Source organism: Sturnus vulgaris, chromosome 30 (assembly GCF_052056855.1).
Source record: "Sturnus vulgaris isolate bStuVul1 chromosome 30, bStuVul1.hap1, whole genome shotgun sequence".
NCBI classification, from domain to species: domain Eukaryota; kingdom Metazoa; phylum Chordata; class Aves; order Passeriformes; family Sturnidae; genus Sturnus; species Sturnus vulgaris.
In genome coordinates, this window is record NC_142272.1 from 2,413,495 (window position 1) to 2,549,448 (window position 135,954).

At 57.5% G+C, this 135,954-nt stretch overlaps 13 protein-coding genes across 20 annotated transcripts in view; 6 read left to right on the forward strand and 7 right to left on the reverse strand.

Moving 5' to 3' along the window:
- Positions 1–1,395, reverse strand: part of LOC106863505 (keratin, type II cytoskeletal 6C-like) — a 4,932-nt gene extending 3,537 nt beyond the window's left edge. Inside the window, exons 1-2 of the mRNA XM_014892979.2 lie at positions 769–1,395; positions 1–139 (exon numbers count right to left, since the gene is read on the reverse strand). The exon at positions 1–139 is cut by the window's left edge and continues 76 nt beyond it. Coding sequence (XP_014748465.2) covers positions 1–139; positions 769–1,395 — 766 coding nt within the window. The remainder of the gene's footprint in view (positions 140–768) is intronic.
- A 4,214-nt stretch (positions 1,396–5,609) lies between these two features.
- On the reverse strand, positions 5,610–11,088 carry LOC148220851 (keratin, type II cytoskeletal 4-like). Its single transcript, XM_088180899.1, has 9 exons — positions 10,570–11,088; positions 9,654–9,871; positions 8,515–8,575; positions 8,033–8,128; positions 7,776–7,940; positions 7,430–7,555; positions 6,839–7,059; positions 6,600–6,634; positions 5,610–6,498 (listed from the first exon to the last, which is right to left on the reverse strand). The coding sequence occupies exons 1-9, from the start codon at positions 11,086–11,088 to the stop codon at positions 6,245–6,247; spliced, it is 1,695 nt and encodes a 564-aa protein (XP_088037025.1). The 3' UTR covers positions 5,610–6,244.
- Positions 11,089–18,497: 7,409 nt separating this feature from the next.
- Positions 18,498–25,412, reverse strand: KRT8 (keratin 8). The gene is given in 10 exon segments (XM_014892980.2): positions 18,498–19,564; positions 19,566–19,657; positions 19,745–19,800; positions 20,263–20,483; positions 20,871–20,996; positions 22,532–22,696; positions 22,774–22,869; positions 22,987–23,047; positions 23,627–23,835; positions 24,598–25,412. Coding segments are annotated over 10 exon segments (1,461 nt in total). The 5' UTR covers positions 24,931–25,412; the 3' UTR covers positions 18,498–19,462.
- A 2,255-nt stretch (positions 25,413–27,667) lies between these two features.
- On the forward strand, positions 27,668–34,974 carry KRT18 (keratin 18). The gene is made up of 7 exons (XM_014892991.2): positions 27,668–29,288; positions 30,129–30,211; positions 31,680–31,836; positions 31,912–32,076; positions 32,726–32,851; positions 33,594–33,817; positions 34,793–34,974. The coding sequence occupies exons 1-7, from the start codon at positions 28,665–28,667 to the stop codon at positions 34,896–34,898; spliced, it is 1,485 nt and encodes a 494-aa protein (XP_014748477.2). The 5' UTR covers positions 27,668–28,664; the 3' UTR covers positions 34,899–34,974.
- A 963-nt stretch (positions 34,975–35,937) lies between these two features.
- EIF4B (eukaryotic translation initiation factor 4B) lies at positions 35,938–46,286 on the forward strand. Of its 2 annotated transcripts, none has more exons than XM_088180896.1 (15): positions 35,938–36,038; positions 39,043–39,180; positions 40,000–40,208; positions 41,247–41,363; positions 41,557–41,611; positions 41,752–41,895; positions 42,321–42,431; positions 42,594–42,761; positions 43,115–43,349; positions 43,811–43,929; positions 44,009–44,219; positions 44,966–45,033; positions 45,340–45,430; positions 45,528–45,582; positions 46,105–46,286. In XM_088180896.1, exons 1-15 carry the CDS (start codon positions 36,026–36,028, stop codon positions 46,180–46,182), a joined length of 1,812 nt encoding a protein of 603 aa, XP_088037022.1. In that variant the 5' UTR covers positions 35,938–36,025; the 3' UTR covers positions 46,183–46,286. The 2 variants fall into 2 exon arrangements, with proteins under 2 accessions (XP_088037022.1, XP_014748476.2); XM_014892990.2 differs by having other exon boundaries at positions 35,939–36,038; positions 45,343–45,430.
- Positions 46,287–48,283: 1,997 nt separating this feature from the next.
- On the forward strand, positions 48,284–62,240 carry TNS2 (tensin 2). The gene is given in 29 exon segments (XM_088180641.1): positions 48,284–48,832; positions 50,147–50,258; positions 50,678–50,715; positions 50,807–50,845; positions 51,240–51,278; positions 51,791–51,834; positions 52,066–52,237; positions 52,501–52,551; positions 52,938–53,060; positions 53,383–53,447; positions 53,789–53,872; positions 54,258–54,370; positions 54,446–54,506; positions 54,892–54,961; positions 55,132–55,255; positions 55,628–55,693; positions 55,779–55,864; positions 56,363–56,725; positions 57,950–58,145; positions 58,431–58,874; positions 58,877–58,894; positions 59,205–59,330; positions 59,772–59,864; positions 60,092–60,169; positions 60,682–60,759; positions 61,139–61,325; positions 61,679–61,747; positions 61,833–61,862; positions 61,961–62,240. Coding segments are annotated over 29 exon segments (3,177 nt in total). The 5' UTR covers positions 48,284–48,766; the 3' UTR covers positions 62,103–62,240.
- Positions 62,241–62,618: 378 nt separating this feature from the next.
- Positions 62,619–69,333, reverse strand: SPRYD3 (SPRY domain containing 3). The gene is given in 13 exon segments (XM_088180642.1): positions 62,619–63,570; positions 64,159–64,313; positions 64,387–64,506; positions 65,153–65,210; positions 65,521–65,670; positions 66,220–66,408; positions 66,722–66,857; positions 67,191–67,273; positions 67,275–67,316; positions 67,392–67,467; positions 67,740–68,003; positions 68,914–69,042; positions 69,305–69,333. Coding segments are annotated over 13 exon segments (1,566 nt in total). The 3' UTR covers positions 62,619–63,435.
- A 101-nt stretch (positions 69,334–69,434) lies between these two features.
- On the reverse strand, positions 69,435–71,582 carry SLC61A1 (solute carrier family 61 member 1; the record flags this gene model as incomplete). The annotated part of the gene is made up of 1 exon (XM_088180900.1): positions 69,435–71,582. A coding segment is annotated over one exon (1,344 nt), but the record flags the coding sequence as incomplete, so codon positions are not given.
- A 3,777-nt stretch (positions 71,583–75,359) lies between these two features.
- RARG (retinoic acid receptor gamma) lies at positions 75,360–83,074 on the forward strand. The gene is made up of 8 exons (XM_014893002.2): positions 75,360–75,535; positions 77,974–78,120; positions 78,669–78,810; positions 79,182–79,336; positions 79,979–80,155; positions 80,702–80,906; positions 81,096–81,254; positions 81,907–83,074. Exons 3-8 carry the CDS (start codon positions 78,699–78,701, stop codon positions 82,074–82,076), a joined length of 978 nt encoding a protein of 325 aa, XP_014748488.1. The 5' UTR covers positions 75,360–75,535; positions 77,974–78,120; positions 78,669–78,698; the 3' UTR covers positions 82,077–83,074.
- Positions 83,075–83,428: 354 nt separating this feature from the next.
- Positions 83,429–89,378, reverse strand: ZNF740 (zinc finger protein 740). The gene is given in 9 exon segments (XM_088180906.1): positions 83,429–84,848; positions 84,850–84,897; positions 84,990–85,108; positions 85,203–85,317; positions 85,461–85,520; positions 85,624–85,710; positions 86,749–86,880; positions 88,439–88,622; positions 89,300–89,378. Coding segments are annotated over 8 exon segments (624 nt in total). The 5' UTR covers positions 88,457–88,622; positions 89,300–89,378; the 3' UTR covers positions 83,429–84,803.
- A 55-nt stretch (positions 89,379–89,433) lies between these two features.
- CSAD (cysteine sulfinic acid decarboxylase) lies at positions 89,434–97,712 on the forward strand. Of its 7 annotated transcripts, none has more exons than XM_088180903.1 (16): positions 89,434–89,509; positions 90,217–90,462; positions 90,556–90,963; positions 91,652–91,778; positions 92,414–92,504; positions 92,875–92,981; positions 93,085–93,200; positions 93,653–93,732; positions 93,809–93,863; positions 94,740–94,856; positions 94,932–94,996; positions 95,109–95,190; positions 95,277–95,476; positions 95,544–95,595; positions 96,820–96,909; positions 97,009–97,712. In XM_088180903.1, the coding sequence occupies exons 3-16, from the start codon at positions 90,820–90,822 to the stop codon at positions 97,180–97,182; spliced, it is 1,500 nt and encodes a 499-aa protein (XP_088037029.1). In that variant the 5' UTR covers positions 89,434–89,509; positions 90,217–90,462; positions 90,556–90,819; the 3' UTR covers positions 97,183–97,712. The 7 variants fall into 7 exon arrangements, 6 of the variants coding, with proteins under 6 accessions (XP_088037029.1, XP_014748480.1, XP_088037028.1 ...); XM_014892994.2 differs by having other exon boundaries at positions 89,440–89,509; positions 90,776–90,963; XM_088180902.1 differs by having other exon boundaries at positions 89,466–89,606; positions 90,776–90,963.
- Positions 97,302–99,087, reverse strand: LOC106863521 (uncharacterized). The gene is made up of 2 exons (XM_014892998.2): positions 98,975–99,087; positions 97,302–98,449 (listed from the first exon to the last, which is right to left on the reverse strand). The coding sequence occupies exon 2, from the start codon at positions 98,411–98,413 to the stop codon at positions 97,775–97,777; it is 639 nt and encodes a 212-aa protein (XP_014748484.2). The 5' UTR covers positions 98,414–98,449; positions 98,975–99,087; the 3' UTR covers positions 97,302–97,774.
- An 898-nt stretch (positions 99,088–99,985) lies between these two features.
- LOC148220853 (uncharacterized) lies at positions 99,986–105,476 on the forward strand. The gene is made up of 3 exons (XM_088180907.1): positions 99,986–100,177; positions 100,493–100,607; positions 102,371–105,476. The coding sequence occupies exons 2-3, from the start codon at positions 100,520–100,522 to the stop codon at positions 102,784–102,786; spliced, it is 504 nt and encodes a 167-aa protein (XP_088037033.1). The 5' UTR covers positions 99,986–100,177; positions 100,493–100,519; the 3' UTR covers positions 102,787–105,476.
- Positions 105,477–135,954: the final 30,478 nt, after the last annotated feature.

The following is a 135,954-nucleotide window of genomic DNA, read 5'->3' on the forward strand; positions in this document are numbered from 1 at the left end:
ATTCCAGCTGCCTCCGCAGGTTCTGGATGTAATTCTCAAAGATCACATCCAGGTTCTTCCTGGGCCCGGATGGCCCTTGCTGCTGGAGCAGCTCCCACTTGGTGGAGAGCACCTTGTTCTGCTGCTCCAGGAATCGGACCTACAGCCAAGACATGGAGGAGCCACCATCACACACGAGCAGCTCCCACCAAAACATCTCTTGCATCACTCAGAAAGATTTGCATGGTGATGAGAGAACCAATTAACTATATTTTTTAAAAATTTCTGTTGGTGCCTAAGCTGCAAAATCAGGAAAAGAAGGAAATATCTAACAATTTTCTACTCAAAGGAGCTTTTACACATTGCTCTCACTCCAAGTCCGTCCCCATTGCAGGCAGTATGGAAATCTGATCTCCAGCCTAGATTTAGAAGCCTGGAGATTTGAAAACAAAGAGAAAAATATATAAATTAATACTTAAATGGAAGGTTGTTCAGGCAGAGAGTAGTGGAGGAGGGAGAATCTGTGCCCGAAACCTGCGGAGGTTGGAGGTGTTGAACCTGCTTGCAAGAGTAACCTCAGAGTAGAGCTTGGTGCAACAGGGCAGATGAAAGCCCTGGAGACATTGCTTTGATCTTGTGTGGAGGAGAGATTCCCATCTCTTCCCTTAATGAAAAGGCTCTGCTCAAGCTTCTCTGCCTGCTAGGATTCAGCTCCAGAAGGATGTTTCTGTGCAACTGGGAAGTTCTTCCTAATCTTGACCTTAATCAGGCACAATCCCACCCTCTCACCTTGTCAATGAAGGAGGCAAACTGGTTGTTCAGGGTCTTGATCTGCTCCTTCTCCTGGTTTTTAACTTGCTGGATCTGGGGGTCAATCTCGACATGGACCGGACGCAGGAGGGTCGTGTCGATCTGCACTGGCTGGATCCCAGGGCCACCTCTCCCAGGGCCACCCATGCCAAAGCCTGGGCCACCAAAGCCACCCATTCCTCCACCACCCATCCCACCACCAAAGCCACCCATTCCTCCACCGAAGCCACCCATTCCTCCTCCACCACCCATTCCTCCTCCACCCATTCCTCCAAAGCCACACATTCCTCCTCCTCCACCACCCATTCCACCCCCAAAACTACCGAGACCCCCGTAGCTCCCGCCAAAGCCGCCCATCCTGCCGCCGTACCCACCACCGTAGCACCCGCCCATGGAGATCCTGGCGCTGCCCCCCATGTTGTGGAGGCTCCGGCTGCCAAAGCCTCCGCACCGTCCTCCACCTCCGAATCCCCTGGACACTGAGTACGAGCTGTAGCTGCTCCTGCTCCGGTTGCCACCTCCAAAGCCCCCGCCGATTGCAGAGCAGGAACTGAAGCCCCTTCTGCTCCCCCCTCCGAAGCTCCTGCAGACAGACTGACGAGACATGGCTGATTATCCTCAAAAGAGCCAAGAATGGAGAAGCTGAGGAGCTCAACGAGGTTGTGGGTGAGGAGGTGGGTGGAAGAAGGGAAGTCAGTCCCTCTGGCTGGAGGGCAGCAGATGCTCCCTTTTATGTGTTTTTGGAGGTGGGCTGGGTCTGCATGGGCGTGAAGGAGGAGACAGGTCCTGTCTTCATCAGCGTGGCGTGGCTAAAGATTTCCATCTCCAATTTGCCAAACATTGACCCTACCCAGAAACACACCCTCTAATGCAGGAGAAAAGGCAAAAAAGATCCAACTGGGGCTCCCAGCACGCCATGACTAAGGAATCTTACACCTTGTGAAGCAGCAAGAGCCTCCCTAAGATACACCAGGTATTTGTTTTCCACCTTTCATCCACTGGGTTTGTTTCCCTGCTTGTGTTTATCTTTAAATCTCTCACTCCAAAGCCCCACTGCAGGCAGGCACTGTGGCTCATGCCAAGTTGTAGCCTGGCTTTCACAATTCCCAAAACACACCTAAGTTACACCCTCAGTCTTCTTTTTACTTGGAAAATTGCCTTTGGCTCAGAGAATTGAGTTTCTCAATCTACAGCCAGAGCTCAGCAAATTGCATTTTGATGAGGCTCTGCACCTTTTTGATAAATAAAACCTCACTGGTGATGAGACGTTGGTGTTGGCACTGGAAATTCATTTATTGTTAGACTAAAGCATATCCCACTGTCTTCATGCCAAGACAATCTCAGCACTGGTGAGGAAATACCCTATCTGGGAATCCCGTGTAGGATTTTCTGAAAGCTTTCAGGACCATGAGGAGAAATCAGGCACCAGCTGCCATGGTGGGATGTGCAGGAAGATGGAGGGACAGCCGTGGGAGCATAGTGGGAGGAGGGATACTAAACCTTGCTTCCCACATCAAACACCCTGGAACAATTTAAATGCAATTAATAGAGCTCAACTCATTTATAGAGATGTGGAAGTGAGGAAAGCATAATGCTTGGAGGAATCACCATTCTTTTCAGCTCTTTCACTTATTTTGATGTTTATATTTGGTGTTCATGCCAATATATCTTTGGCAGATGTAGATTTTAGAAAGACAGGAGTTTGTCAGAATCCTCCAGTTCTGATTCCCAAGTGAGGATGGATTCAGACTATGATCCATCACAGAATTCCAGAATGGCTTGGGTTGGAAAGGACCTTAAATCCCATCTTGTTCCACCCCCTGCCATGGGCAGGGACACCTTCCACTATCTCAGGTGGCTCCAAGCCCGTCCAACCTGGCCTTGGACACTTTCAGGGACTGGGCATGCACCACCTTTCACAGAATCATAGAATGATTCAGGCTAACTCTGTAAGTCATTCAATCCAAAAATCCGTCACAGATCCACCCTTTTGCCTTGCTTATTAAATAACAATTAGTCTCATTTTATTTTTTATAGAGAAAATAAATTTTTTATTACTTTTCAACATTTTAAAGCCATCTAGGACATATCAAAGTCCAAACCCACAGCTCTAGAGGCACCTCACTGTGCTGCAGCCATCTGGTGCAGGTCTCTGAATTCTCACACAACACATGTTAATTAAGAGCTTCTGGAAAATCCACACCAGCAACTTCTGGTATCATCAGACGTTTAAATACTTCTAAAAATATTGCCCAGACACCCATTTCCAAAAGCGCCTTGGGACCCGGACATGCAGCTAAACTGGCATTTCCACTGGAAAACATCACATTCGCTGTGTTTATCTCACCTCCAGGACCTGTGTGGGTCTCAAGGAGGTGGATTGGGGGGGTAGATAAGCCTAAGAAAATCATGGAATCCTAGGATTAAGACTGGAAAAGACCTTCAAGATCATCAAGTAATACTTTTGAAAAAATAAATATATATAATATCAAATCTTCACTCTGGGAGCAAAGGGGGGAGGTTTGACAGAGGGTTTTATAGGCAATAAATAAAAAAAATAGACAAGAAATCAATACACAGACAATAAAAATGGGGGCTGAAGCACAGTCCCTCAACAGCCCAGGCAAGACCCCCCTCCCTTAGCATTATCAAACCTCTTGTTACACCTTCCTGGGGGATTTTTGTTGGGATTTTTTTCTCCTTCTGTGGGCGGGATGACACGATCTGAAAGTTCTCTCTTTCCCAGGGGAGGAGAGTTCCCGAGTCAGCAAACGGAGAGCCCCGAGCGCACGTGGAAAGATAACGCAGAGTGTTGAGTCACGGCCACAGCTCCAGCCAAGCTTAGGAAATCGAACTGGGATTTGGGTATCAACATCACCTCCTGGCTCAAACATGCACACTGGCAGAGGTGGAATGGCTTGGGTGGGAAAGGAATAGAAAGATCATCCCATCCCACCCCTGCCATTGGGCAGGGACATCTTCCACATTTCCCCAAGCCCTGTCCAACCTGGACTTCCAGGCATGCAGCAGCCACAGTTTTACCAGAAAATCCATTCCAGGACCTCACTGCCCTCACAGGGAAGAATTCCTTCCTGATATCCCATCTAATCCTGCCCTCTTCCAGCTGGAAGCCATCACCCCTTATCCCATTATTTCAGGCTCTTTCTAAGTCCCTCTACAGCTCTCCTGGAGCCCCCAGTGAAAGAAAATTACCCTCAGAGGTCACTTCCCACCCAAACTGTTTCATGATGCTGTGAAAATAAGCAGGCCTTGAATAACTGAGAGGAAACCATGAAATCACAGAATCATGAGATGGTTTGGGCTGGGAAGGACATTAAAGTTCGTCTTGGTCCATCCCCTGCCATGGGCAGGGACAAACCCTGATGAATCCAATCCTATTTTCAAACCATGGAAAACATTTTCTTTCCTCCATCCAGAGGCAGGAATTAGATCACCTCTGTGTCTGGCCTGGAAGAATTTTTCCCTAATTGTTGATGCGATCCCAGGAACAAAAGGGGAGGGATTTGTATGCTTGTTTGTTTTAGCGACGGCCTTTGTGCTCCTGGAGAAGCCCTTTGTCTCAGGCGGGAGCCACTGCTGGAAGTGAGTTTGGATTGGGGTGACTCCGAGGGAAGTTATTGCCTTCTCATTCAACACCACTTTAGGTCACTTTTACAACTCCCCAGATGTTTAACCATCGCTCCAACCATGTCCCCACCCAAGCAATGACAAGCCCGTGCTGGCAGCATTGTGACATTCCATTGTGACATTCCGCCTGTCACTGCTGGTACTGGATGCCTTCAGCCTTTACCAGCTCAGAACTAACATGGGAGAAATGGGATGAGTCACCCCAAACACAGCCTGTGGCTGGCCAGGGACGTGATTCAAGGTCTCCTGAGCAAGAGGTCAAACCACAGCAGGAGTCTGGGGATCAAAATTTATCCAAATACTCTTCTTTCGGGGTGTGTTTGGGGGGGGTTGATGGAGCGGGGGGGAAAGTCTTGCTCTTCCCGTGGTCTCAGCTGCCTTTTGGAGATGCCTTAAGAGCAATCCATGGATCCTTGGTGAGTCCAGACAGTAGGAAAAGCTGCAGGGCTGGCTCCAGTATCATGGATGCCAAGGAATTAGCTCCAAATTATTTGGAGGGGTGATGACCACTGTTCCTTCTCCCATACCAACCATGCTAGGATGCTCCTAAAGCACTCAGAGTTGTGCAAAGAGTGCCCTGGGAGCTCCAGCAGTGTCACAGCAGTCCTGGGGCCACCTCAGAAGACAGGGTGGGCAGTTGTGTGGTCAGGCACAGTGGCCAGGGAGAGGTGGGATAGCCGGGGAACATCCCAGATCAGCTAACTGCAGCATGGAAAGGGCTTAGGAAGAGAAGGATGAAGGGAGGAGTCTCCTAAAATCCACAGTCTGAAAGTCTGCTCAGATCTGGTGGGCACAGTGGTGGGACAACAATCTCTGCCATGTCCGGAGATCCTGCAGGATGGAGAGGAGGATTCAGGGGCTGCATTTTTCCCTCTGCCAGGAGTGGCCTCGTTCCCAGGGCTGTCACCAAAGTGACTGTGACTGTGTCACTGTCACTCTGCACCCAATGTCCCTCCAGCCTCCCCGGTGAGACCCTCCTTATTCCTGCAAAACTTCCTTCATTTTTGGAGACAGAGAGGGGTGAGAGGAGACCCGGTTGCACCTTCACCTGAGCTCCTTTAAATTCAGACTTCAAAGGGCAGGAGAAAGTCAGGAAATGTTTTCAGATCTCGTCAGAAGACGAGACTTGTTACAACACGAAACTGTTTGGTCAGGGAGAAAACCACACCAGGTTTCTGCCTCTCATGTTTATTGGGGGATGGCACAAGCCAAGGAGAAAGACTTAAGCAAACACACACGATTGTTCCCATGGTCCCAAGGAAAAGGTGAACCTTGAGTAAAAATAAACATTTTACAAACATTTTACAACAGCCCAAGTGAAACTTGGCGGGGGAAAGTAGTTGGGTAAGAAACATCTTCAGCTGGGCCAAGGTACCAGAAGGAAAATCCTGTTTTAGAGCTTGAGCTGGGGCTGATGAGTGGCACTGATTAAAGTTGCACCACGGCTGGATCCAGCACAAGAGTTTGAGAGAAGCCCAGGCTCCTGCCTGTAGTTGGGTGCCTCTTGTTTGGAGGGTGCTGCTCCACAGGGTCATCCCAGCCAGGTTTGGGGTTCCCCAAGAATGAGTAGGTCCTGCTCCTGAGGGAGACCTGGACATATTGATGTCCAGCAGCTGGAGGGGAGCACAAGGGATTGAGCTGTTCTCAGTCCTTAGCAGATGGATTTGACCATGTTTGTCTCCTACCCACAGTTTGAGTGGTGGTTTAAGGTACCATCAGTGCCCACCACTCAGTGGTCACTGGGGGTCATCGTGCAATTCGCTCCCTTTCTCCTCTGGGTGCCAGGGTTGGGGGGTTGATCCCTTTCCTATGCCCTCCGGCCACTGGGGCCACTGTTCTTCAGGATGCTGCCAGATCCCCCCACCACCACAGAGTTAGATCCCCCACCCAGGGAGCCAAATCCACTCCCGGCACCAAATCCACCCCCTCCCAGGCTGAAGCATAAACCAGCACCGCCCGTGCTGCAGCTGCCTTTCCCGCTTCCGAAGCCAATTCCTCCTCCTCCAAGGCACAATCCGCTGCCGTATCCACCTCCCACGGAGCTGCTGCCGCCCACCACAGCTGCAGAGAGGAACAAAAGGCACCAGGTTACCTCGGATGCCACCAAGAAGTTTGGGAGCACCAATCCCAGCCCGCCATACTCCCGTGGGAACAGTACTTACAGATGCTGACAGAGCTCTGGCACTCTCCAGACATCCTGCAAGGAAAAGAGATGGATGGTCAGATCCAGAGTGTCTGGAGTGGTCCAGCTCCATGAAGTCAGGATTGGTCCACTGGCACAGCCACAGGACCATGGTCCACAGCTCATGCCACCACCATTAATGTTTTATGAAGATGATGGTACACATTTTCCCCATTGATTGATCAGGATACATTGGAATTCTTGCTATATCCCACTCACCTGCACTCCTCACCCTCCAACAGCTTCCTGTAGGTCGCAATCTCCACATCCAGGGCTAGTTTGACGTTCATGAGCTCCTGGTATTCCCGGAGCTGTCTGGCCATGTCAGCCTTGGCTTTTTGCAGAGCTGTCTCCAGCTCGGCCAGTTTGTCCCTGGCATCCTTGAGAGCCACCTCCCCGCGCTGCTCTGCATCCGCAATTGACGTCTGAATGGTCTCACACTGGAGGGCAGGACATGGGCAGGATGAGTGGGGTGGAGGCAGTCGGTGAGAGATGAAACCACGATCCCAGATCAAAGAAACGTGTAATGGTTTGGGTTAGACAGGACCTTAAAGATGATCTGGAGCATGAGCAGGGACACCTTCCACTATCCTAGGTTGCTCCAAGCCACGTCCTACCTGGCCTTGGACACTTCCATGAATGGAGCATCCGTAACTTCTCTGGACAACGTGTGCCAGACCCACTCAGGCTCAGCTATTCCCAGGTCTCTTCCATGCCCAATAATTCCCACCACACTTATTTCCCTTCAGGCAAGTTCTAAAGGGCATGACCAAGGGGTCCTCCCCATTACTCAAAAAACATAACCCCCACCTGCTTCTTCACACTGTCGATCTCAGCCCGTATCCTCTGGATCATGCGGTTGAGCTCCGAGATCTCGATCTTGGTGTCCTTGAGGCTGTCCCCGTGCTTGCCCGCGGTTGCCTGCAGCTCCTCGTACTGGTGGGATGAAGCAGGAAGAGCACATTGACTCTACTGTAATCTCACAGCTGCTCCCGCATCACCGCAGGGAAGCCAAGGAGAGCAAGTCTGTGCCAGGTCCACTCTGGACGGACCAGCACCAGCAACATTCCAGACCTTGCCATGGCCTGAGCTGCCACCAGTAGCTCTTCCAGCCCTTTGGACACTAGAGAACCCCAGCAGCATGTGCCACCCTCACCTTGCACCGGTACCAGGACTCAGCCTCCAGCCGGCTGCGGTTGGCGATCTCCTCGTACTGCGCCTTCACCTCGGCGATGATGCTGTCCAGGTCCAGGCTCCGGTTGTTGTCCATGGACAGCACCACCGACGTGTCAGACACAGTCTTCTGCATCTGGGACAGCTCCTGCAGGTGACATCCAACCCGAATTTAGCCCTCCCAGAGCTTCCTTATGGTGCCACAACCCTCCCCCATCCCAGTGTCCCCAGAGTACTTACTGCCTCGTAAAGATACTTGAGGAAGTTGATCTCATCCGACAGAGAATCCAGTTTTCCCTGGAGTTCCACCTTGGTCATGTAGACTCCATCCACATCCTGCAGGAGAGATGGAATGAGAAAACCTGCCCAGCACATACCAGTTAATATAAAATTTCATGGAATCTTGGAAGGGTCTGGGTTGGAAGAGACTTTAAATGTAATTCCATCCCCTTCCATGGACACCTTTCACTCTCCCAGGCTGCTTCAAGCCCCATCCAACCTGGCCTTAGACACTTCCATGGAAGGGACAACCACAGCTTCTCTTGGAAATCCATTCCTGGGCCTCCCCACCCTCAGAGGGAGGAATTCTTTTTCAATATCCCACCCATCCCTGCCCTCTGGCAGTAGGAGATAATTCCCTGTGTCCTGTCCCTCCAGGCCATTATCCAAAGTCCCTCTCCAGCTCTCCTGGACTCCCTTTAGGTAAAAAAACTGTACTTGACCTTCTTCAGGAGCACAAATTCGTTCTCAGCTGCTGTCCTTTTGTTTATCTCCTCCTCGTACCTGTGGATGGGAAGAAGGGAGATGGAATCTGGCTGCTTGTTTTGGCTCTGGCTCAGACTAATGAACGTTGTTGGCCTCAGACTCATAAACTCGGCAAAAATAGATCTGCCACAAGGGAGATTTATGGACAAGGAATTGCACTTTGCCTTTCAGGACAAGCCCTGGCTCCTGCATTTCCAGCACCTGGGTGAGGAAAGCCTGGGAAGAGGAATTCTGGCTCTGCTGAAGTGAGTCCTGGCATTTGTGGCCACTCCAAGTTCCTTCTAGGAGATCCAAAAACCTGCAGCCCCTCACTGGTATCAAGGAATCTCCTGATTTGGAAGGGACTTACTGGGATCGTCGAGTTCAGCTCCTGGCTCTGCACAGGGCACTCCAGAATCCCAAATGGACTCAAATTTTCCAGATGCTCACCTCCAAATATAAAGTCAATTTTCACCCAGCAACCTCTGGTTGAACTTGGGTCTTATGGATTCCAATGATTCCCAGACTTCCTTGCCCTCTCTCTTTTGTAATTCCTCAAGTGGATTAATTTCTCCTGTCTTTGTTCTACTTTTTCCAACTGGACACATTTTATGTTTGTATTTTTAGACTAAAATAAATTATATATTATAATAAATAACAGCACGAAAATAATTTTTCTTTTTCCTTTCTTTTTTTTTTTTTTTTTTTTTTTACTTCATGTCAACCTTCCACAGAAATCCTCAAATCCTGAGTGATATTATGCGAAGGAATTATGAAGAAATCCATAAGGAAATTAGAATTGGGTTTAGCAACTGATTAATTCATTAAATCATAATGTCACTCATTCTTAAGGAATTCCTTCTTGAGGAAGACAAAGGGTGGAGGATCCTCTTTCAAGAAGAAGCACAATTCTAGCAATATATTGAGAAAAACTGAGAAAAGTTGAGAAATACCTTGAAAAAGCACCATTTTTCATCCAAACTCAATCCAAAACATTTTATGTTTTCTAACCATCAGGAAAAAAATATTGACAATTATTATCAATATTTCTTTTTTTTAGCTGTTTGAAGTGAGTTTTTCTCCTTTTATTTGTCACCAGACACCCCAAACAACCTACTTTGTCTTGAAGTCCTCCACCATGTCCTGAGAGCTCTTCAGCTCTGTCTCCAGCTGCAGCTTCTCACTGGAGAGACTATCCAACTGCTTCCTCAGCCCACTGATGTAGGTCTCAAATAAAGCATCCAGGTTTCTGGCCCCAATTCCTGGACCAGCCTGCTGCTGCAGCAGCTCCCACTTGGTCTCCAGGACTCGGTTCTGCTGCTCCAGGAACCGGACCTAAACAGGTGGGGAAAGTGATTCTTCCTTCAAAACCCCATCTTTTTATCGATTTTTCCCATGTGTTTTCCATATTTTATTCCCATTTAATTTGTGATGACTCCCCAGTCCTGCAGGACAGGTAGGACCACAGTGGATGGGGTGAGTGGGCAAAAGGGGTCACGTCCCCTCCCCAATTTTGGAGCTTCTAAAGAGGAGAAGCACAATGAGCTTCAGAGGTTTGGCACCTTCGTGTTCAAAACAGCCAAAAAAGTCACAACATCTTCAAAATAGACCAAAACATCCAAAAAGCCCAACCATCTCCTTAAAAATAGGCTAAGTCACTCTATATCCCATCTTATCCTTAAGAATAGCCCAAAACTCCCCAAATCCCAAGATCTCCTTAAAAATATTCCCCCCAAAATCCCACCTTCTCCTTTAAAATAGCCCAAGTCACACAAAATCACATCTCTTTAAAAGTAGCCTAAAGCACCCGAAATCCCACTAAAAATAGTCCCAAACACCCCAAAAAATTCACCTTGTCCTTCAAAGTAGTCGAATGTTCCCCATAAAATAGCCCATTTTCCCCATAAAAACAGTCCCAAACACCTTAAGTTTATGGAGATTTGGGCACCTCCCAGATCTGGGTGCCACTGGATGAACATCTCCAGGTCATTCCCACCCTCCAGAGATGATTCCAGAGTGAAGCCCCTCCAAACCTTGTCAATGAAGGATGCAAATTTGTCATTGAGTTTCTTGATCTCCTCCCGCTCCTGTGTCCGAACCTTCTGGATCTCGGGGTCAATCTCCAGATTGAGGGGGGCCAGCAGGCTCTGGTTGATGGTCACCTCCCTGATGCCACCCGGGGGGCACGGGGGGAAGCTCTGGCCCCCTATTCCACCATCAAATCCTCCACCGAAGCCACCAAAGCCACTGCCAAGGCCTCCGCCAAAGCACCCTGCACCATAGCCACTCCCAAATCCTGCTCCAGCCCCAAAGCCGAAGCCTCCTTGGCCACCAAAGCCTCTGCAGGCACCACCAGCCCCCCCAAATCCTCCCAGGGAGGTGCTTTTATTGCCCCCCAGGGAATAGAGGCTCCTGCTGCTGAAGCCACCGGCGCCGCCAGATCCCCGGCATCCTCCGCGGTGCGCAGAGCCGAAGGTGACCTTGTTCTTGCCCCCGAAACACACAGAGCTGGAGCTGAACCCCTTGCCAAGAGCACGGGACTGGCGAGACATGGTGAAGGGTCCCCAAAATTCTGAGCAAAGGGCTGAGGCCGGAGCTTGAGAGGCAAGAGGAGCCAAGTCCTGTGGGAGCAGCTGCTGGGTCTCCCCTTTTTATGGGCGCAGGGAGTTGGTTGGTGCCAGGGGGGAGTGGAGATGTCATTTTTTTGGGGGTTGTTTCATTCTCTTCTTTGTTTTCTGGTTTGAAAGGACGCCCTCCTCACTTTGCCACAACCATGACCTGCCTGCAAACACTCCCCAGAGAGCAAAGAAAAACAAAACTATTGTTGGTGTTGGAGCCAAATTCCAACTCAAATTTCCTGGGCTGACACTCATAACAAAGCCCCACGAACTCTCTGATGCGCCACGCCCTCAAGGGAAACCCTTGTTTTAGCTAAATCTGTCATTTTCAGCCTGACACCAGGGGCTGGGTTCACTGAATTCCAACAAAAACCCAGGCTCCCAGGCACACCCTCAGATGCACTCAGTTTCAACCTCCTGCTCCATGGAGAGGTGACGTGGGTTGTCCAAAGTGTTTCACAACTGGGAGCATTAGCGTTTGGCAGGGCTTTAAAACTACTTTTATGTCAATAAAGATGATTTTAAAACCTTCTTAAACCTTCTGAAAGGATTTTGAAGTCATTCTAGATCCCTCTGAGTGATGGGTTGAGCTGGGTGGGACACACTGAGATTTGCGGAGACTGAAATATCTCAATATATCTGTGTTGCGCAACACCCCAGCAGGGTCAAGACTGTTTCCTGGCTCACGACTTTGACAGGGGATCACATCCCTCCTCTGAAGAATCTTCCAGGGATTTTGGGATGTTTTCTGAGGGTCCTTGTGGGTCTCCAGTCCCTCCACAGCCTGTGGTGCTCAGCAAAGCCACTCTCAGCCTACTCCATTGTTAAAACAGTACAATTTAATCGCTTAATTGCTTTAAATTTCTATTTAAATGAGGTGTTGAGCTGCCTCCATTGAGGATCCCGGTTTATCCCACCGTTAAAACAATTAAAAAATCCCAAAACTTCCCCCCAGTCTCACACTGCCAATAAAATCCAACTCTGGATTATCCCATTCACTGGGAGAGGTTTGTGGAACCAGTTTCAGCTCTGAGACTGTTCACCCCTGGCATTTTTTTTTCACTGAAAATATGTAAATCTAGGTCTGGGTGCATGTCCTGGTGTTTCCTCCTGAATCTCATCGGGGATTCCTGAAGCCCCAGGATGTTCAGCCCCAGGGGATTTGCAGTGCAGGGAACAGGGAAGTTGAGGCTCCCTTTGGACAATGCGCGTCCTGCACACCTCAACCCCACCTGGAAACCCCCTCCCACCCTCCGGGGTTCCCCACTTTTCCAGCTGGAGAAGAGAAGCGGTTTGAACAGAGGGAAGGAGGCGGCGGCTGCATCTCCTGACCTTACGCAACCGGCAGATCTGCCCCAAAACCGAATGAACCTGTTGGAGCCGGGGCGGAGAGCATTCCTGCCAGGAGTTCCCAGGGTGGCTCCATCTTCAGCTCCTGGCCCAGCCGCTGGCCTGAGGCCAGCCCGGCATTTGCCCAAGCAGCTGCTGGGCCAGCAAAGCCCTGCCCCACCCTGCCACCAAGGGGTGAAGACACCTCACTGGGACACGGGGTCGGTTCCCAAATCTCCTAAACTCCAAGGTGGAGCATCTCAGATGCTCCAGCGCTAGCCGGGATGGGAATGCATCAGGAGCAAAGCTGAGGGCCCAGGGTTGGCCACTGTCACTCAATCAGTGCTGGCCACAATCACCCACCCAATGCTAGGCAACATCACCACCGAACATTGGCCACCATTCACCCACCTAATGTCGGCCACCAGCCCTCACCCACTGCTGGCCACCCTCACCCACCTAACAAACTGCCACCTATACACCCTAACAGGGAGGCCCATCCCCCACCCAGTGTTGGCCACCATCACCTACCCAACGTTGGACACCATCTTCTGCTCAGTCTTGGCCACTGTCACCCACCCAACACCAGCCACCATCACTCATCCTGCACCCCAACGTCCCAGCTTCGCAGTATATCCCATGGGAGAAGGGACCACCAGCACAGATGCCCAGCAGTCCAACCAGGGAAATGTGTAGGGGAACCAGAGTCCAAATACAGCCAATTTCACCCCAAAACTGTGCTGGGACTGGGCTCGACTGGGAAAACATCGGATCTGGAAACTCCTGGCTGTTCCGTTGGCAGCCACCGACCCGGGAAATTGCAGGTCTGGGAGCGGGAATGGTGACAGCTGGAACAACAAGGTGGGTCCCCGGGAGATCAAAGCAGGTGTTGCAGAAGATGGGCGGTACCCTGGGACTGCCGAGAGCCCTGGGCGCCTCAGGGTCCATGGAAGGAGCAGAGATGGCAGCCCAGAGCTCATGGCACCCCCAATCCCAGGATTCACAACCCCCCAGGAGCAGGCTGGCTCTCATTACTGTTGTGATGCCATTGGTGTCACCTCTCCTGCTGTGTCACTGCCCAGGGATGGGACCCTGCATCGTGCCCAGCCACAAGGAAAGCTCATCCCAGCCCAGCATTCACCCAGGGAATGAGGATTAGGAATCAGCAGGGAGATAGCCCCAGGAAGGAGCACCAACTTGGACTTGACAGTCCCTGCAGGATCCCCATGAGGGGGTGAGGACCCTTCTGGGGGTCCCAGGGTAAGGGTGGGCCCCAGGCAGGGGGAGGCCTGACCCAGGGGATCCCACAGGAATCCATGTGATTATCCCATGGGAATAACAACCCGCTGGACACCCAGGTTACCCTGTTTCTTCCCACATGGGGGGCAAGGACACCAAAATGGGGCAAATTCAGTGTTAAAAAGCTCAGGGTGGGTGCTTAAGGTGGGGGGGAATCCCATGTTTTTGAGAGAAAACCATTGGGATTGGGGGCCTCCCAGCTGCAGCATCACCCCCTCCCCAAATTCCTGGGAGTGAGAAACAGGTGGGCTGAGCCCAGGGTATCCCTGTATCCCTCCCTCCCCAATCCCTTGGGATCCCAAATCCAGAACATCCTCTAAAGGGCTGCAATGGTTCTCAAAATCAAGACCACACCTCAAGCCACTCCATCCCCCAATCCCCCTTCCTAGGGGCTCTCCAACTCCTGGGGTCACTCCACATCTCACCCCAATTAAAAAGGCAACACAGACTCAAAATATGCTGGGTCTGGGGGTGCAGAGTCTCAGGGGACTGTGGGGGATGTTCAGGAGCAGGGGGAGGTTTGGGGTGCTGGGAGGGGAGGAGTGCAGGGGTGTGCGTGTGAAAGTACCGAGAGTTTGGGCGGCTCCTCCCGACGCTAATTACAGGAGTTAATTGCCCCGACAGGCCCCGGCTTGTCACTGCACCCCAAAACCCCACCCAGGTGGCTGCCAAGGACCATCCCCCAAAACGAGGCAGGGACACTCGCTATGGGGCAGAGATCCCCCCATAAACACCCTGGACACATCTATGTGAGGGGATGCCCGCCTAAGCACCTGGACTTTGAGGGTCCCCTCCGTGGGGAGGTGGGTTTTGGGGAGAAGGAGATAATTCAGGGGATGGATTTGTGGAAGGCTGAGCTTGGGGGGTCCCACAAAGACAGAAATGGGGTTGAGGACTCCCTGATCCAGGAAAATTTGGGGGGCAGGAAGTGTCTGTCTGAGACCCCAGATTTTGGGGAGCCCCTCCACAGGGAGGTGGGGTTTGAGGTGAAGAAGCCCATTCGGGAGGTGGATTTGCGGGGTCTGAGCTTGGATGGGCCCTCAGTGGTGGAAATGGGGATTCGGGCTCCCTAGTGGGAAAATCGGGGGGCACAAACCCCCAAGTCCCCTGGGCTTGACCCCATCCTCACACACAGGAGGACTCCCGTAGGGAAAGGTCCCCCCTATTTCCTCCATCACCCCTCATGAGACCCCAGCACCCCCCCAATGGTTCAGCACCCCCAAACCCCTCACCCCGCTCCCCCAATCCCAAGAGGACCCCACCCCCCAGACACCGCAGGACTCCCATTTCCCCCAGCACCTCGCATGGGCTCAGCGCCCCAAATCCTTTACTCCGCCCCAAAAGGGACCCAAAGGGACCCCAGTGTCCCGATCCCCCCTTCCCGCCTCCCTCTCAATGCCCCAAAAGGCTCAGGGACCCCCAAAGTGGGGCCCCATCAGGCAGGTGAGTCACGGCACCCCACCCCACTCCACCCAGGTCTCAGCCTGCCCCCCCAGCCCTGGGGGAGCCCCGAGGTCCCGGGTATGAACCCCCAGGGTGGGTTCGGGGTCAAATCCTGCGGGGGGGAAGGGTCCCCGAGATGTCCCCGTGTCTCAGTTTCCCTCCCCGGGCACCACCAGCGCTCTCAGCTCCAGTGCTGGGAGGTTTGGGTGATGGGGGGAATGAACCCAAATGCCCCCAAGACACTTTGGGTGCCTCGGGACCCCCGAGGTCCCCCTGCAATGTCCCAGCGCGGTGGGGAGAGGTCCCCTGCTCCCAGAGGCCCACCTCCCTAATTTGGTCGCCCCCTCCCTAATTTGGGGTCCTCCTCCATGGGGAAGGGGATGAAGCGAGCAGGGGGTGCTGGCACTGAGGGGGTTATGGGAGGGGGGGTCCTCTCCCACCCCCCGGAGTCCAGACGTCACTGAGGGTGACACGAGGTGACATCCCGGGGAGGTCCCACCGAGCTCCCCCCACAAACAATCCCTTCCTCGCTTTCCCTGCAGGGCCCCTGCGATTCCCAATTTCCAACCAGGAGGGTCCGGGGGCTCAACCCCCCAAGCCGCGGCCCTCCAGAACCACCCAGATCCCCCCAGGTCCCCGAAGCCAAACCCCTGAGCCCCCATATCCCACAGCCCAGCCACAACCCCCAAGAGCCCTCCGAGCCTCCATCTACTTCTGGACCACCTCAGACACCCCCAGACCCCCCCCCCCAAGAGCCCCAGCCTCCCCCTAACCCCTCAGCCCACCCAAATCCCTCCAGACACCCCCAAACCCACCCCCTGACTCCCCCAGGAACCTCCAGATCCAACACCAGACTCCCCCAGACCCCCTCCCGAACCCCACAAACCCATCAGACCTCTCCCTCCCCCAAATTCTCAGTGGAGGCGGGCCCGGGCGGGGACCTCCCATTCCCGATTCACCCCCCCCCGGTCCCCCAAATGCCTCCTCCCCCTCCCCCCCCCCCCCGCGGGTCCATTCCCGCTCCTCTGCCGCCCTCCAGCGTCCGCGAACCCCAAAATCACCGGGGCGGGAGGGCTCTAAAGGGCTGCGGGGGAAAGCTCGGGGGGTCCCCATACCGCCCAAACCACCCTGTGAGCCTCCAAACCAGCCCCCGCCCCCCCAAAAGCAGGGGGCGACCAGGGGGAGACTCCCCCAAAACAGGACGGAATCGGGGGGAGATGAAATGGAGGGACAGGAAAGGGAGTGCAGGGAGGTGACCCCAATTTAACCCTCCCAGGGGGCACCACTGATGCCACCCCCTTAAGGGGGGACGGAGTCATCCCCTTCCCTCGGCCAGGCACCCCCCCTTTACCCCAAAGGCCCCCAAAGCTCAGGCCCCCCCTCGAATCTCAGGGGTCTCGGAGGGGTTCCGGGACTCCCCAGAATTTAGGGGGGCTCACGGCGGGTCTGAGGGAGCCCTTCCCAGCTTTGGGAGCCCCCCTCCACTCCCCTCGCAAGTCTAGGAAGGGTCCCCAAAACTCCCGGGGTGCGAACTGGGGAGACCGGGGGGCTCCGAATACTGTGGGACTGCAGCCCCTCCCCAACTCCTTAATTAGTTAGTGAATTAATTAATTAATCAATCCTCTGCCGGCACTAATTACGGGCACCAGGTGTCACCCCCCCCGCCCGCGGATGGAACTGAGGGAGGACACCCTAAAACCCGCAACATCTCTAGACCCTGTGGACACTCCCAGCCCCCGCAACCCATGGAGAGACCCCCAAATCTGCTCCCAGCCCTCCCCAGCCCCAAAACCCCTCCTCCCTCCTCGGCAGGGCCCCGTTGCGTTAATGATTAACGGGGGACAAAGTCCGCTGGCAGCGCCGATTTTGGGGTCAGCGCACGGGACGTCCTCTCCACCCCGTGGGGACCCCCCCCAGGACGGCTCCGAGCCCCCCAAATCTCTACCACCACTAGCCCAAACACCCCAGGGCACAACCCCGACATCCCCAAACCAACTGGGGGAGCCGTGACCCCCAAACGAGGCCGCTGTCACCCCTCGCTGCTGCTCCAAAGTGGGGGGACCCCAGAGGGCACCCAGGGGTTTTGGGGTGCGGTAGTACCCCGAGAGCAAAGGGCCCCACAAAGACCCCCTGGAGGGACACGGGCACCCCAAAACAGATCCTAGTACCCCTGGATGAGAGCCCAGGCACCCCAAAGCAGATTCTTGGATCCCAAAAGTGGTCCTGGCACCCCAAAAGAGACCCTGGCATTCCAAAACACACCTGGCCACCCCAAACAGGGCTCTGAGGCTCCAGGGTGGGTGCTTGTACCCCCAAACAGATCCTCGTATCCTGGAATTGGTTCTGGCACCCCAGAGGGGATCTGGGAACCCCAAAACAGACCCAGACAGCCTGAAATGAGCTCTGACACCTCCTGAGAGACTCGGGCACCCCCAAAGAGACCCTGGCACTCAAGATGGACAATGGAATCCCAGGAGAGACCTTGGCACCCCAAAATGGATCCTGCCATCCTGGGATAGGTCCTTTTATGCCAAAATGGTCCCAGGCAGCCTGGGATGAGCACAGACACCCTAAAACTGGTCTGGGCATCCAAAAAAGGACCCAGGAACGCCAGAACACGGATTGGTACCCCAAAACAAGTCCTGGCACCCCTGGAAGGGTTCTGACGCCCTAGGAGGGACCCTCGTACCCCCAAAGCAGATATTGACAACCCAGGATGGGTCCTGGCACCCCAAAACACAGCCAGACATCCATGAACTGAGCTGGTCATATCGGCAGGGTCACAGACACCCCAGGAAGGAGTCCTGGTACCCCAAAACAAACCCAGGCACCCACAGATGGGTTCTGGCACCCCGACACAGACCTGGGCACACCAAGAGATCTCTCCTGGCACCTGGAAGAGATCCAGGCAACCCAAAACAGGTATTGGCACCCTGGGAGGGGTCCTGGCACCCCAGGAAGGGAGCCAGGCACGCCAAGATTGGTCCTGGCAGCCACAGATGGGTCCTGGCACTCTAAAACAGATTCTAGGACCCCCAAACAGACCCAGACACCCCAAAACTGATCTGGGAACACCAAGATTGGTCCCAGTCCTCAAAAAAAATATTCAGGAACCCCAAAACAGCACCAGACACCCCGGGATAGATCCCACCACCTCCAGACTGAGCACCCCAAGATCTTCCTGGCACTCCAAAGCACCCCGGCAACCTGGGATGAGCCCCAACATCCCAAACCGGGGACACACCCCTCCCCCCATCAATTAGCAACACTCCCAAAGTTCCAAGGTTTTATTCCAGCAGCGAGCAGAGGCCCCGAGGGAGGCCCAGACCCCCCAGCTCCCACCCCACAGTCTGAGAGGGAACAATGGGGGGGTCGGACCCCTCCAGGGGAGACTGGGGGGGCACTGGCTCAGGTTGTCAGTGGAGGGTGCCTGGTGTCCTGTCTGGAGCTGGGGACTCCCAGGGAAGGAGGCCAGGATGGAGAGGGGACACACCAGGGAGGATGGGCTCAGCAGATCAGAACGTGGGGGACCTCCATGGGAATGGGAGGACCCCTCCCACGAGCCCCCCAGGACGTGGACAGGACCCCCCCAGGAAAGGGGGTTCAGGTGGACTGGACTTGGGGGACCCCCATGGGCAGGAAAGAGGGGACTTGAGGGGGCTCAGAAGGTCAAGACATGGGGGTCCTGAGCCCCACCCCATAAAAGGGGGTTCAGCTTGGGAGTGCATGGGGGGACACCCTGAGAAGGGGAGGCCCAGGGGGCCTCAGCTGGGCTGGATATGAGGGACCCTCCAGGACACAGAGAGACCCCCAGGAAAATTGGGGGGGACAGGGGGGCAGTGCTCAGCTGGCCTGGACTTGGGGGGATGTCCTGGGAAGGAAAAGGAGGGCCAGGGAGGCTCAGCAGGTCAGATCATGAAGGTCCCTCCACAAAGGGGGGGGCCATCTGTCCAGGACATGGAGGGACATCTCAGGATGGAAAGGGGGGCTCAGCTGGGCTGGACATGGAGACCCCCCTCTCAGGAAAGGAGGAACTTAGGGGGACACCCTGGGAGGGCAGAGAACATGGAGAATTCCCCGAGAAAGGGGGGGCTCGGTTTGTACGGACATGGGGGATAGCCCAGAAATGGGGCCCAGGGGGGCCTCAGCAGGTCAGGATTAAGGGTCTGCTCAAGAAAGTGGGGGACTCAGCTCAGCTGGCCAAGCCAAGGAATGTGGGTCCCCCAGGAAAGGGGGTTCAGCTTTCCAGGACGTCGGAGGACTCGGACACGAGTTTCCCATCGCGGGTCTCGATCTTCTTGATGACGATGGCGCGGGATTTGGGGGGGGCCATGCCCTCAGGAGGCGGGGGGGGGCACTGAGTATCCTGAGCTAACCACGGCTCCCCCAAACGCTCCCCCAAAACCCCCCCCGAAACCTCCCCCAAATCCACCTGTGGGGAAGAGAGAGCAGCTGTGAGGGGAGGGCACATGGGGGGGCACCCAAAATCAGGGCGTTCCAGGGACCCTCCCAAACTCACCCAGGTACCCCGAAGTCTTGGTGTGGATGCTCAGGTTCTGCACAGCAGCCTCCAGCCTGGGGGAGTTTTGGGGAATCCCCCAAACAGGATCAGTGATGGAGTGGGGGGGATAAAGGACATGGCCTGGGGGGGGGAAATCTGGGCAGGGGGGTGTCTCCCGAAACAGGATTAGCGACAGGGGGTATTTAAGGGACATGGCCGAAGTGGGGGGGTTGGAGGCAGTCCCCCAAACCAAGTGTTTTTCGGGGGAGAGGAATAAGGGACATGGTCCAAGTGGGGGGGATTTGGGACATTCATGGAATATGAGACATGGGACACGGAATGCTCATGGAATATGGGATGGAGGATATGGGATGTCCATGGGATATGGGGTGTTCATGGTATCCAGGATGAAGGGCATGGTATATGGGATGCCCATGGGATGTGGGATGGAGCATGGGACACCAGGTGTGAGATATGGATGCCCAGAGGTTATGGGATGTGGGATGCCTGTGGGATCTGGGATCGGGGCTTCTCACCTGCTCTCCTCTCCCTCCAGCAGTTTCCTGTAGGTCGCAATCTCGATGTCCAGGGCCAGCTTGACGTTCATGAGCTCCTGGTACTCCCGGAGCTGCCGGGCCAGGTCCTGCTTGGCCTGGGCCAGGGCCCCCTCCAGCCCCCCCAGCTTGTCTCGGGCATCTCTCAGTGCCAGCTCCCCACGCTCCTCGGCCTCTGCCACCGCCGCCTCCAGCCCAGAGCGCTGCAGGACAGGACACTGAGCCCAGGATCCCCCCGCACCGGCGTCCCCATCACCCAACGTCCCCAGTGTCCCGACATCTCTAAAGCCCCCTGTGTCCCCATGTCCCAGTATTCCATGTCCTATCACCCTCTGCGGTCCAGTGTCCCTGTGTCCCAGTGTTCCTCACTCCCTCACTCCCTCATATCCCACTATCCTCCACCCCCCTCTTCCTCCCCAGTATTCCCAGACCTCCAAAATTCTCCCCATCCCTCAGCCATCGCTTTCTCCTCCCATTTCCCAGATGAGATCCCAAGGGATCCTCAGCAATCCAGTGGGGGGTTCCCATGGGGTGCTGGGGGAGGGGCAGGCAGTATCCCTCCAAATTTCCATCCATGTTGGACCCCAAACCTGATTTTTCAGAGCCTCAATCTCTGCCTGGATCCGCTGGATCCGCCGGTTCAGCTCCTGGATCTGGCTGCGGGTCTGGCGCAGGTCGTCTCCCTGCTTCCCAGCCGCTGTCTTCAGCTCCTCGTACTGGAGACACCAGACAGAGGTGGCAATGTGGGGCATCCCCCGAATCCACCAGCATCCCAAAACTGGGAGGCAAAGGCTGGATGTGGCCAAACTTGGAGGGATAGTCCAGGGTGGAATGTGGTAGGTCCAGTTGGGTTGGAGGCTGGGATCTTGGTGGCAATGGAGATGGGGGGACCCTCCTTTTTCACCAGCACCCCAAAAATTGGGAGAGAAGAGCTGTAATGCAGTGGAGGCAGGAGGGATGCTCTAGCTGGAATCTGGATCCAGCTGGGTTTGGAAGTGGGATCTAGGGGAATGGAGATTGGAAGGACTCCTCTTTTCCCCCAGCATCCCAAAATTTGGGATGGATGAGCTGAGATTTGCCTGTGTCAAGAAGGACGTTCCATCTGGCATCTCAGGGAAATGGAGATGAAGGGACCCTTCTCTTCCCTAGTACACCCAAACTGGGGAGAAAGGAGCTGAGATGTGGCCATGCCAGGAGGGATGCTCCAGTTGGGATGATCCATTGAGATACCATGAGTTCAGTTTGGAATCAGGGTCTTGGTGGGATGGGGAACCTCACTTTTCTACCAGCACCTCAAAAATTAAGAGGAAAGAGCCAGGTTGCAGCGATGCTGGGATTAATGATCCAAGTGGGATGTGGTGGTTCTCACTAGGATCTGGTGGGTCCAGTTGGGCTTGAATCTGGGATCCCATTGGGATGAGGCCTCCCACTTGCCAGCAGCATCCCAAAACAGGGGATGAAAGAGCCTGGGAAGTACTGGCACTGGGATCTGCACCAGGAATGGAGATGGGTGCCCCTCCCTGCCCCACAGTGCCCCAGGACTGGGATGAGCCCACGCTGAGGGGAACGCTCCAGGCTGGGATGTGGCAGCTCTGGTTGGGTTTTGAGCCACAATTTCTCCCACGCAGCAGCCGCTCCCTCCAGGGCAGGGAGGAAGAGGAGGAGGAAGGATTTGGGGCAGGGAGGAGGAGAAGGAAGTTTCAGGAAGCAGAAAGGAGGAGGATGGGGCAGGGAGGAGGAGGAAGATGCAGCAAGGAAGAGGAGGAAGGTTCAGGGAGCAGGGAGAAAGAGGAAGAAGGATTGAGGCAAAGAGGGGAGGAGGAAGGGGCAGGGAGGACGAGGAAGAAGGCTTGGGGAGCAAGGAAGAGAATGAAGGCTTGAGAAGGAGGGAGAAGGAGGAGGAAGGCTCAGGGCAGGAAGGAGGAGAATTAGGAAGAAGAGAGAGGATGAGGCAGGGAGGAGGATGAAGGCTCAGGGTGTAGCAGAGGAGGAGGAAGTTTTAGGGAACAGGAAGGAAGTGTCAGGGACGAGGAAAAAGGTGGGTCATGGAGGAAGGCTCAGGCAACAGTGAGGAGGAAGGATGGGGGAGCAGGGAAGAGGAGGAGGAAGGATTGGGGAGAAGAGGAAAATGAAGGTTTGAGGAGCAGGTGGAGAGGAGAAGGATTGGGGGGTAAGCGAGGAGGAAGATGAAGGTTTGGGGGGCAGGAAGGAGGAGGAAGGCTTGGAGGACAGCAGGGGGTGCTCTCCTGACCTTGATCTGGTAGAGGCCTTCGGCCTCAGCACGGCTGCGGCCAGCGATGTCCTCGTACTGCGCCCGCACGTCCGCCAGCACCCCGGCCATGTCCAGCTGGCGGCTGTTGTCCATGGACACCACCACGGCTGTGTCCGACACCTGCGCCCGCAGCTCCTGCAGTTCCTGTGCACGGGGGTGATGGCTTCAGCAGGGGAGCACCTCCCAAATCCAGGCACCCCAAATCCCTGACACCCCCAAACCTCCTCGTAGAGCTGCCGCAGGAAGTTTATCTCGTCCGTGAGGCTCTCCAGGCGCGATTCCAGCTCCACCTTGGACATGTAGGCTTCATCCACGTCCTGTGGGAACGTCACCCCTCTGTTCCCAGCATCCCCAGGGACCCCCCCCCAGCAGCCCCTTGGTCTCAGGGACTCCTCATGTGTCAGGGTCCCCCCTCAGTTTTGGGGTTCCCCCACCTTTTTGAGCAGAACAAACTCGTTCTCCTTCTCTGTGCGGTGGTTGATCTCCTCCTCATACCTGGGCAGAGGGGACACAAGGATGGGGGGGCACAGGGGCATACAGAGAAATGGGGATGGGGGACATAGGGACAGTAGGGATGGGGATATGGGTATATGGGGACATTAGGACAGGGAGGGATATGAGGACGGGTGACATAGGAACACGGGGACAGGAGGATAATAGGGACTAAGGGGATGGGAGAGCATGCGGAGGTGGGGACAGGGGGACAAAGGGACACGGCAATGGGAGGATGTGGGGACATAGAGAGGATTTGGACCAGGGATGTGGGGACATGAGGAAACAGGGAGACCCAGGGACATGGTGGGGACATCGAGGGCCATGGGGACAGGGGGACACAGGGATAAAGGGACATGGGGCTGAGGGCACACAGGATGGGGACACAGGGGTATGTGGGGGAACACTTCGGGACACAGACATGGCCTTGAATTCCTCCAGGAGGCTGCAGGCGTGGCCTGGGTGGGGTCAGCAGCAAGTACAGCCCCAGGGGGACTACAGGGTGGTATTGGGGGGCTGTGGAAGGGTCTGGGGAGACATGGGGGTACCCAGGGGGTTTGAGGGATACTCAGGAACACTGACTTGGCCTTGAACTCCTCGACGAGCCCCCGGACGTGGCCGAGCTCTGCGCGCAGCCGCTGCCGCTCCTGCCCGAGTCCCTCGAGCTGGCGCCGCAGGGTCCCTGCGTAGCCCTCGAGGAGCCCCCCCAGGCTGCTGCGGGGGGGCGGCTGCGCCCGCAGGAGCCCCCACTTGGTCTCCAGGAGTTTGTTCTGCTGCTCGAGGAACCGCACCTGCGGATGGGGAACGGCGCCCCAAAACCACCACAAAATCACACCTGGGGGAAAGGGGGTCAGGAGCACTCCCACACCCCAGCGTCACCTTAAAAATCACCCACACCCCCAAATTACCCCAAAATAAACCCCCACATTAAAATCACCCCAAAATCGCCCCCACACCCCAAAATCACACTTAGGGGACAACAGGGTCAGGGGCACACCCATACCTCAAAATCACCCCAAAATCACCTCCATCCCCAAATCACATCTGGAGGGAAGGGGGGAAAAGAGACTCAGAATCCCAAAATTACCCCCAAATCATCCCTAGGAGAATGGGTTGGGCTGGAGGGGGACATGAAGTGGACGGGTAGGGGTAGGATGGAGATTTGCAGTCCTGGTGCAAGCTGGACTGTGTGTCCTTGGAGGAAGTCAGGAAGGGCTCAGGGTGTCCCTAAGAGGGGTGTCTCCGAGGATCTCAGAAGGTCCCCAGAAGTGCTCAGGAGGTCCCAGCTGATCCAGGAGGTCCCTGAAGGGTACCTAGAAGGGCTTCTCAGTGTCCCCAGGATCATCAGGAGGTCCCAAAAGGTGCTCGGGATGTCCCAGCTGAGACTCAGGTGATGCCAGAGAAGGTCTCAGTATCCCCAAGGGTACAGGAAGTCCCCAGAGATGTTCAGGAGGTCCCAGGGAGGGTCTCAATGTCCCCAGGTGTCCCAAGATGTCCCAGAATCCAGTCCGCAGGGTGGTCCCAACCCTCCTCGGGGTCCCCTCCAGCCCCACCTTGTCGATGAAGGCGGCGAATTTATCGTTGAGGGTCTTGATCTGCTCCTTCTCCTCCCGGCGCAGCTCCTGCAGCTCGGGATCCACGGCCACGTCCAGCGGCGCCAGGAGGCTCCGGTTGATGGTGACGGCCGTGATCCCCCCGCCCGTCCCCGGCACCCACGAGGGACCCCCGAGCCCGCCGGAGCCGCCACGGAGCCCCCCGTAAGGACCGAAGGCCGGGGCCGTGCTCATCCTCAGCACCGGGCCGGCCGTGAAGGAGCGGGACGAGAAGGAGCGTCCCGGCACGGCCGAGCTGCTCCGGAGCGGCTGCCGGGGAATGGAGACCGACATCGGGCCGGGAGGAGAGAGGAAAGCGGGAAAGAGGCGAGAGAGAGCAGGGAAAGTGTTCGGGAGGTGGGAGAGGAGGTCGGCTAGAGAATGAGGAAGCTGGAGAAGACTGGGAGCAGGTTGGAAATTGGGAAAGGAGATAGGAGGGAGTTTGGAAGGAGGTTGGAAAGTGAATGAAGAAGGTCAGGGAGGGTTGGAGGAGGCTGAGGAGGCTGCAGGGAGGATGGAGGTTAGAAGGAGGATGAGAGGATTGGAAGAAGTTTGGAAGAGGTTTGGAGAAGGTCCTCAGCTGAGGCGGACTGGAGGAGGCTGAAGAGGCTCAGCAGGATGAGGACGGCTGGAGTGAGGTGGAAGAGCCTACAGAAGGCTGAGGAGGACGAGGCCGAAGGCCGCGTTCGGGGCAGGGAGGCTCCGACGGCCCCGGCAGGACCGGCCGGACGGGTCGGGGCACGACGGGCCGGGCCGGGCGGAGCGGCCGGGCGGGTTCCCGGTTTGGTTCTCGGGTTTATCCCAGAGCCGGGGGAGGAGAAGCGGGGGGAGGGACCGGAGCTTTAACCCCTTCGGGACGTGGGATCCGCGCGATCACCGTGATCTGCCGGGATCGGGACGAGTGGGGGGCGCGGGGGCGCACTTACCCCAAAATGCGGGTCCTGGTGCTCTCCACCCCCCTCCGCGCCCCCTCCTGGAGGAGAAGACCCTCTCGAGTGTCCCCAGGGAGCGTGTCCAGCCCTGTCCCCACTGTGTCCCCACACCTGGGTCTCCCAATCTGAGTCCCCGACTCCACGTCACTAAGTCTTGTCCACCCAGTCTGGGTCCCCAACCCCGACCCCAGTCCGGGTCCCCCCCAGTCTCAGTCCCCAGCCGGTCCCCCAGTCTGAGTCTCCAGACCAGTGTCACCACCCTGTACCCCCCAGGCTGTATCCCTAGCACCACATCCCCAATCTGTGACCCCAAACTATTCCTCCAGCCTGTGTCCCCAACCCTTGTCCCCCACTCTTTGTCCCTGCCCACGTCCCCATCCTAGGATACCAAACTATGTTCCCATGAAATGTCCCCAATCCCTGACCCCAGCCCCTGTCCCAAGCTTACATCCCTATGTCCCCTGGCCCTGGCCCCATAATTTGGTGGATGACCAAACTGTGTCCCCAGCCCCCTGTCCCTCAGTGAAGGACCCTGGTCCCTGTTCCTGGCTCTGTGTCCTCAGCCCCATGTCCCCAGATCCAAGACCCCAGCCCTGTCCCCAAATTACATCCCAAAACTGTGTCCCTAAACTCTGTTTCCCAGCCCTAAACCCCCAAACCCTGCCCCAAGCTCTGTGTCCCCAACCCCTGATCCCAGCCCCTGTCCCCAGATCTGAGTCAAAACATGGGACTCCAGCCACATCTCTCCAAATCTGGCCCCAGACCTGTCCCCAACCCAGGCCTCAACAGGGCCTGTCCCCAGTACCAAACTCAGCAGCAAAGTAGAGAAAACATCCCCAAAAAGGCATTGGATGGATGGATGGATGGATGGATGTGGGTTCAGGTGTGTGCAGGTGTGTTCAAGCAGGTTCAGGTGAGTTCAGGTGTGTTCAGGTGAGTTCAGGTGTGTGCAGGTATGTTCAAGCAGGTTCAGGTGAGTTCAGGTATGTTCAGGTATGTGCAAATGTGTGCAGGTGTGTTCAGGTGAGTTCGGCTGTGTGCAGGTGAGTTCAGATATGTTCAGGTGTGTTCAGGTGTGTGCAGGTGGATCTGACAGGTGCCAGTCCACGCCGTGGCAGCTCCGTTGGTGGCTCCAGCCCAGACTTGCCCGGCACGAGGGCGGCACACGCTGGGCACGGCGAGGGTGCGGCACCTGCGGCCCGGGAGTCAGAACCCAGGATTTGACATCCTGGAGTTGGGATCTAGAGGGCTCCAGGGGTTTGCCTCCAGCTGGGCCTTGCACGATCTGCTCCCCACTCCACCCCTCCAGCTCCCTCCCTAAATCCCTCCTTTAATCTCTTTTTATCAGGAAGGAATTTCCAGAGATAACCCCCGAGGGGTGGGTCCCAGACCCTGCAGGACACTCCCCCAGCCCTCCAAGACCGAGTCCCCCCAAGGAGCAGAGGGGACCCCCTAAACCTTTGACGGTCCCAGCTGAGCTCTCCATCGCCATCAGCTGGGGACACTGAGGCACGGAGGGACACGGGGGGGATGTGAGGCGATGGGGGACGTTTGGGGATGGGGGGGACAGGGGGGAACACGAGGAGTTGAAACTGGGGGATACCAGGTGACACGGGAGGGACCCTGGGGGGTCACTGGGGAATGTTTGGGGACCGGGGGACACAGCTGGAAGCCAGGAGGAGGAACACGGCCGGGGGGGGGGGGGGGTGGACACGACACGGGTGGGACACGTCACCCACCGGGAACGCCCGGAATGTTCCCGATAAGGCCCAGGGTGGGAGCAGCCCCGACACCCCCGCCCCTCCCCCTGAGCCCTTCAGGGGGTCCCAGGGGGTCCCCAAAGAGGGACGAGGCCGCTGCACCCCGGGAGGGACATCCTGGGACCCTCGAGTCCAGCACCTCGGGGACCCTGTGGGGAAAATGGGGGAAAAAGGGGGAGAAAGGGGGCAAAAAGGGGGGGGGGAAGGGAAGACGAGGCAGAACGGGATAAAATTGGGCATAAGTGGGGAAAGAGGAATGCGGCAAAGCAGAGGGAATGGAATGGGGCAAAGCAGAGAAAAAACATGAGGCAAGAGGGAAAAGGGAGAAAGGGGAAGGAATGGGGCGAAATGGGGATAAACCGCAAAAAATGGGGGGAACTGGCAAAATTGGAAAGCGATTGGGTAAAATGGGACAAAAAGGGATAAATGGGACGGGAATGGGGTAAAACAGGGCAAGATCAGGCAAAAAGGGTTTAAGTGGACAAGAATGGGACAAAACGACAAAATAGGGCAAAAATTAGTAAAATAAGAAAGGAAGTGGTGTAAGACTGGGCAAAATGGGGCAAAAGGGCAAAATGGGGCAAAAGAGCAAAATGAGAAGATCTGGCATAAATGGAGTCAAATGGAGCAAAAAGAGGCAGGAATGGGGGAAATGGGGAAAATGAGAAAGGGCAACATTGGGCAAAAATGAGATCAATCAAGGCAGTGATGGGCAAAAGTGGGCAAAAATGAGTAAATGGAACATGAACGGGGCAAAACAGGACAAAATGGGGCAAAATGGGGAAAACGGAGCAAAACAGGGCACGAATAGGGTAAAACAGGAGGTCTCAGGTGAGGCAGGGGCTCCAGCAGTGTGAAGGTCAGTAGGGTGATGTGGCCCTGGCTATGGGGACCCAAAAATGTGTGGGGCTGATCCCGATCCTGCCCCACATCCCACAGTTCTGGTTCTGGGGCCGACCTCCATTCCTTCGTCCGCCACCCCACAGTTATGGGGTCGATCCCATTCTTCTGAACCCACGACACAAGTTCTGGGTCAGACCCTGATCCCTCCAATCCTCATCCCACAAGTTCGGGGGCTGATTCCTTTCTCTCTGCCCCCCATCCCACAGTTCTGGGTCATTCCCCTCTCCACCCACCCCGCACCCCTGGAGTCTTGGGGTTGATTCCCTTCCCCCTGCCCTGCACTCCCCAGTTCCGGGTCAAGCCCCCAAACCTCTACCCCGCATCCCACCAGTTTTGGGGCTGATTCCTTTCCCTCACACCTCACTCCCCAAGTTTTGGGGTCGATTCCCTTCCCCGTCCCCCCCCCACCCCCAGTTTTGGGGCCGGTCTCCGCATGAACAAAGCCCTGGGCCAGCTCCAGCCGCACCTTCCCGGGAGCGAGCCCATGGGGAGGTGCCGTGGGGCCGCTCCCGGCTATAAATCCCGGCCAGAATTCCCGCCCGGAATTCCATTCGCGCGTCCGTCCGTGCGACTCTCGGGCTCTCGCCGTCGTGTCACCGTCTCCATGAGCTTCTCCCGCCGCACCGTCTATTCCAGCTCCGTCCGCTCCGGCGGGATCGGGACTCTCGGGACCCCCGGGATCGTCCCCGGCCGCCGCTTCGCCCCCCTGGGCAGCGCCGCCAGCGTGTACGCGGGGGCGGGGGGCGCGGGGTCCCGCATCTCCGTCACCCGCACCCTGAGCAGCGCCGGGGGGGGCTTTGGGGCCGGTTATGGGGCCGGCTATGGGGCCAGCCTGGGGGGCAGCGTCTTCCTGGGGGGCTCCGGGGCCGTGGCCAACGAGAAGGAGGCGATGCAAGACCTCAACGACCGCCTGGCCACGTACCTGGAGCAGGTGCGGAGCCTGGAGCGGGAGAACCGGCGCCTGGAGACCCAAATCCGGGAGTTTATGGCCCAAAAGGGGCCCAGCGCCCACGACTGGAGCCCCCAGTGGGAGCTGATCGAGGAGCTACGGGACAAGGTGGGGGCGCGGGGGGGGGCTTGGCGTTAAACATTAACGAGGAGGGGGGAGGGGAAGGGCTGAACTTTGCATCTGTGGGGGGTCTGTAAGTCCCTGGAGACCGATGGGGGGGTTGGGGGAGATCTGTAAGTCCCCGTGGGTGGGGGGCGCCGGAGGGTTTTCCTCCCCGCGGGGCTTTTTTTGCGTGGGGCAAAGGGACGTGACCGAGGCCACCGGGGTGAGCCAGTGTCAAAGGAACCCCCTCTCCATTTTTACCCTGATTTTTGGGTAAATGAGCCTCCCCCAGGCGCCCAAAGCTCCTCCTGGAGCCTCCCCAAGGTGACCGGCACCCCTCCCCCGCCCCGACACCTAGGCCCCCCCCCCGCCCCGCCCCCACCCTGGGTTATCGGCGCTTTTCCGGGGCGAGGCCCTGCAGGGAAGGGGGGCCAGGGAAGTCATCCTGCCACGGTGACAGTGACACGTGTACCTGTGTCCCTGCGTCCCCGAGTGCGTCCCTGTGTCCCGCTCACCTGTCTCCCCTCTATTTCCATGTGTCTCCATATCTCTGTGTGCCCACCTGTGTCCATGTGTCCCTCCACATTCCCCATCTGTGTGTCCCCATGTCCATGTGTCTCCCCATGTCCCCCCCCTCCATGAGTCCCTATATCCCTGTGTCCACTCATGCCCATGTTCTCATGTCCATGTGTCCATGTGTTGCTACATGTCCGTATAGCCACATGTATCCCCATGTCCCCCCATGTCCACGTGTCCTCTGGATCCATGTGTGTCCATGTGTCCCCTCTATCCATGTGTGTCCTCATGTCCTCTGGATCCATGTGTGTCCTTGTGTCCCCATCCCAGATCCTGGAGAGCACGGTGGAGAATGCACGGACAGTGCTGCAGATCGACAACGCACGGCTGGCGGCCGATGACTTCCGGGTCAAGTGAGGGCAGGATGCTGGGAATACTGGGAATAATGGGAATACTTGGAATAATGGGGGTGGGAACATGGCAGAGATGACATGGGAATGAGGATGGAGTGGGAATGGAGATGGAAATGGGGGTGGGAATATGATGGAAGAGAGGGTGGAGATGGGCATTGAGTGGGAATGGGGATAGGGGTGGAAATGGAGTTGGAAACAAGGTGGGAATGGAGATGGGAATAGGCATGGGAATGGCTAGGAATGGGGATAGAGTGGAGATGAGGGTGAGGGTGGGGGGTATGAATGGGGATGAGGATGGGGATAGAGACGAGATGGGGATGAGGGCAAGGACGAGGATGGGAGTGGGAGTGGGAGTAGTAGGAGTGGGATGGGAATGGGGATAAGGATGGTGAGGGAGAATGGGAATGGAAACAGGAGTGGAAATGGGAATAGGGTGGAAATGGATGGGGATAGGGTGGGACTAGAGGGGAACAGGTGGCAATGGAGGTGAGGATGAGGATGGGATGGAGACTGAATGGGGATAGGTGGGAACAGGGATGGGAATGGGATGGAGACAAAGACGAGGATGGGGCTGGAGATGGGATGTGCACAAGGACAAGGATGGAAATAGGAGTGGGATGGAGACCAGATATGGACAGGGAAAAGGATGGGCTGAGGATGGAAATCAGGATGAGAACGAGGCCAAACATGGAAACAGGAGTGGGAATGGGGATGGGAAACTGGATGGGGACAGGGAAAAGGACAGGGATGGGGAGAGCTGTAGGTGAGAATTGGGATGGGACCGGAGTGGGAACATGGATAGAGACAGAGATGGGACAGGATCAGAGATGAGGATGAGGATGAGGATGAGGATGAGGATGACACAGGAATGGGGAGGGGAATGGGGGATGAAAATGGCGATGAGGACAAGGAGAAGGATGGGAATGAGGACAGGGACAGGGACAAAGATGGGATGAGTGGAGGTGGCAGAGGGAATGAGCCAGGGATAAGAACATGGATGGAGATAGCAATGGGATGAAGTCAGGTGAGGCTGGAGATGGAAATGAGGACAAGAGTGGGACAAGGAGATGGGATTGAAAATGGAGGAGGAGAATGAGGATGAGAATGGAAAGGGAAATGCGGATGGGGATAAGAATGAGGCTGGATATGAGACTGAGGATGAAAATGATGGGAATGGGATGTAATGGGGATGGAAATGGGGATGAAGATGAGGATGATGGGACAGGGGTGGGGAGAAAGATGTGTTGAGGATGGAAATGGGGCTGAGGATGATAGGGATTGGACAAAGACGAGGAAAAGGCTGCGTTGGGCTGGGGATGGAAATAGGGCTGACGATGGGGGTGGGGAACAAGGATATGTGGGGGACAGAAACAGGGCCAAGGACAAGGACAGAGTTCTGAACGGGCGTAAGGCTGGCTCAGCTCCGTGTCCCATCGCGGCTCTGGCCCCGCTCCTGCGGCTGTGCCAGGTTCGAGGCAGAGCTGGCCATCCGCCTGTCCGTGGACGGCGACATCGCAGGGCTGCGCAAGGTCCTGGACGACACCAACATGACACGGCTGCAGCTCGAGGGGGACATTGAGGCCTTGCGCGAGGAGCTGATCCTGCTGCGCAAGGACCATGACCAGGTGGCTCTGGGGGAGTTGGGCGACTCTGGGGGGAGGTGGGGCCTGGGACCCTAAACTGACCCACTCTGCCCACAGGAAGTGCAGGACCTGCGGGCACAGGTCTCGCAGTCGGCCCTGACAGTGGAGGTGGATGCACCACGGTCACAGGATTTAGGGAAGGTCCTGGGGGAGCTGCGGGCTCAGTACGACGCCCTGGCCCAGAAAAACCTGGAGGACCTGGAGAAGCAGTGGGGGCAGCAGGTGGGGAACCCTATAAAAAACCAAATCCCGCCCAAAAACCAGCCCTGGAATGGTCCTGGGGGAGCTGCGGATGCAGGACAATGCCCTGGTCTTAAAATCCCTGGAGGACCTGGAGAAGGAGAGGGGGTGGGAGTTGGGGACCCCAAACCCCCATCAATCCACACCCGAGGGTCCTCAGTGATTCTTCATAGGGGTGTCCCCAATGAGGGGGTCACCTGGGGGTCCCAAACAAGGGGAAACCCCTTTTGGGGGGTGTCCCCAGGCAGGCATGGGAGGTTCCCAAAGGAACCCCACAAGGGGCAGGGGGAGTGGTGGTGGACCCAGGGGGGTCCTGGGTGGAGACTTGGGACATTTTCAGGGGGACTCCTGGGGTGAACTGCTCCAGGAGGCTCCTGGTCCAACTTTTGGGACACTTTTGGGGTGACCTCTGCCCAAGTGGGTCCAAATTTGGAGCCCCTCCTAGGACACCCCCAAGGAGTGTCCCACGATATGGGACCCTCCAAACCTGAGTCTGGCTCTTCTTAGGATGGTCTCACCCCTACATCCCCTGTAGGACTTGGGGTGTCTGTGGTGGGTGGGACGGAGGCCGCTGCCCCCCAGATCCCAAGGGTGTCCCCAGGCCTCCCCAGACCCCTCTTTTCCCTCTCAGATCACGGAGACCACCCTCGAGGTGACGCAGAGCACAAAGGATCTGGACACCGCACGAGGCACTGTCGGGGCGCTGCGTCGCTCACTGCAGACCCTCGAGATTGACCTTGAGGCCCTGCGCAACCAGGTACCCCAAAATACCCCGAACTCCCCCAAAAAACTCCAACCTCCCCCAATCCCTCAATCCACAGCCTCACACCCCCAACTCCCCCCCAGAAAACCTAACTCCCTTTAATCCATGGTTCCAGAGCCCAGTGACCCTTCCAACCCCTAGCCCATAAATCCAGCCCCCAAAGGCCATTTTTGAGGTCCTGACCCTGCACCTCCCAACCCTCTGAATCTCCCAGAACTTGGGGTTGGAGGTGGCACTGCCTGAAGCTGAGGCTTGGGCCAAGGTGAGCCCCCATAAGACTCCCTAATCCTCCCCTGATACCCCCAGAACATGGGTTTGGGCTCTGCATTGACCAAAGCTCAGTGTGAACTCCCAGTTTTCGGGGTGAACCCCCACAAAATCCCTAAGTCCCCCCAGAATGCTAGTCTGGAGGCAGTACTGGCTGAGTCCGAGGTGACTCACCCCATTTTCGTAGTGCAGGTCCTCCAAATCCCCCATTTTAGGGGTACTGACTCCCCCAAAACCCCCTGCTTACCCCCCAAACACCTCAGAACATGGATTTAGAGGCTGCCATGGTCGAGGTTGAGGCTCAGACCGAGATGTACCCGCCCAAAATCCCCTTAACGCCCCCAGTCCCTCCAGAACGTGGGTCTGGAGGCAGCGCTGGCTGAGGCTGAAGCATGGGATGAACCCCTTCAACCCCAGTTTTCGGAGTGCTGACTCCTCCAAACTCCCCTAATTCCCCGGATTCCCCCAGAATGCGGGACTGGAAGCAGCGCTGGCCGAGGCCGAGGCCCGGGCCGGGGCTCACCTGGCTCAGGTGCAGCTCCAGGTGAGCGCGGCCGAGGCGGAGCTGCGGGACGTGCGGGCGCAGCTCCAGCGGCAGAACGAGCAGCACCGGGAGCTGCTCGGCCTCAAAGACCGGCTCGAGGCCGAGATCGCGACATATCGGCAGCTGCTGGAGGGCGGCGACGGCTTCAGGTGAGCAGGGGGGGACTGGGGAGGGGATCAGGTACGGGGGGTTCACGTGGGGGGGAAAGAAATTCAGGTACCGCCAGGGTGGAAGTCCAAGGGAGGGGGGAAGTTCAGGTACGGGGGGGTGAATTCAGGTGAGTGAGGAAGTCTGGAGGGGAGTTCAGGTGAGGGGAGACTTCAGGGTTGAGAGGGTTCAGGGGGGAGTTTGGTGGAGAGGGAAGGAATTCAGAGGAATTTGGAGGTGTAGCTCAGATATGGGCAGTTCAGGTGAGGAGGAGAAAAAAGCCAGGTACAGGGGGTGGAAGTTCAAATCGGGGGATTCAGGAGGGGGGGAAGTTCAGATTTGGGGGAAGGTGAGCAGAGAGAGCTCAGGTGAGGAAGTTTGAGGGGTGAGTTCAGGTACGGGGTCTTGGGATGGAATTCAGAGGAGGGGGGAGTTCACGTGAGGGGGAAATCCAGGTACAGGGGGGTGAGGGGGAAATGGAGACAGAGGGTGGGGGGATGTGGGTTCGGAAGGGGATGGGAAGGGATAATCCCAGGAGTGGAGTGTCCAGGTGCTGTCCCTGGCAGGGGGAGGGGACAGCAGTTGCACCCAAAGCGGATGAGCCTCTGTGATGAGGTGTCCAGATCCCACCAGTTACAAGATTTTGGGGACAGCCAGGGGACAGCAGTGACATCCAGGGGGATGATCCCAGAAGATCAGATATCCCAGCTCTGTCCTTCAGGATGGTCTGGGGATGGGAACAATGGTACATCAGAGGGAATGAAACCCAGGGGATGACACCTGAGTGTCCAGGTCTCACCAGTGACAATGTTTTGGGAACAGCCAGGGGACAGTGGTGACACCCAGAGGGGACAAATCTCCAGGGTGTTGGGACACCCCAGCCTGTCTCCCAGAGACATTCCATCTCCATCACCTGTTGTGTGATACTGGGGGGTGAACCGCCGAGTGCCCCCATTCCTAACCCCCCCTCCCCGCAGCCTGAGGGATGCCCTGGACAAGGAGACCACGGCCACCACGGCAGGGACAGGGACCACCCACCGCGTGGTCACCGAAACCAGGGAGGTGAAGGTCCGCACGTACTGAGGGGGTCACAGGACCTGAAAATCCGGCAGGGCCCCCGAGTCCCTCCAGATCCAAATAAAGTGGTGATTCCCATGAATGGGAGATGTGGTGGTGTGTCCTTCTGGGGGGAAAACAGGGGTGGGGACACGGAGCTGAGACTGGGGGGAAACTGAGGCACGGGGTGTGGGGGGCTGTCAGGGGACGGATGGATTCCTATACCCCCTCCTTGTCACCATCCCAACATTGATCTCCGGTCACCCCTGCCCCCTGGGACACACACCCCTTTCGCCCCCCACCCATATCGGGGTCCCTGGGGGCATCGACCTCCCAGAACCAGCTGGGAGGACCCCAAAATGTTCCTGTCCCCGCCGGCCCCGGGGTCAGCCCCGAGCTCCGGGCGCCGTCCCTTCCTGAGCCGCTCCCGGGGGGACACGGGGGTCGCGGGACCTGGGATCCCGGTGGGGTGCCCGGGGGTCGCGAGGATCCTCGTGCCTAGGAGTGCCGGTGTCGGGGGTTCTTCAGGGGTCGGTGCCCGGAGGTGTCGGTGTCCGGGGGTTCTGATACAGATGCCTGGGGGTGTCAGTGCCCGGGGGTTCCTGGAGTGTCAGACCGGGGATGTTGGTGCTCAGAGGGTCCCGTGCCCGGGGGTGCCGGAATCGGGGGTCTCGGGGGACTACCAGGGCTGTCAGTGTGCGGGAGATCCCGTGCTCGGGGCTCCTGGTGTGTCGGGGGCCCCAGTGACCGGGAATCCCGGGGGGTGTCAGTGCCCAGGGGTCCCAGTGTCCTGGGGTCTGGGGAGTGACGGTGTTGAGGCGTCTCGGTGTCCAGGGCGTCACTGCCCGGAGGTGTCGGTGCCCGGGAGCTCCGAGCAGCCCGGGGGTCCCGGTTGCCGGGGGGGTCCCAGTCGCTGAAGGTGTCACTGCCTGGGGCTCCCGGTTCCCGGTGGGAGGTTCCCGGTGGGAGGTTCCCGGTGGGAGGTTCCCGGTGCGGTCCCGAGAGTCCCTCCCCCGCAGAACCATCCGGCTCCAGGCCCCGCCCCCGACCAGGCCCCGCCCCCGCCATTTTGCCCCGCCCCCTGACAGGGCGCGACGCTCGTGATCACGTGACGCCGCCATCCGGGTCCTTTGCCTTCTCTGCCTCGTCCCAACATGGCGGCCCCAGGTGAGCGCTGCGCCGCGGGCCCGGGCCCCGCCGGCCCGCGCGGGGCACTGCGGGCACTGATGGTGGCACCGATGGCGGCCCCGGGGCTGCTCCGGGCACCGTCGTTCCCGGAGATGGGGCTGGGGGGGAGGCGGTGGCGGGAAAATCGGGGGAAGCGGCGGGAAAACCGACCCCCCCCTTTCCTCCTCCACCGCGTCCCCTCAGGGCGGGCGCGAGCCCTTCCCCTCCCCCCCCTCCGCCGCTTCCCATTGGCGGGGGGGCGCGCGCGGCCCGTGATTGACGTGCGCGCGCCGGGGCCCCCCAACACCCCTCTGCCTTCCATTGGCGGGGGCGCGCGCGCCCAGCCGGTGATTGACGTGCGCGCGCCCAGCCGGTGATTGACGTGCGCGCGCCGGGCGCGGCTCGGCGCGTGCGCGCGGGAGGGGGGGGGAGGGGGCGACGCGCCCACGTGGCCGCGAACGGGGCGGGGGGGGGGGGGGGGGGTCAGAGGGACCCCGGTACCGGGAGTTCTGGGGGGAGGTGGGATCAGCTCCCCCCCTCCCACTCACATCTGCCCGCAGGGGCTGCACAGGGACCCCCTTCGCGGGCCCGCGGTGCCCTTGAGGCTCCTTGGGGTTAGTAACGGGGGAGGCGGGGTGGGGCGTGACCCCTCCCAGCCCCTCCAGGGGTCGGTCCCGATGTGGGGGGGCAGATTCCCCCCAGTCCCAGCCCGCCTTCCCCCACCATTCCCAATCCCGCAGCATCTCCCGGCATCCCCGGCTCTCTTTGGAGCGGGAGGGGAAGTCCCGGTACGGGGGTGATGACGGCGGAGCTGGAAGGTGCCCCCCACCCCAAGGTTCGGGTTCCCACCTGGATCCATCCCTGTCCCAGCTTTCCCTGAGCCTCAGGTCCTCCCCGCATTCCCAGGATGGTTTCCGGGGGGAGGTCGGGTCACACTGGGACAGCTCTGAGGGTCTTGGGGCTCCCGGATCCCAGGCTGGGATTCCCGTAGGATTCCTGGAATGGCCCTGAGCTTCCCTGAAATCCATAGTGGAGAGGGAAGGGAGGGATTAGGGGAAGATGGAGCTATCCCAGGAGTCTCACCACCACCCCCTCTCAATTCCCACGGGAAAACACCGGTGGTGGTTTTCTTCATGCTGGATTTCCATTGACTAACACATTTCCAGGCCATTCTGTGAGCAATCTCAGCATCCCACCTCCATCTTTTTTATCCTCTTTGAAGCCCCTCAGTTGATTAATTAATTATTATTCCACTTTCTGGTCGCAGATATCTGACGGGAAGCTGTGACTATCCAAAAATACATTATCTCTCCTTCAAAAAAAGAGGGGAATATTTTTCTAAGCCTTTCTCTTTCATATTCTTAAAATGCATCAGTTTTCCTCCCCTTGGGAGCAGAGTTCACCTCCCCAAAACCTCATGGGGGAAGGAGGGGAATCCACCCTTTCTCTGGGGCTCCTAGACCCCCCCCCCAGCCCCACCCTGAGGGATGTTTCCTGGAAAATGCGGCGTTTTTGCCGGGAAAGGTCCCAGATCCAGTGGCAGAGCCACATGAGGGCAGTAGTTCCTCCCGGAAGGTGGGAAGACTGGGGGAATTGTGAATCCAAACCCACCTTCCAGGAAATATCCCATTTTTCCAGGAGGGTCACAGCATGTGCCTGGGTGTGTCCCCGCAGAGACAGTTTTCCTGGTGGGAATAGCAAATAAAATGGGCTGGGGGGTGGCTCGGTGGCTCCTGTCCCCTCATGTGTCCCCTCCCCGTGGCTCCTGTCCAATCCTGGTGTCCCATGTCCCAGTGTGGAGCCCCATCCCACCTCAGTGTCTCCTGTCCCTATCCCAGGTCCTCATGTCCAGCTCCTCATATCTCATCCCAGTGCCCCATGTCCCATCCCAGTGCCCACATCCCTTCCTAGTTCCTTCTGTCCCATCCTGATGCCTTCATGGCCCATCCCAGCACGTTGTGTCCTCTCTCAGTGCCATATCCCATCCAGATGCCTCCTGTCCCATCCTGTGTCCCCTCCCAGTGCCTTCTGTCCCATCTCAGTACTCCATGTCCCATCCTGTCACCTGGTGACCCACCCTGATGCCCTCATGTCCCATCCCAGTGACTGGTGTCCCCTGTTGGCTCCTCATGTCCCACCTGACACCTCCTGTCTCCTCTTTACTCCTCCTGTCCCACCTGCTGTCCCATCCCATCCCATCCTCATCATCCCGTGTCTCATCTGTCACCTTGTGTCCCATCCCAGGGCCTCCTGTCCTATCCTGGTGCTCCATATCCTCCTGTACTCTTTCATCCTGACTCCTCCTGTCCTGTCTCATGTCCATTTTCAGTGGGTCCTGTTCCATCCCAGTGTCCCATGTCCCACCTTGTGTCCCATCCTGTCACCTTGTGCTCCATCTCAAGGCCTTATGTCCCATCCTGGTGGCACCTGTCACCTCTTGGCATCCCATGTCCCATTCTGATGTCCCATCACAGCACCTCCTGTCCCTTCCCAGTGTCCCCTGTCCCAGTGCCTTGTTCCCAATCCTGGCACCTTATGGCGCCTCTCAGCTCCTTGAGTCTGTTCCCAGTGTCAGGTCCTGGTGGCTCTTGTCCATCACCGTGTCTTATCCCAGCCCCTCATGTCCCATCCTAGTGTCCCGTGTCCCATATCCTGGTGCCTAATGTTCCGTGTCAGCTCCTCGTGTCCCATCCCTGTGTCCCATGTCCCATTCTGGTGTTCCCAGTCCCATTCCAGTATCCTGTGTCCCACCCCAGTGTCCCCAGTTCCCTCTGCCCCTGCCTTGTTCCTGTCCCTGCTCTCATTCCACCTGGTCCCACTGTCATTCCCTCCCATTCCCACTCTTTTTCCAACCCATTCCTTCTCTCATTCCTGCCCATCCCTGCTCCCATTCCCACTTTGATCCCATTCTCCTTCCGTCTCTTTCCTGCCCATTCCCTCTTTCATTCCCATCCATTCCTTGTCCCATTCCCGCTCTGATCCGTGTCTCTGCTCACTCCTGCAGCGGCAGCGAAGAAGAAGCCAAAGAAGGGGAAGACGCTGACGCTCACGGATTTCCTGGCGGAGGACGGGGGGGGCGGGGGGGGCCCCACCTACATCCCCAAACCTGTGAGCTGGGCCGATGAGACCGACGACCTGGAAGGTGAGCGTGGCATTCCTGGAGCCAGGATAGAATTCCTAGCCCCCAGAGCGGCATTTACAGTTCTGGGATTGGCATTCCCAGTCCTAGGACCAGCATTCCCAGAGCTGGAACAGCATTCTCAATCCCTGGGCACCATTCTGAGCTCTGAGATTGGCATTCCCAGCTCCCAGACTGGCATTCCTACATCAGGATCAACATTCCCATACCCCAAAGGGGCATTCCTGGATCATGGAGAGCATTCCCAGCTCCCAGACTGGCATTCCCGGCTCTGGATCAGGATTTCCAGCTCCTGCCTTTCAGATTGGCATTCCCAGATCCGGGATTAGCATTCCTAGCTCCAGTGGCACCCACGATTGGAAAAGTCCACTGGCTATTCCTTTTTGGAGGAATAATGAAGCTGGGAGAGCCATGCGAGTTTTCCTTAGGGATGAGACTCAGTGCTCAGCAAAGTGGGGGAGCAGCAATGGGATATTGAGGGTTTTAGGGACTGGATTCACCAGAGCTTCCCACTGAGCCAGGCTGAAATGAAAGCAGGAATGAATCCTGGAAAGCCATCCCATGGGATTGCCTATCCCTCCTTGGCTGCTCTGGATGGCTTCAGGGCACCTTTTCCATGGATTTAGCAGTGCTGCTGGCAGTTCCCTTCGGTTGGCTCTGGATGACTTCAGTTTCTTTCCATTGCCTCCGGTTGCTTTCAGCAGCCTCTGCCTGGGTGGGTTTTGGGATGATTTGCTGACTCCAGTTGACCTGGCCAGCTCGGGATGGCTTCGTGCCCCATGGCCAGGTCCGTGTGTGCCCAAATCCCGGATTTCTCCGCAGTCTCCACCGCGTGGCACAGCAATGACGATGACGTTTACCGGGCGCCTCCGATCGACCGCTCCATCCTTCCCACGGCCCCGCGCGCCGCCCGCGAGCCCAACATCGACAGAAGCCGCCTCCCCAAGTCCCCCCCGTACACGGCATTCCTGGGAAACCTGCCCTACGATGTCACGGAAGAGTCCATCAAGGATTTCTTCCGAGGGCTTAATGTGAGTGGTGTTCCAGAGGGCGGCAATGCTGCGGGAAACTGGGATGTGTCTCTCTCTCCATTGGGTTCCTGTATCCATTGCCACGGGATGTGGGTGTCTGTAGGTTGATGCTGAGAGAATCCCTTGATTCCCCAGCCATGGATCAGCCATTTCTGCTCCTCCAGTGGAATTAAGGAGCCTCCAGTGGGGGGGTTTCCCTGTGGAATCAGGTGGAGGTTAGACTGGGGGTTGGGGCAGAGCAGCTGCCTCGCTCCCAGGTGGAAAGGAAACAGCATCAGGAAGCTCATGGATCACATAGAGGTGTTGAAACCACAGGGAAAGTAGTCCCAAATTGCTGAAAACCAAGTTTATTTCCATTTGAACCAATCGTGCTCTTCCCTCTCCAGCTCCGCACCTGACCTTAGCCTTCCTCGTTCCTTTTCTCTTTTCCTTGGCATTTATCATCCTTTAAATATAGTTCCATGGATGTGTTGTGCATTCTCCTTTGGTCCAAGCTAGATCCTGGCTTTCCAAGAGGTTTCTCATCAGGAAATCCATCCCAGGAAAATCCCAAGGAATTCTCTGGGGACCCTGTGGCCCCCTGGGATGTTATTTAGGAATGTTGGTGGCTCTTGACACTTCCCAGAGCTCCAATCAGGAATAAGCAAGGAGCTCCCGTACTTTGGGAGCTGAAATCCAGGGAAAGGAGGTTGTGGGCTACCCTGTATCAATGTGGAACTTGTGCTGACACATCCAGGGCTGGTTTTCCACAGGAAATGGCTTCTGCTTCCCTGAGCCCAGGTTGGAGCCTGCAGAGCATACCCAGCCCTTCCCATTGTTCCCAGTGCAGCTGCCAGAGCTGGAATTCTCTGCCCAGTCCCTCAATCCAGAGATATTGGAAAGCTGTGCTGTGTTTGGAGTGGGACCCCCCTCTTCCTTCCTCATGCATGAGGAACCCCCTCAATCCCTGGATATGAGTTGCTCCATCCCAGATCTTCCTCATTCCCCTTTGGAAGCCAACATCTGAGGGGAGCTTCCCTGCCTTCCCTCCTTTGGCAGATCAGCGCTGTGCGGCTCCCGCGGGAACCCACCAATCCTGAGAGGTTGAAAGGTTTTGGATACGCAGAATTTGAGGATATCGATTCCCTGTTCCAGGCCCTGAGCCTCAATGAAGAGGTGAGTCCAATCCCGGCTTCCACGAGCACATCCCAGGGCCTAAAGGGGCTCCAAGGACCTGGAGAAGGATTTGGAGACGGGCCTGGAGTGATGGGAAAAGGGCAAATGGCTTCCAGCTGGAAGAGGGGAGGGCCAGATGGGTTATGGGGAGGGAATTCCCAGCCCAGCACTCATTTCCCGCTGTTGTTCCCAGTCTTTAGGAAACAGAAGGATACGAGTGGATGTGGCAGATCAAGCTCAGGATAAAGGTGAGCGTCCAGCTGAGGACACGGATTGGGCAGGGTAGGGATTCAGGGAGAGTGGCCAAGGGCCCAGGCCTGACCCTGCCTTGTTTCCTTCCTTTCCCTCTCCTTGTCCCTGCCCTGTCTGCATCCCTGGCTCCCAGCAGACCGGGACGATCGCTGCTTCGGCAGAGACCGGGATCGCTTCCGGGACTCAGAGCGGTTCGAGAGTGACTGGCGCGCACGTCCGGCTGCTCCCGACACCTTCGATGACTACCCCCCTCGCCGGAGTGATGATGGATTTGGGGACAGTGAGTGAAGGGAAAGGGCCCAGCATTCCAGGCACTCCCTCCTTCCCCTGTGTCGTGGGAACCAGTGTTGTCCCAGGGTCCAGGGGCACCTGGCACTCTCTGCCTGAGCTTAGGAGCCACCTGAGCTTGTTCCCACCCTGGGCTTGTTCATTCCCATCTGGTCCTCATTCATTCCCAGAACTCAGTCCCACCTAGAACTAATATATTCCCAGAACTCATTCCCACTCTGAGCTTGTTCATTCCCCATTTGGAGCTCATTTGTTCTCGGCTCTTATTCCTACCCCAAGTTCATTCATTCCCAAAACTCTTCATTCTTTCCTGAGCTTATTTCTACTTTGTAGGGATAAATGGGGCCTCCTCCCACATGGAGCTGTACTGGGATTTTCCTCTTTCCTCATGGAATCTGTTCCTATCCCACTTCCCAGGATATCGTGATCGCTATGATGACCGGTACCGGGATGGGCCACGGCGGGACATGGATCGTGGCTTTGGGAGCCGGGATCGCTACGACGACCGCAGCAGGGATTATGACCGAGGTGGGAATTCCCAAGGCTTTTCAGGGGCAGAGAGAGTGGGAGCAAGACCCTCCCCATAGCCAGCGACTAACTGGGAATCCCCCAAATTCGCGAACTTTTGTCACTGTGAATGTGGGCTGCGTTATCCCCAGTCACCCTCAGGCAGATCCGTCTCCTTCCCAGGCTACGATTCCCGAATAGGCAGCGGCCGGAGAGCCTTTGGCAGCGGCTACCGCCGGGACGACGACTACCGTGGCTATGAGGATCGTTATGACCGGCGGGATGACCGGATGGATCGGTGGAATTCCCGGGATGATTACGGCCGGGATGATTTCCGCCGTGAGGACAGAGGTGGGATGGGACAGAGGCTGTTCCTTTGGGAAAGGTTGGATAGAATGGGAATGATCCCTTGGAAAAGGTGGGAGCAATAGGGAATGGTCCCGTGGGAATGGTGGGATGTAATGGGAGATCTCTGGGGAAAGGTGGGATGGAGTTGGAAGGGTCTGGTCTCTTAAAGGCAGATTGGGATAGGAATGATCCCCGTGGAAAAGTGGGAAGGACAGGGAATGGTCCCTCAGGAAAGGTGGGCTGAGGAAGGGGATGATCCCTTGGGAATGGTGGGATGAGACAGGGATTATCCTGTCAGTCCCAGCCCTGTTCCAAGCGAGATCAGTGCCCACCGGGATCACCTGGCTCGTTCCCAGGTCCCACCCAGAGACCGAAGCTCAACCTGAAGCCCCGGAGCACTCCCAAGGAAGAGGAAACTTCCGGAGCTCCTGCTGCCCAATCCAGCCGGGCTGCTTCCATCTTCGGGGGTGCCAAGCCTGTGGATACAGCAGCTCGGGAGCGGGAAGTGGAGGAGCGGCTTCAGAAGGAGCAGGAAAAACTCCAGCGGCAGCTTGAGGATGACAAGAGGATCGACAGACGGCCCCGGGAAAGGTGGGAATGGTGCCTTGGGAAAGAAGGGAGTGGGGTGGGGATCATCCCTTGGGAAAGGTGGGAAGGGCTGGGAATGGTCTCGTGGGAAAGGTGGGATGGGTAAAGAATGATCACTTGGTAGTGGTGGGATGGACAAAGAAGGATCCCATCCAAAAGGTGAAAGGGGTAAGGAATGGTCTCTTGGGAAAGGGGGTGTGGGCTGGGAATGATTCCATGGCAAAGTTGGGGACGGGCAGGGAATGGATCCCCACAGAGAGGTGGGATGGAATGGAAATGGTCCCTAAGGAAATTTGGGGCTGATCCTCACAGAGACATGGGAGGGACAGGGAATGGTCCCCATGGAGAAGTGGGATGAATGGGAATGATCCTGTGGGAGTGGTTCAGGTGGGGTGGTGCTCATCCTGTGGGGAAGGTGAGATGGGGCAGCCCATTCCCCTGATCTTATTTTCACCCTATCCCAGGCATCCGAGCTGGCGGAGCGAGGAGAACCAGGAGCGATCCCGGACAGGCAGCGAATCCTCCCAGAGTGGCCCTGTGGGACCCCCGGGAACATCCACGGGCTCTGGCCCCACTGGCCGGAGTGAGTCGGGATCCGGGGTGGCCAGAGAATCCCAGCCCAGGGTGTCTGGCAGCTCCCACACGGATTTGTTTTCCCTCAGCCACACGGAGGAGGGAGAGCGAGAAATCCCTGGAAAATGAGCCCCTAGGAAAAGAAGAGGAGCCACCCTCACCACCCCCCAAATCCCGGGAGGAGAAGCCAAAGGTGATGCCGGCACCACCTCCCAAGGAAAATGCCTGGATGAAGCGGAGCAGCCAGAACCCCCCTGGCAATTCCCAGAGCTCCGACTCAGAGCAGCCCTGCCTGACCAGGTGGGTGGCCCAGGAAGGAGCGGCCTGGAGGGGGCTTTTCCAGCCCAAAGCATTCCATAGATCCCTGGTTTTCCCTAGTGGAGGACTCCATGGACTGGGAGAAGGGGACCCTGACATTCCCAGGGATGATCTGTAGTGCATCCCAACATTTCTGCTGCCCATCCTGACCTTTCTAAGGCTCATCTCAACATTCCTGTATCCCAGAGGTGTTCCTGTGCCCCATCCCAGTATTCCTGCAGCACATCCCAGAGTTCCTGTGCCCCATCCCAATGCTCTTGTGGCCCATTCCTTGGAGTCACTGGTACATCCCAACATTCCTGTGGCCCAGGGATGTTCCTGCCGCACATCCCGATATTCCTGTGCCCCATCCCAGTGTTCTTTGGCACATCCCAATGCTCCTGCAGCCCATGGAGACTGTTCTGCCCATCCGAACCTTCTGCCCCCTCTCACCATTCTCAGGTGTGTTCCTGAGCTCCATCCCAGCATTCTTCTGCCTGATCCCAACTTTCCTGGGGTTCAGGGATGTTCCTGTGCCCCATCCTGACATTCCCAGGGTCCAGCAATATTCCAGTGCCCCATCCCAGTATTCCCAGGAATTCCTGTGCATCATTCTAATATTCCTGTGCTCCACCCCAACATTCCCAAGCCCCTATCCCAACATTCCTGTGCTCCATCCCACCATTCCTAGGAATGGGGCCATTCCAGAGACTCCCCTGATGCCCCTCTCCCCTTTTCTCTCTATCCAGTGGGGGCCCTCCTGGCCCCTCCCCATCTGGAGATGATGGAGGACCCCCCAGGACTCCCCAGAGGAGAGGTGAGAATGGGAGGGGGGATTGGGAGGGCTCGGAGCAGGTTTTGGGAATTCGGGGGAGTCCTGGGAGCACTTGTGGGGCTCAGAGGGTGTTTGGGGGCAGTTGGATTTTGGGGGAGCTCAGGGGGCTTTGGGGGGGCTCGGGGAGAGGTTGGTATCAGGGGATCTGGGGGGGTTGAGAGATTTTGTGGGGGGTTTTGAAGGGTGCTGGGAGGGTTCCAGGGATGTCAAGGCCTCGCTGGGAGGCTAAGGAGGGCTTGAGGGACTCAGGAGGTTTTGGGGGCTGTGACCCCCCCCACCCTTTCCCAGCAGAGGAGCTGAAGCCGGAGGGGGGTCGGGAGAGCAGCTCCAAGGGCCGGAGCTGCAGCCGTGGCCCCGCAGGAATGGGGGACCCTGAGAGGTGAGCCCCCCCCAGACCCGCCCCCCCTCAGGAACCAGAAACCCCCCCCGGACACTGGGCATTTCCTGGGTATTGACCTCTGACCTCTGCCCCCCAGGAGGGACCCCCGGAAGGAGCACGAGCCAAAGAAACTGGAGGAGACCCCCCCCTCTGTAAGGATCCAGGGGGACCCAAAACGGGGGGAGGGACCCTCCCCTCAAATCGCGGGCTTGGGGTATTTTGAGGAATTTTCACCATAACGGACCCCCTCATGCCTCCAGTTTATGGGGAGCTGTGACCTCTCTTTGGGGTGAGGGGGCTTTCACCCCTCAAATCTCATTTTTTGGGATATTTTGGCAACTTTCTGCTTCACTGACCCCCTCCCCCTGCTCATCCCCACAGTTCAGCCATGGGCAGTCTGAGACCCCTTTTAGGGGGGCTGTGATCCCCCTCTTTTGGGGTGCATGACCCCCTGGGGGTCTTCATCCCCTTCAAACCTTGGTATTTTGGGGCTTGGGGAATTTTTTTTCAACAATGACTCCTGTGGCCCTCACAGCTCAACTAGTCCAGCAATTTTGGATGTCTCTGGCCTCTTTGGGGACTGTGATCCTCTGGTTTTGGGATGTGTGAGCCCCTGGGGATCTTTATCCCCCTCAAATCCCATTTTGGGGATTTTTTCCTGGTTTTCCTTGCAGTTCAGCCACGCCAGCAAATATGCCGCGCTCTCCATGGATGGGGAGGATGAAGGTGATGATGAAGAAGGAGCTGAGTAAAAGCTTCCTCCCCCTCCTCCTCCTCAGCCGCCAAGGGAACCTCTGGAGATTCCCAAAAATCCCAGCCTTGATCCAGGCGAGATGGAAATAAAACCTAAAACTCATCTGTTCCCTCAGATACGGCTTCTTAAATCCTGATAAAAACACACCCTGAACGCACGGGAATCATCCCAAAATCAGCACAGGGGGTGGCAGGGGTAATTCCAAGAGGTTTCTCAAAGGAAAAGCAGCCCCCCCCCCCCCGTGTTTTCCATGGAATAAGGGGTGAGGAAGAGCTGGCCTTCCTCCCACCCCTGTCCTCACGCGATCCCCTCCAAAACAGGGATGGGGAGGCATCAAATTCCCCCCAAATCCTCCGGGATCCTTTGGGATCCCCCTGCGCCCCCCATTTTCCTCACTTCTGGAATGTCAGTTTCCCCCAGGACACCTTCATCATCCTCCTACTCACAGGTGTCCCCCCAATTCCCCCCCCCCCCCCCCTAGTTTTTGGGATGCAGCCCTGCCCTTTACACAGGAGAACCTGGATTTCCACCCCAGAGCCTCGAGATATTGCGATATTTTGGGATTTGGGGTGGGCTGTAAAAATCTGTAAAAAGAACCTTCCCAGAGGTTTTGGAAGTCCCAGGGGAGTTTTGGGGTCCCCGGTGGGGGGGGTTGAGGTTCTTCCCCCAGTTGGGGGCTGTTTCGTTTTCTCCAATAAAATGAGCTTAAAATGATCCAGAAAGGCCCTAAATCTTTCTGCCCTCTCTCCCCCTCGAAGGGCAATGAGGCAGATCCCAAAGCCCCCCAGGGCGAATTTCCTGCCCCTACATTGGCCTTCCTCTCTCTGGGCTTCCTTCTTGTATCCTTCTCTTTCCTCCTTGCATCCTTCCTCATCCTTCATTCCTTCTTTCCTCGTGCTTTTCCTTCTTCATCATCCTCCTTCCATCCTCTTTTCCCTTCTTTCCCCTTCCTTATTTCTTCCTCCCTCCATCATTCCATCTCCTTCTGCTTCCCCTTCACCTTCCTCCTTCCACCTCATTCTTTTTCCTCCTCTTTCCTTTCTCCTCTTCCTCCTTCCCTCTGTCCTTCCACCCATTCTTCCTTCTCCTTCCTCCTTCACTTTCCTCCTTCCATCTTTTTCCTCCTCATCACTAGTTCTACCTCCTATTCCTTCTTTTTCATTATCCCTCCTTCACTTTCATCCTGATCCTTCCATCTCTGCTTCCTTCCATCCTTTCTCCTCCTCCTCTGCCCCTGCTGACTAACAGTAATCAACTGGGGGCGAGGGCACAGCACTGAGCCCCGGCATGGCACCCCCGGCCCTTCCTCTTTCCTGGCTCTTCCCAACCGCTGGAATGCTGGAGCCCGCCTCCCCCACCGCTGGAATGCCTCCCCCCCCGCGGCGGCTCCGGCCGCACAAAGGGGGGTCTGTCCTGGCCGGGGTGGGAGGGGAGGACCCCAAGGGCCGGGAGAAGGAGATTCCGACAACTCTGGCCCCCCAATCTCCTCTGTGCACCCCAAAACCCTCAAACCTAAATCCTCTTCCTGCACCCCCAAAAGCCCCTCCTGCACCCCATCCCCCCCGGCACAATAACCCAAAACCAGCCGTGCAACCCAGAACCCTCCTGAAACCCCAAAACCCTCCTGAAACCCCAATTCATTCCCTGTGCAGCCCAAAACGCCCCCACTTCAATAACCACTCCAATGCGCCCCAAAACCCCGTGTACCCCAGTTCTGCCCCCCTCCCAATTCCTCCCCTTCAAACGAGCTTCCCCCAGGGGCATCCCAAGGAGGGGGGTTTGGGGTCCCTGCGCTCCCCTGGGGAGCCCATCCTGGGACTGTGCGGGGTCCCCTGAGCCCCTCCAAACCTACACCTCCTGCCCCGAGTTTGGGGGTCGCAGGGGCTGAACATCTTTCCCACCGAATTTGGGGGTCCCGTGGGGGGGGTCTCAGCCTTCCCCTTCTCTCCGAGTTTGGGGATCCCCATGGGGTGGGTCCAAGCCTCCCTTCCCCTCCGAGTTTGGGGGTCCCGACGAGTCGCGGGGGCGGGTTAACGGGGGGACGGTGGGAGGAGGAGGATGAAGAGGGGGCGGGGGCAGCGCCAGGAAGGTCCCGAGGGGGCTCGGGAGGAATTTTGGGGGATCCTGGAAGGGAGAAAGGGGATAACTGAGGCAGCGTCAGCAGGGGGAAGTGTCACCCCCTGTGTCCCTCTTGTGTGTCCCCCCTGTGTCCCTCTCCTTGTCTCCCCTGTGGTCCTCCCGGTGTCCCCTGCCCCTGTCCCCGCCGTGTCCGTGTCCCCGCCGTGTCCCCTCGCCGTGCCCGCCCTGTATGTCCCCTCTGTGCGTCCCCCACGTCTCCTCCTTGTCTCCCCTCTGATCCTCCCGGTGTCCCCTCCCCGTAGCCACACGTGTCGTTCCCGTGTCGTCCCCCCCGTGTCCCCCCCGTGTCCGTGTCCCCCCCCCGGCACGGGAAGCGGCTCCGGGCTCGCGGAAACGGCCCCTCCCCGCGCGCCTTCGGCCACGGAGCCGCTCGCGGGACCCACGGGAGCCCCGAGCCGCCCCCGGGAGCGCCTGGGATCCCCGAGACCCCCGCGGAGCCCCCCATGAAGCCCCCCGGGGCCATGGGGACGCTGCTGCGCGCGCTCGGCCGCCGCGATGGCACCGACACGGTAGGAGCGGGGGGAGGTCTAGGTGTGGGTGCAGGTCCCGCGTGGGGTGAGGACCCCTCCGTGGGGAAGGGGGATCTGGGTACGGGGGGAGGAGCGGCGGGACCACCCCCGTGGCGCCCCCGCGGGTTCCCCCGCGCTCCGCTCCAGCCGCCCCCTCCCCACGCGTGACGCTGCGCGTCCTGGGGGGGCGAAGGCGAGTCTGACCCTCCCCTCCCCCCCGCCGCCCCTCCCCATGTTTTCCCACGCTCACCCCTGGCCGCCACTTTCGCTTTTCCCCCATTTTCCCGCTTTTTCCCTTTTTTCCCACGCCCCTCCCTCCCCGTCCCACGCCCCCCCTCGCCTTCCCCCCGCTGTCCCCCTACCCCGCACATCCTCCCACGCCCCTCCCCCTCCGTGGGAACCGCAGGGTCGTCCCAGGGGGGGCATTTCCTGGGCTTGTCCCTGTCCCGCTTCCTGCGGGACTCGATGTCCGTGGCCGGGGGCCAGAGGGGCCTGGGGTGACACGGGGGGGACACGCGGGACGACACGGGCTGGGGGGGACCCAGGGAGGGAGACGAGACAACACTGGGGGACACGAGTGGGACATGAGCGATACGGAGGGACACGGGGAGACAAGGGACAGACGTGGGGTTGACACGGGAGGGACAAGGAATGGCGGGAGGGACAAGGGAAGGGAGACGAGGGACACGGGGGACATGGAGGCGTTACTTGGGGGGCACAGGGGTGGCACTGGGGGTGACATGTGAGACATGAGGGGGTCACAGTGGGGACCTGGGGGGAACAGGGAGATGACTTAGGGACAATATCAGGGGACACGAGTGGGACCTGGGAGGCGATACAGAGGACACAGAAGAGCACAGGGGCAGGACACGGAGTAACACTGGGGTGACAAGAGGGGGACATGATAGGGACAAATGGGGAGACACGTGTGGCGTCATGGAGGGGAAACGGGAGAGTGGGGGGCGACACGAGAGATCAGTGAGAAGTCATGGAGGGAACATGGGGGGACACAAGAAGGGACATGGGTGACACCGGGAGGACAAGGAGGTAACACTTGGGGAACGGGGGTACACGGTACACAGGGGGGCGACACGAGGGGACACGGAGGTGACACGATGGGAACTGGGTGGGACTGGGGACTGGATGGGTCACCGAGGGGACCTGGGGAGGACACGGGGAATTCACAAAAGAGACACAGAGGGTGACACGGGTGGGGACATGGAGGGGACACGGGAGTTGGCATCAGGGTCATCGGAGTGACACGGGGAGGACACGGGGGGATATGCGGTGACCCCCCCCCCCGTGTTCCCGCAGCCGCGGCCGCCCCCGCCCGCCCCCCACACGTTCCGTGAGCGGAGCCTGCGCCGCGGGACGCCCTGCGGGGGCTGCGGGACCCCCCTGGGACCCCACGGGCTCGTGTGCAGAGGTGACACCCCCGGGACAGGCCCGGGACATCTGGGGGGGGCTGGATGGCGGAATAGGGTTGAGGGGATTACTGGCGACAGTGGGGTCGGGACTGGGCAGTTACTGGGGGCACTGGGAGCATTGGGGGGTTACTTGGATGGTTACTGGGGGTACTGGGAGGGCACTGGGAGCATTGGGGGGGGGGTTACTTGGATGGTTACTGGGGGCGCTGGGAGGACACTGGGAGGGCACTGGGAGCTTTGGGGGTTGCTTGGATGGTTACTGGGGGCACTGAGGAGTTGACTGCAGTGTTTACTGGAGGCAGTGAGGGATTACTGGGGACACTGGGAGATTACTGGGGGCAGCGGGAGGGTACTGGGGGCCCTGGGGGGTTCTTGGAGGGACCGTGGGGGGTCCTGATGTTGCCGTTGTCCCCCCTAGTTTGCAAAGTCGCCGCCCACAAGAGATGTGAGAGCAAGGTACGACGGGGGGCGGGGGGGGTCACTCAAGAGCGGGGGGACCCCTTTGGGGCTGGGTCCCATTTGGGATGACCCCCGTGTCCTCCTGCAGGTGACGTCACCGTGCCAACCTCTGCCCCCGCCTGAGCTGGTGAGTTTAGGGGGCCACGACCTCCCCAAACCCCTCGGGCAGGACCCGAGACCCCTCAAACCCCGCCTCGAGACCCCCGAAGCCCTCGGGCACGACCCGAAACCCCCGAAGCACCCCCAGGCAGGATCCTCCGAATTCCCTTCGGGATCTCCAAATTCCCCGGGCAGGATCAGGGACCCCACGGAAGGGGTGAAACCCCCCCAAGCCCTCCCGAGCAGGAGACGGGACCTCCCCCCCCCACCCTGGGAGCCCTAAACACTCTTTTCGGGATCCGGCACTTCCGATCCTCCCTGGACATCCCAAATCCCCCTCGGGACCCCAAACCCCCCCACCCCGGGCAGGACCCTGCCCCCTCCCCGGTGGTCGGGCCCCTCCAGACCCCGCTGTTTTCCAGAGGAGGAACACGGCCCCGGTGCGGCGCAGCGAGCGCGTGGTGAGACCCCCGAACCCCCAAAAACCTCTCGACTCCCTGACCCTCCCCCCGTGACCCCTAACCTCCCCGCGGTATCCCAAACCCCCCTCCCGGAAACCCCCTTAATCCCCCCCAGGACTCCCAAAACGTCCCTGATCCTCTCCTGACACCCCCGTGACCCTGCGGTGTTTTGGGGACCCCTCTGACACCCCCATCTTGGCCCCCCTTACCCCTTCCTGACCCCTCTTGACCCCCCGATCCCCTCCCGACCCTCCTCATGTTTTGGGGACCCTCCCCTTGACCCCACGCCCGTGTTATAGGGACACCCCCAGTCTTCCTGAACCCCCCCTTGACTCCCTCGACCCCGCCCTGTTTGGGGGACCCCTCTGACCCCTCCTTTTCCCCCGCTGTCTTGGCCCCCCTTGAACACCCCCGTGTTTGGGGACAGTCCTTAACTTCCCCCCATGTTTTGGGTCCCCCCCCGACCTCCTATTGCTCCCCCTCGTTTTTGGGGCACCCTCGGGACCCTCTAGAGCTCCTCGTTCGACAGCGCCCCCCAGCGGAGCACCCTGCCCAGGTACGGGGGGTTTGGAGAGGCTGGGGGGGTCTCAGGGATTGGGAGGGGGGAAATTTGGGGGAGATCACAAGAGGTTTTGGGGTGCTGGGGGAGTCTCAGGGATGGGGAGGGAATTTGGGGGAGATCCCAAGAGGTTTTGGGGTGCCGTGGGATCCCCGGGAGGGTTGGAGTGCTGGGGAGGGGGTTGAGGGAGTGCCGCCCCCCCAGTTCTGAGCCTCTTCTCCCCCCCAGGACTCCCCGCGGCCCCAGCCCCGAGCCCTCCCCCTTCCCCCCCCTGGACCTGACATTCGTGACTGAGCGGATCCTGAGCGTGGGGGTTCCGGGGGGCGGCGAGGGGGATCCCGGGGGGCACCTGCGGCACCTGGCGAAGCTCCTGGGGGCGCGGCACGGTCCCAACTACACGGTGAGGGCAACTGGGGCAACTGGAAGGGCTGTGGGGGGCCCTGGGGGTGCTACTGGGAGCACTGGGGGGAAACTGGGGGACCGAGGGGGCCTGCGGGGGGCACTGGGAGCCCTGGGGAGGGGGAGCAAGACACGAGGGACGCGGGGGTGGCAGGGGGCTGGGATTTCGGGGGTTCCAGGGGTGGGCTGAGGGGTCCTAGGGCAGTTTCGGGGTCGCCCCGGTGGTCCAGGCTCCTCCCGACCCCCCGCCCCGTGCTCCCCCAGATCTTCAACCTGTCCGAGAAGCGCCGCGACCTCGCGCGCCTGAACCCCAAAGTGAGGAGCGGTCCGGGGGGATCCGGGGGGTGTGAGGGTCCCCCCGGGGGATGTGGGGGGGAGGGGGTGTGAGGGTCCCTCCGGAAATCTGGGGGGTCCCTGGGCTTCCGGGTGGGTCTCACTGGTTTGGGGGTCCCCTCGCGCGGTTTTGGGGGTCCAGGGCAGGTCCCGCGGTGTTGGGAGGGTGCCGGGGGATGGGGGGATGGGAGGGGGGGGTGTCGTGGGGGTTACGGGAGTCTCGGGGGATGCGGGATTCCTCGGATCCCTGAGGGGCTAGGAGTGTCTAGGGGGGTGCTAGGGATGTCCGGGGGGTCCCAGGGGCATCCCGGGAGGTTTTGGGGTGTCCCGGGGGGTTTTGGGGTGCCGGCTCTGAGGGCCCCCCCCAGGTGCTGGATTTCGGGTGGCCGGAGCTCCTCGCCCCCCCCCTGGAGCTGCTCTGCTCCGTCTGCAAAGCGCTCGAGGGGTGTCTGGGGGGGCACCCCCGCAACGTGGCCGTGCTGCTCTGCAAGGTGGGGACACCGGGGAGTTTGGGGGCGTCTGATGGGGGGTTGGGGGGCTGGGGGCAATTGGACAGGCACTGGGGGTACTGGAAGGATACTGGGGGTTACTGGGACGCACTCAGGGCTATGGGGGGCACTGGGGGTACTGGGAGGGTACTGGGGGTTACTGGGACGCACTGAGGGCTATGGGGGGCACTGGGTATTACTGGGGAGGCTCACGGGGACACTCGGGGGGTCTCTTGGAGCCATGGGGTTGTACTGGGGGGTACTGGGAGGTACTGGGGAGTCCTGAGGGTCCTGAGAATCCTCACTTGTCCCCCCACCCCCCCAGGGCAGCAAGGCCCCGGTCGGGGTGGTCGTGGGGGCGTTTCTGCACTACAGCGACGTGTGGGGCAGGTGAGGGGGCCGGGGGGACTTCGGGGGATCGGGAGGGTTAAGGGGGGACTTGGAGCCCTTATGGGGATTATTGGGGGCCTGGTGGGGGTTTCTAGGAGGTTATGGAGTGTTGGGGGGCAGAGTGGGTGTCCAAAGGAGAATTCTTAGATTCAGAGGTGGTCCGGGGGCGCGGGGGTGGGGGAGCTATGGGGAGATTGAGGGGGTCATGGGAGGGTTAAAGGGGGTCATGGGGAGGATTTGGGCTATGGAGAAATTATGCGGGGCTTGGGGGAGTCTTAGGGGTCCCGGGGGGGGTGATGGGGGCTTCGGAGGTACCTGACCCTACTTTTGCCACCCCCCAGCCCCGAACAGGCACTGAACGCGCTGAGTATGAGGAGATTCTGCGAGGAGAAACTGGGGGGGGTCCTGCAGCCCTCCCAGCGCAGGTGGGGGGGTTAAGGGGGGCGGCTTTAGAGGTCCTGGGGTCTAGGGGGGGGGTCAAGGGAGGTCATGGCAGGACTTGGGGGAGTTGGGGTGTTCTTGGGTGTTATTTTGGGGAAGGTTTTTTGGGGTGGTTTTGAAGGTTTTTGGGGTGTTTCTTGGGGTGATTTTTGGGTGATTTTGGAGTGATTTTTGGAAATGGTTTTGGGTTTTAGGGTGTTCTAGGGATAATTTTTGATGTGGTTTAGGGTGTTTTTGGGGTGGTTTTGAGGTAATTTTTGGTGTGGTTTCAGTTGGTGTTTGGGGTCGTTTTGAGGAAAGTTTTGGCCTGACTTTGGTGTGATTTTGGGGTGGTTTTGGGGTTCCACGCGTGTCCTCCCCCCCGCCCAGGTACACGGAGGATTTCGGGGCGCTGCTCTCGGGGCGACTCCGCCTGAACAGCTCCCCCCAGTTCCTGCACCACGTCCTGCTGCCCCCCCTGCCTGCCTACGACCCCCCCGATGGTCAGTTTGGGGGTGGGGATGGGACCCCAGCAACCCCCCAGGGGCCCCCAGTAATACCCCCGTGTGCCCTCGCAGGCTGCCGCCCCTTCCTCAAGATCTACCAATCGCTGCGGCTCGTCTACACCTCGGGGGTCTAGTGAGTGACACCCCCAAACCCAAATCTGACCTCCCCTGCGCCTCGGGGGGTCCCGGGGCCTCCCAAACTTCACTCCCACCCTGCTATGCCCTTCCTGGTCCCTCCCCCGAGCCTAACATTCCCCACTGTACCTATTGAGGGGTCCCAGGGCACCCCAAAGCTTACAACCCTGCCCCCCAAACCTGACATGCACACCCCGCCCGCGCCCTTTGGAGGGGTCCAGGGCCTCCCCCCAACCTTTCCCCCAATTTCCCCCAGTGCTCTATGGCTGGTGGGATTTCAGGGGGTACCCCTAATCTTGACACGCCCCCAAACTGATTGCCCCACACCCCCATGCCTGTCCCCAAACCTGAACTCCCCCAAACCGCCCCCCTTGTTCCCCCAGCAGCCCCCCCGCCTCGCAGTCGCTCTGTGTCACCCTGGAACCGGCGCTGCTGCTCAAGGGGGACGTGATGGTGAGGGGGGGGCGGGGGGGGCGGGGGAGGGATGGCCGAGGGATGTTCGGAGTTCGTGGGGCAGCGAACACTGGGGGTGGCGTGTGGGGAGGGGCTGATCCCCCCTAACCTTTGTGTGTTGGCTCCAAGTCACCTGTCCGTGTCCCCCGCTCACCTGTGCCCCTCCCCAGGTGCGCTGTTACCACCGGCGGCGGGGGGGGCGCGAGGCGGTTTTTGGGGTTCAGTTCCACACCGGGACCCTGCGCGGGCCCCGCCTGAGGCTGCGCCGGGACGAGCTCGACGTGGCCTGGCAAGGTGGGGGCGCGGGGGAGCAACAGGAGCTGGGAGGGGCAGAGGGAGCTGGGGGCACTGCGGGGTTTGGGGGGGCACGGGAGGACAGGGAGAGTTTGGGGGTGCTTTGTGGGGACACGGCGGGGGGTCCTGGGATGATTCGGAGGGTGCCAGGAGGGGGAGCATACGGGTATTTGGGGGCACAGATAACAGGGATGCCCCCAGTTCCCCTGTGCCCCCCCAGATGAGAACAGGGAGGGCAGACCTGAAGGAATTCGAGTGGGCAGGGAGCGGATGAGGGCTGGAAATGGGGCGGCTGGGGGAGTACGGGGGAATTTGGGGACGCAGATGATGGGGACGCCCCCATGCCCCGCCGAACCCCTGCTGTCCCCCCAGACCAGCGCTTCCCCCCCGACGCCACCGTGGAGTTCATCTTCTCCTCAGGCCCCGAAAGGGTCGAAGGTGGGTTTTGGGGGGTGGAGACCCCCGGGGATGCCCCGCCGGGCCACCCCCCTCACCGCCCAGCCTTCCTGCCCCCCTCCCTCAGGCTGGGTCCCCCCCCGCGGCCCCCCCCGCCGCCCCCATCGATTACGGGGTGCGGGATCCCGCGGTCCGGCGCGACTCCTACGAGGGGCCCTGGGATAGCCCCGAGGGTAAGAGGGGGTCGAGGAAGAATTTGGGGTGCGGCGGGGTTCCCAAGGCATGGAGGGGGAAGAGGGGCCCCTTGGCCTGGGATCTGGGGAACGCAGTGGGGGTCTCAGGGGGCTGGAGGCTGTTGGGGTGACCTGGAATCTCAGGGGTGGCTGCGGGGGATTTGAGGGGCGGGGGGGACCGGGGGTATTCGGGGGTTTTGGGGATGCCCCACGATAAGAGAAGGTGGGGGATGGGGAGGGGCTGGGGGGGTCCCCACTTTCAAGGGGATGAAGGTCCTCTCTTTAAAGGGGGAAAATGCGGGGAACTGGGGGTGCAGGGGGGGGCTTTGGGGGGCAATATGGACATACGGGAGGGGTGCCTCCTGTATGGCCTGAAGGGGATGGGGAAGGAGATAGGGGGTCCCGGGGGTTTTCGGGGGGTCCCGTGGGGTTTTGGGGGTGCAGGGGGGGGCTTTGACCGCCCTTATCCCTCCCAGAGCCCTCCCACACTTGGGGTCCCCTGGATGGCAGCCCCTACGCCCGCGTGCAGAAGAAGGGGGTTCCCTGCCCCCCCGGGGGGGACTCTGACTCCCCGCCCCCACCCGGAGCCCCCCACGGCCGCCCCCCGCCCCCCACGGCCGCCGAGCGCCGGGAGCTGGAGCAGCTGCTGGGGGGGTTCGGGGTGCGGGGGGGCCGCGAGACCCCCGGCCCGAGGGAGGAGCCCCCCGACACCCCAGAACCTCTCGGGACCCCCACAGCCTATGGGACCCCCGAACCACTTGAGACTCCGGCACCCTACAGGAATCCCACATCCTACGGGACCCCGATATCCCACGGCACCCCCACATTCCATGAGACCCCCGTATCCCATGAGAGCTCCCCATCCCATGGGACGCCGATATCCTATGGGACCCCAGTATCTCATAAGACCCCCCCATCCCACGGGACCCCCACATTCCATGGGACCCCTGCTCCCCACAGCCCTCTGACATCCCGTGGGACCCTAACACCCCACGGCTTCCCCTCATCCTATGGGACCCCCAAATCCCAGGGTTCCCCCACACCCTATGACACCCCAAAACCCTACGGGACCCTGGTGCCCCACGTGACATTGACAGTCCATGGCCCCCCAGCATCCCAGGGGTCTCCAACTTCCTACGGGACGCTGGCACCCCACGGCCCCACAGTATCCCCTGGGACCCCAACATCCCACGGGGTCACAGTGCCCTATGGAACCCAAATATCCCACAGGACCCCAATATCCCAGGGGTCCCCAACATTCCACGGGACCCCGATATCCCAGGACACCCTGGTGTCCAACAGCACTCCAATATCGCAGGAGACCTTAACATTCCAGGAGTCGCCGATACCCTACAGCCCCCCAGCATCCCATGGGACCCCAACATCCCTGGAGACCCCCACTCCGTATGGGACTCCAACATCCCAGGGGTCCCCATCACCCTATGGGACCCCAAAATCTTATGGGACCCCACCATCTCATGGATCCCCAACATCCCAGGGCCCCCACACTCCTCATAGCCCCCCACAAGCCCAGAAGTCCCCAACATCTTACAGCCCCCCGTTATCCCACGGGATCCCAATAATGCATGAGACCCCAGCTCCCCACAGCCCCTCGACATCCTACAGCCCCCCAAAACCCCATGGCGCCCCAGTATCCCCCGGAGTCCCAATCTCCCACATCACTCCAATATCCGAGGGACTTCCAGCCCCCCACGGGACCCCGATGTCTCATGGCCCCCCCGGACCCCACAGCCCCCCAATAGCCCACAGCCCCCCCTCACTGCACAGCCCCCCAGCATCCCATGGGATCCCAATATCCCACAGCCCCCCCGCACCTCACCCAGTATCCCACAGCCCCCCGAACCCTTGGGGCCCCCCCAGCCCCTGGGCCCCCCCGTGTCCCCCCCTGTGCCGTCGAGCCAGCCTGGCCTCCCCTCGGGACACCCCAAAACGGGGGGTGCAGCGCTCACTGTCCGAGGGGTTCCCCTCGTGGGGGGGCTACGGGCGCCCAGTGGCGGGGGGATACCTGCTCTTGGGGGAGCTTCCGCCCCTCTGCCCCTGCCAGGACTGCCAGGGCTGGGGGGGCGTCTCCGCACTCCCCACCCGCCCAATTTATAGCGGGCACGAGTGGGGAGCGCACCCTCTGCAGCCCCTAGATTGCCCCCATTGCGGCCGCCCCGGGCTGGGGCTGGAGCGGGGACCCCCCCCTAGAAAAGGGGGCTACGACCCCCCCGCCATAGGGGAGCCCCAGGAGCCGACAGGTAAAAATGGAGGGCTCAAAGGGGTTAACAGGGGTCCTGGGGGTGTTAGGGATTTGGAGGGGTCTAAGAGGGCTGTGGGGGCCTCTTGGGGGGGTTATGGGGCATTATGGAGGCTACTGGGGGGTCCTGGGGGAGATGTGCGGGAGGTAAAAGGGTTCATGGAGGGCGTCTGGAGGGGTGTTGGGATTAAGTGGGGTCTGAAGGGGCTGGGGAGGGCTTCTGGAGAGGGTTCGTGGCCACGGAGGGGCTGGGGGGCTCCTTGGGGGAGCTGAGGCATAAACTGAGGGAGATTTGGGGAGATTTGGCGGAATCCGAGGGGTATTAGGAGAGGCCGGGGGCAAAGCTTCCCCACTGGAGGGAGACTTTGGAGGCCCCTCAGGGGGTCTTTTGGGGGGGGTCTCACTCCCCTCTCTCTCTCTGTGCCCCCCCAGGGCGACGCAGCCCCATTGAGGGGAGTCCCTGGCCGGGCCCTCCCCGCCCCCCCTCCGAGTCTCCCCGGGCCCCCTCCCCCAGCAGCGGCACCCCCGGATCCCCCCCGCCCCCGCAGCCGCCCCTGCCCGAGAAGCGGCACCCCCCGGCCCCGGGGGGGCCCCGGGACCCCTCCTCACCCCAGCGCAGCCCGGCGGGGACCCAGGGACACCCCTCGGCCGGGCCGGGGCCGGGGCCGGGCCGGCGGGACCCCCCTCGGGGGCACCTTCGTGCAGGACACGACCAAGTTCTGGTACAAACCGGGCTGTCCCGGGAGGAAGGTACGGGGGACGGGGGGACCAGGGCGCTGGGACTCCCGGAGGGTTTGAGGGGGAGCCATGGGGGCCGGGAACTCCCGGAGGGGTTTGGAAGGGATGGGTTTTGGAAGGAATGAGTTTTGGAAGGGATGGGTTTTGGAGGCTCTTGGGGGTTATTGGGGAGTACTGAGGGGCTGCGGGGTGTTTGAGGGGGAGCATGGGGGGGTCTGGGGTGTGGTCAGTGGGGGGGGCGGTCAGTGGGGGCTAGGGGTGGCCAGTGGCGTCCCCCCGTGTGTCCCTTCTGCCCCCGTGTGACCCCCGCGTGTCCTCTCAGCCGTGTCCCTGCTCAAGGCGGCCCCTCCCGGCTCGTTCCTGGTCCGCCGCAGCAGCAGCTTCCCGGGGGCGTTCGGGCTAGCGCTCAGAGTGGGGGTGCCGCCCCCCCGCGCCACCCCCAGAGCGGGTATGGACCTCCCCAAGCCCCCCGAACCCCATAGACCTCCCCCCCCGATTCCATGGACACCCCCCCGGCACGCCCCAAACCCACCGTCCCCCCTACGGAGGATTTGGGGGCCGGGGAAGGAAGAGGCATCTCCCAGGGCTCTGACGCCCCCAACACTCCAGGGACCCCTGAGAATCACCCCAAATTCCCCACCAGCAGCCCCCAAATCCACCCACTGACCCCCCCGGCCTCGTGCAGTATGGGGGGGGTCGAGGGGTTGTCCATAGTGGGGAGGTATCGGGGGCCTGCCAGGGGAGGCTGGACACTCCCAACACCCCATGAACCCACCCGGATCCCCCCCATGGACACCCCTCAAATGCCCCATAGACAATACCGGGGCATCGGGGGATGAGGGGTGGTCTCGGGGGTCTCCCTGGTGTCTGACTCCCCCCGGTCCCCCAGGGGACCCTCAGGAGCAGCTGGTCCGGCACTTCCTGATCGAGACGGGCCCGCGGGGGGTCAAAATCCGGGGGTGCCCCGAGGAGCCTTATTTCGGTGAGGGGGACGGGGGGGCTCGGGGGAAGAGCGGAGAGGTCTGGGGGGGGTCTCTGAGGGTCTGGGGGGGATTGGGGAAGTCAGTGGGAGGGGCTGGCGGAGGGGTTCGGTGGGGTCTGAAGGGGAACTCTGGGGGGCTTTGGGGGTCGAGTAGGGTTGGGGGAATTTCTGGGGCTTCGAGGAGTCGGCGGGGGTTTTGGGGGTGCCCTGACCCCTCTTCCCCCCAGGGAGCCTCCCGGCGCTGGTACTGCAGCACTCCATCACCCCCATCTCGCTGCCCTGCGCCCTCCGCATCCCCCATGCAGGTGGGCACCCCAAAGACTGCGGGAACACACAAAAACCCTGCGGACACCTCAAAAGTCTCGCGTAACTCCCCAAAACCCTCACGGGGACCCCGTCCAAAATGCGGGTACACCACCACAATCCCTCCCTGGGACACACCAGAATGCCCCCGGAGAACCCCAAAATCATGGGACACCCCAAAACCCCTGCGGGGACGCCCCTGAACACCTGCTGGGACACCCCACGAGCGCGAGGATACCCCAATATCGCAGGTCTTTCCCCCAATACCACAGGAGCCCCCAAAACCGCGAGAACCCCTAAAATTGCGGGGACACTCCCAAACGTTGAAACCCCTCCCCGAAAAGTGGACGGGACTCCTCAGAAACTCCTCCAGTCCCCAAAATCCCCTCAGAGTCCCCGAGTTTCCCCCCAAACTCCCCTGGCCCCCCAGTTTTCCCTGCCGGCGGTTCTGGACGGTTCCTGGTGGGGCACTGGGGGTCCCGACTGCCCTCTCACCCTGTGCCCTCCTCCCCAGAGCTGCAGGAGGAGTCCCCGGACCCCCCTGGGCCCCCCAATGTCAGCACGGCCGGAGCTCTCCTGAGGCAGGGGGCAGGTGGGACTGGGGATATTGGGGGGACTGGGAACACTGTGGGGAGTACTGGGGATACTGGAGTGGGGGGCACTGGGGTGGGGGGTGAAGGTACTGAAATTGGGTCACTGTGTGAGGTTGGCATCGGGACTGGGAGCGCTGCGGGGGCTGGTCCTGCTTTTGGGGAGATTGATCTCAGTTTTGGGAAGGCTGGTCTCAGTTTTGGGGAGGTTGGTCCCGGTTCTCGGGGAGGGTGGTCTCAGTTTTGGGGAGGTTGGTCCCGGTTCTCAGGGAGGGTGGTCCCGTCTTTGGGGATGCTGGTCCCGGTTCTGGGGGAGGGTGGTCCCGGTTTTGGGGATGTTGGGCTGAGTTTTGGAGTTTCTCCTCCCCGTTGCTCCCCCAGCCTGCTCTGTGCTGTTCCTGGGCTCGGTGGGGACCGAGGCCCTGACCGGGCCCCAGGCCGTGGCCAAGGCCGTGGGGTCCCTCCTGGAGGGCACCCCGAGTGCGGGGGTGTCCCCCCGGGCCCCCCCCAGCCCCGTGCACTTCAAGGTGTCGGCGCAGGGGATCACCCTGACGGACCGGCAGCGCAAGTGAGGGACCCCAAATCCCCCGAACCCAGACCTCTCGAATCCCACAATCACCCCGAACCTCCCCAAACCGCCCAACCCCCTCCACCCGACTCCTTCAAACCGAGATTCTCCCCAAAACCACCGACTCCTCCAAACCTCTTAATCCCCCAAACGCCAACACTCCAAACCTTATCAAACGCCCTAAAACCCTCACCCCCTGAACCACCAACCCCACTAAACACCTAATCCACCAAACCACTGATCCCCCAACCCCGACCTCCCCCCAAACCCCTCGGCACCCACCGACCCCGCCCTGCCCCCACCCTCTCCCCGCCCCCCCCAAGCCCATCCTCACCACGTCCCGTTCCCCCCAGACTCTTTTTCCGCCGGCATTACCCCGTGAGCAGCGTCACCCACTGCGGCACCGACCCCCAGGACCGCAGGTGAGGGGGGGCACGGGGGGGCACAGGGGGGACCCCCAATCATCCAAACCCTCCCAGATTTCCCAACCCCTTTAACCCCCGCCAGGTGGGCGAACCCCGACGGGAGCACAGCCAGGTACGTGGAGAATCCCCCAGAACGGGACCCTCGGGTAGGAGGGGGGGGGCACAGATCTGACACTGGCCTCGGCCCTTCCCCCCCACCGGTCCCCCCAGGATTTTTGGGTTCGTGGCGAAGCAGGCAGGGGCCCCGGGGGGGGGCAACGCGTGTCACGTGTTCGCCGAGCTGGACCCGGAGCAGCCGGCGGGGGCCATCGTCACCTTCGTCACCAAAGTCCTGCTGGGGACACGGCACTGAGGGACACCAGGGACCCCCTCGGGATCCCAAAAACCATCTGGGGACTCCCACAGCCCCCCAAGGCAGTGGGGCTCTCCCCCGTCTTCACCAAGGTCCGGCTGGGAACACGACATTGAGGGACCCCCAGGACCCCCTGGGACCTCCAAAACCATCTGGGGATGCCCAAAACCCCCTGGAGTCCCCTGTGCCAAGGGGGGGACAGGGGGACACACAGAACCAACCTTTCCCGCCATTATTACCTTCATCACCCCCAAGCCCCCACTGAGACTCCCCCAAAACCACCCCCGGCTCCCCCAAACCCTCCCAGACTCAGGGATTCGGGGGAGCACAAGGGGACCCCCATAATCACCCTCCCCACCATCTTCATCACCAAAGTTCTACTGGGGACTCTCAAACTCCCCCTGAGACTCCCCCAGACACTCCCCAGACCCTCCAGCCCCCCTTGGAGACCCCCAAAACCTCCTGCACACCCCCAGCTGAAAAACCCCTTCCCTCAAATGAAGAAGGAGAGGCTGGTAGAAAAGTCGTCACAGGGACACCCCCTGCGATTTGGGGGGTCCCGGGGGAACAATAAATCCACATTTATTTTGGTGTAAGAAATGGGTTTATTTGAGGGGGGGTAGGCATGGGAACCCCCCCCCTGTGCAAATGTCAAAGGGGACCCCAAAACCAGCCCAGCCCCCACCACAGAGCTGGGGACTCTGGGGGCTCCCATGGAATTGGAAGGGTCAGGTTACATTCATGATTGGGGAAAACCCCTTATTCTGCCCCCTGGAACCCCCCAAGAATGAGGAGTGCTGGAAGAGATGGGGGGGGGCACAGGTGTGATTTGGGGGGGCACCAGGGGGGTCAGTGGAGTGGGAGGGGTTGGGGGAGCTGGAGAGGGTCAAAGGGGTGATTTGGGGGCTCTGGGGGAGCACAAGGGTCACCCATGGTGGAAGGGGCACAACTGAGACCCCCAAATCCACCTGGGGAGGTCACTGGGATGATTTGGGGGGGGCAGGATTGAGTGCCCCACAAACATGGGGGTGGGGCAGGAATGGGTCCCCCAAAGATATGGTAGAGGCCATGGCTGAGCCCCCCAAAAACAACTCTGGGGGGCAACAGTGGGGTACTTTTGAGGGATCAATGGGGGGATTCACTTGGGGAACTCTCCCCAAAGAGCCCTCAAAGGGCAAAATTATGGGGGGGGCAGGAGTGAACCCCCTAAAAACCACCTTGGGGGGGTCTCCACTATTGTGGAAACACCCTAAAGTGCACTGGGAGAGCCCGGGGTGGGTCCGGGAGCACCGGAGGGTTTTGAGTGTTGGGGGGCCCCACGCGGGCCCCCCCTTTATCCGCTCAGGGGGTGCAGGTCCACCTTGACCCTCTCACCAGTGCTGAGCATCCCCACGGTGGGGAAGAGACCCCCGGGGGGGACCCCAACCTCCCTGCGCCCCACGACCGTCCCGTTCCGTGTGAAGAACACCTGGGGGGGAGCACAAATCGGGGGGGGGTCACCCCTATATTGGGGGAACAGGGGGAGACCCACCCCCCCAAAAAAAACCTGGGATAAGGGGGGGAGTAAGGCAAGGAAAAATGAGCCAAAAGGGGGGTGAAGGGGGGATTTCTGGGGTGAGTGGGGGGTTTTGAAGGGGCAAAACCACACGGGGGGGGGGCAGGGACACGCAGCAAGGTCAATCCAACATAAGAGCGAAGGGCAGGGAGACCCCAATCTCCCAAAAAAATGGGGGCAAAGGGGTTGACCTCAGGGTGAGTCACTGTAAAGGGAACCCAATGGGGGTTGCAGGGGATTTTGGGGGTGATGGAAAGTCCAGGGGTGGGGCACAAATACGTGTGGGGATCACAGACAAACGGGGGGTCACCCTAAAATATGAGGCGGGGGCGGGACACCCCCAACCCCCTCAGAATCCGGGTGTTGGAGCCCCCACACTGATTCAAAAGGATCCCAACGGGGGACAAAGGAGAATTTTGGGGTGAAGGAGAAACTTTTCTGGGAGGCAGCGGGGTTTTTTAGGACACAGATGTTTTTCTGGCGGGGTGTCCCCACCCTTACCACGACCTTCCTGCCCTCCTGCTCCTGTTCCATGTCCTCCCCATCCTCATCTTCCTCCTCCTCTTCCTCTTCCTCGTCCTCCTCCTCCTCCAGGTACATCACGTTGCGCACCTTCACCTTCACCTCGGGGGGCTCCGAGGAGTCATCGCTGTCACCTGGGGTGGGGAAAAGGATGAGGGATCCTCCCAGGGCCCGCCCAGGCTTTGGGGGTCCCCAGCCCCGCGGTACCTTCACTGTCCCGGCCGTAATCCCGAGGGAACATGATCCCACAGCCCATCACGTCGCCCTTGTAGCAGCGGGGGCCAAAGGGATCCCCGACGCCGCTGCCATGGAACAGCTTTCCGTCGTCTGGGGGGAGAGCCCGAATTAGAGGGACCCCCCCATTTCGTGGAGAACCCCCAGACACACTCCATGGGGGTGCACCCCAAAAAAAGGAGAAAGGGGTTACAGGTGGAGAAGGACAAGGAGGGGGGAAACGCAGAAGGGGACAACTGGGGACAGGGAGTGCACAGAGGGGACCCCCGAATCAGGGGGGTCATGGGGGGACCCCTCCCATGGGGATGCACCCCAAAAAAAGGAGAAAACTAGGCCTGAGAAAGGTGGAAGGAAGAAGAGGGTGAAGGGGGTGAAAGGAGATAAAAGGGGAGAAAAGGGAGAGGCCATGGGGATCCCCCCACCTCGATGGACACCACCCCTCAGACCTCCCCATGGGACTGCACCCGAAAAAAGGGCGGAAACTGGGTTGGGAAAGGAAGAGGATGAAGGAGAAGACGGCAGAAGGGAGAAGGGAGGAGGGAGGGGTCATGGGGATTCCCCGAGGTCATGGGGGAGAGCCCCCAGACCCTCATTATAAGGGCGCAACCCAAAATAGAGCAGAAAAATGGGAAAGGGGTTTTCAGGAGGAGAAAGAGTAGGAGGAGGACCCACTATTGGGCTCCCGAGTTTGGGGGGGTCCCGCCCATTTTGGAGGTCCCCTCACTTTTGGGGGGCTCACCCGCGTGATAGGCCACCGAGCCCCTGCTCCAGCCGGGGTGACGATTTTTGGGGTAATCCTGGTGGGGAGAGCACAGGGGAGGTGAGGACAATGCGGGCTGCCCAGCCCCCCTAAATCCGTGGACCTCAATTTTCAACCTCAAACCCTCATTTTTGACACGTCCCCCACCTTTCAGCCCAGCTCCGTACCCCAAATCTGAGCCCTCTCCCAGCCGTGGAGGAGGCTCCAGCCCCTCTTTACTCCCTCTGTAACTCCCGGATCCCCATTTTCGACCCACATCCCCCCAGTTCCCTGCCCCTCCTCAGCTCCGTAGGTGTCTCCCCCCACCCCAGTCCCCCCGCACCCCAATTCCGAGCCCCCCCGCGTACCTTCCTGGCCACGCCCAGGGCGATGTAGCACTTCTCGCCCGGGTCCAGGATCTCCAGCTCGAAGTAGTGGCTGCGGGGGCTGAGCGGCCGCCGAGCCTGGGCCAGCCCCACATCCACGATGCTCTTCCCCTTCCCCACGTACTCCAGCACCTGGGGGGGGGCGCGGGGCGGGCTCGGACACGGGGAAAAGGGGCACCCCCCAAGCCGGACTAGTCCCAAATCCGCGAAATTCATCCCCTTCCCCGCCTAATAACAGCACCTGGGAGGGTTTGGGGGATCTGGGAGGATCACAGGGGCTCAGGGCAGGATCATAGAGGGTCGGGGGGGGAACACACAGGGGATTTGGGGGCACCCAAGAACTCCCAGACTCCCGATGTCACTGCTGTGACCTCCTTTATCCCGCCCCCCTGTCACGGCCCCCCTTTTCGCCCTCCCCAGCACTACGGACCCCTCTTGTCTCTAAAAACTGTCCTTACCCAAACTCCCAGACCCCAATTTTCCTCACTCCATAACCTCAATTTCTGACCTCCCAGCTCAGGGAGAGGGTCCAACCTCTTCCAACCTCCCCCTCCACCCCCCCGCACCCTCATTCTGAGCTCCCTGCCCATTTCCCTACGCCATCCCCAGTCCTGCCTCCCTTTTCCCCCCTCCCGGCCCCCTGACCCTGCCGAACCCCCCCCCGGGTTTCCGGGTGCTCACGGAACCACAGAGTCGCACGTCATGTAGCCTCCCCCACTCCTCCTCCAGGCTGTCCACCAGCATGGCCCCCCCCTCGTCCTCGGATGGCCCGGGCGGGGGCAGATGCAGCCGAACCTCCTCCCCCAGCGAGTGCAGCCCCACGGCTGGGAACAGCCCTGGGGGCGACAGTGGCACCCCCAGACCCCCCACCTGCGATTGAGGGAGTCAGGGGGTGAGGGGGGCTCAGGGACAAGGGCAACCCCAGGCCCCCCATCTGGGATTTAGGAAAACACCAAACTAGGAAGTGGGGGGGGCTCTGGATGCTTCAGGATTTCAGAAGATTTGGGGGCCCTTCCATCCTCTGTCCATTCTTTGTGAAGAACAGCTGGGGGAGGGACAAAAGGACCCCCCGTTTGGGCGGTCCTGGAGGCTTTGGGGGTCCTGGGAGGTTTGAAAGGATGCCTTGGTGAGTTTTGAGGGTGCTCTGGGGCAGGGTGAGGGGGCAGGGTGGGGGTCCCCTCACCCTCTGGCCGTTCTTGGTGAAGAAAACCTGGGCGGGGGGGGCCCCGAACGAGCCCCTCTCGACACCGCAGCCGATCCGGTCCCCGGAGCTGCACTTGGAGCCAAACTGGCGCCCCTTGGCTCGGCCACTGTAGAGCCTGGGGTGCGCCAAAAACGGGAGGGACCCCGAAAATGGGGGTGGGTGTCAGTAATGGGGGACCCCAAACCTGGAGCAGCCCCCCCAACACCTCCCAGTCCTGATACCCCCACGGTTCCCCCCAGTGTCTTGACACCCCCAAGGTGCCAACCCCTCAATATCCTGACATCCCCCTGCTATCTCGACACCCCGATATCCCAAAGCACCTCATCCTTCACTATCCCGACATGTCCCAAAATCATGAAAATCCTTAATATCCCAACACTCACAATTCTCCAACACCTCCCCGCTATCGCGACATCCCGGCCCCGCCCCCCGCTGTCGCGACACTCACTTTCCATCATCAGCGTGGTAGGCGACGGAGCCGGGCCCCCATCCCGGGGGGTGCTCGAGGCTGTGGCAGTGCGGGACCAGCCCCCACGGCGATGGTGCCGCGGACCCCGCTGTCCACGATGGACACCTGGGCACGGGGGCGGCGGGGTCAGGGCTCCGCAACCCCCGGGACAGCCCGCGCCTCCCGAATCCCCAGGCTCACCTCGAAGTAGTTGCTGTCGCGGGTCAGCGGCCGCGGAGCCACGTAACAGCCGACCTCGCCCGAGGGGCCGCGGTAGCTGCGGAGGGCGGGGGACTGAGACACCCTCGACCCCCAAAGGGTACTCCCAGACACCCCACCCCCCAATATCTGTGGGTGCTTCCAGACCCCTCCCACCCTCGTGGGTGCATCCTCCCACCCCCGTGGGCCCTCCCAGCCCCTTTTTGTGGGTGCCCCCAACCCCCTCCAGGTACCCCCCGCCCCCTCCCACTCCCGTAGGTCCCCTCACGTGCCCCCCCCCCGGAGCCCCCCAGTCTCCTTTTGCGGGTGCCTCCGGTCCCCCCGGGGTACCTGAGGGTGTCCCCATCGACCAGGATGTGCCGAGCGCGTTCCTGGCAGCGCAGACCCCGATCCCGATCCCGGTCCCGATCTCGATCCCGCTCTCGGTCCCTATCTCGATCTCGGTCCCGATCCCGGTCCCGGTCCCGGTCCCGATCCCGATCCCGATCCCGATCCCGGTCCCGGCCCTCCCGCACCTCCCGGATCTCCCGGATCCGCCGGCGCCAGTTCAGGAACCTGAAGTGCAGGTTCAGGTCATCCATGGCGGGGGGGCTCCTGCGGGGAGGCAACGGTGGGACCTCGAAAGGACGGGGGGCTCGGAACCGACACACCCGAAACTGACACCCCGAATCAAATGTGAACCCCCAAAACTCGAGATCCCCAACACTGACCCCCAAATACACACCTGACACCCCAAACACACCTGAACCTACAAAACTTCCCTCAAAACACACCCGATCCTCTAAATCATACCTGAAAACCTTAAACATAGCTGACTCCCGAAAATACATCTGAACTCTCAAAATTAATCCCCAAAACACACCTGATGCTCCAAAATACACCTAAGCCCCCTAAACACACCTGACTCCCTAATATACACGAAACCCCTCTAAACCCATCGGGTCCTCCGAACACACCTGGACCCCCAAAACACATCTGAACCCACAAAACCCACAGGAGACCTCCCAGAACCGTCCTCCCAAACACGCATACGTGAAACACCCAAATCACACCTGAGATACCCCAAAACTGCCCCTCAACACACACCTGACCCCCCAAAAACCCACATCTGACACACCCAAATCACCCCTGCCCGCTCAAAACTGAACCCCAATCCCAATCCTGACACCCCCCACACACCAAGGTCCCCCCATTCCGGGGGTCCCTTTCCCCAGCACCACTGTTCCCAGTACCCCCTAAGACCCCCCCATTCCCCCTGCGCAGCGGCCGCCCCCCACCATGGGACCCCCCACACCTCCCCAATTCCCTCCCAACTCCCCTCATGACCCTCAAATCCCTCCCATATTCCCCGAACCGGGGTCTCCCCGTCCCTCCCCGACTCCTCAGGCCCCATCCCAATCTCCCCCAGACATCCCCAGACCTCCAAATCTTCCCCAGAGCCCCCCGGGTCCCCAGTGCCCCCCCCCTTACCGGGGGTCCCGCCCCCTCCATGGGCCGCGCTTACATCCGGGTCCCGTCCGCGTCCGTCTCTCTCCGCCCGCCCACTGTACCCGTCGGACCAATCGCTACTCGCGGCGCCGGGACTGACAGCTCCCTCAGCCAATCGGAACGCGAAGAGGGAGAGAGGCGGAGCCTACCGGGGAAAGCGGGGAGCGTGCGCCGAGACCACTGACGCTACGGGCATGGGGCGACAGGCATAAGGGCTCCCCCTGGCGGACGGGGGAAGCCGGGGGAACTAGGGAGAATTGGGGCGCCACGAGTTACTGGGGGAATGAGGAGAACTGGAGAAACGGGCAGGAACTAGGAAAATTACGGGGAATGGGGGGGTTACTGCAAGGACTGGGGGGAATTGAAGGATACTGGAGGCACTGAGGGGATTCAGCTTGGGGTCAAACCTGCGCGAGGACTGTCGCACTGGGGACATGGCTGGACTGGGACTCAGTGGTTTGAACTGGAGGTGCTCTGGAGGGGTTTCAGTGGTCCTCCAGACCCAAGTTTCGGGCGTGGGGGGGAGGACTTCATAAACACCTTTATTGGGTGGGTTTATTAAAAATTAATTAAGTAATTAATACACCCTCACCCCCATGACACTACACGGGGTCAGTCACAGGCCACACTTGGCCTGGTGTACCCATGTCCCCTCTGCTGTGCCTTGTGGAAGGTGGCACTGTGACCTGCCATGTGTCACTTGGGGGTGGCCCCATGTTGTCACCCAGAGTTCATTGTGGGGGTGACAGCAGCACCAGGGCCCCATCACAGCACCGTGTCACCATCAGGGTGTCCCAGTGTCACTGTCACCTACATTTCATTATGGGGGTGATACTGTGACCTGTCACAGCTTAACGTCACCAGTGGGGCGTCCCTGTGTTACCCACAGCTCAGCCATAGGGGTGACACTGTGACCTGTCACAGTTCATGATCGGGGTTTCCCAGTGTCATTGTCACCCACAGTCCATTGTGGGGTGACACTGTGACCCACCAAAGTTCGGTGTCCTCAGGAGGTGTCCCAGTCACCCACAGTCCATTGTGGGGTGACACTGTGACCCATCACAATGTGATGGGGTGTGACCCACCACAGGGTGTCTCAGTGTTTCTGTCACTCATAGCTCAGAATGGGGGTGACACTGTGACCCCATCACTGCCTGGTGACCCCACGTGCTCTTCCCTTGTCCCTGTCGCCATTAGAGCCCAGTGTCCATGTCCCCATCACACCCCAGTGCTCCTGTCACATTCTGGTGTTCCGGTGTCCCCCTCAAACTGTTCCAGTGTCCCCATCACACCCAGGTGTCTCTGCTTAGTTGATCCAGTGTCCCTGTCCCTGTGTACTTGTCACTCCCCAGTGTCCCCTTCGAGCAGCCCCTCATCCCCCACCCTCAGCCCCTCGTCCCCACGGGCGGTGCCCAGGATCCCCCCGGCTGCCCCCAGTGCCACCAGAGCCGCCAGGGCCGCAGCGCCGAACACCCGCCGTGTCCCCGCAGGGTCCCCGGGCAGTGCGGGCAGTGCCAGTGACACCCCCAGGCCGAGGGGCAGCCGCAGCCACCGCGCTCCTCCTGCCGCGTCCCTGCCATGCTCCAGCCGGCGCCGCAGGAACGCCATGGCTGGGAAGTAAATCCCGCAGGAGAGCTGCAGCATCAGCAAGGCAAGGAAATCACCGGGGAGGTACAATGGCAGTGGCAGTGGCAGTGCCAGGAGCAGAAGGGCCAGTGCCAGGAGCAGGATGGAGCCGGGCAGGAGCCGCACTGGCTGCAGCCGGAGCCTCCCGGTGACGCCACGCCGGAATAGGGCCGAGCCTGCGGCGCTGGCGGCCGTGAACCCAGAGAAGGCGATTCCCAGCGGGATCCCATGTGGCTCCAGGACAGGTGTCCAAAGGAAGGCAAAGATGAGTAGGATGCTCTCCACAAGGGCCTGGACCAGCCCCAGGAGCAGTGTCCGAGGGTCAGACAGGAGGCCCCGAAGGCCTTCCCCACAAGCCTTACTGCAGGACCGGCTCTTCCCGTAGTTCTCATCCCAGTTTTTCCCGGCAAAGATCCCCGAGAGTGCAAGGAAGGGCATGGCCACCAGGAATGGGGCCACAGGGCCCAGTGCCAGTCCCTCAGCCACCAGCTCGGCTACCAGGCCGGCTGCCACGGCCAGGCCGCTGTTCCAGAGGGCCACGCGGGAGAAGGTGTTGGGAATCCACTCGGCCGGGAAGTCATGGCGCTCCAGGTGCTCATGGATGTACCAGGACTCGAAAGCAGAAAAAAGCAGGGAAGTGCCGAGGCCCGCCAGGACCCGGCCAGCTGCCAGTGCCAGGAAATCCTGGGAGAGCTGCAGCAGGCAGGACACGGAGCACAGCCCCGAGGACAACACACAGGACTTCTTCCGGCCAAGCCGATCCACAAAAACACTGGAGACGAGGCCAAAGGCAACGTTGGAGGCAAAGCCGCAGGAGTAGAGGGCAGCGATCTGGCTGCGCAGGAAGCCCCGACTCTGCAGCAGCTGGAACAGCAGCGGGCCCTGCAGCCAGTCCGCAGCCAGGGCGGGGAGGTATCCCAGCAGGAATTCCCGTTGGAAGCGGCAGAAGGCCGGGTTGGAGGGTGAGGGGTGGCGCGGGGGGTGGCTCCAGAGCCAGGCAGGTGAGGAGGAAGAGGGCGAGTGCGGAGCAGGGCAGCAGGAACATGGTGGGGAAGGGGCTCAGGAGGGCCTGGGGAGTGAAAAAGGGGGATCAGCACTCGGAGGAACTGGGAGAGTCCAGAGGGACCACCCAGGTGCCCCAAACCCCCCAGACAGCCCATGGGTTCTATAGGGACCCCCCACCCCAAAGGGCCCCATGCTGGGGGCTATAGGAACCCCCAGCCCCTAAAACAAACCATTGAGGGTTATAGGGACCCCCAGCATTGCAGATTCGCCACACAGTCCCCCACAGCTCCTCCACAGGCCCTAGCACCCCTCCCACACAGACCCCACCCAGGCCGCAGAGAGCCCCCAGAGACCCCACCCCCAGCAGACTTCCCCACAACCCCCCACAGACCCCCATACTCCCCAAGAGGCCCCCCATACACGCTCCAGATCGTCCACAGGCCCCACATAGGACCTCCACAGACTCCCTATAGGGTCGTCATAGAACCCTCACACCCCACATAGGAACCTCGCCCTCCCAAAGCATCCATATACCCTCTACAGCTCCACACAGCCCCCCTCCACTCCCCATAGCCCTCCCCCCGACCCCAGAGTTGCCCCATAGGACCCCCTCCCCAGACACCTCTCAGACCCCCCCAAAGCCCCTCCACCCCTTCTGACAATCCCCGAGCCCCTCAAGGCCCCCCATACCCCCAGTCCCCACCGGCGTCGCAGCTGTCTCGCGGCGCCTCCGCGGAGCCACTTCCGCTTCCGGTCCCCATAGGCGGCGCCATCTTGGCCCGTGTCACGTGACACAGGGCACCACCTCCCCCCACACGCACACTCTCCCCCCCAGGTGTCCATAGAGACCCCCAGAGACGCCAGAGGGAGTAATGGAGACATCCCCCAAAGGGACTCCCGCAGACAACCCACGTGGGATTATGGAGACACCCAAGTACCCCACAGAGAACCCTCCCATAGGGGGCTTTCGGCATCCCCAGAGAAACCCCCTCAGACACACCACGGGGGGTTTGTGGGGACCCCCGCCCCCAGAGACCTCGTGCAAAGACCCTCGAGCAAATCCACTGTTCAAAACCCCTCCGTGAAAGCCCCTGGGCAAACCCCCCTTGGGACCCATCCTCCCCAGCACGCCGCCGTGCAATTACCCCGGACCCCTCTCGCACTCCCCCGTGAAACCCCCCCCCCCGATCGCCCCTCACTCACCTCCGCTGCGGGGGTCTCTGCTGGGGCGCGGAGGGGGCCGGATCCCCCTCACTTGATACTTAGGCGGGGCCGGAGGGGGGGCGCGGCGCGGGGGGGGGGCAGCATCGGGAGGAGGGGCGGCACTGGGGGCACGGGCGGGGGTGGCACAGGGGGGTACAGGGCGCGGGGTGGCACTGGGGACAGGCGGGGGGGGCGCAAAAGGGGGAGCAGCAGGGGGGACGACAGGCTGGGGAGTGATATTGGGGGCAGCAGGGAGGGAGGTGACAGGACGGGGGGGGACACTGGGGGCAGCAGGACAGGGGGTAGCACTGGGGAAAGGGGGGTGGGGGGTGACACTGGGGACAGGGTGGTGGGGGGCACCAGGCGGGGTGGCAGGGGGGGGTGACAGGGCAGGGGGCAGCAGGGGGGGGCGCAGCAGGGTGGAGGGCAGGGTGGGGGGTGGCACTGGGGGCAGCAGGGGGGGGGTAAGCAGAAGGGGCAGGGCGGGGAACAGAAGGAGGGGGCGCAGCACAGGGGGAGGTGACAGGAGGGGTAATAGCTTGGGGAGGTTCCCCCGCGCCGCCGGGGCCGGGGTCGCGGCCAGCCCAGCCCCATGGCCAAGCCGGCCCCCCCTCGCACCCCACGGCTCCCCCCCCGTCCCCCCCCCGGGGATTTACCGGGCAAAGCGTCTGAGCGGGGGGAGCGGGGGGGGGGCACGTGGCCGCACCCGTGGGTGAGGGACACGGGGACATGAGGACACGGGGACATGAGGACACGGAGGGGGACACAGGGGACGTGGGGACAGCGAGGACGTGGGGAGCAGGGGAGGACCTGGGTACAGGGGGGATGCGAGGGATACAATGAGGCGGAGGACATGGCAGAGCACAGGGAACACAAGAAACAGAGGACACCAGGGGGACACGACTGGAGGAAGAAGAGGTTATGGGGACATCGAGCAGCATAAGGGACCATGGGGGCCATGGGGTCATAGGGAGACACGGGGGACATTGGGGTCACGGGGTTATGGAGGTCACAGGGGACACGAAAGACATGGGGAGACGTGATTGGGGTGAACTCAGGGTTATGGGGACTTGGGGGGCACGAGGATTACGGAAGGATGCTACTGGACGGGACGTAGGTTGGGGACATGCGAGACACGGAGGGGGACGTGGTAGGGACACGATTTGGGCTCATAGAGCATTATGGGGACATGCGACTGTGGGGACACACGGGGTACACAGGGATTGAGAGAGACACACAGGAGGGTCCCAGCGTGGCAGGGGCGGGCCCGGGGCCGCACAAAGGGGCCATTGAGCCGCAGTGAGGGAGGGGCGGGGAGAGGAATTTCCACCCAAAACTTTTTCCATGAGGCTATTCCCGCCCCTCCCCCACTCCAGCCCCTTCCCTCCCCTTTCCTGGCCCTGGGGGAAACTGAAGCACGGGGGGAGAGGAGGGGGGAGTTTACACGCGTGTCAGGGCATGGGGACGCGTGCGTGGCTGTGTGACACGCAGGGACACACCCCGCACACGTGTCCCCATGCCCAGACATGCGTGTGCACGCTGGAGGCTGTGTAAAGGTGTGTGACACGTGTAGTGACACATGATCATCCCGTGTAAAGGTGTATGATACGTGCAATGATCCCGTGTACAGGTGTGTTACTCATGCAGAGCCCCAGGAATGCAGTCGGGCAGGCGGTGCTGGCACAGCCCAGGCACACCCAGACACACCTGCGTACACACAGTCGCCTGTGAACACCTGGATATGCTCACACACCTGTGCACAGTAGACACACTCGAGGAAGTGACAAGAAGATTGGAAGGGACTGGGAAGGATTGAGGAGACGACGCAGGCAACTGGGAGAACTGGCAGGACTGGGAGGGATTGAGGGGTGACAAGGGAACTGGGAAGGGCTGGGGAGGTGACAGGGGAACTTGAAAGGAGTGGAAGAACTGGGAGGACTGGGGAGACGGGTGGTGACATGAGGACTGGGAGTGCACGGGGTGGAATTGGGAGGGACTGGGGAGGGCGTGACGCGGGGACTGGGAGGGGCTGGTGGCGACAGGGACGGGGCCTGGGTCCACCTCCCAGGGAAGGGGGACACACACGTCTAATACCGTGTGACACAGGTGACACGTGTGTACGCGACACCCGCCCACTGCTCCAATCCCCGCTCATTCCACATTCAGCCCCGCCCACAGTTCCCGCCCCTTGCTCCGACCACGCCTCAATTCAGCCCAGCCCCTCAGACCCCGCCCCTCCAGGCCCCGCCCCCACTCCCGGCCACGTCCCCCCCGCCCTTCCCGTTTTTCTATAGCCCAGCCACGCAAGGCCCCGCCCCTTCCAGGCCCCTCCCTCTCAGCCCCCGCCCTGCTCTCAGTTCAGCCCCGCCCCTCCAAGGCCTGTCCATATCCCCGCCCTCACATTCCAAATTATCCCGCCCCTCCAAGCCCCGCCCCTTTTCTGCCCCTCGCCTCCTCCCACCGAAGCCCCGCCCCTCGTCCAGGCCCCGCCCCATTCCCCGCTCGCCTCACTGCCCCAGCGTAGTCAAGCCCCGCCTCTCACCCAGGCCCCGCCCCCCAGGCCCCGCCCCCGCAGCCGCACCCTCCGGGGCCGCTCGGGGCCCATCGCGACCGGGACCGATCGCGACCGATCCGGCGGGGCCGAGGGGCCCGGGAGGGCACGCGGGGGCGGCCCGGGGCCGCCATGTTCGGCTGCGTGGAGGCGGCGGCGGCGCCGCGGCGGCTGCACGACGTGACGAACCGCGGGGGCTGCGCGCTGCGCAGGGTCCCGGTGCCCGCCGGCTGCGGGGGCCCCGCCCGCAGAGGTGCTGGGGGGAGAGGGGGGTCGGGAGCGTTCGCGAGTGGGTGTGGGGCTGAGGGGGGCGGGAAAGCTTGTCCAGGTGTGGATTCAGTGTACAAATGAGTGTGAAAGCGAGCGCGAGTGTGCCGTGGGTGCGTGGGGGGTGGTCGTGTCGCGAGTGCCGGGAAGCCCTTCTGCGTGTTCGGATGAGCGTGCAAGTGAGTGTGCAAATGAGCGTGAGCGTGCGGGGGTGACTGCGCGGGAGGGGCGGGCGCGAGTCTGAGAGAGGGTGTGGAAGGTTCGGGGTCGTGGGGAGGGGTCGGGGCCGTGGGAAGGGGTCTCCGAGAGCGCACCCGAGTGTGCAAACGAGTGTGAGAAGGAGCGCCAGTGTGCGGGCGTGGGGGCGGCACCGTGCCCGCGAGGGTGCGTGGGTGTGCCAGGGGCTGGGGTGCAGAGCGTGTCCGAGTGTGTGAACCCACCTGAAAGGGGACCGGGGTGACCCGGGGGGCCGAGGGTGACCTGGCGGGGGTGACGAGGGGGGTGGGGAGTGACGCGCGTGGGTGCTGGACCGACCAGGGCGTGTGCCGGAATGACGCGTGTGCGCGTGGGGGGCAGGTGTGCAAGGGGGGGGACATCCCCAAATTCTCCCCAGGAGAGACCCGAGATGTGGGCGCTCGGTTTTGGGGGAGGCAGGATCCCAGACCCGTTTTGCAGCGGACACAGGGGCGTGGGGACCGCAATGGGGGAAGCTCCTTTGGGGGGATCGAGAGACCGAGATCCTGTTTTTATGGGAAGTCGCGATATCCCGAATCCCTTTGGAGGGCCAGAAATAGGGGCCCGTTTTTTGGGGGTCAGGAACACAGTGACATGGACCACACAGGACCCCCTTTGGGGGTATCGAGGGCCCTGGACCCTGTTTTGGGAGCGCTCAGGGTCCCCGGGCCCCGACCCTTGTTTTTTTGGGGAGTCTCTTTGTGGGGGTGGAAGGAGGCACCCGGTTTTGGGAGGAGGCCCACGGGGGGGGGGGGGGGGAGGGGGGGGGGGGCGGGGGGGGGGGGGTCCTGGGAGTCCCACAGCGGCCCCCCGCGTGTAAATCTGGGCACAAACAGGTTGGGAGGGGAGAGAATCTCTTCAAATCCCCTTAAGTCTCCCCTTCCCCCTGTACCCGTGGTGTATCCTCCCCCCCTCCCAGTTCCTCGGCCCAACTGGTTCCAGTCAGGGCCGCGCCCGCCCCCCCCCCGCGTCCCCCCCGCGCTGCCAATGTGGCACTTTAACCCCTGCGGGGCCGCCCCAAAACCGCCCGAACCCCCGAACGCGGGGGCGGCGTGGGGGAGGGGGCCCAGTTTCAGCAGGGGCGGGGGGGAGCGTCACCCCCCGAGTTTTGGGAGGGGAAGTCCCGTCCCCAATCCTCCCCCCCAAAATTCCACCCTGGGCAGAGGAACTTCTCCCTGTTCCCCTCAATTTAAGGCCTGAGGGGGCACCGCGCCTTGGAGCGGGGAGTACCCCAAAAAATTGGGAGGGGCCCACAGCGTCGTGGCCTCCCGGACGGTTTTGGGGTGCTGTTTTTTGGGGGGTGGATGCTTTAATTTGGGTTCCTCCCCCTTGAAAAATCAAACCTGAAGAGAAAACACACACATTGGGGTCCCCCAAATATGCCTGCACCCCTCAAATAAGCCCGCCCACCTCCTCAACCCTCCGTGGGGAATCCCCAGTATTGATGGGGGGCGTCATAACCAGCCCTCCCCAAACCTGGGCTAAGGATAGGTGGGTCCCTGTGCCGGGGGGGGAGTGTGGTCCCCAATTGCGGCCCCGTTTTTAGGATGAGGGGCCTCCCCTGCTCCCCCGGGTTATTTTTGGGTGCCTGTGGCACGCGCGCAGGGTACCCCCCCCCTCCCCCGCTCCCCGTCTCCCCCGCGGTTACAAACGCGCCGCCCGGGGCCGGAATTTCCTCAATTTCAGCAATTTTGGTTTTTTTTTTTTTTTTTAGCAAAACACACAAAACCCACCCAAAAAAAAAATCTAAAACCAGCTGCTCCTCCCTCAGTGCCGCCCGGTCTGAGCGCTGGGGGGGGGCTCCTCCCTCCCCCCCGTGTCACCCCCCCCCCGGCACTGCGCAGGGGAGGGAAGTGATGGGGCTGGGGACCTTCCTTCTCCAGAATTTTGGGGTTTGGGGAAGCTGGGGATATCCTCACCCCAGGTTTTGGGATTTGAGGAGGGGGTCGGTGGGGAGAGGGGGCACACTGATATGTTCCCCACCCCTGGTGGCATCCTCGGATTCCAGACCCCCAGCCCCCTATTTTGGGGGTTTGCAACCCAGGTTTTAGGGCCGGGGAGGTGACAGCAAGACCCCCAAAATCACACCCTGCCTGTGCTTTAGTTTCCCCCACCTCCCGATGTGGGCCGGGGCCCTTTGGAGAGGGGTTGAGAGGGGCTATTTAACTTCCCCCGTTTTTGCTCCCGCAGCCCTGGAGCCCTCCCCTGGGCGGGTTTTGGGGGACACGGGCGCGCCCTCGCCACCTCCCCCCCCCCCGCGTGCACAAGCCTTGCTTCGTGTGCAGCGACCGCAGCTCTGGGTACCACTACGGAGTGAGCTCCTGCGAGGGCTGCAAGGTGCCTGGGGCTCAGGGGGACAGTGGGGACCCTCCCGGGGCCGGGGGACCCCCCTGAGACAGTGGAAACCCTGGGGGGGGGGGCAGTGGGGACCCGTGATGGGAGTGGGGGAAATGGGCACCCAGAACTTGGAGGAGGCCCTGGGGGGGTCCTGTGGACACTGGGGACCTGCCCTGAGAAATGGGAACTCCCCCAAGACAGTGGGGACCCACTTGAGGAAGGGGGACCCCCCGGGGGAGTGGGAATCCCCCAAACACTGGGGAGCTGTAATGGGGGGACCTGGGGACTCACCTGTGGGGTGAGTGGGACCACTCCTGGGGGATGGGGATCCCTTCCCAGGCACTGGGGACCCCTCAGGGACAATAGGAACCCCCCGGGAAACGGGAGCCCCCCAAGCCCTATGCCTCACCCTGGGATACTGGGAAGCCACTGAGGAGCTCCACCCTGAGCACTGGAGAGCTTTACTGGGATCTTTGGGGATGTGATACTGGTGCCCCCAGTTTGGGGGTGCCCTGGCCCCCCTCCGACCCCCTGTTTTCACACTGCAGGGGTTTTTCCGGCGGAGCATCCAGAAGAACATGGTGTACACGTGTCACCGGGAACGCAACTGCCAGATTGACAAGGTCACCCGGAACCGGTGCCAGTTCTGCCGCCTCCAGAAGTGCTTCCAGGTCGGAATGTCCAAGGAAGGTGCGAGGGGGTCTGGCCTGGGGTCCCCCGAAGTTGGGGACCCCCTGAAAACATCACTGAAGGGCCCTGGTGGTATCCCAGTGGGCCTGGGGATGTTCCTGGAAGGGATTTGGGAAGCATTTGGGGCTGTCGAGGGTACTGCTGGATGTGAGGGTTCCCCCTTTGGTTCTGAAGGGGGGTCCTCTAAAGTTGAGACACCCCCTCCCCCCGCCCCCCCCCAACTTCACTGAGGTTTCCCAGGGCCCTGGGGATGCTCATGGTGGGGATGTTCCTGTCCCATTGGGGGATTTTTTGGGGGAGGGGAAACCTCACCTTGGAGAGATCTGAGAGGGCACAGCAATACCCCTGACCCCCAAATCCCATCCCCCCAGCTGTGCAGAATGACCGGAACAAGAGGAAGAAGGAGGTGAAGGAGGATTTGGGGGGGGATGAACTGAGCCCCGAGCTGGCCGAGCTGGTGAGGAGGGTCAGCAGAGCCCACCAGGAGACCTTCCCCTCACTGGGCCAGCTGGGCAAGTACACCACGGTGAGTAAGGCTGGGGGAGACCCCAACCCTGCCACAACCCTTGCATTTGGGGCAGGGTAGCTGCTCTCTCCTGAGCCCCCCAAACATGAGCACTGGGGGCAGCTGGAGCTGGGGTACATGTTCAGGGGGAGTGGGGCACCAGGTTTCTGTTCCCAGGGGGTTTTGGGGGTCCCTCTGGGGGGAACCCTGACCCTCAGACCTACGGTTGGGTCCGTGTTCCCTCCTGACCCCTCTAAAACATGAGCACTGGGGGGGCTGGGGGACAAGTTCAGGGGGAGGGGTGCACTGGGACTGAGCACTGGGGGTTGTGGGGGATGTTTGGGAAGTTAATTATGGGAGGCACCCCAAATCTGGAGCCCAGAGCAGGGTCTCTGCACCCCGTCACCCCTGAGAACTCAAGTACTGAGTAAGGGGTGCAGCTGGATCTGGGGCTGGGGTTGAGTTCAGGGGCTTGGGGTCCCAGCAGGTCCTGAACCCCCATAATTGAGCCCATGCCCCCCAAAACTCGAGTTTTGCACCACTGGGTGCAGCTGGACCTGTAGCTGTGGGACAAGTTCAGGGTGCTGGAGTTGGAGTCCCAGAGGTTCCCAGGGGCTCCTGAACGACCCCCCTAAGAGAGCCGGGGCCCCCGTGTGCCCCCAGAACTCGAGTGCTGATCACCGGGTGCAGCTGGACCTGGGGCTGTGGGACAAGTTCAGCGAATTGGCCACCAAGTGCATCATCAAGATCGTGGAGTTTGCAAAGCGGCTCCCGGGCTTCACGGGGCTCAGCATGGCTGACCAGATCACTCTGCTCAAGGCTGCCTGCCTTGACATCCTGGTGAGGGCTGGGCATCCCCAGGGGCTGGGGGGGCTCCTCAGGATGTGTGAGGGATTCTTTGGGGGGGTTGGGAGCTCCTTGAAGGGGTGGCCCACGGTGGTCCTGACCTCACCACCCCATACACAGATGTCCTGGAGAGGGTCTGGGGCATCTCCTGGGAGGGCCTGGGTGGGTTTGGGGATCTCTTGGTGGGAAACTTTGGAGTACTATAGGTGCTTTTATTGATCTTGGGCGATTTCGGGGTGTCCCTGACCCCAACTCTCCCCTGTGCTCTGGCTGTCCTGTGGCAGAGCCAAGACAGGACACGAGAATGCTCCAGGATGGGCAGATCTTGGGTGGATTTTGTGGTCCCTGTCCTGCAGATACTGTGGATCTCCACCTGCTACGTTCCAGAGCAGGACACAGTGATGGGATGGGCTGACCCTGGGTGGATTTTTAGTGTCCCTGTGCGGATTATGTTGCCCCTGGGTGATTTTGGTGACCCTGGATGGATTTTGGGTGTCCCTGCATATATTCTGGTGTCCCTTGGTGATTTTTGCCCTGCAGATGCTGCGGATCTGCACCCGCTACACACCAGAGCAGGACACAATGACGTTCTCGGATGGGCTGACGCTGACCCGGACCCAGATGCACAACGCGGGATTTGGGCCCCTCACTGACCTCGTGTTTGCCTTCGCGGGGCAGCTTCTGCCTCTGCAGCTCGATGACACCGAGACCGGGCTGCTCAGTGCCATCTGCCTCATCTGTGGGGGTGGGGACATGGAGGACATCAGAGGGATATGGGGGACATGGGGACAAGGGACTGAGTTGGGGCTGTTCAGCTGTGGGAGTGGGGACAGAAGGGGATATTGAGGGAACGCGGGGATGTCTAGGACAGAAGATGGGCATGTGGGGACATGGGGACTGTGTCTATCCAGGTGGTCTCTCTCTCTCTGCCCAGACCGGATGGAGCTGGAGCAGCCCCGGCACGTGGAGCGGCTGCAGGAGCCGCTGCTCGAGGCCCTTCGGGTCTATGCCCGGCGCCGGCGCCCGCGGCAGCCGCAGCGTTTCCCCCGGATGCTGCTCAAAATCACTGACCTGCGCGGCATCAGCACCAAGGGTGAGCAACCCTGCCAGGACCCCAGAACCCCCCAAACCCCCTTAGGATCACCCCAAAACCCCCTAGCCACAGTGATCTTCCTGAACGCTTTTCAGAGTCACCACCGAAGGAGGTGACTCCCAAACCCTCCAAGGACCCCTCCAGGACCCCAAAACCCACCAGAATATCCCCAAACCTGCCCCTGGCACCAGGGCAGTTGAAGCTCTCGGGGAGGGGCAGTTGAAGGTCCTGGGGGTGTTTCAAGGTTTTGAGGGGGGGTTTGAAGCTCATTTTGGTGGTGTTCAAGGTATCCAGGGAGGTTCAAGGTTTTGAAGGCGCTGAAGCTTTTGTGGATTTTGAAAGTTGGGACTGTTGAAATTTGGGAGGGCGTTGAAGCTCATTTTGGGTGGGATTCAAGGCCTTTGGGGGAGATTCAATCTCATGGGGGGTGTCTTGGAGGACTTTTGGAGAATTGAAGCTCATTTTGGGGGTGTTCAAGGTCTTGAAGGAGACCAAGGTTTTGGAGGTATAGGGGTTTTGGGGGGGTGTTGAAATTTGAGGGGGTGTTTGTTGAAGCTCATTTTTTTGGAAAGGGGGTTCCATCTCTTAGGAGGGGCCCAAGGCCTTGAAGGGGGCCCAAGTTCAGGGGGTGTTGACATTTTGGCTCCCCCAGGGGCAGAACGAGCCATCACCCTGCGCACGGAAATCCCGGGACCGATGCCCCCCCTGATCCGGGAGATGCTGGAGAACCCCGAAATCTTCACCGACGTGGGGGGCCATGGCCCACCCCCAGACCCCCCTGCCGCCCAGGACAGTCCCCCTGGCCCCCCCAAATCGCCATAGCCCCCCCCAGATCGGGGGGATCTCCAAAGCCCCTCCCAAATGGAATGGGATGTTCAGAGCTGCCTTCCAGGGCCCCCCTCTTTTACTCCTGGGAGGGGGAGCTTCCCAAAGTGCTCCCTCCCCAAATTTGGGGAAGGGGGCAGAGACTGACAGAGCAAAGCTATTGCCTTAAGCTGGAGGGGTCTGGGGGTGGCCCCCAAACCTCAGCTTCATGCTAAAGCCCTCTCAGACCCCGCTGCCACCCCTCCTTGTACTGGGGAGGACGTCAGGGGAAGGAGTTTGGGGGTCCAGCTCCTCCCCCCCAAATTAATGCCTGACACTCCTGGGGTGCCCTTTCCACAGTTTATTTATTGGACACTGGGTGGATTTGGGGGGAGGACATACCCCCATTCCACCCCAGGACATCCTACTTCCCCCATCTAGGGAGGGACCCCATTTATATTTGGGGGGGGGGGGCTGCTTTTGGGTTTTTTGATGCTGTAGGGGTGGGGAGGGACACCCCAATACTGCCCTCCCCCATTGCCCCCCCCAACACTATAGAGACCAAAGATGGGGGACACAAGGTGACTCCCACAACCCCGCCCATTTCAGGGTGGGGGCTCAAGCCATAGGGTGACCCCAAAATCCTGGGGGTCCCCCCAGACCCAAATGCCCTTACAAATCTCTGTTACCCCCAGCCTGGCTGGAGGATGGGGTCTGGCCTTACTGGCCCCTGCTATATCTGCCCCTCGAATTTGGGGGTGCAGAGCCCTCAGGGGGAGCCTGTTACACTACACAGAGGGGTGCCCCCTCTGCACTTTCACCCCTATTTATTCCTCTGCGTTTACATCGCCCCCCCCCCCCCAGAACGGGAGCCCCCCCACTGCTGCCTCCCCCCTGCTAACTCCCCCCTTTTTGGGGGGCCCCCCTGCCATGTTTACAGCCCACCCATCCCCTCCCGTGCTGGGGGGAGGACTCGGGACTTTTCTATTTTTGCAAAATAAAGTTATGGAAATTTTTGGGGGGGTCGTGAATTTGAGAGGGGGGCTGTAGAGGGGACTTGGGGGGAGAGGGGAACTTTGGGACCCCCCTCGAGGGGGCACTCCTGGGGTACAGGGGGGCCACCTGGGGTCCTCCCGACTTAAGGACCCCTCCAAAGATAATGGGGGTACTTGAGGACCCCTCCCCAGTTGGGGGGACCGCTAGAATAAGGGGGGCACCTGGGGAGGGGATCCCAGCAATAAAGGAAGGGTACCTCTGGGCCCCTCCCCAGTTTAAAAGCCCCCATATTCCCAATGTAACCCCCCCTCACTTTGTTTGGCATAAATGGGTTCTGGGACCCCCTCACTCCCCCAAAGGACCCAAATTTGGGGTTAAAAAAAAGCAAAAACCCAAATTTTTATTTAAATAAGCCCTAAAGGGAGGGGAGAGGACACACAGTGGGGGGAGGTGACACTAAGGGGACACAGTGGGAAGGGGGGACACAAAATTTGGGGACCCTTAGAAAAAACTACAGTTTAAAAGTGACCCCCCCACCACTCCCCCCAGGGCTGCACCCTGCTGCCCTCCCCTCCCCATAGCAAAATAACTGTATTAAACCCTAAATCCCAACAAACACCCCAAAAATGAAGCCTGGGGGGGTGTGAGGGGGCTGGGAGCCCTCGCAGGTGGGGGGCCCTAGAGTGCCCCATCCTCCCCCCCCCCAGAATCCACCAACAATTCCCCCCCTCCCTCAGCACCCCAACCTCTGCTGAAGCCTCCACACTGCCCCCCTAGGCCCTGCAAATTTCGGGGAATGGGCTCAGCAGAGCCAAAGTCCTTCCTGAAGTCCCCAAAATTTGCCCCCCTCCCCAAAACTCCTACAGGCCCAGAAAAATGGGGCTCAGGGCACAAAAATGGGCACATCTCTCTTGCCCCTTGGAGCAGTCTGTGATAGGGGAACAGAGGCACCCCCAAAATGGGGGGGAAGGGGGAGCAGGGGCTCCCCTCGTGTTTGGGGGCTTGTGGGTGGTCCTGTCCCCCCTACCTCGCTCCTGATCCAGGGGTTTTCCTTTCCCTTGGAACAGGGTTTTCCAGGAAACTGGGGGCTCCTCGCCCCTCCTCCTCCCCCGGCCCAGGATCAGACCTCCCAGCATGGGGGGGACATAGGCAGCACCCCAAAACCACGCAGATGTAGAAGAAACCCCACAAAATCTAAAGGAGTTCCAGAGGAAATGGGAAATGCCGCTGAGTGTCCCACAGGATGCGCCACTCAAGGAGGCCCCCAAATTCCATTTTTTTTCCTATTTTCAAAAAAAAAAATACTGGGGGTGCATCCACCCCCTAAACTGAAGCACCCCCGACATCTTCAGTTTCCCTCCTTTTCCCCAAGAAGAGAGGGATCGATGCTGCTATTCCCAGCGGGACCCTCCTACCTGTGCACAGGTATCCCAGATCCGCTGGGATTTCGGGCAGTTTGGGGGTTCCCAGTCTTTCATAAGAGGGGGAGGGGTGGATTCAGGGGAACAACGATGGTGGGGGGTGGGGCCACTTGAAGATTCCAGGAGGATTTTTGGGATCATAATCCAAGTTTTTAGGTCGGAGGGCAGGAACGATCCAAGTTTTTTCACGCTGGCAGCGCTCAGGTTCTTCCCCATCCTTAGAGGGGGTGAGAAATCCAGGTGAGGCAGAGCATGGTGAGGTGGGGGAGGGTGCAGGAGGAAACACCCCCCTCCCGCACCCCCTGAACTTCCCGGTATTCCCAGACTTTCACAGCAGGAGCTGGGAGTCGGGAGGGGTCTTGGTCTGGCAGCCCTTGGCACATGCGCTTATGTCGGAGCAGCCGGTCCGTGCTGGAGAAGCTCTGCGGGGACAAGGGGGGGGGTCAGTTCTGGGCTGGTGCTGTGAAACCCAGGGGTGCCCCACACATTCCCACGGGAATTCTCTCGGGAATACCTGCATGCAGCGCTCGCACTGGTAGGGCTTCTCCCCGCTGTGCACCCGCTTGTGCCGCTCCAGGTGGTACTTCTGGATGAAGCGCATGTCGCACATGTCGCACTCGAACGGCTTCTCCCCTGGAATTCCGGGCGGGAATTAGCGCCGGGGGGAGGGGCGGGAATGAGCGCAGGGGTGGGGGGGGCTGCTCATTAACGAAGGCTCATTAACTACCGGTGTGGATGAGGATGTGCCGTTTGAGGTGGTAACTGCTCCGGAAGGCGCCGAAACAGTGGTCGCAGATGAAGTTCTTGAGCTGGAAGGAGCCGTTTTGCTCAATCACCACCATCTGAAATGAGGGGAATTGAGGGGTTCAGAGCTGGGGAGACCCCCAGCAGCCCCCCCCAAATCCCCCCCCCGGCCGTCCTGCGCCTGCCGGAGTTTGGGAGATTGTCTTCCTCCTCCTCCTCCTCGTGCGGCGCGGCGGCAAACCTGGGATCCTCGGCGGGAGGAGCTCGGGGGTCCCTCGGCGCTGGGAACCCGCTTGCGGCGCTGCCGGGGGGGCGAGGGGGTGTCAGCGGCCCCCAAGATGGCCCCCGACCCCCCCCAGACCCCAAAATCAAGGGGGGACCTCCCGCTGGGGGAGGGGACCTGCCTTTTTCATGGATTTCTTGGGGTTGGAGGCCTCAGGAGCATCGTCGTCCTTGCGGGCACGGGGCTTGTCGGGGTCCTGGCGGAGGGACTGGGGGGGGGCACGAATTGGGGTGGAGTTTGGAAAGGGGGGATTGGAGGGCAGAAATTGGGAGGGGTTGGGAACGGGGCAGAAATTAGGGAGGGGGGATTGCGGGACCAGGAATTGGCGGGGAGGGGTTTGGGAAGGGGTGATTGGGGGGCAAGAATTGGGACGGGGGGATAGGGGGGCAGGGTTTGGAGGGGTTTGGGAAGGGGGAAGGAATTGGAAGGAGGGATTGGGCGAGCAGGAATTGGGGTGGGGGGATTGGGGAGGGTAAACAAGGGCAGGAAATTGGGGAGGGGGGATTCAGGATGAGCAGGGAATAGGGAAGTTGGGGGATAATGGAATCGAAGGGGAAACAATGGAATTAGAACAGGAAAATCCGAGGCAGGAAAAGACCAAATAAAGGAGGAAAAATCCAAATGAAGGAGGAAAAGTCCAATAAAAGAAAGGGCGAGTGAAGGAAGGAAAATGAAATAAGGGCCGGAAATGGGAAATGAAAGGAGAAAAACCCAATTAAAGCAGGAAAAGGTCAAATGAGAAGTAGGAAAATCAAACTAAAGCAGGAAAACTAAAGGCAGAAGAAGCCAAATTAAAGTAGGAAAAACCAAATTAGAAGTGGAAAAGGTCAAATAAAATATAGAAAAGGATGAATAAAGGGAGAAAAACTCAAATTCAAGAAGAAAAAACTCAAATTTGAGGATGAAGAGGCAAATTTAAGGTGGAAAATGCCAAAATTGGGGCAGAATAGCCCAAATTAAAGCAGGAAAAAAATTAGTCAGAAACCCCCAAAATAAAAGCAGGCAAAGATAAATTAAAGGTAGAAAAAGCGAATTAAAGGTGGAAAACCTCCAAATTAAATACAGAAAGACCCAAATTAAAGGTGGAAAACTCCAAATTAAAGCAGGAAACCACCAAATTAAAGGTGGGGAAAAGCCAAACACTAAGGGCATAAAGCCTGAAATTCATGGGTGAAATCCCCCCACTGAAAGGCGGGATCCCCCAGTGGAAGGTGCCAGATCCCAGCCAGGGGTTCCCACTCCGTACCAGGAGGTCGGGGCTGGAGCCCCGTTCCCGGCTCCCGTCCTGTTTCCCGCCAGATTTGGGCATCATCTTCTTGCTGGCGACGGTGGGGACGAGGCAGACGCCCGAGAGCCCCTCGCAGGCCAGGAGACTCGCCTGGAACAGGGAGGGACCCCCGGGATCAGCCCCACAGCCCGGGAATGCTGGGGTGCACCCTGGAGTGGGGACTGGGGCAGGAGCCCCTGCTTCTGGGCCCTGATGGGATGTTTGGGATCATCTGGGGAAACTCTGGGATGATTGGGAGGGAAATTTGGGATAATCCTAGGGAAGCTTTGGGATGATGCCAGGGGAAATTTGGGACAATCCTAGGGAAACTTTGGGATGATCTTGAGGGATGTTTGGGACAATCCTGGGGAAACTTTGGGATGATGTCAGGGGAAATTTGGGATAATTCAACAATAATTCTGGGAAGATCGAGAAATGGAACAGAGGGAGTTGAATTCTCTTCTTTCAACCCAATGAGGATTTAAGGTCAAATGGGAAAATTCAAGGGAACTGTGCAGCAACTTTGGATAATCCTATGGAAAAGTGGGATAAACCCAGGGGAAAATGGGAAGACCCCAAAACTGGGAATGGAGGAGGTTGAACCCCCTTTTCTGAGGCTGGTTGGGACCTAAGGGTTAATGGGAAATTAGGTGATAATCCCAGGAAAAAAAATGGGGAATTATGGGGGAAATTTGGGATAATTCCTGAATAATTCTGGGAAGAGAACCCAAAGAAGGAGGGTTTGGGGGGGGGGGCAGTACCCCTTACTTGAGACCTGACAGGACCTAATGGCTACCAGGGAAATTTTGGAAATCCTGGAGGAAACTGGGATAATCTCAAGGAAAATTCAGGGTAGACCTGAGAAAATTTTGGGAGAATACCAGGGAAAACTGGGATAATTGTGGGGTAACGCTGGGAGACCCCAAGGTGTGTTTGGGGTCTGAAACCCCTTCTTCCAGCCCAGAAAGGATCTAATGGATAACTGGAAATTTCAAGATAATCCTGGGGAAAAATTGGATTATCCCAGGGAAAGCTGGGACAATTCCAGCAGAAACTGGGAGAATTCAACAGTAACTCTGGAAAGACCCCAAAAGTGCGGAGGGGAAGGTGGGGGGAGGCAAAGACACCCCCAAACCGCCTACTGAACTACTAACCTACCTTTACTGGGGCCCTAAAGGCTACCAGGGAAACCTGGGATAATCCTGGGAAAAAAATTGGGATAATACTGTAGAAATTTTGGGATAATCCTAGGAAGAACCCGAGGTGTGGAAGGGCATCCTGAACCACCTTTTTTGAGGCCTGACAGGCCCTCAGGGCTAAGGGAAAAATTCAGGATATTTCTGGGGAAAATCAGGATAATCTTGGGGAAAACAAGGACAATCCTGGGATATCTCCCTGGAGCAGGATGGGGAGGCACCCCCCACCCTAGCACAGGGGGAGGGAAGCTCCAGCTCTCTCCCCCTCTTCTTTCCCTTTTCCCATTTTTTTGGGGCCGTTGTTCCCCCAAATTCCTGGGCCTGGGGGTGTCAGGATGCAGAGGGTGGGGGCTCATTACCTGAGCCATGCTGTGGGAGCCTTTGGCCTTACTTCTTGCCCAGGTAAAGCTCGTTTGGGGTAAGAAAAGGTGGGATCAGTAAATTTTTATGGATTTTTGGGCGGGCTCCAGTACCCGCCACGGCGCTGCCATTCCTCCTCCTCTTCTTCCTCCTCCTCCTCTTCTTCCTCCTGCCGGGGGGGCCACTGGGGCAGGGAGGGGGGGGACACAGGGCCGGGCCCCCCCCCCAAAGCCAGGACCCCCCGAGCTGGGCAGGCGCTGGATCTGCGGGGACAGAGCTGAATCCAGGGGGATCCACCTGGGGGGAAAACAGTGGGAAAAGGGGGGGGTCAAAGGGGGGCACAAAGGGAAGGATCTCTGGGTGGGGGGTAGGGGGGAAACAGCGACAGCCTCGCCAGTAATGTGGGGGGGGGGGGGGGGGGGGGTTGTCCCAGGACAGGATGGCACTGGGGGGGAGATTCCTGGAACAGATGATGTCCCTGGGGAAGGGGGAAAAAGCGGGTCCCGAGGGTGGGTGACTCTGGGGGAGGTCCCAGGGCAGGGGGAGGTGGGGACGATTGTAGGGGATCCCGAGGGAGTCTGTAACCTGCGGGGGCTGGGGGGCGGTGACACAGGGGGGTCACACCCGGGGGTGACTGGGGAAGGGGAGGGCACGGCGGGTGGGTCACACCGGGAAGATCCCAGGGCAGGCAGGGGGAAGTTACCGGGGAGGTCCCAGCGGCGGTCCTGGGGAGGGGTCACAACCGGGGAAAGGCCTGGGGAGGGTCACGCCGGGAGGGGCCACACCGGGGATGGGGGCCGCCTCTCTCTCGTTAGGGACCTCCCTCCAATCCCTCCCCATCCCCCTCCCACCCTAGCCCGTTCCCCTGCTCCCATCTCCGGTGGAAACGGCCCCCTGGTGCCGAGCGGGGTCAGAGTGGCCCCGAGGGTGCCGGAGGGTCTCGCGGGGGGTGTCATGGGGGGGTCGGTCCGTACCTGCCACGGCCCTTTCGCGCTCCGACCGAGCCCGGCCCCGCCGCCCCCCCGCCGCCGCCACCCGGAAACGGAAACCCCCGCCCCCGCCGCCGCTTCCGGGGCCGCCATCCCCGGGCGGAAGTGAAGGCTGCCTTTGCGCATGCGCACAGTGGCTGCTTGACGCCGAGCACTGCACCGCCATCGTGGATGAGGGCAGTTGCCACGGCAACGGTGCGGCCTGGACCCCTCCGAGAGCCCCCGACCCTCCCTGACCCACCCACAGGAGAGGGATTCACCCCCTTGATCCCCCCTGACTCACCGAAATCGGGTTTGACTGCGGCCCGACCCCACCCTCAACTCCCCGGCCCCTCCGGGAGCGGGACCGACACCCTCCCACCCGACAGTCCTCTCCCCCGCTGCCCCTACTCGCGACCCACCTTTTGGACCCCCTACTACAATCCCCTTTTGGGCCCCTCCTCACTATGACCCCTCCCTTTGGGGTCTCCCCCGTTACCCCTTTCGGGGGCTGGTCCCCCGCTTTTCTCTGCTCCCTTTATTGCCCCCCTCCCCCAACCCCCGGGGCAGGTACTGGCCCTCCCCGTGGAGTCTGGGAATTGAAGGGGATACTGGAAATGGGGCACTGGGATTGGGGGAATGAAGGGCACTGGGAATGGATGTGGGGACACTGGGGACAACGGGCATACCAAACATGGGTGGGGGACACACACTGGGAATGATGGGGGGATACTAGGGATAGGTGGGGGGTACATTAGGGATGGGGGGGGATACACTGGAGACAGGGAATAGGTTTGGACAATGGGAATAGGTTTGAGGACCCTGGGAATGGGTGGGGGGCCACAGTGGGAATGGGTTGTGAGGACACTGGGAATGGGAGGACGTATGGGGTCACCACTGTTCTCTCTTCCCACATACCCAAGGACACAGTCCTGACCCTGCCCCCTGCCCCAGAACCCTCTGGGGCCCTTTCCTGAGTCTTGGACTTCGCTCCTTGCCCCTTGCTGATGTAACCAGAGGAAAATTCCATCCTGGAAAGGGGAGAGAGGAGCTGGGAGAGCCTGATCTGGGAGAGCCTGATCCCAAGAAAAGCTTCTCCTGGGAGCACCTAGTTCTGGGATCACCTGGGCCTGGCAGCACCTCGTCCCGAAAAATTCCAGCTGGCAGAGGTGAGAGGAGCTGGGAACACCCGAGTCTAGGGAGCCTGATCCCCAGAGAAACCCATCCTGGGAACACCTAATTTTGCGATTATTTTATCCTAGAATTACCTTATTCCGGACAACCATAAGTCTGGAATCACTTTATCCCAGGAGAATTTCATCCTGAGAGAACCTTATCCCAGGAGATCCTTATCCCACAGTCACCTAATTCTGGGACCATCTTATCCTAGGAAAACGAGGGATCAGTTTATCCAAGGATTATCTCCTTCCAGGAGAGGCTCATCCCGGGATCCCCCATCCTGTCACCTTCTGCCAATTCCAGGGTCCCTCCCAGTGCATTTCAGGGTCTCCCTGTGTTCTCCTGCCATGGCTGAGCCCTCTGGGATAGGGGACAGCATCCCATTGGATGATCCCGGCCTGGACATCGCTGCTGGGGAGGAATTCCTGCAGGAAGTGTTCCAGATCCTGCTGGAGGAGGGTGTGCGGAAGAGCACAGATGTGACAGAGAAGGTTGGGACACCAGAGCATCTGGGAGGGTGGGGGTCCCAATCCCACCCCATTCCATTCCCATTTCCCATCCCAATCTCAGTCCGGATCCTATTCCTGTCCCCACAGGTGTGAGACTAGAAGGAGCCCCCTGGGAGGGGGTGAGGTCCCCAGTGTCTCCCTATCGCCTGTCCTATTCCCAGTCATTCCCTATCCCAGTCCCAGTCCCATTCTCATTCCCAGTCATTCCCAATCCTATTCCCAGGAATTCCCAGACGTGTGACAAGAAGCTGACATGGAAGGGGGTGGGGGTCACAATATTGCTCCTTTCCCAGTCCCATTCCCATTCTGAATCCCAGTCCAGTCCCATTCCCAATCCTGTTCCTAATGCAAGTCCCACTTCCAATCCTGTTCCAATAGCCTGTCCCATTCCCAATCCCGTTCTCAGTCCCATTCCCATTTCCAGTCCTGTTCCCAGTCCCATTCCCAATTTTATACTCAGAACAGGATTGGGAGTGGGACTGGGATTCAGTATAAGTCCCAGCTGCAGTCCCATTCTCATTTCCAGTCTCATTCCCAATCTTGTTTCCATTCCCAGTCCCATTTGTGATCCCATTCCCAGTCCCATTCTCAATGCCATTCCCAGCCTATACCCTCTGCAGTTTCCAGTCCTGTTCTCAGTCTCTCCCAGTCATTCCCAGTGTATTCCCAGGTGTGTGACTGGAAGGAGCCGCAGGAGCTGCGGGAGCTACTGGATCTGGAGCTGCGGAACGACGGGGAGGGGCAGGAGCGGCTCCTGAGGCGCTGCCGGGACGTGCTGCGCCTCAGCGTTCGCACTGGTGCGTTCCTAGTGCATACCAGTACACAGGAGTACAGCCCCAGGGCAGGCCCAGTGCCTCCCAGTTTAGCCCTGCACAAACTCCCAGTTTGGCACGGCGCCTCTCACTTTAGCCCAGCAGGTCCCGGTTCAGCCCCAGCGGTTCCGAGTTCAGCCCCTGATGCCTCCCAGTGTCAAACCTTGTCACCCCCGCCATGTCCCCCTCCATGTGCCCCCTGATCTTCCCTGTCTCCTGTCGCCGCCCTCGTGTCCCCCCTTTCCCGCCCACATCCACTCCCTGACCCCTCCATGTCCCCCCAGCTCTCCCATGTTCCCTCATGTCCCTTCCGTTCCCTCCCTGCCCACCCCTGATCCTCCCACGTCCCTCCTGTGTCACCTCTGACTCCCCTATATCCCCAATGCCCCCCAATTTTCCCATTTCCTCCCACCCCCCCATTCTGCCCTCCATGTCCCCCCCCCCATCTCGCTAATCTCCTTATGACCCACCCATGTCCCCTCTGAACCTTCCAGATCCTTCCCTTACCTTCCTGAGTGCCATCCTCAACCCTCTCATGTGCCCCCCCGTTTTCCCCATCCCTTTCCATATCTCCCTCTGTCCCCTCCATGTCCTCCCCTGACCACTCCATGTCCCCCCAGGTCACCCTCGGTTCTTCAACCAGCTTTTCTCGGGGCTGGACCACCACGCCCTGGCCGGGCGGTTCCTCACCGAGACCCTCAACACGAGCCCGTGAGCCCCCGACACCCCCAAATGGGGGCTGGTGGGTGGGGGGGACCCCCCAAAACCAGCCATTACCCCCCCACCCCACACCCGCCCAGATCCACCTGCAAGGAGCCCTTGGTGCTGATGGAGTGGGAGGCGCTGGGGGAGGGGTTTGGGGATGTTGAGGAGCCCGAATGAGAGAAAACCCTCCAAAACCCTATCCTGACTCCCCTGATCTAGCCCCCAGTGCTGGTGCTGGTGGAGTGACCATTGTGGGGGGAGGGTTTTGGGTGCTGAGTGGGAGCATTTTGGGGTGCTGAGGCTCCAGGGGAAGGTGTTTGGGGTTCTGAGGTTTCAGGGTAAGGGGAACCCTCCCACTCCTGCTGGGTCCTTCCAGATATACATACGAGGTGGCCCCGGTGCTGGTGCTGATGGAGGAGCAGGTCCTGGCCAAGCTCCGGGAGCTCGTGGGGTGGAGCAGCGGTGACGGGATCTTCGCTCCTGGTATCCTGGACTCTTCCTGAGGGTTATCCCTGTCCTCTCTCTCCCCGTGGCAGCCTGTCCATGGTGCCCCAGGGGTGACACGGAGGTCCCTGTCCCTGGGCAGGAGGCTCTATGTCCAACATGTTGGCCATGAACGTGGCGCGATTCCGGCGTTTCCCAGAGAGCCGGAGCAGAGGGAACTGGGACCTGCCTCGCCTGGGCCTGTTTGCATCCCAGGAGGTGGGAGTTTGGGGTCACCCCAAAACCTGATCCTCGGGGTCATCCCAATTCTGATCCATGGGGTCATTGCAAACCATATTCCTGGAGTCACCCCAAACCTGATCATGAGCTCACCCCAAAACCTGATCCCTGGGATCCCCACAAAACCCGATCCTGGGGTCATCCCAAAACCTGATCCTGGTGTCACCCCAAAGTTGATCCTGGAGGTTGCCCTAAACCTGATCCATGGAGTGACCCCAAAACCTGGTCACTGAGGTCACCCCAAAACCTGGCCCATGGAATCACCCCAAATCTGGTCCCTGGGGTCACCCTGAAATCTGATCTATGGGGTCACCCCAAGTCTAGTCCCTGAGATTACCCAAAATCTGAGGTCAACCCAAGTCTGGTCTCTGAGGTTACCCACAATCTGGTTCCTGGGGTCCCCCCAATCCTAGTCCTGTTTTCCTGCCCAGAGCCATTATTCCATCCTAAAAGGAGCTGCTCTCCTGGGAATTGGCACAGACAACGTTCACCTGGTGCGGACAGATGAGAGGTGGGTGCTGGGAGGTCCCGGGGGGCCCCAGGTCAGGGGGTCCCTCCGTGTCTCCATCTCGGTCCCTTCCCCTCAGGGGGAAGATGATCCCGGAAGAGCTGGAGAAGGAGATCCAGAGGGTGAAAGCTGAGGTTGGGAGAGTCTGCACCCTGATGTCCCCAAAGCCCCCAAACTCCCCAATGCCTTCCCAGTGTTCCCAAAGCTCCCTCAAAGCCGTGTCCCCCTCTAAGTCCCCAAAGCCTCTCCAATGTTCCCAAACCCCTTCCCATGTCCACAAACCCCCCATGTCCCCCAGTGTTCCCCCAAATCTTCCCAATGTCCCCGCAAATAACCTGAATCTCCTCCAATGCCCCCCTCCAATACACCCAATGTCCCCTCTCCTCCCTGGGCCTTCTGTTCCCCTTAAAGTCCCCTGTCTGCCCCAAAGTCCTCTGAACCCTGTTTCCTGCACCCCCAATGTCCCCCCGTATCCTCCAACCCCCCAACCTACCTACTGAGCCTCCTCAAAGTCCCCCCAAATGCCTGGCCAGGGCTTGGAGGCCCTTCTTTTTCTGTACCACTGTCCTGGTCAGCTTTGACCCTCTGTGCCTCCCTGTACCCTATCTCCCAAATCCCCCCCAAGCCTTCCTAGATCAACCATGACCTCTCCAGATCCCCTCCAAATTGCCCCAGAGCTTGCTTAAATGCTCCCTCAGGACTCGGAGTCCCTTCTTTGTGCCACCATCCCAGGCACCTTCAGCCCTCTGTGTCCTCCTGTCCCCTATCCCCAAATCCCCATCAATCCCCATCAAGTCTCGCCAGGTCCCCCCAAACCCCCTCAAATCCTCTGCAATCCCCCTCAACTCCTCCCAAAGCTCTCTGAAATGCCCCCCCAGCACATGGAGCCCCTTCTTTGTCTGTGCCACCATCCTGGCCACCTTCAACTCCCTGTGCCCCCCATGCCTTCTACCCCCTTCCATGCCCCCAGCACTCTCAACATGCCCAAGCTCCTCCCTAATCCCCCCCAGGGCTCGGAGCCCCTCTTTGTGTGTGCCACGAGTGGCACCACTGTCCTGGGCAGCTTCGACCCGCTGGACGCCATCGCTGACATATGTGCCCGCCACGGGCTGTGGCTGCATGTGGATGTGAGTTCAGGGGGGTCCCTGGTTTGGGGGGGGCCAAGTGTCCCTCTGTGGGTGCTGATCCCCCTTTCCCTGCAGGCAGCATGGGGGGGCAGCGCCCTCTTGTCCCCCCAACTCCGTCACCTCCTTGCCGGCATCCACAGGTGTGTCCCTCTCTCTGCCCCCCTAAAAGGCTCCCACCCCTCCCCCTCCGAGTTTTTGGGGATCCCCTTTTCCCCACAGGACCCCCCCAACCTCTGCTGTTGCCCCCACCAGAGCTGACTCGGTGACCTGGAACCCCCACAAGCTGTTGATGGTGGGATTGCAGTGCTCGGCATTCCTGCTCCGTGACAGCTCCGTAGGTGCTCCCCATCCTGAATTCCTGCCCCTGGGATGACTCCCCGGGCTCCTTCATTAATTTTGGGTGTCCCCTGCCCTTCCCAGGGGCTCCTGCAGCGCTGCCACGGTGTGGGGGCCACATATCTGTTCCAGCGGGACAAGTTCTACGACGTGTCCCTGGACACAGGGGACAAGAGCCCCCAGTGCGGCCGCCGCGCCGATGGCCTCAAGCTCTGGATCCTCTGGAAAGCCGTGGGAACGCGGGGGCTGGCATGGCGTGTGGAGCGGGCGTTCGCTGCCACTCGGTGAGCCCCAGGATCGGAGGGATCCTCCACCCTCCCAAACTGGGCTTCAGCACTTTGTTCCCCCCAGGTATCTGTTGGAGCAGGTGAAGAGGAGGGAGGGATTCCAGCTGGTGATGGAGGTAGGGATGATGCTGAAATGTGGGATAGGGAAGGGATGTGGACACCTAAGAGTCCTGGAGGTTGGAATGCCACAGGTTTAAATAATCCTGGAGGTTTAACTCCCAGGGGATTAATCCCAAAAGTTTGAATCCCCAAGGTTTGGTAGGCTGCTAGGAGAGTCTGTGGAGATCCGATGCTCCAGACCTGGGAAGCCGCCAACCTTCCCAGAGAGAGGGTCCCACAAGGGACAGCCTTCTGAGGGGGTCTGGAGCCTTCTGAGGGGGTCTCTGGCACGTCTCTTAGTCACGGGTAAACCTCAGCAAGCTGCAGCCTGTGGCCACAAGTGATCAGCTCTGATCAGTGATTTCAGCTCAGTGATTTCAGCTCTGTCTGCGAGGCCATCCCAGGCCGACTCAGGGACAGAGAGACAGAAGTGTCCCTATGGCGATTCTACAGATTCCTTTGTTATCCAGCAGCTCTGAGAAGGGCGTGAGGGATGACAGCTCCCCAGAGAACTGGGGGAAAAGCCAGAATTTTTATGGGGGAAAGCAAGGGCGGTACCAAGGGGGAAAGACCAATGGGTTACAAAGGATTACCATGGGCACTAGGGCATGGTGGGATCACTGAAGCCTTTGGGGATAGCTTACCATGATAACAAAAGATGTGCCAGCCTAAGGAGCATCCTTCCAGGATGGTTGACATAAGCTAATCACAGCCCACCCAAGGGACATTGTATTCAAAGGACATTTCTCCAGGGCAAGGTTGCAGGCAGAGCTATGGCAGGCCTATGGTTCTCCACAAGGTTTAAATTCCAGAGTTTTCAATTGCATAGGCTGAAATGTCAGAGGTTTGAATTGTCTCAGAAGTCTAAATCTTGGAGGTTGAAATCCCTGAGGACAAATCCCAGAGGTTTAAATGCCAGAGTTTGAAATCCTGGAGATTGGAAGTCCAGAGGTTTAAATCGTGGAGGTTTTAAATCTCTCCAGAGGTTTGAATCCCTGAGGATTAACTCCAGAGTTTGAAACTTTGAAGATTTAAATCCCAGAGATTTAAATAATCCTAGAGTTTTTAATTATCCTGGAAATTTCCACTTTGGAGGTTTAAATCCTGAAGGATTAAATCCTGTAGGTTCCAATCCCAGACAATTAAATACACATGGCTGAATTCCTGGCGGTCTGAATCCCCATCAAATTCTGGGCATTGGGTGAATGGCCATGACCTCCTTCCTTTTCCTCTCCCCACAGCCGGAATTCCTCAACCTCTGCTTCTGGTTCATCCCACCCAGCCTGAGGGGCCAGGACAGCTCCCCAGAATTCTGGGACAAACTGGGAAAAGTGAGAATTCCAAATTCCGCCCCCCAACAGCCCTCCAAATCCCCAAAAAATAACCCAAACATAAAAACAAAATCCTCCTGAAATGGTGTTTCCCCCCAGGTGGCCCCAGCCATCAAGGAAAAGATGATCCGGAGGGGTTCCATGATGGTGGGATACCAACCCCATGGATCCCGGGTCAACTTTTTCCGGCAGATTATCACTAATCCTGCTGTCACCCGCCAGGACCTGGACTTCTTCCTGGATGAGATCCAGGAATTGGGATGGGATCTGTGAGCAATCTCAAAACCCCCATGAAAGACTCCAAAACTTGCCCCCCGTCCCTGAGGAATAGGACCAGAGCCTTGATTTCCTCCCCACATCCAAAAATCAGAAATGACCCCAAAATTCCACACTTACGGAATAAAAATAAAACAGCTTTTAATGGTCCTGATCTGATAATAATTTGATATAACCCCACCCCATAAAATGGGGTTTGGGGTGTAGGGCGTCCCTCAATTCCCCTGGAAGCTCCAGAGGATGTTGTGCATTCTGGGATCAGGATGTAGTGGCCTTGTGACTCCCCTGACATTCTCATGACTTCCTGAAGCTCCAGAGGTTGGAATTTGTACGGAAGGGGATCTTCCAAGGGTCAGCACCTGAAAAACTCTTGGGAGGGTACCACAAAACCAGCTGCTTCCATCCCTGAGGAAGTGGAGCAGAGCCTAGACTTCCTTCTGGAATCTTTAAATCAGGAATAAAGATGGAAGTTCTTGGTGCTTCATACCAAAATTCTACTCTCATGGAATAAACAGCATTTAATGGTCCCAATTTTATACGAATTTGATATCACACCCCCTCTCCCCCCGAAATGGGGTTTGGGAGTCCCTCAATCTCCCTGGAGGCTCTGGAGGAAGTCGAGGATTCCGGGATCAAGCCGGGCGTGCTCAAGGCAGGATCGGAGCTGGGACACTGTGGCATCCTGTCGCTCCCGCTGCCACCATTCCCGCAGCATCTGGAAATTCCACAGGACAGGACTACCGGGGTTTTCCTCCTGGATCTGCTCCAGCCGGCTCCGCTCCAGCCCTAGATGCAGAATTCCCACTTCCTGCCACTCTTTTCCCAATCTTTGGGCGACTTGCATCAAATCCTTCTCCGTCAAGCGCCGGGGATTCACTGGTGGAGCTGGAATCCCACCGGGACGACATCCTGAAGTGGGGTCCCCCCTCACATTGGGGGTGTCCCCGTTAGGCTCCCAGGGAATTTCCTCTGGGATCTGCTCTTCCAGGGGCAGCTGGAAGCGCTGGATGAGGTCGTGGCGGCCGAGCTGCCGCAGGATCCCGGCGATCACACGCAGAGAATTCCCCGGGAAGCGCTGGAGGAGGATCCGGCACAACTCGGGGCGTGATGCCGGGAGCAGAACTCCGGCAGGAATTTGCTCTTCTAGCAGGAACTTCAGACTCTGGAATTGCTCCTCCGGGAGCGCCAGGTGCACCTCCAGCAGCGTCACTCGCTCGTCCCTCGCCATGGGGACAGAAAATCCCTCAGGGAAATGGGGTCACTCCTGGGACACAAAGGTTGGAAGAGGGGGGTCATCACGCATCCCAGAAAGTGGGATAAAAAGGGGCCCCTTCCTGGGCCCCAAAAATTCGGGGTAAGGGTGGAAAGGGGTCGCCCTATGATCCACAAACTGGGGGTAGATGGATCACCGCCCACCACGAGGGCTTTCCTGGTGCCCCCGGTCCCCTCAATCTGTCCCGAGGCTGAGCCCTCCCAGTGTCCCCCTAGAGCACCCCACCCTACCATAAGACTCCCGAGTGTCACCCCAGTTCCACCCCTACCCTGGGGCTGGATCCTCCCCAGTGCTCCCCTATCCCTCCCTGGGCCTGGGCCCACGGTGTCACCCCAGTGCCCCCAGTTGGTCCTGGCTCCCCTCCATGTCCCTCCCGCTGTCGCCGCCATGCGGCTAGAGCCCTTTGTTCCGGGCCCCCACGTTCTCGCGGTGCCCTCGGTGCCTCCCCAGCCCGGACCCCCACCGTTCTCCCCCCCCAGGCTCCCGGTTCTGCCCCCGCCCCCGTCCCGCTCTCACCGCGCTCCGCTCCCGCCACCGGGACCGGGCGGTTCCGCGCTGGGGGGCGGGGGCCGGGCCGGGGGGCGTGGCCTCTGCTCCCGCCACAGCCGCTGCCATGGCAACGGAGGCGGGGCTTGGTTTGGCTGGGCGGGGCGTGCCCTGCCCGGGGCGCGCCTCCACCTGCAGGGGCCGGGGCCGGGCCCTAGCGGGGTCCGGGGGTCCTGGGGGAGCTCCGGGGGCGGTTCGGGGCTGCGGGGAGTGAGTGCCCAGCCCCGAATGCCCCAAGTCCCTCTAGTACCCCCCAACAATCCTCCATTCCCCAATCCTTCAGTCACTTCCAGTACCCCCACTCCCCCCAGTCTCTCAGTCCCCTCAGTAAGCCCCAATCCGTCAAACCCCCAGTATCCCTCAGTTCCCTAATCCTTCCCATCAACCCCCAATACCCTGGAATCCCCATTCCCTCTAGTCCTCCCAACTGTCCAGTACCCCCAGTATCCTCCAGCCCCTCCCTTCCCCCAGTTCCCCCCAGTAACCTTGAGAAACTCGTCAGTAGTCCCTGCAATTCCTCAGTCCCTCCAGTATCTCCCAGCACCTCCTAGTCCTCCAGCATCCTCCAGTACCCCCTAGGCCCACTCGTATCCCCCAGTTCCCCAGCTTCCCCACTCCCCCTAGTATTCCCCAATCCCCCTAGTGAACCCCAGCTCCCCCAGTCCCCATAGAATCCTCCAATTCCTCATTCTCATCATTATCCCTGACACCACAGTATTCCCCAATCTCCCAGTTCCCCCAGAAATCCATTATCCCCCAGTCTCCGCAGTCACCCCAGTATCGTCCAATCCCCCCCAATCTCTCAGTAGCCCCCACAGTCCCGTGTATCACCCAAGCCCCTCAGCGTCCCCGAAGTGCAACCTCCCCAAAGTGTCTTCTCCGTGTTCTCCCAAAGCAGACAGACCTGGTCACCCCTCCCTCGACTCCCCCAAGCCCGTCCCACCACCGATGGTGGGAGGATCCTTATTGTTCCTCCCTCTTGTTTCTTTTATGGGGTCGGCTCCCCTCCGGGGGCGGGTTTGGGGGGGGTCGTCCGGGGCGGACTGGGAGCAGTCGGAGCCACTGAGCGGCCCTCTCGCCCTTTCCCTCTCACCCTCGTCCGATCCCCCTGAGCCCCCCCGTGCTCCCCAACAGCGGTGAGTGACCACCGGGGACATCTCCTCCAAACTGACAGTGAGCAACTCCCCCTCATCTCCCCCTTGTCCTTTTCTTTTTTCCGCTTCCCCTTCCCAGAACTGCCTGCGATGGCTGCGGTGCGAGAGCGGGGAGCGACAGGAATTTAGGGGTTCCTCCATGGGGGAATGGGAGGGGCTGTGGGATGGGACGAGGGTGGTGACGTCATGTCGCGGTGTGTTCCCAGCATCAGGAGGGGCGCGGAAGGGGTTGGGGTCAGGCGGGAACCCTCCCTTGGGGGCGGCAGCGACCTCCCCGTGGGGTGTCCTCGGGTCCCTCCAGTTCTCTCCCTGCGCCCTCTCTCCCCCCCGGTAGGGTCCTCCTATCCAGGTGACGGCGGCAATGGACGCGCGGGGGGTGTTGGCCCCCCGAAATCCCCCTGACCCCCCGGATCCTCGGGACGCCCCTCTGCTCGAGGCTCCCCCCACAGGTGAGACCACCCTACCTCCCCCAAAAGAGGCCTCTGGTCACGGTAAGAAGTTCTGAGGGGACCCCCTGGAATCGCAGAGGGGAGAGGGGTGTTTTTCTGGGAGTCCTCTGGGGACTTGCAACATGGAGGAACCCTGCCCCCATGGTACAGGGAGACCTCAAACCTGAGGGAGGGACCCGGGTCCCAGGGGGTCCCAGGGATGTGAGGGGGATTCCCCCCATGTGGTCCCATGGTGTGATGAGACCCCTATCACAGAGTATGGAGGTGACTCCATCCCAGAGTAAAGGAATCCTAGGAATGTCAGGGTGCCCCATTCCCATGGCATAGGGGTACCTGAATTCCAGGTCCTCCTCCCTTGGGGGACACAGAGATGTGAGAGTGTCCTGTTCCCATTGTGTGGGGTACCCCAGTTCCAAGGTATTCCCATTTCCCATGCCTCAGGAGGTGTGTCACATTCCTGTGACACGAATTCCAGGGTCTGGGGGTGTCCCAGTCCCATGGAATGACGTACCTTGATCCTGAAATATGAGGGTTCCCCAATCCCAGGATATGAGAATTCCAGGAATTTGGGGTTGTCCTATTCCCATGGTCTGGGGTGTCCTGTTCACAGGGTATGGTCCCAATTCCAGGGCAAGATGGTGCCTCAGTCCCAAAGCTCAGTCCTGGGTGCAGTAATATCTCATTCACATGGAATAGGGGTGTCCCAGTGTTGGGGTACAGGGATGTCCCATTCACGTGGAATGGGGTACCCCCATCCCAGGGTATGGGGGTGCCCTGATCCCAGGATATAGTAGCATCACAATCCCATAGTTCAGGGTCAATATCATCTTATTTGGGGGTGCAGGGTTCTAATCTCATGGCATGGGAGTGCCCCAGTAATGGGATCCTGATCCCATGGAATGGGGGTGTCCTGATTTTGAGGTGTAAGAATGTCCCAATCTCACATGATGGGAATGTCCCAGTATTGGGGTGCAGAGTTGCCCCAAACCCGTGAGATGAGGGTGTCCTGATTTTGGGTTGCAGGGGAGTTTCTAGGTACCCTACCTCTATCCCTGGTTTTCAGAGGGAATTTGGGGTCACGCCTGGATAACACTCCATGTCTGTTCCAGTCCCTGCCCCCCCCTTGCACCCCAATCCCCAACCCTTGTCTGGGTGAAAGTGAGGGAGTTGTGGGGAGCTGAACTCTGACTTTGGAATATGATAGGGATAGGGTTAGGAAAGGGGAGGGAGGGGGCAGAAACAGGTATGGGGCAGGGGAAGAAGGGATGAAGAAAGCTCAGAGGGGATGGAGAAGGGGAAGAGGGGAGAGAATGGGAAGAGGGAATGGAGTGGATAAGGATGGGAAAAGGAAAGGGAAGAGAGGATGGGAAAATGGGAAGAGGGATTGGAGAAGTTGGAAAAGAGCCTGGGGAAAGGATAGTGGGATAGAGCAGGTACAAATAAGATGGAGAATGTGGAAAAGGAATGGAAAAGGGGAAGAGAGGATGGAAAATGGGCAGAAGGATGAAAGTACCAGTGGGACCAGGATAGGACAGAGGGCCTGGAGTAGGTGCCAGTTGGAAAGGGCGGGTGTCATTGGGATAGAGCAGGTAGGGATGGGAAGGAACAGAGGAATTGGGGGCAGGTGCTGATGGGAAGGGACAGGTACATACGGAGTGGAGAGAGGGATTGGAGCATGTGCTGATGGGATGGGGCAGGGGCCAAGGGGCCCCATGCCCCTGTCCCTGTCCTACCCCGGTGGTGCCCAGCCCCCTCTCCCACAGCCCATCCCGGCCTAGCCCGGCCACGCCGGAAGCCTCCCAGGCCCCCTGTGAGGGGACCAAGACCCCTGAAGGAGCTGCTGAGGGCAGAGGGGGCCAGGCTGCACCACACTATCTGTGGGGAGTGTGGGAAAGGCTTCAGCCGGAGCTCGGACCTGGTGCGGCACCACATCACCCACACTGGGGAGCGACCATTCACCTGTGGCGCCTGCGGGAAGGGCTTCAGCCAGAATTCCAACCTGGCCACGCACCAGCGCATCCACACCGGGGAATGCGGGAAGAGCTTCAGCGTCAGCTCCAACCTGCGGCGACACCACCGTACCCATGGCCGAGAGCAGCCCCACCTCTGCCCCGAGTGTGGGGACACTTTCTGGAACCCTGGCCAGCTCCAGAGGCACCGCAGGGAGCACGTGGTGTGAGGGGGAAGAGGGGTGGGCATGGAGACAGGGACACCTGGATGGGGATCAGGACACCTGGGTGGAGGTGGGACACATAGGTGAGGATGGGATGGAGATGGGGACAAGGAAACCATGGTTGAGGCACAAGGATGGAGATGTGTTGGTTTGGCACAGTCTGGTTTTTGGTAGCTGGGGGGGCAGCACAGGAATGGCTTCGAGCCAGCGTCTGATGGCTCTGAAGACGGGCAAGCTGCTGGCCCAATTAGAGAGGTTGGTAACGCCTCTGTGATGACATATTTAAGAAGAAAATTTAAAAAAAGAGTTTGCAGAGCTGTTTTCCAGTGGTGGCCAAGCAGGGCTCCCAGCACAGCCTGCAGCAATCTCAGCAGGGCCCATGGCAGGCCTTGGCCTTGCCTGTCTGGCTGCCCCAGGCCAGCTGTGCCGCAGGTGAAAAGGGCAGGGACAGTGGATGGGGGTGGTGGCTTCCCCTTCCCAACCGCTGCATGGGGAGAGGTGTTAAATGGCACTGCCTGTGCGATGACCGCCTGGCCAGCAGCAGAAACGTGGTGAGCAATTCCCTGACACGAAATCTAGACGAAATCAACTTAGTGCTGCAGGATCCTGCAGAAATAAATCTAGACGAAATCAACTTAGTGCTGCAGGATCCTGCAGGAATCTTTGAATTGGTGGAACTGGTTGACAGTGGTATGAACATGCAGCAGTTTTTCTTCTAGTTGGAGAACAAGAGGAAATGAGATCATGTGAAGGGAAACACCATGGTGGCACCAAGGTCAGTGGAAGAGAAAGAGGGAGGGAAGCGCTCCAAGCGCTGGAGCTGATTCCTCTGCAGGCCATAGTGATGACTATGGTGAAACAAACTCCCCCTGTGATGCATGAAGTCCATGGGGGATGCAGAAATCCACTGGCAGCCCGTGGGAAAAGTGCTCCCGCCAGAGCAGGTGGATGCCAGAGAAAGCCATGATCTAGTGGGAGACCTGAATAGAGAGAGAGGGCCCCTGCTTCCAAACTAGAGCAGCCTATCCTTAGAGGACTGCACCCTGTGGATGAGTAACCCATGCCACAACAGTTTCGGGATGACGGTCCGTGGGAGGGGCCTGATCATTTAGCAGAAAAAAGACTCCTCTCCCTGAGCAAATAGAAGTTCGAGTGACGAACTGACCAAAACCCCACGCCATCTCTCTGCACTCTTGGTTGGAAGGAGGGAGGGGCTCTGGGGAAAAAAGGCATTTTAAGGGCTTATTTTACTTCTCTTCATCCCCCTCTGACTCTGTAAATAATAAATTTACTTTTTGCCTTTAAATTTGAACGTGTTTTGCCCTTAGAGTGTTTTTCTCTTGGTCCTTATGTCAACTCACAAAGCCTTCATGAATTCTTTTTTTCCCTCTTCTCTGCCCAGCTGCAGCAAAAGAGGGTAAGCAATCAATTCTTGTGGGTGTCCGGCATTTGGCCAGTTTCAAACTATGACAAGACATCAGGATGGCAATAGGGACCGTGATGGGGACAGCAAAACCAGGATGGGGACACTGGGGGCCCCCCAGTGATGAGATTAGGAACACCAGGATCAGGATGGGGATTCCAGGATTGGGACAGAGACACCAGGATGAGAACCCCAGAGTGGGGACAGGGACACCGGAATTGGGGTGCATGGATCTGCTGACTTCATCAATAAAAGGTTCCCAAGCAGCCTCATCTCACTATACAGATTTGGGGACTTCCTCAATGACATCATCACCAGGGAGTGATGACAGCGTCTTCCCACTGCAAGGTCTTGGGGTCACCCCCAGTGATCCTCGTGTGGCCCCAGGGAGTTTTTTCGGTTCTCCCAGGCAGGGCCAGATCCAGTGCCAGCACAGGGTGCCTGGGGGAAAAGGGGCGCAGCACAGGGATGCCCCACTCGCACCTCCAGACACTCCGAGGAGGAGGAGGAACACACCAAAACCCTGATCCTGCAATCCCGCTCACAATTCTCTGGCCTTTTTGCATAACTACAACATTTTTAATTTCTGGGGGACAGGAAACACACCCCCAGAACATCAGAAGGAGCTCGCAGGTTTGGGGGTTGCAGGGGGCACCCCAAAACCTCAATCCTGCAATTCTATGATCCCAGAATTCCATGATCCCACTCATGAACCTCCAGCCTCATTGCATAATTCTAACATTTTTCAATTACTTAAAATTGTTGTCTGCCTGCCAGAGCGGTGTCATCTCTCACGCATCCCTCCCCCCAACCATCTCCTCCATGCATCTCATCAGGCAGTCACTGCCTCAAACACGAGGTGACCATCAACCCATTCTCCAGCCATCTGGCCTGCAGCTGAACCCTCTCAGAGTGTTTTTTGGTAAACAAGAGTGAACAGAATTTAACAAATGTGAAAACGGTCCTTATTCTGTCCCACATATTCTCTGCATGACTTTTTTGGGGGGGTTTCCTGTGATTTAACAATAAAACAAAATGTAGTAAATTTTTCAAAAATAGAAAAATTGTTATATTGTGTTGGTATGTATTTGGCCTATATTGCCCTGTATTATTCTGTATTCGTGTTTGTCACCACTCTGTATGTAAATTGTACTTCTAGCTGTGTGTATATCGATTGCATTTGTACTTGTATTGCCTTCCAGTTAGGAACTGTATAGATTTCTTTACAGAAAAAAAGCAAATTCAATAAACACAGATAATGTTTAGCATTGTACAGCCTTGTGTTTGTGTACGTGGTTGTTTCTGTGTGTTTTCCTGAAGCATAAATAAAAAAAGTAATTCAATAAAGTTGAATAAACCTTAATAAAGGTATCCCCTGCCCATTTTGGCTCCTGTCTTTCTTTGGTATGGTTTAGTCTTTTTCCTTTGTCTCCTGTGTGTCCTCTTTGTCTTCCTTCTCTTCAGTTTTCTCCTTTCTTCTCATTTCTTATTTTGTCTTGCTTTTCACTGTGTTTCTTACTTTGCTTCTCACTTAACTTTTCAGTCTATTCCCCACTTTTTTTATGTCTCACACAGAACTGTGCCAGAACAACGAGCTTGCCTGGAGCTTGCCACTAACATGTGGAAACTTGTATTTGGACCACATTAATCAAGGGGCAGTCCTCTTTGCTTTACAGCCTGCAAAGCGCTGTCAGATTGCCATGCTCTCTGCAGCGTCCTTCTCCAGCTGCAAATCTCACCATACACGTTACAGCTCACAAGGACCAAAGCTCCAGAGAGACATCTCGCACAGAAAAATGTGCCAGGACAAAAACATGTTCTTCATGTTCCCTTCTCATCACCCAGATTGTGGTGCTGTGTTGGAAGTACTGGACATAGAAAACCTAATGCAGCAAGTGCTTCTCTCCAGGCACATTTTGCTGAGTGAGAGCTCCAAGGACAGAGTTTGGACTCTGAGAAACACAGAGTACGATTGGCCTTACAGCTGAGGAAAAGCCATGCAGAACACACTGTGGATATGTGCAGGACAGACACTGAAAAGCAGCAAAGCTGAATGCCATCACTGGGCTTTGGCTCTGTCTGGGTCACATAAGGTGAAGAATGAAGCCGCAGAGCTTCTTGCATGTGTGGATAGTGCATCGCATTGCAAAAGTGCAGCAACAGCTCGTTCACAATCAGAGTCAGCTGAGAATACTCTTGCTGATTCAACCTGTATATTGCCACGTTGAACTCCACCACACAACGTGAAGATATGTACTTTCATACACCTTCAGGGTTTCATATCTGGTCCAATCAGCTATAGCTCCAGAGAGAAGTAAGCATTAAACAGAAAGCATTCCTAAATCACTTGCTTCTCTAAGCAGCCTTTAAACTGCACACAACACACTGCATCTCTGCACCTTCCATCTCAAATAGACGTGCTATCACATTTTTCACTCTCCTCAGCTCTTTTGCCAAAGTCCAGACGCTGCTGCCATCAAATAGGCTCTAGAAGAAAAAGCCAGTGCTGGGCTGCACCTTCCCCTTGCTGCATGTCCTCCACACCAAACACACTTTTGCACTATGTGCTTACCCTTACAGCATCATCTGACATCAAAGTTTTTGAATCTCGACATCTAAAGCTAAATGGGATTGTTTAGGGCTCAGATCGGAATATGTATGAACACAGGTAGCTGCCACAGACCTTCCCCCTTATCGCTTGACTTTGGTAGGCAGCCCAGTGGCAGTAACTCTCCTCTTGCAGCCTGCACACACTGCACACACGACCACAGTGCTCCACAGCTTTGGTCTCAGCGTTATGAAGCACCATGAAGCATCATGCCTTTTCATTTTCCCAGAATGCAAACCGTCCACCTACTTCTTATGCAGAACACATTTGTGAACGAAAAGACATGGACACGTTATTCTTTGCAAATTTGAAATTTTCTTGACCTTACTTGAAGCTGAGCAGAAAATTGCAGAGCAGCAGAGTGAGACTGCAGTTCATACAATGGAATAGGAAAGAGCATTCCATTTGTGAAATGAATATATCTTTTGTCACCTAAGGTGCATGGTTTGATTAAGCATCTTGTCTTGGCACATTTATAGTTGTGATATGTAGCTGTAAAATTTTTTTTCATATTCAGACTGCAAGAGAGACAGAATGTAATGGTAATTGAAGTGAGAAGGAAAGTGCGTGGCCCAGGTGTGTTTTGACAGTAGCAGTGCACTAGACTGCTTCTGTGTCAGCACAGTGTGTTCTTTGAGAGAAGTAGATGTATCTCGCACTCTGGGAGAATGAAAGGGCGTGAAGTTACATAAGGCGACGAATGAAGCTGCAGAACCCCGGGCTTGTGTGTGTAGCGTGCAGGCTACAAGAGGAGCGTGGCTGCGCACTCGCTTGCCTGCCAAATTCGAGTTAGCAGTCATAAAGACGAAGTTCAACAAAAGGTATTAGTGCTGGCACATATTCTTATCCAAGCCCTAGGAGAAACAATCCTATTTAACATTAGACTTTGAGATCCAGAGAACACGATGGTAGATACAGAGGAGAAGAGAAGCACAGAGTGCAGTGGCAAGTTTGATGCAGCTGTCATATGGCAAGGGAAAGGTGCAGCCCAGCACTGGCTTTATCTTCTAGGGCTTTTTAAAGAATGCAGCTGCTGGATGTTGGAAAAAGACCTGCAAGAGGGAAAAAATATGATGGCACACATATGTCAGAAGGACAGTGCATAGTCCCAATATGCTGTGTGCAGTTTAAAGGCTGCTAGGAGAAAGGAGTACTTTAGGAACGTCTTCTGTCCTGACACTTCTTTCTCTGTGAAATACATCTGCTTAGACTCGACAATGCTATAGGTGTGTGAAGGTGATTGCATTGTGAATATCAGGTTTCCCAGGGAAGAGGGAAGGTCAGAAAATGCTTTCTCTCCTGGCAAATCTCTCAGTCTAAACTGCAGCTGGAAATGCTTTCCTGTAGCAATGGACTCTGTCACCTTAGGAAAATGCAATGATGCTATATAGAGAGAGTTGAGAAAGACAGTGTGAATCCATAATATTCAGTCTAGTTTCAAGAGGGCAAAGGGAAGATGAAGGCCAATATTGGCTCTGCGTTCTTGGATTTCTTCTTTGGGAGCAGCTGCTGGACCTTTGGAAAGCATTTGGGTGAGTGAGAGTGAGAGGGTGAGATATATCGAGCTTGAGGGAAAGTGCGCATGTCCAGGGAGTTTGATGCAGTTCAGTTGGTGTTAGTTGCAGTTAGTTGAGTAGCTGACCACACAGAAAAAGTTGTAAAACAAAGAGGCAATACTGGAACTTTTCTTTTGCAGCCTATAAAGTGCACAGCCAACAATGAAACAATTCCTCTTCCTTCCCGGCTACATGAGGGAAGTCAGTCCCATTGTCAGTCACTGTCATTCTCCAAGAGCCAGGAACCACAGCAGAGCTCTTTCCTGCACTGCCCCCACGAATGGGGCCGGGCTGGGAAAGTGCTTGGCTTTCTCCCGGGCACTGTCAGCGCTCATCAAAACAACCATACGATGGGGATGCTGACTCGTGAAAGAAAGAATTGTGCCCAGCCCAGCTTGGAACCCTCAAGTGCAGAGACAAATTGCAAAGGTCCCTGCTCTCAAATCTACAGTGCCAGCACAAAAAGATTTCCCCGATCTTCCTCTTCCATACTTTTCTTTGCACCACACTTGAAGGACAACATGAACTCCATTGCCCTAATAAATCTTGGGGACACCCCTGGGGACACTGGAACCTCCTGAGGACCCTGGGACACCCCAAAATTCCTGGATCCACTCCTAAAGAGACTTAGACTCGCCCATGAGGACGCCCCTAGGGACACCTGGGACCCCCACCAGGAATCTGAGGAGACCCAAAAGTAAGGGAGGTAACCCCTTGTGGACACCCCCAGAGACACGGGGAGACTTCCTCCAGAGGAATTTTGTCAAGTTAAATTTGGAAGGATCCCCCCTAAAGTCACCTGGACTCGCCCATGGGGACATTGGCGATTTCAGGAATCTGAGGTGATCAAAAACTGGGGAGGGAGGGACACCTTGGGGACATCTCTGGGGACACTGGGAACCCTCTTTTGGGGACTGGAGATCTCCAAAATTTACTGGATGCGCCCCTAAAGTCACTTGAACTTGCCAATGGGGGACACCTGGGACACCCCAAAATGGTGGGATGGCACCTTGGGGACACTTCTGGGGACACCTCTGGGGACATTGGGATATCCCAAAGATCCTGGATCCCCCCCCCTTGGGGACACTGGAACCCTCCCCATAGGGACATGGAACAGCCCAAAGATCCTGCCTCCCCCTGTAAAGAGACTTGGACTCACCCATAAGGACACCTGGGACACTCCCTGGGGACACTGGGCCGCCCCTTCGGGGGCATTGGCACATCCCAAAATTCTTGAATCCCTCCCTAAAGTCACTTGGAATCACCCCCAAAAAATCCCCAAAACCACCCCCAAAAGTCACCAAAAAAATTGAAGAAATTTTTTTTTTAAATCCCTAAAAAATCCCCCAAAATTCCCGAATTTTTACCTATCTAGGAGATTCATCCCTGCCCAAAAAATCTCCCAAAATTAAAAAAAAAAAAAAAATCCCTAAAAAATTCAAATGAAATGCTAGAAAAACTGCTAAAAAATCCTCCAGAATTTAAAAAATGTCCAAAAAAATGCATGTAATTTTTCACCTACCCGGTACTTTCATCCTGACCCAAAACCTGTCCAAAAAAATCCCCAAAAATCCCAAAAACCCCACCAAAAATCACTAAAACATTTGAAATAAAGGCTAAAATTCCCCCCCCAAAATCCCCCCAAATTCCCAAAAAATTTAAAAATAAAAATCTCATAATTTTTTACCTATCCAGGTGTTTGATGCTGGCCCAAAACCTGCAAAAAAACCCCCTCTCAAAATCCTAAAAGACACACACAAAAAAAATCTATAAAAATTTGGAAAAAATGCTAAAAACCACTAAAAATTCCCCAAAAATCCCAAAAATTCCCCCAAAAATTCCCCCAAATTTTACTTATCTTAGAAGGTCATCCAAACCCAAAAAACCCAAAATAAAAAAAAAAAAACCTGCCCAAAATTCCCTAAATTTTTGTTTGAAAGGTTAAAAATTCCCCAAACTTCTTACCTGTGCAGGATCAGCCTCTGACAGCAACCATGGTGACTCTGTGGAACCCCATGGCACCTTGGATCTTTTGTGACAATGTGGGTCCAAGGACATCATGGTGGCAATATGGAACCTCATGGAACCATGGGTCAGGTGTGACATTGTGGCTCCAAGGACACCTTGGTGAAACTATGGAACTCCATGGAATCAAGGGGAGCATTGTGGCACTCCAGGGTCTCATGGAACCGAGGAGACCATGGTTACACTGTGGGATCCAGTGGAACAGGTCTGGCTGGCTGGGCCTCCTGGGGGGCACCTGACAGGTCCAGCACATTGAGGGCTGCTGCTGCTCATCTGCCCCTGAAGCACTGGGGCTCTGTGCTTTTCTTCCTATAGAAAAGAACCATCCTTCTCCTCCAGGGGTCCATAGTTAAAATTGGGATTCCTTCTCCAAACTTCCTTATATGCAAAGATGGTTCCCAGATAAAATCAGCCAGGAGAGACAGATCCGGCTGGCCATAGCTTCCTGTGGGATGGAACTCATGTGCCTTTGAAACACTGGGGCTCCATCCTTTCCTTCCTAATGAAAAGAACGCTCCTTCCTGGCCAGACTCTCACAGCCAAAACTGAGATTCCACCTCCAAAAATCACTATGTACAAGGATAGCCCCCAGATGAAAGGTGTCAGGAGTAATAGTTCTGGCTGGCTTGGCCTATGGCGACCACCCTTCATCTTCTTCCAAAACACTTGGGCTTCACACTTTTCTTGCCTATGGATAAAACCATCCACCATGACCAGGCATCCAAGGCTGAAATTTGGATTCTACCTCCAAAATTCTGTACATCCAAAGATTGCTCCCAAGTGAGAGCTGCCAGGACAAACAGGACTTGACCTCTTGGGGGCTGCCTCTCACCTACTTTTGAAACACTGGGGTTCAGTGCTTTCCTTCCAAAGGAAAGAAACTGTCCTTCTTGTCAAGGTGTTGGTGGTCAAAATTGAGGCTCAGCACACAAAATTCTCTATATTTAAGGATTTCTCCATGAGGAAAGTGGCCAGAATAAACAAGTCTGGCTGTCTTGGCTTACCAGGAGCCACCTCTCTATTCTCTGCCCTTGAAAATCTTGGGCACTCTGCTTTGCTTCCTATATAAAAGAAGCATCCTTCTTATCAATGCAGAAAAGGCCGAAATTGGGATTCCACCTCCAAAATTCCATATATCCAAGGGTTGCTTTCAGACAAAAGCTACCAGACGAGAGGGGTGTGCCTGGGCTTGGCCTCTCATGGTGGCCTTTCATTTGATCCCGAAACACCAGTGTACCATGCTTTCCTTCCTATGGAAAACAACCGTCCTTCTCCAGGCGTTAATGTCCAAAATTGGTATTCCACCTCCTGGAGCACTGAGGCTCTGTGCTTTCCTTCCTATGGAAAAGTACCATCCCCTTTTGCAGGTTCCCACGGCTGAAACTCATATTCCCCCTGAAAAAGCACTACATACAAGGCTTGCTCCCAGCCAAAATCTGCTAGGAGTAACAGCTCTGGGTGGCCACCGTTTCCTGAGGGCTGCCTCTCATGTACCACTCTAAGGGCCAGTGTGAAGTTTCCCTCATTTTTGCCTCGTGACCCTCTCAAGAAGACCTCAAGGGCCCCGCCCAGGTTGACTCTGGACAATGATTTTCTGGCCTGCTTGAGGTGGGTGCTTGCCAAGGGACTCTTTGCAGGTGTGTTGTGCTCACTGGACTCTGCTGTCATGGTACCAGCTGAAGCCTGCATGTACTGCACGACCGCACCTGTCTCTTGGAGCACCACACAATGCTCCATAAATCTCCCCACCTCTTGGCCACAAGCCACTCGCTTTGGAAAAGGACTATAAAAGAGCGATCCTCTGGAGAAGACCCTGAGTACTCCCCACGGATGACCACCCTTCCATTGGCTGGCCCACCATGACCTTGGTCTCGTCTGTTGGTAGCTACTTCCCCCTTCCCCTCCTTTTCTCTCTCTATACTCCGTTTCCTATATCTCTCCCCTCTAGCGCAACTGAATTGTTTGGCATTCAATAAAAATGCATTGCTGTTGTTGAATAAACTGATTTGTCCCCCGCTATTTACCTGTTTGCACCTCTGAGATCGAACAATCCTCGGCCTGTGTTGGTAGATGGTGACACACCCCCACCCCCCCCCCCCATCCCCCATGCCCCTGCTTCTCCCAGTTGATTGCTGATCGTGGTGTGACATGGAATGGAACATCCCTTGGGCCAGTCCAGCCCAGCTGTCCCATCCCTGTTCCCTCAGCAACACTTGCCCACCCCAAGTCCATGGGTTGGAGGGGCTTGCAGACACGCCTCGTGGGGCGAGCACTGTGACAAGGACAGGAGAACAGAACAACATTTACACTTACCAAGGGCAGAGAACAGAAGAGCACAGTCTTGGAGAAACGCACAAAGGATGTAGCCGAGGCAAAGGGAGCGTGCACAAAACGCAAGGAGAATGTCAGCTCAGCTCTGCAAGGCTGACAAAAGCAGAAGTTATACACAACAATAATATTGCCCTTCCTCAAAAGCGGGGATCAAAGAGCAGTCACCTAAAAAGGACAGTGCATGTTGAAAGCAGACTCCAAAGAACCATAGAAGGACTTGTGAGAAGGGGTGCAATTATGGCAAATAAATTCCAGGTGGGGTTAACTAATGAATACATCATCAGTGTGAGTGATAAAAGCTCCGATTGCCTGCTGGCCAGTGCACTCGAGTAGATGAAGGATTGCCCAAGTGACCACCATGGTGTAATAAAGAATACCTGCTCTGAGATCCTCAAAACTGTGTTCAAAAGTTGCTATCCAGCAGATTTCAGTATCAGTGGTGTCCCTGACTCCATTATGCCCCTTGCACACTTTCACGAGGGCCCCTTGGTTCCACGAGGCCCTGCTGGATAACAGTGGACCCTTGGTTCCATTTGGGTCTGTACTGTCAAAATGGCCTCCTTGGTTCTGCACTGCCACAATGCTCTCCTTGGTGCCACGAGGCCTTGGTGTGTCACAACAGCCTCTCGGTTCCATGAACTGCCATAGTGTCAGCACGGTCTCTTGCATCTGCAGTATCACGATGGACAATTGGTTACAAGCAGCCCCGCTGTGTCACAACGACTATTTGCTTCATGAGGCCCCACAGTGTCACCATGGCCCCTTGGTTCCACGAGGCCTCGCTGTAGAACAATGGCCTCTCAGTTCCAGGAGGTTTTGTACTGTCAACAGTGCTCTCCTTGGTTCTACAGTGGCTGCTTGCTTCCATAAGGTTCCTCAGTGTCACAGTGGTCTCCTTGGTTCCGTGAGGCTCTGCAATGTCCCAATAGCCCATCGTTTCCATGAGCTTCTGTCCCATCAACCATGTCCTTTGCTCCAGTGAGGCCCCGCAATGGCACACTGGACCCTTGGCTCCATGAGGTTCCATAGTGTGACATGGTTGCCTTGATTCCAAGAGGTTCTGCTGGGTCACACTGGACCCTTGGTTCCATGAGCTTCCGTGGTATCGCCATGGTTTCCCTGGATCCGCAGTATCACTATGGACCATAGGTTTCATGCAGCTTTGCTGTGCTACAGTGGCTCCTTGGTTCCATCAAGTGCCACTGTGTAACAAGGGAATCTTGGTCCCATGAGGTTCTGGGCTGTCACAATGGTGTCCTTGGTTCTGGACTCTAACAATGGACCCTTGGTTCCACGAGGTTCCATTACGTCACAATGCTCTCCTTGGTTCCACAAGGCCTTGCTTTGTCACAATGGACCCTTGGTTTCCATGAGCTTCCGTAGTGTAACCATGGTCTCCTGGGATCTGCATTGTCACAATGGACAATTGGTTGCATGGGAGCCTGCTGTGTCACAAGAGAGCCTTAGCTCCATGAGGTTCTGGACTGTCACAGTGGTCTCCCTGCTTCAACGAGGCCCTGGAGTGTCACAAGGGCTGCTTGGTTCTGTGAGCTTCCACAACGTCCCAATGGTCTCCTTGTTTCTGCAGTGTCATAGTGGACTCTTGGTTCCATGAGGTTCCTAAATGTCACAGGTCTCCTTGGTTCCATGTGGCCCTGCTGTGTCACCACAGCCCCTTGGTTCCAGGAGTTTCTGGGCTGTCAACAGTGGTTCCTTTTCTTCCAATCAGGCACCGCTGTGTCACACTGCACCCTGGCTTCCATGAAGTTCTTCAGTGTCACAGTGGCCCCTTGGATCCATGCGGTCCCATAGTGTCACCATGGTCTCCTTGGATCTGCATTGTCATAAGGGACCATTGGTTCCACGTGGCCCGGCTGTGTCACAGTGATGTGGATTCCGTAATTGCCTTCAGCGTCACAATGGAGCCTTGTTTCTGTGAGGCTCTGAACTGTCACAACTGTCTCCTTGGTTCCATCAGCCCCCGCTGTGTCACAAGGGTCCCCTTGGTTCCATGAGCACACCAAAGCTTTGCATAAACATTGAGCAGCACCTGCTTAACACACCTGGGAACATCTGTCTGCATTCAAAAGAGAGGTCACAGCTGAGAAAGGCACCAGCAGCTTCCATCTGCAACAGAGATGCAGGGAAAGGACAAGGACAGAGAATTCAGCTGCAAGACTCCGAGAATTCTGCATCCAGACATCATTTCTGGTCCCACTGTCCCTAGTAGAAAGGTGTCATCATTCCAGGCAGCCTGTACTCAGCATGTGCTTCTACAGTGGGGGTTTGTCGTTTAGGAAACCTGCTCAGGCTTTTCCCTTCTTTCCTCACAAACAGGAATACTTGTCCTGGGCCTGGATGCAGGCAGAGCCCTGAGGAGAGCACGTGGGACATGGTGCAGTGGGCAGGGACAGCCAGCTGCAGAGTTCAGGGGGAAGGGCTTCCGGTGCAGGGCCAGGCATGTCAGTCCCAGCTGGGCCATGTCAGACATGTCCCCAGGCTGGGCTTGGGGAGCAGCTTGTCCAAACAGGGTCAGCCTGCAAGGGGCTCATTCTTCTGTGGGCCCACACCTCCTAAGGAGACATTCAGCATCAAGATCACCTGGGGAATGCCTAAGTTGCTTCTTCTTGGAACTGAAAAAGAAAAATTACTCCCTTTTATAACACTGAAAATCATGAGCTGTACCTTGAAATCTTCCTCCTTAAGAGAACTCCAAAGTGACTCCAAGCAGCTGCACAAGGCCTGGAGACTGGAAGACATTGGAAAGAAGACAAAGAGCTCCTGAGGGCTTTCTGTATTTTAATGATCCCCAACGGTGGATTTGGGGCTGAGTCCAGGAGCCCCAGGCACTGAGAGAAGGTTGAAGAAGCTGCTCAAGGAGTCAGAAGCAAAACTCCAAGTCCCTTGGAGCATCACTGGCCCCACTGAGGGCAGGGACTGCCAAAGGCTCCCCAGGGAGTGGTGAGAGCAGATCCTTGGGGCCAGGATTGCAGGAGCCCGAGGCTGTGAGCAGGGAACTGCAATGCTGAGCAAGGCCTGGGCTGGTTGGAGGAAGCAGAAAGGCCAAGGCCTGAGCCCAGGCCTGGGCCAGCAGGGCCTGTCCCTCACAGGTGGCTCGGGGCTGTTCCTGGGGCACTGGGATGGGAGAGGCAGCAAGGACAAATGTCATCAAGCTGTGTGACACTCCAGATGCTCATGGAACCAAGGGCCAGTGTGACACAGCAGGGCCTCATGGAAACAAGAGGCCGTGCTGAGCCTGCGCGCCTGTAACACCCCAGAACACTGAAATGCTGAGGGTGAGCAAAGGTTCCTTTCCTCGAGTTTGGTGCAGAGTAGAAACCCCAGCCAGATATTCTCAAGAGCTCAAAACGACACAAAAGTGTACTGGAAAAATACAGAAAACCGAGCTCCTTTGGCAAATGATTTCATACAACATCCAATTCAACGTGCATCACTTAGCGTAGCAGGAACATCATTAACTCAGCCCATTTAAGATGGAAACCTTTAGGCATAAAAATGTTAAACTACCCAAAAACATGCCAGTAAAAGAGGATAAGAAGGTTAAAAGAGAAAAAAGAGACAGAAAGACAGAAGATCACCAGATAGATATGCAGAGAGCTACCAGCTGCTAGGCTTCCAGTGTGGGTGAGACACAGACGCAGGAGATTTCAGGATTCAGACAAAGGCTTGACATCATGCCCGATTTTTAAAATTCCCTAGCGTTTTGTAAGCTCTCCTCTTTTCGGGGACATCTGCTTTCTTACCACTAACTGCTGTGTTTCATTGCCTTTGTGTGGGATTGATTGACAGCTCGGCCAATCAGAGCTGGGTGGGCACTGCCCCTGCTGTGTGATTGATTGACAGCTCAGCCAATCAGAGCTGGGTGGGCGCTGCCCATGCTGTGTGACTGATTGACAGCTCAGCCAATCAGAGCAGGCTGGGCGCTACCCCTGCTGTGTGATTGGCAGATCTGCCAGGCCATGGCTGGGGGCGGGGCTCTGTCCCACCTCATTCCAAGGTCTGTCCCAGCCCCGGCCCCACTCGGGCATTCCGGGCATCCCGAGGGGTCTGGGGACATTGATGTCATCCAGCCTCTGACAGCGACCTTGGGGACACTGCGGAACCTCATGGAACCAAAGAGACCATTTTGACACTCTGGTGCCTCATGCAATCAGGGGCACCTTTGTGAGACTCAGGACCCCAATGGAACCAAGGGTCAGGGATGAAGCTGTGCGGCCCAGAGAACCAAGGAGCCTTTGTTACACAGCAGGGCCACATGGAGCCCAGGGGCCGTGGTGACTCTGCAGGACCTTAGGGAAGCAAGGGGCCATTTTTAATACTACAGAAGCAAGGACAATAATGTGACAAGGAGAATATCGGGACACTACAGGGACTCCTGGAATCAAGGAGAACATTGTGACACTGTGAGGCCCCATGGAACCAAGGCAACATGGAACAGGTCTGGCTGGCTGGGCCTCCCGGGGGCCACCTGGCAAGACTGGCTGATCCTGGAATGTTGAGGACTGCCTCTCATCAGCTCCTGGAGCACTGAGGCTCTGTGCTTTCCTTCCTATGGAAAAGTACCATCCCCTTTTGCAGGTTCCCACGGCTGAAACTCATATTCCCCCTGAAAAAGCACTACATACAAGGCTTGCTCCCAGCCAAAATCTGCTAGGAGTAACAGCTCTGGGTGGCCACCGTTTCCTGAGGGCTGCCTCTCATGTACCACTCTAAGGGCCAGTGTGAAGTTTCCCTCATTTTTGCCTCGTGACCCTCTCAAGAAGACCTCAAGGACCCCCGCCCAGGTTGACTCTGGACAATGATTTTCTGGCCTGCTTGAGGTGGGTGCTTGCCAAGGGACTCTTTGCAGGTGTGTTGTGCTCACTGGACTCTGCTGTCATGGTACCAGCTGAAGCCTGCATGTACTGCACGACCGCACCTGTCTCTTGGAGCACCACACAATGCTCCATAAATCTCCCCACCTCTTGGCCACAAGCCACTCGCTTTGGAAAAGGACTATAAAAGAGCGATCCTCTGGAGAAGACCCTGAGTACTCCCCACGGATGACCACCCTTCCATTGGCTGGCCCACCATGACGTTGGTCTCGTCTGTTGGTAGCTATTTCCCCCTTGCCCTCTTTTTCTCTCTCTACACTCCGTTTCCTATATCTCTCCCCTCTATCGCAACTGAATTGTTTGGCATTCAATAAAAATGCATTGCTGTTGTTGAATAAACTGATTTGTCCCCCGCTATTTGCCTCTTTGCACCTCTGAGATCAAACAATCCCCGGCCTGTGTTGGTAGATGGTGACACCCCCCCCCCCCCCCCAAATCCCCCATCCCCCTGCTTCTCCCAGTTGATTGCTGATCGTGCTGTGATACGGAATGGAACATCCCTTGGGCCAGTCCAGCCCAGCTGTCCCATCCCTGTTCCCTCAGCAACACTTGCCCACCCCAAGTCCATGGGTTGGAGGGGCTTGCAGACACGCCTCGTGGGGGGAGCACTGTGACAAGGACAGGAGAACAGAACAACATTTACACTTACCAAGGGCAAAGAACAGAAGAGCACAGTCTTGGAGAAACGCACAAAGGATGTAGCTGAGGCAAACAGAGCGTGCACAAAATGCAAGGAGAATGTCAGCTCAGCTCTGCAAGGCTGACAAAAGCAGAAGTTATACACAACAATAATATTGCCCTTCCTCAAAAGCGGGGATCAAAGAGCAGTCACCTAAAAAGGACAGTGCATGTTGAAAGCAGACTCCAAAGAACCATAGAAGGACTTGTGAGAAGGGGTGCAATTATGGCAAATAAATTCCAGGTGGGGTTAACTAATGAATACATCATCAGTGTGAGTGATAAAAGCTCCGATTGCCTGGTGGCCAGTGCACTCGAGTAGATGAAGGATTGCCCAAGTGACCACCATGGTGTAATAAAGAATACCTGCTCTCAAATCCTCAAAACTGTGTTCAAAAGTTGCTATCCAGCAGATTTCAGTATCAGTGGTGTCCCTGACTCCATTATGCCCCTTGCACACTTTCACGAGGGCCCCTTGGTTCCACGAGGCCCTGCTGGATAACAGTGGACCCTTGGTTCCATTTGGGTCTGTACTGTCAAAATGGCCTCCTTGGTTCTGCACTGCCACAATGCTCTCCTTGGTGCCACGAGGCCTTGGTGTGTCACAACAGCCTCTCGGTTCCATGAACTGCCATAGTGTCAGCACGGTCTCTTGCATCTGCAGTATCACGATGGACAATTGGTTACAAGCAGCCCCGCTGTGTCACAACGACTATTTGCTTCATGAGGCCCCACAGTGTCACCATGGCCCCTTGATTCCACGAGGCCTCGCTGTAGAACAATGGCCTCTCAGTTCCAGGAGGTTTTGTACTGTCAACAGTGCTCTCCTTGGTTCTACAGTGGCTGCTTGCTTCCATAAGGTTCCTCAGTGTCACAGTGGTCTCCTTGGTTCCGTGAGGCTCTGCAATGTCCCAATAGCCCATCGTTTCCATGAGCTTCTGTCCCATCAACCATGTCCTTTGCTCCAGTGAGGCCCCGCAATGGCACACTGGACCCTTGGCTCCATGAGGTTCCATAGTGTGACATGGTTGCCTTGATTCCAAGAGGTTCTGCTGGGTCACACTGGACCCTTGGTTCCATGAGCTTCCGTGGTATCGCCATGGTTTCCCTGGATCCGCAGTATCACTATGGACCATAGGTTTCATGCAGCTTTGCTGTGCTACAGTGGCTCCTTGGTTCCATCAAGTGCCACTGTGTAACAAGGGAATCTTGGTCCCATGAGGTTCTGGGCTGTCACAATGGTGTCCTTGGTTCTGGACTCTAACAACGGACCCTTGGTTCCACGAGGTTCCATTACGTCACAATGCTCTCCTTGGTTCCACAAGGCCTTGCTTTGTCACAATGGACCCTTGGTTTCCATGAGCTTCCGTAGTGTAACCATGGTCTCCTGGGATCTGCATTGTCACAATGGACAATTGGTTGCATGGGAGCCTGCTGTGTCACAAGAGAGCCTTAGTTCCATGAGGTTCTGGACTGTCACAGTGGTCTCCCTGCTTCAACGAGGCCCTGGAGTGTCACAAGGGCTGCTTGGTTCTGTGAGCTTCCACAACGTCCCAATGGTCTCCTTGTTTCTGCAGTGTCATAGTGGACTCTTGCTTCCATGAGGTTCCTAAATGTCACACGTCTCCTTGGTTCCATGTGGTCCTGCTGTGTCACCACAGCCCCTTGGTTCCAGGAGTTTCTGGGCTGTCAACAGTGGTTCCTTTGTTCCAATCAGGCACCGCTGTGTCACACTGCACCCTGGCTTCCATGAAGTTCTTCAGTGTCACAGTGGCCCCTTGGATCCATGCGGTCCCATAGTGTCACCATGGTCTCCTTGGATCTGCATTGTCATAAGGGACCATTGGTTCCACGTGGCCCGGCTGTGTCACAGTGATGTGGATTCCGTAATTGCCTTCAGTGTCACAATGGAGCCTTGTTTCTGTGAGGCTCTGAACTGTCACAACTGTCTCCTTGGTTCCATCAGCCCCCGCTGTGTCACAAGGGTCCCCTTGGTTCCATGAGCACACCAAAGCTTTGCATAAACATTGAGCAGCACCTGCTTAACACACCTGGGAACATCTGTCTGCATTCAAAAGACAGGTCACAGCTGAGAAAGGCACCAGCAGCTTCCATCTGCAACAGAGATGCAGGGAAAGGACAAGGACAGAGAATTCAGCTGCAAGACTCCGAGAATTCTGCATCCAGACATCATTTCTGGTCCCACTGTCCCTAGTAGAAAGGTGTCATCATTCCAGGCAGCCTGTACTCAGCATGTGCTTCTACAGTGGGGGTTTGTCGTCTAGGAAACCTGCTCAGGCTTTTCCCTTCTTTCCTCACAAACAGGAATACTTGTCCTGGGCCTGGATGCAGGCAGAGCCCTGAGGAGAGCACGTGGGACATGGTGCAGTGGGCAGGGACAGCCAGCTGCAGAGTTCAGGGGGAAGGGCTTCCGGTGCAGGGCCAGGGATGTCAGTCCCAGCTGGGCCATGTCAGACATGTCCCCAGGCTGGGCTTGGGGAGCAGCTTGTCCAAACAGGGTCAGCCTGCAAGGGGCTCATTCTTCTGTGGGCCCACACCTCCTAAGGAGACATTCAGCATCAAGATCACCTGGGGAATGCCTAAGTTGCTTCTTCTTGGAACTGAAAAAGAAAAATTACTCCCTTTTATAACACTGAAAATCATGAGCTGTACCTTGAAATCTTCCTCCTTAAGAGAACTCCAAAGTGACTCCAAGCTGCACAAGGCCTGGAGACTGGAAGACATTGGAAAGAAGACAAAGAGCTCCTGAGGGCTTTCTGTATTTTAATGATCCCCAACGGTGGATTTGGGGCTGAGTCCAGGAGCCCCAGGCACTGAGAGAAGGTTGAAGAAGCTGCTCAAGGAGTCAGAAGCAAAACTCCAAGTCCCTTGGAGCATCACTGGCCCCACTGAGGGCAGGGACTGCCAAAGGCTCCCCAGGGAGTGGTGAGAGCAGATCCTTGGGGCCAGGATTGCAGGAGCCCGAGGCTGTGAGCAGGGAACTGCAATGCTGAGCAAGGCCTGGGCTGGCTGGAGGAAGCAGAAAGGCCAAGGCCTGAGCCCAGGCCTGGGCCAGCAGGGCCTGTCCCTCACAGGTGGCTCGGGGCTGTTCCTGGGGCACTGGGATGGGAGAGGCAGCAAGGACAAATGTCATCAAGCTGTGTGACACTCCAGATGCTCATGGAACCAAGGGCCAGTGTGACACAGCGGGGCCTCATGGAAACAAGAGGCCGTGCTGAGCCTGCGCGCCTGTAACACCCCAGAACACTGAAATGCTGAGGGTGAGCAAAGGTTCCTTTCCTCGAGTTTGGTGCAGAGTAGAAACCCCAGCCAGATATTCTCAAGAGCTCAAAACGACACAAAAGTGTACTGGAAAAATACAGAAAACCGAGCTCCTTTGGCAAATGATTTCATACAACATCCAATTCAACGTGCAACACTTAGCGTAGCAGGAACATCATTAACTCAGCCCATTTAAGATGGAAACCTTTAGGCATAAAAATGTTAAACTACCCAAAAACATGCCAGTAAAAGAGGATAAGAAGGTTAAAAGAGAAAAAAGAGACAGAAAGACAGAAGATCACCAGATAGATATGCAGAGAGCTACCAGCTGCTAGGCTTCCAGTGTGGGTGAGACACAGACGCAGGAGATTTCAGGATTCAGACCAAGGCTTGACATCATGCCCGATTTTTAAAATTCCCTAGCGTTTTCTAAGCTCTCCTCTTTTCGGGGACATCTGCTTTCTTACCACTAACTGCTGTGTTTCATTGCCTTTGTGTGGGATTGATTGACAGCTCGGCCAATCAGAGCTGGGTGGGCACTGCCCCTGCTGTGTGATTGATTGACAGCTCAGCCAATCAGAGCAGGCTGGGCGCTACCCCTGCTGTGTGATTGGCAGATCTGCCAGGCCATGGCTGGGGGCGGGGCTCTGTCCCACCTCATTCCAAGGTCTGTCCCAGCCCCGGCCCCACTCGGGCATTCCGAGCATCCCGAGGGGTCTGGGGACATTGATGTCATCCAGCCTCTGACAGCGACCTTGGGGACACTGCGGAACCTCATGGAACCAAAGAGACCATTTTGACACTCTGGTGCCTCATGCAATCAGGGGCACCTTTGTGAGACTCAGGACCCCAATGGAACCAAGGGTCAGGGATGAAGCTGTGCGGCCCAGAGAACCAAGGAGCCTTTGTTACACAGCAGGGCCACATGGAGCCCAGGGGCCGTGGTGACTCTGCAGGACCTTAGGGAAGCAAGGGGCCATTTTTAATACTACAGAAGCAAGGACAATAATGTGACAAGGAGAATATCGGGACACTACAGGGACTCCTGGAATCAAGGAGAACATTGTGACACTGTGAGGCCCCATGGAACCAAGGCAACATGGAACAGGTCTGGCTGGCTGGGCCTCCCGGGGGCCACCTGGCAAGACTGGCTGATCCTGGAATGTTGAGGACTGCCTCTCATCAGCTCCTGGAGCACTGAGGCTCTGTGCTTTCCTTCCTATGGAAAAGTACCATCCCCTTTTGCAGGTTCCCACGGCTGAAACTCATATTCCCCCTGAAAAAGCACTACATACAAGGCTTGCTCCCAGCCAAAATCTGCTAGGAGTAACAGCTCTGGGTGGCCACCGTTTCCTGAGGGCTGCCTCTCATGTACCACTCTAAGGGCCAGTGTGAAGTTTCCCTCATTTTTGCCTCGTGACCCTCTCAAGAAGACCTCAAGGACCCCCGCCCAGGTTGACTCTGGACAATGATTTTCTGGCCTGCTTGAGGTGGGTGCTTGCCAAGGGACTCTTTGCAGGTGTGTTGTGCTCACTGGACTCTGCTGTCATGGTACCAGCTGAAGCCTGCATGTACTGCACGACCGCACCTGTCTCTTGGAGCACCACACAATGCTCCATAAATCTCCCCGCCTCTTGGCCACAAGCCACTCGCTTTGGAAAAGGACTATAAAAGAGCGATCCTCTGGAGAAGACCCTGAGTACTCCCCACGGATGACCACCCTTCCATTGGCTGGCCCACCATGACCTTGGTCTTGTCTGTTGGTAGCTATTTCCCCCTTGCCCTCTTTTTCTCTCTCTACACTCCGTTTCCTATATCTCTCCCCTCTATCGCAACTGAATTGTTTGGCATTCAATAAAAATGCATTGCTGTTGTTGAATAAACTGATTTGTCCCCCGCTATTTGCCTCTTTGCACCTCTGAGATCAAACAATCCCCGGCCTGTGTTGGTAGATGGTGACACCCCCCCCCCCCCCCCCAAATCCCCCATCCCCCTGCTTCTCCCAGTTGATTGCTGATCGTGCTGTGATATGGAATGGAACATCCCTTGGGCCAGTCCAGCCCAGCTGTCCCATCCCTGTTCCCTCAGCAACACTTGCCCACCCCAAGTCCATGGGTTGGAGGGGCTTGCAGACACGCCTCGTGGGGGGAGCATTGTGACAAGGACAGGAGAACAGAAGAACATTTACACTTACCAAGGGCAGAGAACAGAAGAGCACAGCCTTGGAGAAACGCACAAAGGATGTAGCTGAGGCAAACAGAGCGTGCACAAAATGCAAGGAGAATGTCAGCTCAGCTCTGCAAGGCTGACAAAAGCAGAAGTTATACACAACAATAATATTGCCCTTCCTCAAAAGCGGGGATCAAAGAGCAGTCACCTAAAAAGGACAGTGCATGTTGAAAGCAGACTCCAAAGAACCATAGAAGGACTTGTGAGAAGGGGTGCAATTATGGCAAATAAATTCCAGGTGGGGTTAACTAATGAATACATCATCAGTGTGAGTGATAAAAGCTCCGATTGCCTGCTGGCCAGTGCACTCGAGTAGATGAAGGATTGCCCAAGTGACCACCATGGTGTAATAAAGAATACCTGCTCTGAGATCCTCAAAACTGTGTTCAAAAGTTGCTATCCAGCAGATTTCAGTATCAGTGGTGTCCCTGACTCCATTATGCCCCTTGCACACTTTCACGAGGGCCCCTTGGTTCCACGAGGCCCTGCTGGATAACAGTGGACCCTTGGTTCCATTTGGGTCTGTACTGTCAAAATGGCCTCCTTGGTTCTGCACTGCCACAATGCTCTCCTTGGTGCCACGAGGCCTTGGTGTGTCACAACAGCCTCTCGGTTCCATGAACTGCCATAGTGTCAGCACGGTCTCTTGCATCTGCAGTATCACGATGGACAATTGGTTACAAGCAGCCCCGCTGTGTCACAACGACTATTTGCTTCATGAGGCCCCACAGTGTCACCATGGCCCCTTGGTTCCACGAGGCCTCGCTGTAGAACAATGGCCTCTCAGTTCCAGGAGGTTTTGTACTGTCAACAGTGCTCTCCTTGGTTCTACAGTGGCTGCTTGCTTCCATAAGGTTCCTCAGTGTCACAGTGGTCTCCTTGGTTCCGTGAGGCTCTGCAATGTCCCAATAGCCCATCGTTTCCATGAGCTTCTGTCCCATCAACCATGTCCTTTGCTCCAGTGAGGCCCCGCAATGGCACACTGGACCCTTGGCTCCATGAGGTTCCATAGTGTGACATGGTTGCCTTGATTCCAAGAGGTTCTGCTGGGTCACACTGGACCCTTGGTTCCATGAGCTTCCGTGGTATCGCCATGGTTTCCCTGGATCCGCAGTATCACTATGGACCATAGGTTTCATGCAGCTTTGCTGTGCTACAGTGGCTCCTTGGTTCCATCAAGTGCCACTGTGTAACAAGGGAATCTTGGTCCCATGAGGTTCTGGGCTGTCACAATGGTGTCCTTGGTTCTGGACTCTAACAATGGACCCTTGGTTCCACGAGGTTCCATTACGTCACAATGCTCTCCTTGGTTCCACAAGGCCTTGCTTTGTCACAATGGACCCTTGGTTTCCATGAGCTTCCGTAGTGTAACCATGGTCTCCTGGGATCTGCATTGTCACAATGGACAATTGGTTGCATGGGAGCCTGCTGTGTCACAAGAGAGCCTTAGTTCCATGAGGTTCTGGACTGTCACAGTGGTCTCCCTGCTTCAACGAGGCCCTGGAGTGTCACAAGGGCTGCTTGGTTCTGTGAGCTTCCACAACGTCCCAATGGTCTCCTTGTTTCTGCAGTGTCATAGTGGACTCTTGCTTCCATGAGGTTCCTAAATGTCACACGTCTCCTTGGTTCCATGTGGTCCTGCTGTGTCACCACAGCCCCTTGGTTCCAGGAGTTTCTGGGCTGTCAACAGTGGTTCCTTTGTTCCAATCAGGCACCGCTGTGTCACACTGCACCCTGGCTTCCATGAAGTTCTTCAGTGTCACAGTGGCCCCTTGGATCCATGCGGTCCCATAGTGTCACCATGGTCTCCTTGGATCTGCATTGTCATAAGGGACCATTGGTTCCACGTGGCCCGGCTGTGTCACAGTGATGTGGATTCCGTAATTGCCTTCAGCGTCACAATGGAGCCTTGTTTCTGTGAGGCTCTGAACTGTCACAACTGTCTCCTTGGTTCCATCAGCCCCCGCTGTGTCACAAGGGTCCCCTTGGTTCCATGAGCACACCAAAGCTTTGCATAAACATTGAGCAGCACCTGCTTAACACACCTGGGAACATCTGTCTGCATTCAAAAGAGAGGTCACAGCTGAGAAAGGCACCAGCAGCTTCCATCTGCAACAGAGATGCAGGGAAAGGACAAGGACAGAGAATTCAGCTGCAAGACTCCGAGAATTCTGCATCCAGACATCATTTCTGGTCCCACTGTCCCTAGTAGAAAGGTGTCATCATTCCAGGCAGCCTGTACTCAGCATGTGCTTCTACAGTGGGGGTTTGTCGTCTAGGAAACCTGCTCAGGCTTTTCCCTTCTTTCCTCACAAACAGGAATACTTGTCCTGGGCCTGGATGCAGGCAGAGCCCTGAGGAGAGCACGTGGGACATGGTGCAGTGGGCAGGGACAGCCAGCTGCAGAGTTCAGGGGGAAGGGCTTCCGGTGCAGGGCCAGGGATGTCAGTCCCAGCTGGGCCATGTCAGACATGTCCCCAGGCTGGGCTTGGGGAGCAGCTTGTCCAAACAGGGTCAGCCTGCAAGGGGCTCATTCTTCTGTGGGCCCACACCTCCTAAGGAGACATTCAGCATCAAGATCACCTGGGGAATGCCTAAGTTGCTTCTTCTTGGAACTGAAAAAGAAAAATTACTCCCTTTTATAACACTGAAAATCATGAGCTGTACCTTGAAATCTTCCTCCTTAAGAGAACTCCAAAGTGACTCCAAGCAGCTGCACAAGGCCTGGAGACTGGAAGACATTGGAAAGAAGACAAAGAGCTCCTGAGGGCTTTCTGTATTTTAATGATCCCCAACGGTGGATTTGGGGCTGAGTCCAGGAGCCCCAGGCACTGAGAGAAGGTTGAAGAAGCTGCTCAAGGAGTCAGAAGCAAAACTCCAAGTCCCTTGGAGCATCACTGGCCCCACTGAGGGCAGGGACTGCCAAAGGCTCCCCAGGGAGTGGTGAGAGCAGATCCTTGGGGCCAGGATTGCAGGAGCCCGAGGCTGTGAGCAGGGAACTGCAATGCTGAGCAAGGCCTGGGCTGGCTGGAGGAAGCAGAAAGGCCAAGGCCTGAGCCCAGGCCTGGGCCAGCAGGGCCTGTCCCTCACAGGTGGCTCGGGGCTGTTCCTGGGGCACTGGGATGGGAGAGGCAGCAAGGACAAATGTCATCAAGCTGTGTGACACTCCAGATGCTCATGGAACCAAGGGCCAGTGTGACACAGCGGGGCCTCATGGAAACAAGAGGCCGTGCTGAGCCTGCGCGCCTGTAACACCCCAGAACACTGAAATGCTGAGGGTGAGCAAAGGTTCCTTTCCTCGAGTTTGGTGCAGAGTAGAAACCCCAGCCAGATATTCTCAAGAGCTCAAAACGACACAAAAGTGTACTGGAAAAATACAGAAAACCGAGCTCCTTTGGCAAATGATTTCATACAACATCCAATTCAACGTGCAACACTTAGCGTAGCAGGAACATCATTAACTCAGCCCATTTAAGATGGAAACCTTTAGGCATAAAAATGTTAAACTACCCAAAAACATTCCAGTAAAAGAGGATAAGAAGGTTAAAAGAGAAAAAAGAGACAGAAAGACAGAAGATCACCAGATAGATATGCAGAGAGCTACCAGCTGCTAGGCTTCCAGTGTGGGTGAGACACAGACGCAGGAGATTTCAGGATTCAGACCAAGGCTTGACATCATGCCCGATTTTTAAAATTCCCTAGCGTTTTGTAAGCTCTCCTCTTTTCGGGGACATCTGCTTTCTTCCCACTCACTGCTGTGTTTCATTGCCTTTGTGTGGGATTGATTGACAGCTCGGCCAATCAGAGCTGGGTGGGCGCTGCCCCTGCTGTGTGATTGATTGACAGCTCAGCCAATCAGAGCTGGGTGGGCGCTGCCCATGCTGTGTGACTGATTGACAGCTCAGCCAATCAGAGCAGGCTGGGCGCTACCCCTGCTGTGTGATTGGCAGATCTGCCAGGCCATGGCTGGGGGCGGGGCTCTGTCCCACCTCATTCCAAGGTCTGTCCCAGCCCCGGCCCCACTCGGGCATTCCGAGCATCCCGAGGGGTCTGGGGACATTGATGTCATCCAGCCTCTGACAGCGACCTTGGGGACACTGCGGAACCTCATGGAACCAAAGAGACCATTTTGACACTCTGGTGCCTCATGCAATCAGGGGCACCTTTGTGAGACTCAGGACCCCAATGGAACCAAGGGTCAGGGATGAAGCTGTGCGGCCCAGAGAACCAAGGAAACAAGGCTCTATTGTGACGCTGAAGGCAATTACGGAATCCACATCACTGTGACACAGCCGGGCCACGTGGAACCAATGGTCCCTTATGACAATGCAGATCCAAGGAGACCATGGTGACACTATGGGACCGCATGGATCCAAGGGGCCACTGTGACACTGAAGAACTTCATGGAAGCCAGGGTGCAGTGTGACACAGCGGTGCCTGATTGGAACAAAGGAACCACTGTTGACAGCCCAGAAACTCCTGGAACCAAGGGGCTGTGGTGACACAGCAGGGCCACATGGAACCAAGGAGACGTGTGACATTTAGGAACCTCATGGAAGCAAGAGTCCACTATGACACTGCAGAAACAAGGAGACCATTGGGACGTTGTGGAAGCTCACAGAACCAAGCAGCCCTTGTGACACTCCAGGGCCTCGTTGAAGCAGGGAGACCACTGTGACAGTCCAGAACCTCATGGAACTAAGGCTCTCTTGTGACACAGCAGGCTCCCATGCAACCAATTGTCCATTGTGACAATGCAGATCCCAGGAGACCATGGTTACACTACGGAAGCTCATGGAAACCAAGGGTCCATTGTGACAAAGCAAGGCCTTGTGGAACCAAGGAGAGCATTGTGACGTAATGGAACCTCGTGGAACCAAGGGTCCGTTGTTAGAGTCCAGAACCAAGGACACCATTGTGACAGCCCAGAACCTCATGGGACCAAGATTCCCTTGTTACACAGTGGCACTTGATGGAACCAAGGAGCCACTGTAGCACAGCAAAGCTGCATGAAACCTATGGTCCGTAGCGATACTGCGGATCCAGGGAAACCATGGCGATACCACGGAAGCTCATGGAACCAAGGGTCCAGTGTGACCCAGCAGAACCTCTTGGAATCAAGGCAACCATGTCACACTATGGAACCTCATGGAGCCAAGGGTCCAGTGTGCCATTGCGGGGCCTCACTGGAGCAAAGGACATGGTTGATGGGACAGAAGCTCATGGAAACGATGGGCTATTGGGACATTGCAGAGCCTCACGGAACCAAGGAGACCACTGTGACACTGAGGAACCTTATGGAAGCAAGCAGCCACTGTAGAACCAAGGAGAGCACTGTTGACAGTACAAAACCTCCTGGAACTGAGAGGCCATTGTTCTACAGCGAGGCCTCGTGGAACCAAGGGGCCATGGTGACACTGTGGGGCCTCATGAAGCAAATAGTCGTTGTGACACAGCGGGGCTGCTTGTAACCAATTGTCCATCGTGATACTGCAGATCCAAGAGACCGTGCTGACACTATGGCAGTTCATGGAACCGAGAGGCTGTTGTGACACACCAAGGCCTCGTGGCACCAAGGAGAGCATTGTGGCAGTGCAGAACCAAGGAGGCCATTTTGACAGTACAGACCCAAATGGAACCAAGGGTCCACTGTTATCCAGCAGGGCCTCGTGGAACCAAGGGGCCCTCGTGAAAGTGTGCAAGGGGCATAATGGAGTCAGGGACACCACTGATACTGAAATCTGCTGGATAGCAACTTTTGAACACAGTTTTGAGGATCTCAGAGCAGGTATTCTTTATTACACCATGGTGGTCACTTGGGCAATCCTTCATCTACTCGAGTGCACTGGCCAGCAGGCAATCGGAGCTTTTATCACTCACACTGATGATGTATTCATTAGTTAACCCCACCTGGAATTTATTTGCCATAATTGCACCCCTTCTCACAAGTCCTTCTATGGTTCTTTGGAGTGTGTCTTCAACATGCACTGTCCTTTTTAGGTGACTGCTCTTTGATCCCCGCTTTTGAGGAAGGGCAATATTATTGTTGTGTATAACTTCTGCTTTTGTCAGCCTTGCAGAGCTGAGCTGACATTCTCCTTGCATTTTGTGCACGCTCTGTTTGCCTCAGCTACATCCTTTGTGCGTTTCTCCAAGGCTGTGCTCTTCTGTTCTCTGCCCTTGGTAAGTGTAAATGTTGTTCTGTTCTCCTGTCCTTGTCACAGTGCTCGCCCCACGAGGCGTGTCTGCAAGCCCCTCCAACCCATGGACTTGGGGTGGGCAAGTGTTGCTGAGGGAACAGGGATGGGACAGCTGGGCTGGACTGGCCCAAGGGATGTTCCATTCCATATCACAGCACGATCAGCAATCAACTGGGAGAAGCAGGGGGATGGGGGATTTGGGGGGGGGGGGGGGGGTGTGTGTCACCATCTACCAACACAGGCCGGGGATTGTTTGATCTCAGAGGTGCAAACAGGTAAATAGCGGGGGACAAATCAGTTTATTCAACAACAGCAATGCATTTTTATTGAATGCCAAACAATTCAGTTGCGATAGAGGGGAGAGATATAGGAAATGGAGTGTAGAGAGAGAAAAAGAGGGCAAGGGGGAAATAGCTACCAACAGACGAGACCAACGTCATGGTGGGCCAGCCAATGGAAGGGTGGTCATCCGTGGGGAGTACTCAGGGTCTTCTCCAGAGGATCGCTCTTTTATAGTCCTTTTCCAAAGCGAGTGGCTTGTGGCCAAGAGGTGGGGAGATTTATGGAGCATTGTGTGGTGCTCCAAGAGACAGGTGCGGTCATGCAGTACATGCAGGCTTCAGCTGGTACCATGACAGCAGAGTCCAGTGAGCACAACACACCTGCAAAGAGTCCCTTGGCAAGCACCCACCTCAAGCAGGCCAGAAAATCATTGTCAACCTGGGCGGGGGTCCTTGAGGTCTTCTTGAGAGGGTCACGAGGCAAAAATGAGGGAAACTTCACACTGGCCCTTAGAGTGGTACATGAGAGGCAGCCCTCAGGAAACGGTGGCCACCCAGAGCTGTTACTCCTAGCAGATTTTGGCTGGGAGCAAGCCTTGTATGTAGTGCTTTTTCAGGGGGAATATGAGTTTCAGCCGTGGGAACCTGCAAAAGGGGATGGTACTTTTCCATAGGAAGGAAAGCACAGAGCCTCAGTGCTCCAGGAGCTGATGAGAGGCAGTCCTCAACATTCCAGGATCAGCCAGTCTTGCCAGGTGGCCCCCGGGAGGCCAAGTCAGCCAGATCTGTTCCATGTCCCCTTGGTTCCATGGGGCCCCACGGTGTCACAATGTTGTCCTTGCTTCTGTAGTATTAACAATGGCCCCTTACTTTCATGAGACCCTGCAGGGTCACAATGGCCCTTTGGTTCTCAGGAGCCCCACAATGGTTTCCATGATTCCATGGGGCCTTGCAATGCTACAATGGTCTCCATGGATCCACGGTGCCCTGCAGGATCACAAGGGCCCTTGGTCTGCACGAGGCCCTGGAATGCAACAGTGGCCTCGTGCTTCCACAAAGCCCTGCTGCTTCACACTGGGCCCTTGGCACCATGCAGCCCAGCAGGGCCACAGTGATGTCCTTGGGGCCACAGAGTCCCCACAGTGTCACAATGGTCTCCATAGGAAGGATGCAACCGAGCCCCAGTGTTGCAGGGGCAGATGAGGGGCAGTCACCAGAGGCCAAGGAGAGTCAGATTGGACAGTGCTGGCAAATTTTCTCTGGGAGTAATCCTCGGGTAGATGTAATTTTAGAGGCAGAATAGCAATTCCAGACATGGACATCTAGAAGAGAAGGACGGTTGTTTTCCATAGGAAGGAAAGCATGGAAGAGTGTCGTTACAGGGGCAGATGAAAGGTGTCTCTCAGAAGCCAAGGCCAGGCAGACCTCTCCCGTCTGGTAGCTTTTGTCTGAAAGCAACCCTTGGATATAGGCAATTTCAGAGCTAGAATCCTAATCTTGGCCATTTCTGCATTGAGAAGAGGGACTTTTTTCCATAGGAAGGAAAGCACAGAGCCCGAGTGTTTGAAAGGCAGAACAGTAGACAGGGGGCTCCTGGGAGGCCCTGCCAGCCAGATGTGTTTGTCGTGGCAGCTTTTGTCACAGAGAAGTTCTTGGATCTCCAGTATTTTGGTGACTGCGTCTCGATTTGGGCCACAGACACCTTGAGAATAAGGAGGGTTCTTTTCCATTGAAAGGAAAACACTGAGCCCCAGTGTTCCAAAAGCAGGAGAGAGGCAGCCCTCCCTCTTCTGAATAGCTGGTTGGCTTACATAGACCAGCCAAATACCAGGAAATCCAGATGGCAGCAAGAATCTTGTAGACTACTCCCGCTGTTCATCTAAATTCTGGAGAAGTCACGTGAGGTATCACATTCTCTTGAAAGAAGTGTCTATCATCTCGGACATTCTAGAATGGGCTATTAATATTGTCATGAGTTTCTGGCTAGACTTTTTAGTATGCAAATTCAAATTCAAATGATCTGAAATGATAGAACTTCAAGAAATTTTTTTTCCCAGAATCGAAGTATGATGGAGTTCCATAGGGAGAATCTTAATCTTAGTTATTCTATTCCATCTCACATCATGGCTGGGGGCAGGGAGAAGGGAGTATCTTTGGGGGACAATGGGTTCCAGTGTAGTCAGTAAGCTGGGCAGAGGAGCCATCAGGTATTGTCTGTTGTTGGGGGGGGGGATTCATGTGAACTCTTCCTTTCTTGTACCCTGCCACTAGTATTGTTGCTAAAATTGTTTGTTTTCTCATCCAAGTGACAAAATCAGCACACTTAATGAGGGATGAAGAGGGAGCAGCGACCTCAGAACAGGAGGAAGAAGAAGCAGAGCCTGCTGTCCTCCAGAAGAAAAAAACACTACCAGCCAACTTTGCATCATCTGTGAACTTCCTGGGCGTGTACTCTATCCCCTTGTCCAGATCACTGAGCAAGATATTAAACAGGACTGGGCCCAAGACTGAGCCTTGGGGACCAGCTGGATGAACTCTATTTCCCACCACTCTGTGGGCCTGGCCATCACCCAGTTTGTCACCCAGCAAACAGCCCACCCATGCAAACCATAAGCAGACAGTTTCTTCAGGAGAATGATGTGAGACTCATTGCAAAAAGGATCAGGGAGATGCCTAGGAAGAGTCTCAGGTGAATCCAGGAGACTATAGTGGAGGACTATTCAGTTTTCCAATCAATTTGCTTAAAAAAACTCTACAAAACCGTAATAAAAAAGCAAACAAAAAAAGCAGACCAAACAAACACACAAAAACCCCCAACCAATAATCCCCAAAGAGACAAAAAAAGCTCCCAAAAAAGCCCACCAAAAAACCCACCCAAAACTGAAAAAAAGCCCCAAACCCAACACAAAAAATCAGGGTGAAGGTTTTTAGTAACTTTAAAAGTAACAAAACAAAACAAAACAAAAAACCCCCAGAAAGTCACATTTCTAAAGGTGCTGTCCCAGCCTCTTCTCTCAGCAGGGAGGACATCCTGAAGTGGAGCCAGTTGGAAGAAAGCGGGACGGGGCAGCACCTGGGCCATTGTCACAGGACGGCCCTGTGGCTGCCCCATTGCCAAAACCTGGACACATAAATCAAACACAGGTATGCACATGTGCTTAGACACAGCAAAAATATATTTGTCTGAAAAGAATACTGGTCCATTTCTATCACTGGAAAGAGCATAATGCCTCGTCTCAGCTTTCTTTTCAGTCATTACAAATGTTTCGAAAATAAAGGAGTGCAGAAAATGGAAATATCCAAGATCAACATGAGGACCAGTAACAAAGATTCCATTTTTGAAACTGCATTGGGAATCCTCTGCAGAAATTGACTCAGAGCTCTAAGATTTACAAAAAAGACCAAGAGGATTGGAGTCAATACAACACAGTGTCTGGAGACTTCAGCTGGTTGCCTTGATTTCTCAAATATGATGGAGGAAGCACCTTAGCAACTACAGCTGCCAGTTCTCTCAGGGCCCTGACATGCCTCTGGGTGGGTGCCATGGTCTTGCATGCTCAGGTTCCTCAAGTGGTCTGAAAGCTGACCTGCTACTATGGGTTAGAGTCAAGTCCACCAGTCCAATAACCTGAGAGATGTGGAAATAGTGACTGGCAGTAAAAATTGAGACCAACACTTGTTGAGTATCTCAGCCTTCTCCTTGTCTGTTGTCACTAGTCCTGTCTGGCTTATGGGGGTGGGGGGGGGAATAGGGGAGGTGTGATAGGTTTCTTTTCATCTTCCTTTTCCCACTGAAATACCCGTAGGTGCCTTTATTATTCTTAGTTTTGGCATGCTTTTCCAAATTCAGCTTCAACTGAGCCTTAGCTATACTGATCCCATCCTCACACACTCATGTCTTACCACTGTATTTTTCCCATGATTTGCCTCGCTGTGTATCGTCTGCATATTACCTACTTGCATCACATCTATTAATTTTCAATAACCTTCTGGCTTTAACTTGTTTTCAAAAAAAACCTTTTTGAACCTTTTCACCTCAGAAATTCACCTGGGAAGCCCCAAATCCCCAAAATTCACCCCGAAGTCCCCCCTGGGATGCTCAGCACTCACCTGGCAACTCCCAAAATTCCACAAATTCACCCCAAAATTCACGGGGGACCCCCAAATCCCAGGGCTTCACCCCAAAATCCCACCTGCAACCCCCAAAATCCCTCAAATCACCCCCAAGACCCAGACCCCCAACACCTCCCAAATTCACCCCAAAATGTCTCCAATCCCCCTCAAAACCCGCCCAGATACCCCCAAATCCACCAAACTCACTCCAAGACCCATCTGGGAATCCCAAAAATCACCAAAATTCCCCGGAAAATCCACCTGCATCCCCCCAAATTCATCCCAAAATTCTCCCACGACTCCCAAATGCTCACCTGGATACCCCAAAATCGACAGAATTCACCCCAAAATTCGCCTGGCATCCCCAAAACTCACCTGAGAACCCTAAAATTCACATGTATACCCTAAAATTCACCAAATTCACCCCAAAATTCCCCTGAGATCCCTGGAATTCCACAAATTCCCCCTAAAATTCAACTGAGACTCCCCACATTCCACAAATTCACCCCAAACCTCGCTACCCGGGATCCCCCAAAATTCCACAAATTCTCCCCCAAAATCAACCTGGGACCCCTCAAAACTCACCTGGATCTCCCCAGATCCCTGCCCCCTCCCCCCCCCTTCACCTGGGGACCCCCAAATCCCCAGAATTCGACCCAAAATTCACCTGGGACCCCAAAAACCTCCAAATTCGCTCCAAAATGATTGGCAACTTTACACACTCCGTTTTCCCACGAAAGGATCTAGAGCCCTGTGCACTTCGTATACAAACTAAATGCAAAAAACTTTTCTATTCATTCTCAGCAAAAAGACTTCCTATTCCTCCTTCTTTTGGACAAAACTGCCTTCACTTTCAAACTTATTCTCTTGCTCACTTACCTGCATAATGCTTAGTCCCTGTTCTGCATGCTCATTTTCTTCACTTTTACAAGGAATCCTCTCCTCATCTTCTTCTTCCTCTGCTTCTTCCATTTCCTGTGCCAAGATCACCTGTTTCTCTGTTAGATTTCTTTCTCCAGCTGATTTTTTGACAACTGTCCCTATCTTCTGGCACCGCTCGCTCGAGAGAGGTGATTGTCCTGCTCTGCTCTGGGCTGGGACTGCGCTCTCTTCAAGCCCTGGGGGCAATTTTGGATGCCACAGCGTCAGAAAGACCTCAGGCTATTGGAGAAATGTCCAAAGGAGGGACACAGGGATAGCGAAGAGGCTGGAGGGAAAGCCATACAAAGAGTGGCTGAGGGCATTTGGTTCAGCTGCAGAGAGGACACTGAGCTCACACCTCACTTGGGACCTCTCAGCTCCTCTCAAGGGCAGCACAGGGACAGCTTTGCTCTCTGCTCTCTGCGACCAGGGACAGGAGCCAAGGGAATGCCAGGAGCTGTGTCAGAGGACGATTAGGCTGGCTATCAGGGAAAGGTTTTTTTCCTCAGAGGCTGGTCAGGCACTGAATAGGTTCTCCAGGCAATGGGCACAGCCCCAAGGCTGCCAGAGATCCAGGAGCGTTTGGCCAATGCTCTCAGGGATGCAGAGGGTGGGACTGTTGGAGTGTCTGT

What these genes read in the sequence shown, in the direction of transcription:
- LOC148220851 (XM_088180899.1), bottom strand. Translation starts at nt 11,088, where the DNA reads ATGTCTCGCCAGTCCCGTGCTCTTGGCAAGGGGTTCAGCTCCAGCTCT. An exon ending in GTGGAGGACTTCAAGACAAA is followed by an intron (nt 8,576 to 9,653) that starts GTAGGTTGTTTG and finishes TCCCATCCACAG; the next exon opens with GTACGAGGAGGAGATAAACA. An exon ending in CCAGAGCTCTGTCAGCATCT is followed by an intron (nt 6,499 to 6,599) that starts GTAAGTACTGTT and finishes TCCTCTCTGCAG; the next exon opens with CTGTGGTGGGCGGCAGCAGC.
- KRT18 (XM_014892991.2), top strand. Translation starts at nt 28,665, where the DNA reads ATGAACAAAGCCCTGGGCCAGCTCCAGCCGCACCTTCCCGGGAGCGAG. An exon ending in TCGAGGAGCTACGGGACAAG is followed by an intron (nt 29,289 to 30,128) that starts GTGGGGGCGCGG and finishes TCCCCATCCCAG; the next exon opens with ATCCTGGAGAGCACGGTGGA. An exon ending in TTGAGGCCCTGCGCAACCAG is followed by an intron (nt 32,852 to 33,593) that starts GTACCCCAAAAT and finishes GGATTCCCCCAG; the next exon opens with AATGCGGGACTGGAAGCAGC.
- EIF4B (XM_088180896.1), top strand. An exon ending in AGATCAAGCTCAGGATAAAG is followed by an intron (nt 41,612 to 41,751) that starts GTGAGCGTCCAG and finishes GGCTCCCAGCAG; the next exon opens with ACCGGGACGATCGCTGCTTC. An exon ending in GACAGACGGCCCCGGGAAAG is followed by an intron (nt 43,350 to 43,810) that starts GTGGGAATGGTG and finishes ACCCTATCCCAG; the next exon opens with GCATCCGAGCTGGCGGAGCG.
- RARG (XM_014893002.2), top strand. Translation starts at nt 78,699, where the DNA reads ATGGTGTACACGTGTCACCGGGAACGCAACTGCCAGATTGACAAGGTC. An exon ending in CTGCCTGCCTTGACATCCTG is followed by an intron (nt 80,156 to 80,701) that starts GTGAGGGCTGGG and finishes TTTGCCCTGCAG; the next exon opens with ATGCTGCGGATCTGCACCCG. An exon ending in GCGCGGCATCAGCACCAAGG is followed by an intron (nt 81,255 to 81,906) that starts GTGAGCAACCCT and finishes TGGCTCCCCCAG; the next exon opens with GGGCAGAACGAGCCATCACC.
- CSAD (XM_088180902.1), top strand. Translation starts at nt 89,486, where the DNA reads ATGAGGGCAGTTGCCACGGCAACGGTGCGGCCTGGACCCCTCCGAGAG. An exon ending in GGCTGTGGCTGCATGTGGAT is followed by an intron (nt 94,857 to 94,931) that starts GTGAGTTCAGGG and finishes CTTTCCCTGCAG; the next exon opens with GCAGCATGGGGGGGCAGCGC. An exon ending in TCCTGCTCCGTGACAGCTCC is followed by an intron (nt 95,191 to 95,276) that starts GTAGGTGCTCCC and finishes TGCCCTTCCCAG; the next exon opens with GGGCTCCTGCAGCGCTGCCA.
- LOC106863521 (XM_014892998.2), bottom strand. Translation starts at nt 98,413, where the DNA reads ATGGCGAGGGACGAGCGAGTGACGCTGCTGGAGGTGCACCTGGCGCTC.
- LOC148220853 (XM_088180907.1), top strand. Translation starts at nt 100,520, where the DNA reads ATGGACGCGCGGGGGGTGTTGGCCCCCCGAAATCCCCCTGACCCCCCG. An exon ending in GCTCGAGGCTCCCCCCACAG is followed by an intron (nt 100,608 to 102,370) that starts GTGAGACCACCC and finishes CCTCTCCCACAG; the next exon opens with CCCATCCCGGCCTAGCCCGG.